General features: G+C 41.1%; 3 protein-coding genes and 1 long non-coding RNA gene across 5 annotated transcripts; 1 reads left to right on the top strand and 3 right to left on the bottom strand.

Moving 5' to 3' along the window:
- Nucleotides 1–2,862: 2,862 nt before the first annotated feature.
- On the bottom strand, nucleotides 2,863–17,403 carry RP2 (RP2 activator of ARL3 GTPase). Its single transcript, XM_071548009.1, has 5 exons — nucleotides 17,184–17,403; nucleotides 7,375–8,040; nucleotides 5,630–5,744; nucleotides 4,362–4,447; nucleotides 2,863–3,123 (listed from the first exon to the last, which is right to left on the bottom strand). The coding sequence occupies exons 1-5, from the start codon at nucleotides 17,337–17,339 to the stop codon at nucleotides 3,040–3,042; spliced, it is 1,107 nt and encodes a 368-aa protein (XP_071404110.1). The 5' UTR covers nucleotides 17,340–17,403; the 3' UTR covers nucleotides 2,863–3,039.
- A 17,398-nt stretch (nucleotides 17,404–34,801) lies between these two features.
- Nucleotides 34,802–105,882, top strand: SLC9A7 (solute carrier family 9 member A7). Of its 2 annotated transcripts, XM_071547979.1 has the most exons (17): nucleotides 34,802–35,142; nucleotides 67,962–68,161; nucleotides 69,464–69,541; nucleotides 70,334–70,410; nucleotides 71,042–71,154; nucleotides 72,437–72,542; nucleotides 72,802–72,943; nucleotides 76,741–76,846; nucleotides 77,194–77,282; nucleotides 77,387–77,500; nucleotides 79,872–79,983; nucleotides 81,373–81,526; nucleotides 87,500–87,559; nucleotides 92,491–92,554; nucleotides 95,015–95,097; nucleotides 98,290–98,395; nucleotides 104,114–105,882. In XM_071547979.1, exons 1-17 carry the CDS (start codon nucleotides 34,869–34,871, stop codon nucleotides 104,360–104,362), a joined length of 2,127 nt encoding a protein of 708 aa, XP_071404080.1. In that variant the 5' UTR covers nucleotides 34,802–34,868; the 3' UTR covers nucleotides 104,363–105,882. The 2 variants fall into 2 exon arrangements, with proteins under 2 accessions (XP_071404080.1, XP_071404090.1); XM_071547989.1 differs by lacking the exon at nucleotides 87,500–87,559.
- Nucleotides 105,883–113,935: 8,053 nt separating this feature from the next.
- Nucleotides 113,936–129,585, bottom strand: LOC139668412 (uncharacterized). Its single transcript, XR_011697053.1, has 2 exons — nucleotides 129,289–129,585; nucleotides 113,936–115,633 (listed from the first exon to the last, which is right to left on the bottom strand). It is a non-coding gene; the product is annotated as an uncharacterized lncRNA (long non-coding RNA).
- On the bottom strand, nucleotides 120,158–127,169 carry CHST7 (carbohydrate sulfotransferase 7). Its single transcript, XM_071547970.1, has one exon. The coding sequence runs from the start codon at nucleotides 126,852–126,854 to the stop codon at nucleotides 125,448–125,450; it is 1,407 nt and encodes a 468-aa protein (XP_071404071.1). The 5' UTR covers nucleotides 126,855–127,169; the 3' UTR covers nucleotides 120,158–125,447.
- Nucleotides 129,586–144,179: the final 14,594 nt, after the last annotated feature.

The raw sequence follows: 144,179 nt of genomic DNA, 5'->3' as shown, positions 1-144,179 counted from the left end.
TCAGATGTTACATGGGATACACAAAGGAATTGCTTCCTAAATGAACAATTCTAATAGTATAACCACCACAGTCTGGTTTTGCTGTGACCACATCCATGCATCTGGTACCCAAACAGGTAAACACAGTTAAAAAGCATAAAACCTTTATAAATTTAAAGAAAAAAAAGAGGTAAAAAAAAGAAACAATCACATATACGAGATCAGGGAGAAGTCCTTCAACTGTCTCTATCCAGTAATGTCTGTACTTGTATCTGTACAGCTAGATCTGTGAATACCTTCTTCTATATTTTATTAGGATAACTGAAGTGTAAAGTTGATCATATACTAAGTGGCTGAGGAAAAATCCCTTGTATCAAAAAATCACCTTTTTTTGAAGATGGATGACTACAGAGTCAATGTTTATTTTCAATTAGCTGTAAGTATCTAATTAAAGCCCCTGTTTAAACATGGAAATAAGTTTTAATACTTAGTATAATTACATTGTGTTTTGCAATATACTGTAATTTTTAAAAGTCTTCCAGAATCCAGAGTTTAGATATTTCTCCTGTTTATTATGGATCACATTCACAGTGCAATACGAATTACATAAAAAGCTTACAAATGACAAGTACAAAGACTACATGAAATGTACAGAGATTACATGAAGCACATGCCATTCTGTAATGCATACAATACCTGACTCTTAGGATAAAAGTGTTCTTAACACCTGTTAGCAAGAAATGGAAGTAAAAAGATAAATAACTGGATTGAGAAACTCCTTCATTATTTAGGGCTTTTTTATGAAAAATTCTTAACGTTTGTAAGAAGACTATCAGTGTTTAAAAAAACACTATACTGTGCTCTTTCCTAGCAGGTAGATAAGTTTTTCCACTGTTTCAAGCTTAGATTAATTTTCAATTAATCATCCTGTCCTCCAGTAAAATAGTCACAGAAATCCATTTAGTGCTTAGTTTCCAGAGCAGATTGATGATATAAAAAGTAAACTATAAACTATAATCATGTGTCAAGGTATAACTTTGGAAATATTATATGTAAACGTTTAGAGACGAAGATAGTCCAATATCTGCACTGCTTAGAAAAATTACATAATGACAGCTCTTTAGTAATTACATAATTTTAATGTACTGTCCATACCAAAATAATGCATTTATTGTACTTGTCTAGATTAATTCTTGCAAATGCTGATTGATGAGTTGTGCTAGTACTCTGCAGATCAAGCTAAAATTTTTAGCTCTTTTCACAGCCTCTCCTCACATATATAATAAAAATAAAATAATCCTGGCTGGCTAAGTGCAAATAAGTGATAATTTCTGCTACTGGCTCAATTCAGGTGGTGTCTTGATTTTATCTCACTTTGTCAAATAAAAACATTTCAGAGAAGTGGCATTTTTCTTACCTTCAGTACATCAAGGGTTTAGTTTATTCAGAAGATACTCTTCCTTATTTAATCTATGCATAACTGTAATGAGATCCTAAGGACATTCTATCATTTAAACTAATAGCAAGCATTTGCCTAGTAGCAACAAAATGACAGTTCAGAACCTCTTTTGTGCAGTACAGAATTATGAATTTCTGAAGAACAGATTCTTTCATGTGCTAATTCCGAAAAATTAGAGGTATGTTTTTAGCCACCCACTTTGGAGCTCCAGAGCTGTGAAACTGATGAGTCAAGACTCATTTTCAGTTAAGATGTGCAAGATCTTCCCTTTTGACAGATGACCATAATGAGGAAATTGCTTTAGCATCTCAACATAGCCCAAATCCATTCAATTACTTATAAAGGCTATGCAAACTCGCAAGCCACTATTTTAATTCCAAAATTTGGTTTGTGACTCTGCATGCACACTCTGTTCAAGTATTACAGAGGTCTTCTAGATTTGGACATAAGTTTTAAGTTCATGTAGAAAAATCACTAAGGAGGTAATATGCAAAAATAAATCAATCATGTATTTAATATCCATATAGATTTGCATCCTAATATGCATTATTTATCAATAAACATTCTTACCAAACACTATTCAAATGCATTACACAAAATACTAGTAACACTTCTTCGGTCTGTTTTTAGAAATAATACAAAATAAACCCTACAGCATTGGGTAGCACTTTACAGCCAAATTTTCAATACTACTGAATGTAAAAGCCTTCTCCTGGGATCTAGCAAGGAAAAGGGTTTTTTTAATGGCCTCAGAGTTCTTCCCTGACTCCTGGTTATTCTATGTCCTAACAAACAACAGTGGTGCCAGAGATCTATTGCTCTGAGTCCCAGAGAACCTCAGGTATATCCTATATATGACTTGGGAATGCCAGAGGCAGCTGTATCACCAGAGAACTTGAGTGGACCTTAGAGGAGCTTCAGCAGAGCACTCATGCTCAGAATTCACCTCAAAGCAGAAAAGCCTGGCATGGGCTCACTTACCAGAATGCTTTTGTGACAAGTCTCAGCATAAATGCTGCTGCAAACAATTTTATTCAAAAAATATGCTGAAGCTAAGTAAGCTAAAGTCAAAAACCACTTTTGAAAGCACGCTATAAGGACAACTCATTTCAGACTAAGCTTTCAGAAAAAGCCAACAAGTACAGCTTCTTTCCTGAAGCCCCAGTGAAAAAAATTTGCATGTGGGAAAGTTCTGAACGGCAAGTTTCATATAAATACACTTTCTAAACAATGTGTCTGAGTTAAAGGTAACAATTACTACTGCATCAAACTTGGATCAGCATTGCACTTTTAAAATATGTGTACCATTAGATGTTGTGAGGAAACATTCAAGTGTCAATAGATGTTTAGAAATCTCTGTAAAAAAATTAGTAGAAAAGCTCAATTGTTTTTGGAGTTGAAACGTAAGTTTCAAACACAATGCACAGGGGGAGCTATGCCATTTACTCCAGTTCAGGTAATATGGTATTAAAACCACAGTAGCTTTATAAAAGGGATTATATGAGAAATATAAAATGAAATGACAAAACTACTGTGATATTCAAGCCAAGTGACATCCAAGTGCCAAGACAAACCGTATGTGAACACCTTCATGCTAAACTTCACATTCCCATCTGCATGTCAGCAAAGTTGTAGAAATTGTCTACATCTTGAGACGCTGATGCCTTGCTTTCCGATACAAAAACCTGTTTTGTTAAACAAGAAAACAGTTATGCATCACTAAAAACAGTTGTTGCTCATTTGGAATCAGTAATGCTTATTTTTAGTTTTGCATTTCATGAGGGGCACAACTCTGTTGGTTTCCACTGTGTGACAGAACAGTCCTAGATCTCTGAGCCCTGATGCACCCACTGTTTGGTGCCATCACCCCTTCCTAGCAGACATGCAAGCTGCATTAAACCTTGCCTTCTACTGATTAGAAGTTTGGGGCTTGATTATTCAGGGCTCACAGCTTCAGCTAGCATTCATTTAGATGTATTTTGATTGGTAAAGGCAACTTTGCCCAGGAGAGTGGGGTTAAAATAAACACACAAAACCCTTAGACTACCACTTTAACAGAAAGGTGGAGTTTATAAGAAAGAATCCCTTGTGCTATATCCCTCTCAAAAAAACTTAGTTGCTTCTTCAACAGATGACTATTTTTTTAAAATAACTTCAATTACATTTGCGTTTTTCAAAATTTATCAGTGCATGTGAAAGTCCAAGAACCAGAACAAACATCTTTGAAAGCTTTCAGCAGATAAACTACAATTGTCTTAGGCAATATGCAAACAGTTCAGTGTAACAGATAGCATTGTAGCTGTTCATCAATCTCAACATGCAAGCAATAGCCTCAATCAAAACATTAATTGAGATGATTTATTACAACATGGCGGTTTGCCATTGAGAGAAATGGGGAGAGCAAGGAAAGAGAAGATGTGGTGTAAGGAAGCTACAGTGAAACAAGTTGACAGAAGAAAAAAGACAACTGCCTTGGAAGGAAGGCATTCTGCAGTATCCTACAGAGCAAAAGTAAACATGGAAAAAAAGTTGAAATCCCATCATATTATCTTTGTCATGGTTTAAAAGACAAGACATCAAAAAGCTAAGTGACTAAGTCTAAGACTTGGAGCAGAATTTTTCCATTCTATGTTTAGAGAACTTCATTTTACTGTTATGTGACATAACAGTTTTAATTGGAAATCTTCTATTCTTCAATGAATACAGGGATTTAATACTCACTTTCCTAGGGCAATTTTCTTGTCACCAACACCTAACTTGACTTTTGAGTACAAAAAAACCAAAACAACAACAACAAAAGCACATTCAGGTTTTACTACTCATGAACCTAAAAGATTGTGTATTGTGTCAACACTACATCTTAACCATGAAGTAGCTCAGACACTCTAATATTTTCTGTCAATAGAGCAATACATCAGCTTACCTTGGTCCCACTAAAAACTTCATTTATAGTGCTCTGACATCCTTCCACAGCACCATCTCCATTGAACTCCAAAGCAACCACTGGACCTAGAAAATAGTTTCATCTAAAATCAATACTACTTCTAAGCTTGGCATCAAAACAGTAGAATTCTCAACCCATAGGCAACTGTGAAGCTTGCAAGAAGCATTTTATGGTTTTTGCTCAAGCAGCCACATAATGATAGATAAAGAATTAAAACCACTTAAACATGTTTAAAGAAACTACAGTGTTATCTGAGAAAAAAAAGGTATCTGCAATTCCATGCTCATTTTTTGCAGAGATTTCGGCAGGATTCCAATTTTACTTCTTGAAAGGCAGCAATAGCAGAAAAATGCTAAGGAGTGTAGGGCATGGAAGTGAGTCAGACTATACTGCTCAAATAGTGAGCCATTTCACAGACATCTGGAGTAGGACTGAGTCATTCCGGCATTATTGCCTCAGTCCCAAGATAGCAAATTGCCTGATTTTTAGACTTCTTCTCACCCACTATTTGCACATCCCCTTTCTCTGGTTTCATTCTGAACATGGTATTTCCTCTCACATGACTGCAAAACAGACCATAAACTACACTGTCTTCTTATTAGTACAGTGACTTTTATCCTATTCCTGCAATGAACATCACAACCACTTATGTCACGATGAAAAAACCTGCAAGCTGCTACCAAGTTTGAGAGTGAGTATTGATCTTTAACATATAACAGACAACAAGATGTCAGTACTTCTGCAAAAAGAGACAAAACTGCAGTCAGACCAACAGAAAGGCTTTTGAAATACTCTGACAGTACACCAGTTGTAAATAGGAATTTAATACTTGTCTGCTTTATGCACATCTATATTGATTTACTTAAATATTTATACAGAAAGTCTGACTAACTCAGTAGTTGAGCAGGGAATTGTGAAAAGATAGAAACAGTCTGAGAGCACGAGCTTCTTTTGACCACTCCAGGCAGACCTGCATGTGCTATTGTGCCACTGCTCCCAAGCTATTCAGTGGGACCCCTAGAGGGGGAGCAGAGCCACAAAATACACATGAAATAGCTCATTTCTGAAGCCTTCAGGAGTTTTCATTGATTTAGGGCCTCACTGAGGCTTCCAGAACTCATCTCAACAGGTTTTACAGTATGCCTTTGAATCCCAAATTTCTCCTTTGCTCCTCTTCCTTCTCCAGAACTCTCTAGTGACAGTTACATTTCTATAACAAGAGGAGAAAGAAAACAACACAAACTCACCTTTTTCAAGCAGTGGAATGAATTCTGATGCACACTGCTGGAAAACTCTGTGAGCATCCTCTGCCTTCATTAAGACTTCTTTGGTCTGTACCAGCTGAAAGCCTTTACCAGTCATCTGTTACCAGAGAAAGAATTCACATTAAAAATGCTTCTAAGGCACAGAGTTCAGCTTGATTATCCCAATTACACTAGAATATAACCATTTTTCCCATACACATTAAGCTACAGAGCAAAGGGACCTTTTTTTGCTCTTTCCAAAGACCATTTGTTTTCTCTACATTTCTGTTTATTTTCATTCCATTCATCCAGATTTTCTGCTCTGCCCCAGTGCACCTAGAGGAATAAATGAGAACATTTTTGCTTTATATTATGTCTCAGGGTTGTGTGTTTTTCCCCACAATCCCTCAGAAGTTAAAACTAATGTGAGTTAAAAGCATTCAGCATCTGGAATCAAGCAGTTAGTACTCATTAGTCTGCAAGAGTTCAGTCAAGCATTAGCTCAACCTCTCATCTATCCTCTGTTGAAGTTTTCCTTTTTGGAAGAATAGTTACAAACTTTTGAAAACACATGCACATGTCCCACACGCCCCATATCTTTTTACTCTAATATGAAACTAAAAGTATGTGGAAAAGCAGCAAATACATTTATACTTCCAAAGCATCCATTAATCTACAGAGCAGTAAGACTTCCACAGAATCTCACTAACTAGTCTTTTAACATCTTCTTAACTCTAATGTCTAAAGAACTACTAACACAGGAGAACACATATATTATCCTCTTTACTGTAGCTATTCCTTTTTCAGGAAAAAACCCAGCCTCTTGTATGTATCATTACCCCCGTCCACTCAGGCAGCTGTTAGTAACTTAGTTCCATAAAAATCCATCTGGGCAGTGGGGAAGGAAGGAAACACCATGCAGCTAAAACCCCAAGGGAAAGAGCTCCACCAGTTGTTCAGCTGATCATACAACTGTGATCAGCAGCTTTTACAGATACCTCTCCTAGATGCTGTAGTGCATGGTTACTTGGCTACATGGCTACCCTGGTAGTTCAGGATGCTAAAAGCAGTCAGCCAGACCCAGATTTTAGGCCCAGGACAATACAAACTTACCCAAGTTTGGAAGCCACAGTCTCACAGAAGAAAAGGAAAAAAACCCAAAAAGACACCAAAAAACCACCAAAACACCCACAACAGACGACACCAGCTATTTAACTAATCAAAGAATTGAAGACAGCTGATCAGCCATGACAAATATTCCTTGCTTTTTCACTGGTTGACAGAGGAGATACATTTTAACATGTTATTCTTTGAGAGTCTCTCTGAGTACTTGAAAAACTTTCAGGACAGACTTTCATTAGCTGTGACTTTTGGGGCAATAACTTAACAAGTTCATGGGCTACATCCCTTTAACAAGCTCTGTCAATCACTTACTGATTTGACCAAGTTCATCAAATGAACTTCACATTTCCTTCAGAATGTCACTTGGCTGTGGCATGGTAGAAAAAATATACCAGAATTGTTAGAGGATAGAGATGCCACTCACAGGATGTCAGCTGTAAAGCAACTGACTGATCAAATGAGATTCAGCCTCTTATCTTGCTTTAAGGTTTTAAACAGTGCAGTTGATCAGTATGGGCAGTAGACAAACAGCACCTCTGCGTTCCCCTTCAGAGAGCTTCAGAGACTGCCCAAAGGAAAGTTTAATTAGGAATTCCAGAAGCTGAATGAAGACAAACGTTGCTTACCTCATCAATTAACTTCCTGGCATTTGCAGTTGTGTAGTCACCAGCAAAAAACACAGCCAAACATGATTCATCGCTGCTTTTCTGTCTCCGCCCTCGAGTTATTGGTACTATGCTCCTTGTAGCATCAGTAGAAATTCTCACAGCTTTCAGCTCCTCAGAGCTGGGCAGAGGAACATAATCTTGGACTACAGCAGTTTCAGGCAAAAGGCCCCAGTTGTTTTCTCCTGACACAGGTGTAAAGTCATGGATGTTGCTCCATGTGTTATTGAAGATACTCAGACCAGCATCTTTAAATTGTAAAGCAAGCTCAGGATAATAGTACTGGAAACATCCAAATTTCATACCTGTGGAGGACTCAATAATGGGCTGGGTGGCACAGCACAAGAACACCTCCAGCTTTCTGCAGTCCCGAGTGCGAAACTGTTGGCAGGCAACTATGCATTTACAATCTTTGCAGTCACGGAAAAACACGCTGCCTTTTACTGGCCCTAAAAAGATTTGGCAATTTATACAATCATCAATAGTAATTGTAGCAGAATGGTCAAATATGTAGATACTGCAGTTCTCACAGTCCTGAATGACAAATTGTTGCCCTGCTACTTTTCCAGGCAGTCGACCCACAGTTTCACTTTTAAGTCCAGAAAAAGTGTAATCTTTGGGGTCAATCTAAAGGAGAAAGAAAAAAAAAAGAAAGAAGGTTAAAATCTTCACATACAAAGAATATTATAATGCAAAATGCCAACTGATTTGCATTAATTGAAGTATCACTGAATTGTGCAGGAAAAACTGCTGGAAGACACTTCCAAGAGTGATGAAAGATCAGAAGTAGCTCTTTTAGCTAAACTACTGGAATATACAGTTCTGACGTACAGCAAATAATTGAAACTACACTTCTGGCATGCTTCAAGGGAGAAAAAAAACCTAAATAATTTTGTCTTCTAATAAAGAAAGGGATTGAGGGGATCTAGTTTTTCCTGTGGACTCAACTGTTTCAAGAAGGATGATGGTTCTGAGTTTTAGAGTAATATCTGTAATAAATAAATTGTCCAATATAGACATTCATAAAGCTGGAGATACATAATATTTCCTTTTCAAGTAGCTTTCTTGGTTATATTTTACCTCACCTCAACATGTTGCAAGGAAACAAGGAAACATTGTTGCTGTCAAGCAGTATCTCTATTATGTGTGCAAACTACAGAGCGCTCGCTTATCTGCACCCCAGTACTTTTCTGTGCTAACACTGACAAGGTTTTTGTGCTAAGAACTACTATGAGATTGTTTTAGCTATGTCCAAGCAGCAAAAATTGGCAGTGGTGGTACAGGGGGCATGTTTATAGACCTCTCCTCTCCACACTCTGGCATCCACCGCACTAGAGAGGAACACTTGCAAGAGTCCGTGGCTTTCCCTGGGACTCTCCCTCGGGGAGCAGTGACTCAAGAGCCACAAAGGATGGTATGTGATACAGGTGGAAAGCATGAATAATACAACCCATGTTGTCGTAACATGGAAGGAATCTGAGCTGGCTCACTTCTAGATATACGGAAGTCTCAAGACAACTACAATTCCTGGAGCAAATTCTACTCTGCCCTCTTGTGAAAGCTTATTAAAATAGCACTTGGAAGTATATAAGTACCTGAGCAAGCCTGACACAACACCACTTCACAAACCTGCTACATGATTATCAGCCTGAGGGCTCTAATATTTGCTGCCCCATAGTCAGTTATCATGCATTACAACAATTGTTGCATAAGAAACTCTTCCCCCCAGTATGTCAAACATTCACATGATATTTAGAGACCAGCAAATGGCATAACCAGGACGGGCTAGTGCCCATTCACTAAACCAGCTCAGACTGTGTAGCTTTTGACCAGAACAGCTAAAGGAATCTACAAGTCTCTATGAACTGATAAAATTATATGCGATATCTGATCTCCAGACAGGAAAGGAGGTTTGCAGCTGATCAATCTTTCAAGTAAAATGGAAGTTGAGACAATGAAGATGGCTTCCTAGAACTCTCTCCTCACTAGTACACATCCAGGAAAGTTGGTTGGAAAAGTTACAAATAAAATTGGGAGACTCAAATGACAAGGGACACAGCATGGAGACTTAGTCACACACTATGCTTAGCAAAGTACCCAAGGTCTTTAGCTCCATATAATGTTATCTATTTGATCCATATACAAGAGATTTTCATTTAAATTCTCTCGTTCCTGAGAAGACAAGTATCAAAATTGCTTTTGGGCACGTTCTTCCAGGGAACTCCTAGAACATTTATGTGTGTTTGTGTATGTCTGTATGCTGGAGGGTTTTTAAAATAACCCTGGGAGACAGGTTTACTGCCTTCAAAACAGGGCACAGAGGAACAGTTGTTTCGCTTCGGGAGGAGAAGTTCAGTGCTCCTGAACTTGCAGGTTTTTGAAAGTTGGAACCTTAGAATGTCCTTCTAAATTGTTCTGCTCTATAAAGCCTCTGAAGCAGCACTAGCTTGTCCCACACAGCTGCTTTTGCAGATCTATGTGAAACTTCACCTTCACTTTGCATTTTTATTTAGGCCTAAGTGAAAGCCACTGGTTAGGCAGCAAACTCACAGCTTACAGACAGTTTCAAGAGAGAGATCTTGAGAAACAAAGTTAAAGATAAAAATTCAGTTTATGATCAAATTCAGGAGTTTCATTTTATTTTCCTGACATTAATTCATAGTTCTGTTCTGACACAACTTGAATGACAGGTGAAACTTGATGAAATAGATTTATTGCCCCTGAGACAAGCAGGTGACTGAAGAGACTGTAGTAGATATGAATATTTCACTTCCGCTGAGTAAAAGAAACATGCCAGAGAAAGAGGCATGAAGGCAGAACTACGGTTTTGAGGATGCAGCCAACAGCTGTTAACATACTCATAGAATTATAGAATAGTTTAGATTGGAAAAGACTTCTAAGTTCATCAAGTCCAAACATTAGCCTAACACTGCCAAGTCCATCACTAAACATGTCCACAAGTGCCACATCTACACATCTTTTAAATACCTCCAGGGATAGAGACAACCACTTCCCTGGGATGCCTGTTCCAGAGCTTGACAACTCTTTCCATGAAGAAATTTTTCACAATGCCCAATCTAAACCTGCCCTGGAGCAACTTGAGGCCTTTTTCTCTTGTCCTATCACTTGCTACTTGGGAGAAGACAGCAATCCCCCACCTGGCTATAATCTCCTTTCAAGTGGTTGTAGAGAGCAATAAGGTCCCCTCTGAGTCTCCTTTTCTCCAGGCTGAACAACATCAGCTTCCTCAGCCACTCCTCATAGAACCTGTGCTCCAGACCCTTCACCAGCATCATTGCCCTCCTCTGGACACAATCCAGCACTCAGTGTCTTTCTTGAAGTGAGTGACCCAGAACTGGACACAGGATTCAAGGTGTGGCCTCACCACTGCCAAGTGCAGCTCATGGACCTAGTCCAGCTGGCCACACTACTTTTGACACAAGCCAGGATGCCATTGGCCTTAGTTCATGCTCACCATCTCTGAGGTCTTCAGGTATCATCAACAGGTTAATATTAAATCACTGCAACCACCTTCTTTTCCCTGATGGTCAACACTAACTGCTGCTTAAGCTTTGTCTTAGCAACACAGCAAATAAAGCAGGCTAGGAAAGTAATTAAAAACAGAAAAAGGTTAACATCTGCAGTCTCACACAACCATAACAAGGGCTATGTGAATTTCTCTGCCCATTCATCTGGTGCACCATTGGCTATAAAAGCTTAAGCAGGTGGCAGGTCAGCAAAAATCAACTACTTAATAACTCATCTATTTGTCCTTAGTATTTGGATAAAATTTTTTAAAACTGTTGAAATTCACTGATCTCACCCAGACAGATGCTTTGCCCTCCAGCCCTAAACAGATTTTTAAATATCTTCTTTTTCCCCAGACTGGTATAAGTTCAAATGATGACAGGATTCACTGAGACAGCTTTTAGTGCTTTCAGATGAATTTAAGAGTTTTTGGAGTAGACAAGAGTCATACATTTATAGATATGGGCACATCTCTGGAGTTGAAACCTTCTAACAGAAGTGACTACGCACAGGTTCAGGAATTACTCCATAGAATAACTTAGAATAACCAGATATGATGATGAAAGAGTTAGCTCTGCTTACACAATATTCTTCCCTCTCAAAACAGGTACAGAAGTCTCATCTTTGCTTAGCAGCAATTTAAATGGTGAGAAGTCTGTTACAAAGGACTAGAGGACAAATTGTGAGGAGCAAGGATTTTAAAGAATAAAGAAAGGAGAGAAGTGAGGGCAAATAAGAGTTTGTCATGATTGCTTTGAACTTTAGGACATACCGTTGCAACAAGTGCACGGTGTATTAAGCAGCTTTCCTTCCTGCAAACACTTGTCTTGCAAGAAGGTCAGAGGCTGGATGTGAAAGTTGCACATGACATACATCTCTTCAGACACCATCATCCAGTTTACTGTCACGAAAACTAGGCAGCTGTCATTTGGGAGAAGAGTTAGGAGTACTAGACCTTCACAATTTTGAGTGGTAACTGTGCCTAGAACCACCAAGGATCCCACCAAGGATCCTCTTTCTGGTATGAGTTCATGTCTTTCCAAGACTTTCACGGGGTCCATAAGGAAAGGACTTTCAGTCAACAATGATACAAGTCCACAAATATGAGAAGGTACTGCTGTTCTGAACATGTTATGGTTCTCTCATAGTTACCTCTGTCTACGCTGATGAGCAAACAATAGTTTGTAAAGTATTTCTAAACTACTTACACTAAGGTCTTCCCTTTTAAACATAATTCTCAAAAAATAGTTTGCTATCTAAGTCACAACAGATGGCAGTTCAGTTATGAACTTGTATACAGTTGATGACATATAAGAGTTGGCCGCTGACCCAGTGACATTGAAAGCTGCAGCCATAGGGCAGGCACACAAACTTAAGAAGCTTTAAGCGTTATTTTTGTCAGCAGGGGAATTAACAGAAAGGAAATAAGAAAGAAAAGTGCATTCCCAGGCCTAGACACTTCTGCAAATTCATACTTGCACGGGTTTGGTGCCCTGAAGTAGTGAGTTGCAACATCCTCTGGAGACTGCTTGTTGAAGTTACCCTCTGGCAGATTTTGAGATTCTTGTGTAACAAGACAAGGTGGAAAGAGCAGTGCAGGTTCCAGCCACCAGCATACAGTTTTTCATCTTGAAGCTTCTCCTGCACACCTTGACTTTAAATGTAGCCAATACAACAGTCTGAATCCACATTTCATTCTATTCTCTGTAATCTTCCTGCTCTTCCAGACTACCCATAATAGCATAAAATGGTCATACTTCTCTGAGCAGCAAACCATTGCCAAATACTGCAGATAGGAGAAGAGGAAGAAGAAAAAAGGCTATTACACTCCTATATCTGATTTAACTGGAAATATTGTTTAATACGAACTTGTTGACTGTTTCTCAGTTGATCAACTACATTTTAAGAAATAGTGTGGTAGTTCTTCTGGTGCACCAGGAATTGGATTTAAGTAAAAAGTATTTCCCTGCTTAGTTAAAGTTATTTTATTTTTATTCCAAAATAGAACACAAAATGACTACCTAAACAAGATCTGGACAGCTCAACATGCCCAAGTCAGCTCAGACCTCCCTTAAAGAATCCTCAAATGTAAGGTAGCAAACAAAAGCTATCTATGATTTACATAGAAGGTTAAACCTTGGAGTTTTTAAGCCGTTTGAATATGGTCATCATAGCATGACATAACAGTGATAGCTGCCTGTTTTGTATCAACTAAAGCAGTTAAGCTACAACTCAGTTGACATAAAACAAAACTTTACTTCTTCCTTCTAAAAGGAAGAATCACCTGGGAAGAAAAGTCCCTCTAAGCTCTAAATGCCATTGTGGTCATAATTAATCTAATTCTACTTCTCTGAACATGAGACAACTGCAAAAAAACACAATGCAGCAAGTTGTGTTTCTTCTTGTGCGGAGAAGGTCACAGCACACGAGTGTATCACAAGACACAAAACCCCAGATCCTGTCTGGACATACCCATGTTCACTTAGTGCTGTAGATATCGCTCTGGGCACACATGTAAACAATGTCAGTAATACAGAAGGCAGTAAGGTAGGAAAGGAGAAGGGAGATGAAAAGCACAAATACAACTTCACATTTCAGGTGGAAACCTAGCTGAAGAAGGCTGAGGAGGGCTGAGCATCACAAATTTCCTCTCCCACACTTGGTCTGAAGAGGACTCTCATGACAGCCCAAAGACATCAATAAGACATAACAAGTCCTCAAGATCTGATGCAGTAATAACAGACTCCAGAATAAACCATGCTCTACTTATTCGTGTGGACTAAGAATCCCAGAGCAGCAAGAAACTGCATACTCATTTTTTTCCCTTCTGTTTTGAAGATAAGTTGATCCTTTGGTTCTTCTACTGTACCATAGGCAATTTCACACAGTTGTCTGAACCCAAGGGTCAGCAAGTATCACAGTTTCCAGTAGATTTACAGTGCAATCTGAATTTGATTAATTTTTGTGTACCTTGAAACTTCAGTCCTCACTTAATAAAGTAATCCAAAAAACTGAAAAGGCCCCTTAAGTTCCTATTCTTTAATTTCAGTTCAACTATCAGCCTCTTATAATATCTTCTATTTTGAGTTTTCTACCACATGGTCCATTTTTTGGGACTATTACACAAGCATTATATAGTCTCTAGGATATCATCACATTACTCTTTGCCTAGGTCTACACTAGCAGACAGTATCAGTAGTAATTATAATTTGCCATCAGAACATAATGAAGATAGATTCAACTAGTGATGCTGTCCTTTAGAAGCAGAAGAAATAGTTTTGTTGAAGGAACCCCTCACGTTCAGACCTTCTTCCATCACAGCTGTCAGCAGCAGTCACCACTCTCCACATCCCTAATCAGACAAACATGCACACAAGTGTGACTATATTTTTCTCCCTACAGTGAGAATGTCATCATGGCATTAGTTTACAGGAGGACAGTTGGAGTGTCTGAGCAGCAAGATGTATCCACCTGTAAGAACATAAGGAGGATAATTTACAAGAACTACAGACAACTACCAAACCTACTTGCAAAACTCCACTACATAACCAGAACTGCATCACTGAGTGAGAAAAATTAGAAACATATCCCCACCCTAAATGGTGGAAATTAACATCAAAAGACCACTTAGCGCATCTTTTGACAGAGTTAAGGTTTTCAATGTTCAGAATACAATTCAATGCACTTGACAAACAAAAAGGAGTCTTCAGGCCACAAGTTTTCCAAGTGACTTCAATTTACCTTTGTGTACAAACACACATTGTGAAATAAACAAGTATATGTGATGCATCAGAAATGAGAAAAAATAGACAACAGGATAAGGTATCAACATTTAAAGCTACTACATTAACACTGACTTAGTGTCACTTAATACAAACAAGTTTAGTGCACCAAATGCTCAGTATTCTTTTACCTGAGACAAGCTGACTTCAGTGGTTTCCTGGTTTCATGTACTAAGCATACACCCAAAAAGCACAGTGAAAGATAAGGCTGTAAAGAGCAAGAGTCTTAAACATTAAACAGCCATTCCTAGGCTGTACAGTATAAAATTAAGCAGCTAGTTTGGTGTCTTAAACAATTTAGTAGCACAGCCCAAACTCACTGATTCTTATGGTTTCTAAGATTCTTTTATAGCAAAGGAAGAAGTTCTACATGCAATACATGGTACCTTTTTTTTTTTTTACTCCACAGAGTCAGATTGTTGGTGTTGTAATAGCCTCCTCTGTTAGCTTGAGCCTACTTCCAGCACATTAACAACAGTCATCTCCTTAGCAACAAGGCTGGCTATTCTCTGAATCAAGTCTTTCTATATCCTGACTTTCCTCCTTTTAGTTTTCAAAGTTAATGCCTTATACGTAGACAGAGTAAAAAGTCTCATACCTGTTGAGCTTTAGCTAGTAAATTTGCTCTACAATTAAAAAATAAGATTACAAATGTTGATTTAGTAATTTACTTTTAGACAGACTAAAATTTGTTCTGTTGCTCTAAAATACGGTTTCAGTACAGCCCTCTCCCTCTGAGACAAGTCTCTGTACAAGTGACAGGTTGCCATCCTCCTCTTCTTATCTCTCTGCACTGTAAATATCCATCATCCAGTCAAAGCAACAAGTCCAACACAGATCATAGAATCGATTGTGTTGGAAAAGACCTCCGAGATCATCAAATCCAACCCTTGGTCCAACTCCAGTCCCTTTACCACATCATGGCACTCAGTGCCATGTTCAATCTCAGGTAAAAACCTCCAGGGATGGGGAATCCACCACCTCTCTGGGCAAACCATTCCAGTGCCTGATTACTCCCTCTGGAAAGAATTTTTTTCTGATCTCCAACTTAAATTTCCCCTGGCAGAGCTTGAGCCCGTGCGCCCTTGTCCTGTTGCTGACTGCCTGGGAGAAGAGACCAACCCCCACCTGGCCAGAACTTCCCTTCAGGTAGTTCTAGACAGTGATGAGGTCACCTCTGAGCCTCCTCTTCTCCAGGCTAAACAACCCCAGCTCCCTCAGCCTCTCCCCATAGGACTAGTGCTCCAGTCCCTTCACCAGCCTTGTTGCTCAGCCTTATCCTCAAAGAACCAATTCCTCCGGGCCATGCGCACGCTTTCGAGCTCATCTCCATCTGAGCTTGTCTTAACCTACTTGGAAGACTTAAGGGGCACCCTAGAGCACCTGGGCAAATTTAAAAAACAAGCAAGCTGAACATACAAATAAGTTCACACATTTTCTTTTCCATACTTGTAAAATATGGCCTTAAGGTTTGAGGACTTTGTTTGTTAAAACCACATCAGTAAAGTTTATGGTCTGCCCCGGTTTCTCCTTCCTCCACCCAAAGGCAGCTGGAGAGGAGGGGAAGGGAGGCCTAGCAGGGCTATGATGTCAGGATATATTTAGGAAGTGAAACTTGAAGTGAGAGTAGAAAGAAAGACATTTAACACAGCATTTAAACACTTTCTTGCTTGAGACTTCACAATTGCCTTCAGCAGCTCAGGAAACACCACTGGGAAGGATTTGTCTTCATTTCTCATTTTAGGGACTGATAAACTAGTCCGACTTCCTCTAGCTTTAAAAAAAAATAAAAAAACCCAAAACCAAGCAAACCCAACCAAACAAACCAAACCTCCCAAAACTAAATAAAACAAACAAAAAAACCCCAACAAAACCCAAACAAACCAATCACACAAAACAGCGCAAACAGCCAAGCAGGAAAAAAATCAATATTGACAGTCAGGACACAAGCCACGAGTTTTAAGCCTCCAATGAAATGCGAGGAGTGGGGACTCCCTCTCCCCAGCTGCCATTAATCCCGGTTTGCTCGGGTGAGACGCGCACCCAGGGGACCCCACACTGCTTCAGAAATCCCGAGGGCAGGGCAGACACGCTGTCGCCACCCGTGGGGACTGTCACAGCCGAGCTATCCCAGCGGGACGCAGCGCAGCCCCCTCGGGGCACAGCCACACCGGGAATGATGCGCCGGCGGCAGCCGCGGGATCCAGCGCCCGCCTGCACGGCGGTAAAATCCCCAGGCTAAACACTTTTTTGCTGTTTAAATAAAGGCACTGAACTGCGCGGACCGAGCCGTAAAAGCAGGACCAGAGGAGTCCTCGCTGTCTTCGTGTCAAGGGGGGCCCTGCCGCGGCCCCTGCCCCGCAGCTCCGGGGGCAGAGGAGGGAGCGGCGCTGCCCCCGAGACAGCCCATACGGCCACCCCCGCCCTGCCCACGCCCGGGGGGCACCAGCCAGGGGGTACCTTGGCCCGCTGGTCCCAGCTGTACTGCGGCGCCTTCTGCTCTGCCGCGTCCTGGTAGGCTCCCGCTTGCTGCTGCTGCGGCTGTTGCTGCTGCTGTTGCTGTTGCTGCTGCCCGCCCAGGGCCGGCTTCCTGCGGCGGGAGAAGAAACAGCCCATGGCTCTGACTCTGCCGCCGCCCGGCAGGGAGAGGATGGGAGATGGGGAGCGCCCGCCAGCCCCACGCCGCCCCGCCCCGCCGGCTTCCGGTTTTTCCCCGTCTCCCGTAGCGACCGCGACATTTCCCCCCGCCTTCCCCATCCCCGCCCCGTCCCGCTGCAGCCATCACCGGCGGCCCGGGGAGGTGCCTGGAGGGGGCGGTCCCTGGCGGCGGCAGAGGCGCTGCCAGAGGCAGCGGGGTGAGGGCACTCGGGGGGAGCGGGAAGACGCGGTTTTTCAGTGACTGCCGTCCCCCCGGCGAGGGTTCCCCCTCGCCAGTCCCGTGGGAGCGACTCCGAGGACGCGGGGGCTGCTCGTGAGCCCACCGCCCTACCGGGGTGAAACCCGCGCCCTGCACGGAGCTCCCCAATGCTGTGGGTCTATCTGGGGCAGTCGGAGGCAAAACGTCCGTTGCGCCGTTAGAACCTCAAACCGACTCACCCTCCGTCACGTCACACTCTGCGGATGCTCCGTCGCGGACCCCTCCAGGCGCTGGTGAAGGCTGGTGAAGGGACTGGAGCACAAGTCCTGTGGGGAGAGGCTGAGGGAGCTGGGGTTGTTTAGCCTGGAGAAGAGGAGGCTCAGAGGTGACCTCAGCACTGTCTAGAACTACCTGAAGGGAAGTTATAGCCAGGTGGGGGTTGGTCTCTTCTCCCAGGCACTCAGCAATAGGACAAGGGCGCACGGACTTAGCTCTGCCAGGGGAAATTTAAGTTGGAGATCAGAAAAAAATTCTTTCCAGAGGGAGTAATCAGGCACTGGAATGGTTTGCCCAGAGAGGTGGTGGATTCCCCATCCCTGGAGGTTTTTACCTGAGATTGGACATGGCACTGAGTGCCATGATGTGGTAAAGGGACTGGAGTTGGACCAAGGGTTGGATTTGATGATCTTGGAGGTCTTTTCCAACCCAATCACTTCTATGATTCTGTGATTCTATGACATGGGACACCGCTGGGCTTGCCCTCCTGAGGGAGGGATGCCCCAGAAGACCCAGCTTCCCCAGCCTCCCCCAGGTGTTTCAGAGCAGCAGCAGTAAGTGGCAGCATAACTGCTAGGTCCTGATGCTTTGTGCAGCTCTTTGCAAGTAGTTGGGCTTCCTGTTTGGGTTGGGGTTTGTGTCTTGTTGCTCGGTTTGGTTTTGTTGGGTTTTTTCCCCAGAGGTAAAAGGACGCACATTTTTTTAATCAGACTCTTCAACCGCAGAAAGATGTTTGCCCCATGATTTTACAGATTTGATTCCTGCGATGGAGGGGAAAGACTTAAAAATTGTATCTTTGTTACCCAGTGATGGGTTGACATTGGCCACCGAGATACTCACTCAGTGCCCCTCATCAACAGGGCAGGGAGAGAAAGAATGGAGAAGCTCATGGGTCAATAAAAAGGGAGATCATTTGCCATTTACTGTCACAGGCAAAACAGACTTAACTTGTGGAAGATTATTTCATTTTTTTTTGCCAATTAAAAATAAGAGATGATTAGCGAGAGACAAATATTAAAGGAAAACAAAACCTTTCCACCACCCTACCACTTTCACCCCTCCACTTCCAACTCCTTTACATCTACACCACCGTTCCCCAAGCAGTGCAGAGGAGTTGAAGAATGGATCTGCAACCACTCCATAACAGTTCCTCTTTGCTCTTCTTTGTCCTCACACTTTGCTCCAGTGTGGGTCCTTCCATGTGGTACAGTCCTCAAGAACTACTCTGGCATGGGCTCTTCATGGGCCTCCTTCTGAAGAAGGAGTTCCTTCAGAAAATATCCATCTGCTCCATTTTAGGGTCCTCTGTGGGCTACAGTGTTTACTCCACCATGATCATTTCCATAGGCTACAGGAAAATCCTTGCTCCAGCACCTGCACCACCTCCATCCCCTCCTTATTCTCTGACCTTGCTGTTCACATTGCTATTCCTCACATTTTTTCCCCTTACTCCTCTTGCTCTCACTGATACATAGTGGTTTTGCCCTTCCATAAATAAGTTTTCCCAGAGGTGCCACTGGTGTTGTTGGGGGACTCAGCCATGCCCCATGTTGGTTCTGTTGGAGCTGTCTGGAAGTGGCTGTGTCCAGCAAGGAGCAGCCCTGCTTCCTCACAGAGACCATCTCTGCAGCCACCCCGCTGCCAGTACCTGGCCATCTACACCCAGTACATACCCATTAACAAAACTTTAGCGCCATTTTATGTTAAACAAAGAATGACTTTCCTGCTGTAGGAGCAGAAGAGAGGAGAAAACAGGGAAAAGTAGTAGAGAAGTGCTCTGCCAGTTGAGCAGGCTGAAAGGCTTAGCCTGCTCAGAGTCCTGGTGACAGCAGAAAGGAGGAAGTGAGAGCTATTGCTCAGAAATGGTTGCTAAGGAAGAGGGATCAACACAGCTGTACTGCAAACTGTCTGCCTGGGCAGGTGTGAAACCTACTCTGAGCTTTTGGACCTGCAGTTCAAGTCAACAGCTCAGCCAGTGCTACCCACACCACCACCAAAGTGCAGTTTTACATCTCAGTTCCAAAGTGGATTTGCTCTATGAGCCATTTGTCTGGGTTTCTTAGGCACTGGTTGGCTGCATCCTTCTCTTCCATCAAATCCTCTGTGTACCAGTTCTTTCCATGATGTGTCCATCTAGGACAGTTTGAGACAGTTTGCAAATGCAGAGCATCTAATACACTCTCACCTCTTCTCATTCACTCTCTGGAAGTCTAACATGCCTCCTAGACCCTTGCGCACTTCATACAGTTTAGCAAAGTTCTGCAGTCTTTTGGGAACCAGGCTCCCCTTCTGTGCATCCATAAAAAAAAAAAAGATAGAAGAAATAAAAAATAACATTTGATATATTTTTGTTAAAAGCTAAAATACCATTTAATTAATCTTCACAAAACCTAAGATTACATTACCAGAATATTGTTACCTCACATTAATTAATGAATTAACTGTTGTAACAGAGAACTTTATAGTCTGTGTGTGTATAAAGACTTCTTTCCCTGCTGACATGCACCCTGCTCTACAATAGAAATACCTCACCACTGATGTCAGTAATGCTTCACAAAGGTATTTAAATGTAACACAAAAAAGGTAATTTTACATTTCTAATGAGAAGATGCAAGAGAGATGCAAGTTTCTGAGTTCAGATTTTCCCATGGTGCTATGAACAATATAATCTTGCAAAATTATCAGTCCCATAAAAATACAGAATTTGTAGATGCCTACAGCATAGGCCATAGGTTTTATCTCTCTGGCACAACACAACCTCTCAAACTCCAGGGTGTTTCCTGACCCCAAAGCCCCAGAATATTTATTCTTGAGCAAATTAATATGACTTGTGATTTATAAGAACATGACTTCTTAAGAAATTGCAAATGCCTAGTTCAGTTCTTCATTCTCTATTCATATGCCAGTCAAACCCAACCCTCTTGGTTTCTGAGATTTGATACAATCATGGCCTGAAGTGTAGTAATACAAGATTGCAACAATATACTCACTACCAACCATGACTATAGTTACCTTAATTTCAGCAAACTGCTGTAATTAGTGATTTCCCTCGTGGCGATGTTGTGAAATGTATCTAATTACAGTCTAATACAGAGTTTTGTGATCTTCAGACAGTGGTTTCTAAGTAACCGAAAAGTAAACCATTTTCATCGTAAAGGTTTTATTCTAAAGGTTTTGGGGAGAAAGACTTGCCATATCATGGGCACATGCAGCTTGCAAGGAGCTTTTAGGACCTCTGCTGTCCTTCCCAGAAGGGCAGTGATTCTGTTTCAGCAAGAGAGGAGTCCCACTGGGGCAGATGGGCAAAGCACATGCATTGGGCTGTGTCTCTGTATAGGCTGGCTGTCATCCCTGCATTACTTGGTAGTGCTTACATTCCCACAGGTAAGATCCTAATTCCCTTTCCTCCCTCTCTTGTTTGACGCTCTTGTGCATCTTCCAAGAAGCACAGGGAGGGAGCTCTTCTAAGTAAACATCAGCACCTGGAAACCTGCCCAGGTCTTGAGCAGGTATCCAAAGAAACAAGAGCTCACCGAGTGCACATCTTCTCCTGACACAGGGCAGAATCGGTTTGTTTCAGTGCTGTTGGAAGCTTGACAAAATGCACAAAGCTGAACTTTCACAATCTTCTTAATGAGATTCACTGTAATCTCTGTGTTTGTCTCTTAAAGCTCTTGAAATCATATCTTTGTGACAAAATCTGATGTCTGACTTGTTTAAAGCAGGTTTTTAATCCTGTTGGTTGTAGCAAAGACTTTGAAAACATCATCTCTAAGACGTGAAAATAAAGAAAACAGAAGAAAATAAATGCTGTTACTTTCTAAAAGCTCATTTCATGTTTTCTATCATCAAAGATTATAAATCCTGTACTTGAGATTCTAGCATTTACCTAGAATTGCTATAAAGCTTTGAAAAGGATTCCTAGTTAAGATTAGATTCACCTATGCTCATACAAAATTGTGAATTACAGATGAGACAAATCCTTCCACAGTATTCAATTCCTTACATAGTATTCAACAGGAGGAAAGGGAAGGATACCTTACTGCTGGGTTCACTCTCTGAGGCCACGTTCTGATACAGTAGAACTGTTAGAGAGAGCATCCCTTGCTTCTAGCTGCTTATTTAAAGCCCAAACCACCTATGCAGTGGGACAGCCCAAATGTTTGTACAGACATGGTAAACTGTGTTGGGAAACCAATGAATGCATAAAACAACTATTTCAATCAGACATCTGTGCATTTCAGACTCATACAGACACCTTTTTCTTTTTTTTTCAGAAACAGATGATGAATATATGGAATAGTACTTTCACACAACAGTTATCACATACTGTGAGATCACATTGGCCTTTTCTGGTCTCTCTGGCAGATTCTATACTAGTGGAGGCTCTTGCCAGACTGAACACCAACAGAAGCTAGTCTGGAACTTGTGACAAGATGGAACAAATAATATGCCTAATTTTGTGATAAAATGTACTAGAATCTATTTTGCATTGCTAGTGGTGATTTTGGACTAATGTCTGCCCAGTTTTCAAGCAATATATGGCTTTTCAGCATTTTCTTGCATATAGGAATTAGCGCTGGTCACCAGTAATCTTGCTGAATCCCACTACTGCTCTTCAACAAGGAAATGATCTTTCTTTTGTAGCTGTCCCCAGAATTGTAGCATCCCCAGATGCATAACTTTAATGCTGAGGTCCTTTGAGTGAGAACAGTGGACAGGTGTGCCTGTGTCCCAGGTTAATGTGAACTTACGTGCTATGACAAGGACAAACACGAATAGCAAAACTGAATAGTTCACACTTGCTAAGTTGTTTGTTCAGAAATTACCTTCTACATATTCCCAACATAAATTACCAGATCATTTTCTGTTGCTGGTGTTTGGGTGTGCTGCTTTCAGCTGGGATAGAGTTAACTTTCTTCACAGTGGGCAGTACAGGGCTATGTTTTGGATTTGTACCAAACACAGGGTTGATAATATACAGATGTTTTTGTTATTGCTGAGCAGGGCTTACATAAAGCCAAGGCCTTTTCCGCCTTTTGTACTGACAGGCTGGTGAGAGGGGGTAGGGGTACGTGGGAGGCTGGGAGGAGTAACAGCCACCACAGGTGGCCCAAACTGACCAAAGGGATATCCCATACCATATGACATCATACTCAGTATATAAAGAAGGAACAGGAGGCATATTTGGAGAGATGTCATTGTTTTCCCAAGTAACTGTTACATAAGATGGGGTCCTGCTCTCCTGGAGATGGCTGAACACCTGCCTGCCTATGGGAAGTGGCAAATCAATTCTATGTTTTGCTTTGTTTATGTGTGTGGCTTTTGCTTTTTCCCCATTAAACTCTCTTTATCTCACCCCTTCCAATTCTCTCTCTGATCCTGCTGGAGGGAGCATGAGTAGGTGGCCGCATGGGCCTTGGTTGCTGGCTGGGATGAAACTATGACAGTGACAAAGGTGAGAAGAGTTCTATGCAGTACATGACGTGTGGACAAACAGGACAGTATTTATAATCTTTCTTACAAGGCACTACATAGAACCACAAGTAATTTTAGAAGGGTTTTTTTTTGCTGAAGGTCTAGATTGTCAATAATTTTTACAAAGCATAAATTAAATATTGTTGGCCAAAGGAATGAAAGAACATGTCCTAATATTAACATAATGGACAGCATAATGCATGATACAAACTACACATTAATTCTGAACTTTGCCGCAAGCCATCTCTGTGACAGAAATTCTGAAATTGGAAAGGTCACAATCTACTTAAGGGCTGCTAATGTAGTCAGTACACTTACTCAAACAGAGCACAATTAAGTTTTCAGCTATAAAGCATATTCTTGTTTAGCAATTTCTGGTTCATAGCTCTTACACAAGAGTGTATATCCTAGATCCTGTTTTGTGATATGAAGAGAGCTGCCAAAACCAGGGTTTTGCCTAATGATCCGTTTGCTTGAAAACTTTGTCTTCCACCTGAACCTCTAGCTGAAGCAGACAGACTTTCCAGTTTAATATTAAATGAAAATGCAATGTAATTACATTAAATTTTATGAAGTGTACCTTTTTAGTTCGTGTTTAATAGGGCAACAATTCAGATAACAGGCTACAGTGCTGATTCAGCAAGGCATGTATGCACATGCTACAACCTATCAGATTTCAGTGGGATTTGAGGAAGTGCAAAGAGTTAGTCACACAGATAAAATTAAAATGAGTTTTAATGGCTTGCAGCATCATAGTCCAGAAGCCCTTACATTCTTCCCTAAGCTTAGAGGATGTTTTTTGTTCTAAAGAGGTACTCTGGCTCCCTGTGTGCCCTAGTCAAAATTGATGAGATCACCAGTCAGCATCGGCCTCCAGTTATGTCTCTTTATCCTTTATCCAGGTCTCTAGCACCTAACACTGGACTGCTCAGTGGAGCACTGTTCTAAGGGTGGGATCTTAGAAAACTTCCCTCTGTCACAGTCCTGATGCAGATTTTTTTCCTTGCTTAGTATCTGACATAATACCAATCCTCTTTCACTGTTGGTTTCAGCTGTTGCTGTGGCACAGAAGGATTGCTGAGACCTGGGGTAGCGACTGTCCTCCTAATTCTGGTGCAGTAGACCATCACAAATGGGTAGTTGGAGGTGGAAACATGTTAATTTGCTATTGCACAGTTTATCATAATTTGTCTATCTGAAGTTTTATTTTACATTGTTGCACAGTTTACTCTTCCAATTTTAAGCTCAACATTAATTTTGTGGGATAGCTTTATCTATGGTGCCAACCTGAAATGCCTATTGACTTCGTGGGTGCGAACAGTGGCTGCCTGATGTGAGAAAAGTGGGATCTTCAACAAAAGCTCTTTAGTGAATTACACAGGAATCTATAACACTGAACAACCCACACATAGGTCGAGATTTTTGTCAAATTTCATCAGCATAGTAATGAGCCAGTAAATCAGACCTAAACTACACATTTAAATATTCAGTGTTAACTATAAAAACAGTCCTGCTGTTAAAGTAAACAAACACAAGATTCCAGTTGTTTTGCTTCTTCTTCCCTTTCTGTCTTTCACCATAATGTGCAATAAACATTCTACACACTGTTTTTGGAATAATGCTACCTCACTGTAGGACTCTGAAGAATAAATTAGTTACATTGTTGATAACTCAAAGTAGCAAGGGAAACTGCAGAGACTGCAGATGCATAGAAAGTACTGAAGTAATTATTATTTGGAAGAGTTTAAACTCTAAAGTTTGCTTGCATGTTAGGAAGATTCACACTAATACCTGTTTTCAAATAACATAATTTGCACCAAAGGAGCAAAAATGTTCAATTTAAAAATCAATAAATAAAATGGTCAGGCAGAAGGAACTGGGGTGGAATGAAAGATATGTTCTCTTGCAAAATAAACCCATTCACATGTGCAAGGAAGGACCTTCCTCTCAATCCATATGGATTCTAATATTGTAGGGTGAAATCCTGAAGGAATCCTGTAATCATAAGCAGGAGTAAGCACACCCCACATAGCCTACATGTAATCACGCAAATTCATCTTGCATTAAGGTCAAAAGAGAGGATGCACAGCCAGGTCAGGAGAACCTGGTGTAAAGCTCACCAATGAGCAGTGAGAAAATGGGAAATACCTTTGGTTTAAGGCAAATAAATGTTATTTTTAATTAACCCCTTGCTGTTGTGATGATTTTCAATCCTTCTCTTTACAGGAGCTCAGGACAAGGAAAAAAAAAAGGAACCAAAGTCCAATAATGATATCTAACTTTGTGACTCACACTTCAGTATTTCAGACCTGTTCATCAGGATCTATGTCCCCAGTAAACCAGTTTAATAATTGTCTCTGGTTTTAATCATGTAAGGAAAAAGCTCTATTACCTGTGCTTCTGCTAGTGGCTGAACATCTTCAGTGCTGGAAAATTATCCAAAAGTGTCTTTTTTTTTTTTTTTTTTTGATTTCATAGTACACACTGAGATCCACTGCTGGCAAACAGACTAGACTCTTGGGTAGATTTCCTTAGCTCTAGTGTGGTAGATCTCCAAGTTAAATATGGAACTCTGAGTTTGTAATCCAAAGCAGTCTTTTTGTATGCAGTAGAAAAAAACTTTGGGATGGTAATTCAACTCAAATAAGCACTTTTGGATGACACTGGACCTATATAAGCTTTCAATTTCTCTTTCTTAGGAAAGTCAATGAAGGGTGATTAACACAAATTTAGACACCAAAATTTTAGACAAAGGCTCTTTCAGGTAAATCACACTTTCTATAAGCAACTGTTTATCATGGATTATTTCCAGCGCTTCTCTCTAAGTTATGGTACTATACATAAATGAAACCACAGTACATGCCACAAAGGGCATCTAAAAACCAGCTAAGACAAATCAGCTCACACACACAATAAAAGGTCAAGTCGGCTCATACACACATTAAAGAGGTGCCTACTATAACAAATCTGCTTCAAACAACCAGTTCAATTATACTCATTTGTTATTTATTATTTATGATATATCTATTTAGATAAATATAATGAGTAAATAACTCTGAATTATATCCTGAAATAAGTACATTTGAAATCTTATTTGGGCATATGAAAATCACAGAATCACAGAATTTATCACAGACTGTTCTGAGTTGGAAAGGACCCACAAGGATCATTGAGTCCAACTCTTAAGTCAATGGCCCACATAGGGGATCGAACCCATGACCTTGGCATTATTACAACCAAGTTTTAACCAACTAAGCTAATCTCAAGGTCTAAATGTTAGAATTTAAATGCTTATTTAAGGTAAATACAATATTAATTTTCTGGATTAAACTGGTTTATGGTCAATTTTTTGTGTTGCCTTTTTAAAATTATTTCCTTTTAAGATAATTTGCTTTGAAGTTCCTCTCTTTAGTTTGTAGCTATTTACACACCAAAGAACTAAAGATGAAATAGTAGAAAACAACAAGAAAATAATTAGAAAACATCAAAATTGCAGTCAGATGCTGTGAATGCAAAAGAAGTGCGCTACAGAAAAGCCCCAAATCACAGAATGTGAGTGAAACTGAACTTAACTGTAAATAAAACAAAATATGTCTTCCATAATGAGCAATTGCACTTTGTCAAAATGTCGTTGCATCTCTCTCACCTGTGGCAGAGCACTGAAATACTTTCCACAGATGGGCTATTGGGGACTGACTCATTGCACACTCAGCATGGCTCAGAGGTCACAGAATATGATGGATGAGAAGGGAAACCATGGGAACATGCCCCATAACTTTAAAGAACCTAACTCGTCTGTCTGAAGGTTTCCTGCAAGCTGCTGGCTGTATCAGCAACTCATGTGAGAAGGCTGGTCTCTTCCTACCAGTCCTGTGGGAAAGCCTGGCTCCCTAACCACGCAGTGAATTTCAGTGTTTTCTGTTGCCACATTTGTTGCCAGTTCCACCTCATCTTCATGTCAGTAGCTTCTTTCTGAAAAACCTGGTCCTGCCTCTCCCTAATGCCAGTCAGTATTCCATGCAGCAGATCATTTCAAGGTTTTTTTCTTGTTTTGGGGACTCCAGACTCTCTGAGAGGATGTCAGCAATGATGGTTACACCTCTTCAAGGGAATAGGACCCACCAAAAACAGGGAATCAGAATATCATGCTTCTGCTAATGTTAAAAGAAAACATTACTGATTTTTGACTTTCTGGGTCACTGCAGAGAAAGTATTGCCAATTTTACCTCCTGGTTCTCACTGACATTTCTTCTTGCACTGATGATGACAAGTCCTTTGTTTCTCTACATGAAGCCAATAACAGCTGTGCTTGTTTTGGCTGGGGTGGAGTTAATTTTCTTCAGAGCAGCCTCACGGGGCCATGTTTAAGATTTGTGCTGGAAACAGTGTTGATAACACAGGGATGTTTTCCTTATTCCTGACCAGTCCTTGCACAGAGTCAAGGCTTTTCTGCTCCTCACCCTACCACTGAGCAGGCTTGGGATACAGAAGTCTTTGAGAGAGGACAGAGCAAGGACAGCTGTCCCCAACTGACCACAAGGATATCCCAGATTATATGGCATCATGCTTAGCATATAAAGCTGGGAAGAAGAGGGAAAAGAGGGGGAACAGAGTGATGACATTTCTCTTCCCAAGTCACTATCATGCATAATGGAGCCCAGTCTTCCTGGAGATGACTCAACACCAGCCTGTCCATGAAAAGCTGTAAATTAACTCCTTGATTTGTTTTGTTGGAGTGCATTGCTTTTGCTTTCCCTATTTGTCCTAGTTACAGTGGCTGAGACCAGGTTATCACTGTGTGGGTGTAACCAAAGTTGTGTATTCTACACCTGCTATTTCATGTCTCATGAACTGTTAGTAATGGACCATTTGCAGCAGCTGCCCAGGGCACACCTGTCCCCTCAGACTACAGGCTGTGTGTTAAAGGACCCTATGAGACAGAGGAGTGTTCTTGTCTTCACATCAAGGACTCAGACATGATAACTCCCCTTCTAGGAGTCAGTAGCACCTCCACACCCAGCCTAAGGGGTCATGTCTGCTAATGGGCCATGAAGGATTCCAAAAATATCTTCTGACTCACACACGTAAATCACCCATTGTGAAACTTCCTGCCCTGGAGGAGGTACTGGGCATTCCCACCTGAACCTGAGCATATATAATCTTTGGGGTTTGGGACTTCTGGTACCACTTGTCAGATCCATAGGAGGATCAGAATCTCAACAGGACTGTGACTGCCACTTTCCACCAGACTGCGACCATCATCCTCACCAACAAGTTTTCCTTTCCTTTTACTTTGTACTTGGGGGGACCACGTGGTGCTCAGCACAGGGGCTAATGAACACCATTCTGTTCATGCCCCAGCATGCTGGTTATACATCTGGATTTTGTGGGTTAAAACCAATTTTTTCTCTGCATCACTCTATTTATTGTAATCTTTTTATTAAATCATAACTCTGACTTGCAATCTCTTTTTCAGTTGGGTTAATTTTTCCTGCTGGTTTACCTTTAAACCAGCACAGTATCAAACTGTCTTTATCTCAAGCCACGAGTTTTTTCACTTTTACCCTTTTGATTCTCTCCCCTATCCCACTGTGGGGGAAGTGAGTAAGTGGCTGGATCAGGCTGAGCTGCTGGCTGGGGTTAAACCATGACAGCAGGAAAGATTAATGATGATGTGTTATTAGTTGACAACGAAAGCATTGCTGCAAAACAGTTGCTCTGCTGAGTGTTTAGAATTTCTACTAAATTAGAAATTTTTGTAGTCTTATTTTGACAACAGGACAAAATTTGGGCTCACATAAAGGTGGTGGTAAGGTGGGGTACAGCAGTATTACAACTAACATGTATGTGATAGCTCCTCTGTGACCTTGGCTTTTACCCAGCCACATGAAGCTGTGACTGACTTTGACAGTGCCTTGGGCTTAATACCACTAGAGGTCATGTGATGTACTTATTATCTAAGCTGCTTTTGAAAAATGCTCTAATACCCACATATAGTAGATGTATTTGTACTGATTGTATTTGCAGACACTGCTTTGGCCTCTAGATGTCCCAGCTTTGAATGCAGGTACTAATCACACCACAATAAATCACCCTATCTATTCTACTGCCCAAACTTGAAATTTATCTCAACTAGCATACAACAGGCAAAGGATGAGGAATTAGGCATATGCAAATAATATTAACAAGAAAAACCCTCTTTATAGAATGGAGTACTGTATTTACTAAAATAAGGAATAAGCAGAGAAAGACAGAGCAGTATAACGTCAAACCCTTTCATACTATACCATAAGTTATGTCTGTCCTTACAATACCAATTGTGTCTGACCTGACTACTGTGAGGTTGATTCCACTAATATATCTCTCTTGGACCTTCCCTATCTTGGAGTTACAGCTTGAGATTATATTGATTGCATCTTGAAGCAACTGACAACTTCTTTTGATTTCAAGTCTTTTGTACCTTTCTCCTCTTTGCCTTTGGCCAGTAGTCTAGCAGTCAACCAAATAACAAACTCCCCTACCTGTATCATGCACATGAAAGCTCTGTGTTGAATAGGCATGATCTAGGGAGCTGTTGGACTTTACATTCTGTCAAAACTTGGCCCAGCTCTACTATCATAATTTTTACAGTAGATGCAGGTCAGTTGTGAGAGGATTCAACTGTTGGAGCCAGCATGGCTTCTTTGAACAATTACAACATTGAAAGTCATAACCACAATTTGCACCTACAGAGGAAAATGAACTGCCTTCTTCTGAGGAATAAGAAACAACCTGCTTTGTCACTAGTGGAATGACATTTCCTGACATCATATACAGCTATAAGGGGAAATAAATCTGTTTGGGTATAAGGGAAGTGGCAGAGCACCCTTCCACAGATAAAATTCCTAGTTGTATTCCTCTCAGACATTTTCAAAGCTGTGAGATGTGTCTGCACAGCAACTGACTCTTGTACCTTGCAAATAGCACAGAACAGCTTTTACTCCAGCTAGACTTTTCTCTTCTGGAAAGGCTAATTATGATTTCTGCACTTACACTGATTGAAAATGGCAGTTCTGAAATTTGCTCAGCTATGTGACACCTCTGCAGGACTGATACTAGCAGAGAAATGTGTCACAATTATTAGTACTTCCAAAAAACTGGAGATATGAACAAATTTGGTTTTCAGTAAAAGTGTGGCATGTTCTTCAGAATTTAATTGCAGAACATGGAGTTGTCTTTAAACTCACATCTCAATAGGGCATGTTTTATGGGTCCCTGTGTTGTGTGTATATCTAACACAGACTCATGAGAGTAGCCCACAGGACAATCCCACTATTGCCAGATGTTGGCTATAGGTTCAAAATTGATTGCTATTTTAAAGCACAGTCAGAGAAGGGTTTGGGTTAAAAGGGAAGAAAGGAGAACAAAGGCAAAGAAAGGAGTGAGCTGACATGGTAGGTGCCCTGCAAGGCTGACCTGCCAGCTAATCAACCCACTGCTGCATTCTGGATTACTATGCTAGCAAATGTGAGTAGTTGCGCAAACATGCCATGTATTAAGATAAGGATTTGTTTGATTTTCCAGTTTTTTATATGCCCAAGGAACTGTGAGGCCTTTCTCTACTGGAACCAGTACTACAGTGGCATGCTAGATCACTGAAAATCTCAAAACTGCTGCTTTCAGCAGCAGAAAGGGCTAACCTCAACAGACTTGTGTAATACTGAAAAAGTCTTGATAAGAGTGCGAGCTCTCCAGTGTGACTGATAAGGAATGGACAATATGACTGCCTACAGCTTGAAGAAAGAACAGAGCTTTAAGACAGGACCTTGTACTTGCTTCATATGGCGTTATTCAACTCTGGGAATAAGACTAAACCTGAAATGTGTATCAATTCATGTGGTAACATTGACTTCCTTAACAAACAAAGTTATGAAATTGCTGAATGTACTATTTGATGGTGCTTCTGGCAGAAAAAACTTTTAATAAGTGAAGACTGGTAAGCAAAAGGTAGACTGATCCATATCTATCTCTGTGGTGTTTTGGTCAGTCATGTGACTTTGTCTTGCAAGTCAGTCATTAGCTATGTGCAAATGTTCCTATTTATTAGCATTTAATACCCAAATCCTCCTGCATCTCTCCAGGTATGGCTGAGCTCTGTTGAATGGCTAGATTTTGTCCTTTGATCTATTTCAGTGCAATTTCATAGCTTTAGTTTTAAGCTTTTTATACCTCTGCTGTTACCCCACCTGGCCTTCGATGATCTCCCAAAGCACATCTCCTTGTTTCTGCCTCAAACATGGCCTCTCAAACAGCAAGCAGATCAAAGACCTCTGTCTGGCGCCAGATCAAAAACAACAAAAGGGAAAAAAGTGGGCATAGAACAAAACAAGAGTTTTGCTAAGCAGGCAGGTTGATTTCTGCAGCATACCTGGTGGCTGACAGGCAGAGGTCCTACTGGTAGAGAACATGAAGGAACATTAGTGCAGAACAACTTTGGGAAGGCAGGTGGAGGCCTACCAGAAAAAGTCTGGAGCACAGGCTGTAACCTCAAGGTTATTACAGTGACAGAGCTAACCCTAGAATTGAAATTATTGGTGTTCCTAGTGGACTGAAAACACCATGGCAACCTGCTATCTACACTGCTGCAAGGAACTGAGATGTGTGAGCACAGCTCTTTTTCAAGGATGCAGCCTGGTTTTCAGAGATGTATAGAGAAACGCAGCTTGATACTTTTTCTTCTTATTTGATGAGATAAACTGATGTACTTAAACAGGATCATGCAGAGTGTAAGTATTCATGCACTAGGATACCAACACATAAGTGTAAAGAGACAGCAAACTTTGGTCTGCATGAACCAAATATAATGTGTGTATCAAGTTCCCTGGCAACAACGTATTAGACAGAACACTGAGGTGAGGAGAACTTAATTACATCACTATTAAACTTTGATGCTCTACACAGACAGAAACAATCATGCTCTTATCACCACTTTGCATATGGGATTTAGTTACATCCACACAGTCCAGAGAAAGAATAAGTTGTACTCAATTTTGCACACAACGGTGGTGAACATTACTTTTTTAATCTGGTAAAAGTATTTGGGGACCAATTCCTAGGATAAGGTGATACTTGTGGCAAAGACTACAGGGGCAAAGCAGCAGTGAAAACACCTGGTAAGTGTGATTGCGGAAGTTCAAAACTTGAGCTGACGGTAGCACTGACATCCCAAACTATGGATGAATGGTTTTCTCTGAAAACAACACAGACTGGGCTTTATTTTTGTTTATTTTATTTGTTTATTTTAGGGAAATAAACAAACAAACAAAAAGTAAAACTGGGCTATTATACTCAAGTATTAAAAGAGTTGCCTGGATATTTCTTATTGTTGGCTGAAGAGCAAGAGGCATAGTCTATAGCAAACTGTGTGAATGTTGAAGAATATAACAGAGGTCACTGGTGGAACACTTTGCAGAAAGTAATTTAAGACCCTGACTGCAGCTCAGCTAAGAGGTGGATGAAATTACAATATACATGGCAATTGTCTTCTTAAAAAGAGCCACCGCTTAGCAAGAGACTTTGCCTGGCATTATGCAGTACATAAAAACATAACAAACCCACAGAAAAGAGCCTATTATTGTCATTCAACCTTTCATTTTAAAACTTTATCAGCATTACACATAATGAGCACTGTATTGCATACCTGTAATCTGCTATGAGGCCTGTGAGTTGTTATATCCTAAAGATATACATTGTAATGTATGTAGGTTGTATATCTTAAAGATACACAGTAAAGATTTAGCAGTATAATGCTCTCATTACACCAGAATTGTTAATTTTGAATGTGAGATTTAACATAAGGCAGTCTAGATGCAGTAATTTTTAATGGTTCACATAGGTTTAAGAGCTAGGTCTTCAGGGCAAATTACTGCTTTTCATCTCCAAGAGGTTTACAAAAGACAGCACTGTCAAATGTAAACTTTCAGCCCTTCACAATCAAATATTTAAAGATAATTGTACATAATTACAGCAGATTTACAAGGTTGTTGAGGAGAGTCTGCATAAATACCACATTTAAAAGGACCACATATAAATAGAAATGTGAATTTATATAGCTGTGATCTTGAAATATTAATAAAACGAAGCCTCCCAAAGACTGTATGTCACAAGAGACAATTCCAGATCCACTAGTAGTAGGAAAGACTCTTCTATCTGGAGCTCCCCAATAGATATCTGCAGAAACTCAGCAACAACGTTAAGAAAGAGCACATCACTAAAGGAGATAAGACCTGACATGCAACTAATTAAAGATGTGGCCTAAGGTATTGTGCTTTCTTTTTATGCAATATAATGACTAAAATACATGTTAGAAGTTGTGTTTGAAAATAACTTTGAGAGAAATGTCACATGAGCAGAAATGTCAGCACTGCTTAAACCACCACTGGAAGCTGTCAGGGAATTTCCTTGGTTCCCCAAAGACAAAACACTTAAGCCAAAATAAAACAAAACAAAACCACAATAAAACAAAACAAAACAAACAAAAAAAAAAAGCAACAAAAAAGCCCCGAAAGAGAACATAAACCCGAGTTCTACAGTGTTTCGTATTTCTTTAAAACCAAACATTTTCATTACTTGTACTTCCATCTTTTAAAGGGATTGTGATTCACTTAATAAAAAAAGCTAAATAAGAAAGTGCTGATTTTGGCTTAGTTGCAAAAAGAAACTTTTCGTTCCCTCCCCTAACTCGGGGTGATTTTAAAACAGTAACCATATGCTCTTTTTCTTTTCAGCAAAAAAATTTCAAATGAAAAATACTCACTAGCTGTCTATTAATTTCCTACAATTGTCTTGCTTCCTAGAAGCAAATCTCTAGTAGGATGTGTTTGGATGGAAACATTCAAGTTAGCAATTTGTGCTTAGTAAGTTTTCCTGTGTTTTATTTAAAAAAAATGTGAGGGGAAAAAGATAAAGAAAAGAGGAAAGGAAAGAGAAAAGAAAAGAGAAGAGAAAGAGGAAAGAAAAGAAACAAATAAAAAAGAAACAAACAAAAAACCGACGGTTCTTATTCCTTTCCAGGTCTCCCGGACACCATCAGCTTCGGGCCCGGACAGGGGCAGGGCGGGTTCTGGATGATGATTTCCAATACCGCACCGGTGTGTCAGCTGCTCACCGGCTCGCTCTGCTCCGCGGGAAGAGCGGCACCGGGACCGCCGGGACCGCCGCGCCACCGAAGCGACAGCTGCGGCTACCGAAGCAGAACCAGCCCCGCGGCGGGAGGGGAGCAGTTCTCACCTATACCGTCACCTCGGCCAAGCCGGAGACAGCGAAAGGAGGAAAGGAAGGCAATGCGTCCTCAGTGCGGACGAGCCTCCGCTGCCTGGCCGGGGCGGGCGACCGTGGGGCTGCGCCTTTAAGGGGCCGGGGGAGGTGGCAGGCGGGCTCCTCCTGCGCGCCGAGGCCGCTCCCTCCCGCCGTCCTTCCCTCCCTCCTTTCCCCGCCGGGCGGGCGGTGGGCAGTGCCCGCGGGCTGCCGCCGCATCCCTCCACCCTCCCGCAGCCATGACCGTGCCCGGGCCCCTGCGCCGGCGGCTGTCGCTGCTCCCGCTGTTCCTGCTGGCAGCCGGCGGGCTGCGGGCGGCGGAGCGGAGCGGCAGCAGCAGCAGCGCCATGGAGGAACTGGCCACCGAGAAGGAGGCGGAGGAGAGCCACCGGCAGGACAGCGTGAGCTTGCTCACCTTTATCCTGCTCCTCACCCTCACCATCCTCACCATCTGGCTCTTCAAGCACCGCCGCGTCCGCTTCCTCCACGAGACCGGCCTGGCCATGATCTACGGTGAGTCTCGCCGGGGCCCCGGCACCGCCTGCGCCTCCCCCCGGTGTCATCCCCGGCAGGTGCCGGGAGGGGCGGGCGGCGGCGGTGCCCTGGTTGTGCCACTCCCGGCTGTGGCATCCCCTGCCCTGCTGTGTCCCCCGGCTGTGCCTCCCCCACCCCCCCCGGCTGTGCTCCCTCTGCCCGGTGGTGTCCCCCCTCTGTCCCCGCTGCCCCCGGCGGAGCGCCGAGCCTGCGACGGGCGAGCGGCAGCGCACGGGTAGGCCGAGCCCCGGGCAGGGGGAGCGCCGCCACCACAGAGCCCGACCACCTCCGCCAGCGCTCCGGGGTCCCCTCCCTTCGCCGGCGCCTTTCCTCAGCCAGAAAGAGACTGGAGGCGGGGGACACGCGGTCCGCTGCCTCCCCCGTGGCAGCCGAGCGGTGTCCTGCGGGAAGGCACATCCCAGCGCCGTGGCCGTGCTGGCGGGGACAGCATTCCAGTGACCCTCCCCGCCGCAGACAGACAGCTCTCTGGCCGCACTTCCAGCAGCATGGAGCACCGGGACGTGCGGTGATGACTTTGGAAATCGCCATCCCGATGCCCTCCCCGTGCTGTGGGCGCAGCACGAAGAAAGGAGCGTGCTTAGGCTCAGGGGTTTGCTCCCTGGCTGTCACCGGCGGCCCGTGTTTGCGGACACCGACTGACCGCAGTGACACCACACACCCTGACAGCGTCTGCGGCTCATCCCGAGCCCTCCTGGTTTTGAACCAGGCCTGTACTCAGTTGAGTTTGTTGTCTCCAGCCCGCTCTCCTCGGTGGCTGTGAGGAAAGGGAAAGTAAAGCTTTCAGCTGAAGCTGTGTTTCGCCCCTGCGTTTGTGCGCTGATGGTCCGGAGGAGCCGGACTCTGTTGCTTAATGTTCATGGTGCTGATCCCGTCTCTGTGGTGCTGTGAATGGCTCAGCGCACAGGGCGGCAGGTGAGCCCGCACCGGGGATATGGAGATCTCGCTCTGAGGGGAACTCTCGCTATTGTATTTGGTGCACAGTTTGCTACGCAGAGCATAATCAGTCGCGATGCGGAGCAGCTATCCGTTTAAAAAATGATTTGTCTGATGGTGATTGGCTACTGCCATAAGTGCCGGGGGCACTGCTTCTCCTTCGTAAGTGGAATCGGTTCCTGCTGAACCGTGTGAAACACCTGCCCGATGTTGGTCGGGATGAGCATATTGAGGGTAACCACAGATGAGAAAATCACCTCTCGAGGGGACAGGAAAAGTGGCGTTTCCTCCTCGATGAGTACTGCTGCTCTTGAGGGCTGTGATTGCTTGCAAAGCAGTGGAATTTTCCTCTGGTAATGCTTTTCTTAAACCATCCCAGTTTGCTCTTAGTCACTGATCTCTCTGCTGCATTGCTGTGTACTTCACATATGCTCGTTGCTGAAAACAGACAAATTAACAACTGAGTATTTAAGTATGTTATGCAGAGGCATGCTAGTGCTTAGCAGCTGAATAGCGCTCAGGAGACAGTAGATTAATTGTGTACTGATTGGAAAAGAGTCAGGGTAAGGTGGTATTGAAGATATTGTTTAGATATTACCTTGGTGTTGTCACCTTCATAAAGTTCATTTATGTTTTTTGATCATTTCAGAAATTTCAATGGCTTGGGTTTTGGTGGAAATCTTGTGTATGTGGGAGTGCTAATGCATGCAAGACAAGTACTAGGGCATGGAGGGCATTTGGGTATGTGTTTTGATGAGCTGTGTGGGAAACAAGAACTTGTTCAACTGGAGAGCTTCTGCCTCTCATTAAACTCAAATTAGTTTAACATAATAGTTCCCGATCTGTGACAAGGATGTTAAGTTCCCAATTTGATGTAAAAGTACTGAAGTTGTGTTCTTAGGAAAGGCACTGTGCTATAGCTCTTTAAGCTGCACTGGCAGCATTGCAAAAGAAAAATTAACTCAAATGATTCCATGTTTTTGGTGTGCCCTTGCTTAAATAATTCTTTTTGTAGATCATTCCCCAGTGTGCTCACCTTCAAAATGAATCCCTTTAGTATATCAAAATATATGCTCTTATCCCTTCCAAACAAACTGACTCTTGTCCTGTCATGGCAAACGCACTAGGAAGCATGCTTAGTCCCTTTCTAACATGATCAGACGTCATGCTGGTAAAGCTCTACTGAGACCTGGCTTCATGTAAGCGTTTTCCAGACTTTCTGTTGGCCAAAGGAAACAACATAGCAACTGTCATGGTAACTTTTTATTATGCTTCTGATATTCAGGCTTAATTCTTCACAGAAGAGTTTCTCCTCTTCCTTGTCACTTAAAGGACGGTAGTTAAACTAATAGATGAGTTTCTATTTTGCTAAGAACTTGATATCTGAGAAATGCACTTTTTAAAAAACTCTTTGAAATGCATATATTTCATCAGTCTGTCTTGGACACAATAAGACAAATATTTCAACTGAGGAGTTTGTAGTCCTAAAAATGGAAGTATTAATTTAGCTTATAAAGTGCTCAATACACTTGAATGCAGGTCTTGAAACTGTAACAAGGGTGTTGCTCGGTGGAAATGAAATACGTACAAATGGCAACTGCTCCAGCAGCAATATTGGTATGAGAGTTAATCATGTAGCAATTAAAAAATACCCAACACAACGCAACAATGACCAATTCACAACAGAGGAACTAAGAAATTGAGACTTTGCTGACACATGTATTTCACCTTGCGATAGTGATCGTGATGCTTGTTTTCCTTTGTGTTGGTCCAAGTCTGAGGATAAAGTATCTCAAGACGAGTTTTTCCTGAAGAGGTTCGGTGGCAACTTTGTTAGGCAGGTTTCTTCATTTTTTTACTGCGATGCATTGCCACATGGCACAGCACATGGACCATGCGCCTGGACAGCTCAGGGTAGTGCGCAAGGATGGGAAGTGATGGTGGCTCTGCAGCACTCTGCAACTGTCTGGATATGTAGATGTTTCCCAGCAGATGCAGTGGTATTGATGCCTTGGATTTTATATATTTGTAGATTTTTATATAGCTATATAGTTTCTCACATTTGATGTAGCAGCTAACAGGTTCTAACTTTGTGCCACACTCCTGAATTTCTGCTCAAGGGTGAGATAGCAGCCAGGATATCATGCCTGGGACACATGTCGCAAGACTAGAATAACAAGACATATTTTAGTCAAAATAAGATAGAAGACCCAGGACCCTTGGAGATGCTCCAACAGAGCAGTTCTGCAGGTGGCACCAGGGTGGTACCAGGGGTAAGGGGTTCTTGGGTTGGATGTAAACATTAGTTGTGATAATTAAATAGTGTTATAAATTTGTAAGACCGCTATGCTGCACACACGTCTATATACTTTGTACACTCAAAAGCTTTCATAAAGAACTGCTTTCTACTTTATCCAGACTAACAACGTCTTTAAAGTTTTCCCTCAATTTTTGGCAACAGTATCACTGCTGTTATGCAACCAGTTTGTCTCTTGTCAGAAACAATAATTTAGTTGACTGGCCACCTATACATCAGCACAGGAGTAAGTCCTGTTAGGTACCTTCTTGGCCGTGGGCTTGTTCTGGAACTGTCTGGGGACCACATGTGCTAGCACTGCAGATAAAAGTAAAAGCAAACTGGAGTTGGGTACAGAGAAAGAAAAACAATATATGAAGAGGCATATAGTACTTCAATTACCTTTTTTGAATGAGAAATAAGATGTAAATGATCAGGATAAAAACATTATATCTCTTCTTAAATACTCTGTATCACACAAAGTTTCTGTATTCAGAGTAGCTATGGAAGAGACCTATTTTTAGCTCATCTGGCTGCAGAGCTCTGTGTTACAATTCTAATATCTACACATGCTAGAGATGACCTAACATCTCCACTGCCAGCAAAATAATGTCAGTGTTGGTATTTAATAAGCCACTTTGACATAAGCCTCCTAATACTAGATTTAGGATCACAGCTGAGCACCCAGTTTTGAGACTGCTATCCTTTCTCTGGCAACCTGCTTGTTCTTCCTGGATATCAATTTAAATCAGTTTTTTACAGGCTTTCAAAGTGAGTCTTGCTCAATTTTTTTGACTGCTCAGGATGTTTTAATTGTAATACAAATATTTTCAGTAAGCTTGCTTTATGGCTTGTGACTGGATGGAAAATTATAAATTTATGTTGTGAAAGTATTTTAGAAGAAATGCTGTATATGTGTGTTATTAACCTACATGAGTTTCAGATTTGCTTCTCGGGTGGAGTAGCTGGATAGCTTATAAATTGCTGATGCTTCTGAAACACCTTTGAAGTGCAATTTATCTGTGGTCCTCAAAGCAGTGATTTTGGGTTTCTTTGTTTTGTGGGAGATTTTTATGGGATGGGTTTTTGGGGATTTGATTTTTGTTTTGTTTGTAAGGGCATCAGTTTTAGTAGCAATTAAGATAAATTAGTTAATTTTTACTTTTTTTAACTTCATCTTTGTGAGATGTTCTATCAAATCATCACCAGAATACCCTCTGATCACTGGAATGAGCCAAAGAAGAGAAGTGGCAACCTGAACTCCTTGTGTGTGAGGAAGCCTTTGCTGACATAGCTGACTGTTAAAGCTGATACTGCTCTGTGACACCACATGGTTGTAGGAAACCAGTAGAAGCTGAAGTGGAAAGGTGTTCCTCTGCATATCCTGTAATTCTCATCCGAATTAAACAGTTATCACAAACAGATGACAGTTCTGTAATATTGCAGAGCTCCCACATCTGCCTGCCTTCTGGTCCTGTGTGAGTGCTCACTGATGGTGTTGGCTGGAGTGTGCTGAGCTGAGGGGAGGCAAACCCATGTCTGGTGCACAAGCTTGTTGTCAGTGACATGGTTCCATGACAGATTTGTGTTGCACTAGTCTGGCCCCTGTAGGAGCTTGAGGTTTTCTTTTGTCCACTTCAGAAGATTTCTTTTGCAAGCACTTCCAATTTTTCTTTGCCACTTTGCAACAGAAATATGTCTCTAACCAGATCCTTCAATGAATCTTCCTGAAAGAACACAAGGACTGAACTGCTCCGTTGATGTCGATACTTGAGTAGCTTCTGCTCCTGGTGCAGGAGAAGAAACTGAAAAGGAGGTGTTGAGGGAGTGTATAAAAGCTAAGTACAACAGGATGCTCAAATTTACTTCTCAAGTGCTGATGGTGCCCTGATCTCAGGGCTTCTTAGTCATTGGGGCTCTATGTTTTTGGGAGGAGGCAATGGGGGAAAATAACATCTGGGTTTTCAGCTGTCTCCTTTTGTTTGGTAAAATAGACCTTTGTTTTATAGATGTTTATAGAAAGGTGATAGGAAGCATTTCCTTTGCTGTGTTAACAAAAATCTAGGTAGCAACTGGTGTGTAATCTTATCTCTGGATTTTACAATACAGCATTGTACATTTTCTGTAATAAACTGTAATTGTTCATTCAAACAGAATACTGTTCTTTCTGATATTTAAGAGAAGATGTGCTGAAGTGGTTATTGCTGTGCTATAGCTCTTGCAATATGTCTTTAATAGACCTTTCTCCCTTCTGACTAGAGCATCTTGACATTGAAATCTCCTTCACTCAAAGCAAATACCCACACAACTGCAAGTTCTCCAGGTTCAGTTGTACAACCAGGCCTGGGAAGCATTAAGGTGCAAGAGTGCAACCTGTGAAACATCTTTCTAAAGTGCTGCATGTCTTGGGCTCACAGAGATTGAACTCCAGACTTCTGCTACATGTGCTCTCAAGACAACTGGAAACAGGCATAAGCCTTGACTCTGACTTGCCCAAACTCTCCCTTCTCAGGAAACTGACCTTGACTCCAAGCTGGGATGGTTTTCTGCAATGCATACTGGTCTGGAAGCAGTGATGGGGAGTCTTGTTTCCTTGTGACAGAAGAGTGTCATGGCTTGGGTAGTTATGATCCTCTTGTATCCTCAGTACCAACAAACCTTTCCCTTTCCCCACCTTCTCCATTCTGAAAGTTGGCATCACCCTGCCAACTGACTCTGAAGTAGTTCAAAACAACTGAAACCTTTCTCTTGCTTCTTGTAGGGAGATATTTCCACACCCTTCTACTGCTATCTGAACAACCATTCTCTCCATCAGGTAGAGGTGGCAGTTTCACCCTGCACTGATTTAGAAACCAGAAATCTCAATCAGGAACCACAGGTCAGCCACCATTATAAAAAACCCCAAACATTATAGGACACATTCTACAGTCCAGAACCATGTATCTTGGCCTGTTAGGGGCCAGAAGTAAAAATATTTTGCAGTTCATGTCTAGGCCTTTAACAAGTGTTGTGTAGCATGGATGCTCTTTTCTTGCTCACATGCTGACTGCTGAGAGTCCAGCACTAAGCTGCTGAACTGCCCCTGTGTGTTCAGGAGACAGCCTCAGTATTTAACTCAAGTCTGTTGTTTCCACACTGACAGAAATACCAGCTTGTAGACTTACTTTTTTATGTGTTTTTTTTTTCCTCCAACAAAGTTCTTATTCGTGACTCAGGATTAAAGCTTTTTCCCTGTTTAATACTGAATGTAGCCTTTCTCCCTCTGCTTTAGACTAAGTAGTTTCTACATTGAAAGGATGTGATACAAACAATTATTTTCTTAGAAAGATGTTTATGTTGAAGGGTTTTTTACTAGTGTTGCAAAGAATACACAGTCACTCTCAACTGTTCAGATCTTTGTCTATCAGAGATGGATAATTTAGCTAAAATGCACTGCTTTTTTTCTCCCTTGTTAAAAAGCACTTCAGCTTACAATTAACTGTGTGTGAAGGGAGAACAGAGAAATTGTATGAAACTGTTGTGGAGTTTTTTTTTTCCATGCCCTGAAATAAGACAATTCACTTTACTTTAAAAGTGCCTAAAGGCCCTTGAAAGCTATGGTGGTGGAAGCTGGTTTTTTAGTGGGGAGAAATAGTTGAAGGCTTCATCTAAGTTAGAGTCAAGGAGAAGGACTGTGATCTTAGTCAGGGGAGGTGTATGGTTTCTGTGCATTCTTCTTGGCTTTGGTATTTCGTGTTCCTTTTCAAAGGCTGGGTTTACGCTCTGCATTTCTCTTGATACATTGTGAGTGATGCATGAAGAATGATAGCACTTCTGTCAGAGCTCTCTGTGGGCTTGGCTGCAGTGCTGCCCTTGATTGCTCAGCAATGGGGTAGCTCTGCTGCCACCAGAAGGTCCGTCCTGGCCTTAATGCCATGCTGGCAGAACTTGCAGGTCTGCTGTAGTCTGGACTACTTCTGCACAGCTGTCACTTTCTCCACTTGTAGGTTTCTTCAAAATGCCCCAGCCTTGTTAAAATACCTGTTGCAAACTTTAAATACACGTTATGAGTGTATTACTAGTTCTTTCTCTGTTACCTTGTAAACTCCTTAGAGAGGGAAGTTTGAGCAGCAGAGCTGTGGATCTGATAGATTGATACCTTGGTGTGCTGCCTTTGTGGAAATGTTTAAATAAAGTGGTCTCATTCAGAATGCCATGCCTCTTCATAGTTGTCTTCACTTCTCGTGCTTAAAAAATAAGCTAGGACTGAGGAAATTTTTTTTTAAAGTAGGTTTGATACGTTTCCTGTTCTTTCCTTATGAAGCTGTGAGACTATACTTAACAAAAAAAGGTTGGAAACAAAGGAACAGAGTATAAATGTATTCTAAAATGCAATTAACTTGTCTATGCATAAGATGACAGTCTTTAAGGTGCTGGCTGTTTGTGGGTGTGTCGTGTGTGTCCCTGCAATTCTTGCCATCACTAGCTAGCTAAAGAGAAAGCTGCTCCAGTGGCTTGGTGTCCCCTACGTGTGAGAGTCTTTCCTGTGTTAGTTCTGCAGGAGGGCATGCCATGTCCGTGTCTGATGCCAACTACATTGGGAGTGTAGTTATTGCTTCTGAGGCTCGGATGCTGTCCCATTAATTCAAGAACTGGATTAAATATGAAAACTACTGTTAACCTCTACCATTGCTTTGACTATAAGATACTAATAGAAAGATGTTATAACTGATGACAGTTTAAAAATACCAAGCATCCCACAAGGATATGACTAGCTTTTGATTTCCACTCTAAATCCATTAGAATGGGTACTAGTTGCTTCCACTCTAATTCTAAGAAATTATTTCCTCCTCACCACACCCTTCTCAGCACCTGATATCAAGCCCTTCAGTAGTGAAGGGGGACCTGCATTTAAAGTGCCATATGCCTTTCTACTGTTATTTTACTGCTGCTCAATCCTTTTTATTTCTCGTTCTTTTATGTCAGTCTTCACTGTGCTTACCAACTCTGTAGAGGCCTTTCTCCTGAGAAGAGTTCCCTTATCTGTGAGACAACTTGGCTGTTCTTCCTTTTATTGCCTTCTTGTGAGTGAACTGTTAGTGTTTAGCCACAGAATCCCTCTTCTGCTGCAGCTCGAGAACTTGCTTTGCGGTCTTTGCTGAACATACAAGTCACACTTGTCCCATCAAAAGCTCTGCTGAGGATGGAGATCATGTATTTACATTCCCTGTATACCCAGCACTTTTATTTGCAGTCTTAGAATCTGACTGGTTTTGTACATGAGCTACAAACTCTACTCTCATATACTGTGAAGTACTAAAAAATAATTGCGTTTGGGGGAATAGAGGCTTCATCTGGGCATCTTTGAGTGATCTGGGTTGGCTTTTCCATATAATGGCAATTCACCAAAGATCTACTTAGGTTCTACCTCATTGATACTGTATTTGCTTGCCTGTCTATGAGCAATAAAGTTGGTAACTTGAAGTGGTTGAGAGAGAAAATACAATTCATGCTGTATTTGTGTTTGCTGGTAGATGCCATATTTGAACTTGTTTTTCATGGCCTGAAATACCAACTTATTTCAACCATATTTTAGCTGTGTTATGTAATTGCTTCTTTCAAAATAGCCTTTAGAAGTTGGACTCCATAGAGGAGTTTGAGCTGGCAAATGTGGAGGGCTCCCTGGCTAGTTGGGAGGGATATGGCACCTAGATGGAAATGGCATTTGCAGAAGAGGTGAAGCAGTGCCTAAAGTTGTCATCACTGGCTATACTGCAGTTCTGCAATGTCTAGAACATACAAGAATAATATGGAGGAAGAAAACTGGTGTAAAGGCTCATTTCTGTTAGGGAAGTAACACCTGATTGTTTCTCCTGGGTTATCTTTGACATTTTATTGATTATTATCTAATATTATGGCAGTCCCGCGGTGTAATGGTGAGCACTCCGGACTCTGATCACAAGGTCGTGAGTTTGAGTCTCAGTGAAGACTGTCCCCTGGCAGTTCAATGCCTCCCTGCCATCCGATCCCGTCAGATCTCAGATGCTCAGCAGGGTCAGCCCCGGTTAGTACCGGGTGCTGTGACAGTCCCGAGGACTTCACTGTCACTGTCCAAGCTCGCTCGGCCGTGGCAGATGGACCTGAGGACTTAAACGGTGGGGCCAGTTCTGTGCACGCTGTGCCTCACCTAAAAAATCCACTGTGCAGGCTCGAAGGGCACACACACGTGGGAAAAGCCCTTCCCAAATCTTCGTTTGCGAAGTTTGGCCATACATATGTATTAAGAGCAGAGAAAGCTGACTTTCCACAGAAGTGTCTGGCAGGTTTGGCTATACCATCATTTCCTGGCTCACAAAACTGAAGTGGACACTTCTATTTGTTCGGTTAATCTTGAAGCTTTATGATTCAACAGTTGTCTTTATAGCGCTGCACAGCATATAAGGTGTGGTTTTGTCATACCTATCTGCAATACTAGTGCCTTACAAAGAACATATTCCCACCAGATACTGTTTAATCTCCTTCCAAGAATTCACTGTATTTTGAAGACAGGATGATGTGACTGGAATAACCTTCATGCTGGAATAGACTTTTCCATAGATAGCTGAGTGCTAGTACACTCTTTCAGCCTGACCATTATTGCACAGCAGTTAGTCTGACTTGGCAAAAAATTGTTTGTGAAGTTGATTTTACATCTGGAAACTTTTAACCTTTTTCAACCATGTTCTAATGTGCTAAAGCAACGTGTACACACACATATGTGCACATACTCTCTTCCTAAGGATCTTTTACAGAGATTCATGGATACAAAATTAATCTTTTCCTCAGCAGTGGATGACTAAAGAGCTAGTGAGTGATTTTCTAATGATGACCTGCTTGTTATGCTGCAGTTACAAAATGCAATTGCAGCATACTCTGCTTATACCCGTGCCTGCATGAAAGAGTCATGCCTGCATGAAATGTCAGCGTAAATATCTTGGTGATACTTAGCACATGACTATGTCCCCCATTCCCTTAGGGAACCATAAAAAAGAGTTTATTGCTTTTGCTTGCAAATGCTTGAGTATATTTATTTCAGTATTTTCAGGTTTTGATCCTAATGGTTTTGGGATCTTTTCCAAAGTACAAAACATGAGCCAGTTAAATTTTTTTTCTTCTGTATATGTCAAATTTTCTCATTGCATCAGGTGTTTACAATGTCAGATATGTTAGTGTTTTGTCAATCCCTAATTATGGATAGGGAAGACTGCATTACTTGTTTGTATGTATGATAGAGCCCCTCTCCTATCGGTCAGGGCAGGAGGTGTAAGCACAATCTACTTTGTATTTATGATCACTTTCTTCTTAGTCCATTGAAGCTAAAGCTTTAATCTTTAAGGGCCTTAATCTTTTAGGTACTGCTTAAACTTGTAGTTATGTTCTTAAAAGTGAAACTGATCAAACTAACCCAAAATCTGCCTCTGAAGTATTTGGTTTGCTATGCTCACTAGCCAAAATCCTATGCTGTCTTTGCTTGTCTTCTACCAGACCACAAGTTTTTCTTCATTAGGAGCTACCTCTACTGCAGCTCAAAGAGAAACTTGAGACTCTCAAAATTTTTGGAGGATAATGTCTATATGAATTTTTATATCCTCCTTTTGCTCTTCTTTCTTCATGTGCATGGTGCTGACACTGATAAATCTTGGTCTTCAGCGGTTCCTCTGGGTTTTATTATTCTTGTCTTTTAGCTCTCCTAAATGAAATATACTTATGCTGACTGCCTGCTTTTTTGTAGGAAAGACTTAAAACTATTGCATTGTTACTTCATCTCTCCCCAAGTGCATCCAGTAGTTTATTTTAATGCTGACAAGCTGGATTCCTCTTCTTAGATCAGACCTACTTTCCCCCCACACCAGTGTAAACTGAAGGTCTCTGCCCACTTCCCTGCCTCATGGGAATGTGAGAATTGGCTCCAGAACAGAATGTCTGAAATAGCTTGTCAGTTTTATCTTCCTCCTGCTACCACAGTCTTCTCCATCACTGAGACTGGTTCCCCTGAGCACTAATGAAATTTTCTGTACCTTGTCTTCACCTCTGAGCTGTTTAAGCTGTGCAAATTATTTCTAGGTAACACACATATATATGTATGTGATATGAATTCCTGTGTCTCTCTCTACACATCTACAATTTAGGCTTTCATTGCAACATTCGCTTCTTTAAGGGTCTGCTTCTCAAAGAACAGGAGAATTGTGTTCAGATTAAACTGGGACAATGAACTTTTTTCCTTGAACCTCTCTTGCTTTGTTGTTGTGTTCTCAGCTGACCTCCTGGTTCTGTGGGTATTGTTTTAGATTTTTTTAAATTATTGTCTTATAAATCGATATTTTTGCAAAGTGAAAAGTAAAGATGCCACTCTCTCCAGGAATATGTAATTATAGCAAGAACCAAACAAACATTTTTTTAACTTACTAATAGGCTGTATCAAAAGCAAGACCTACTTTTCAGTCCTTGTACTTCCAAAGAGGGCTTAAAGTTTGACTTATAGCAAAGTATGGACTTCACAGCTATGATAAGAAAGGTTGGACCACAGGCAACTATTTACTACCAGGATTACCTTATTGAATTTTGTTCCAATAATGACTGAGGCAATTTGAGTTAATATGTATCTTAAGTTATAACAAGTTTGTTAAAAACAGTCTTTCACTGAACCTGGACTTCTGAGATTTTCAGAACCCTTACTTGCAGAAAAGGGCAAGGCTTAAGAACAGAAGTAGAAGCTTTTGTAGTGATGCCAAAGTGCCAGCACCCAAGTGATGCAGTATGTGCATGGTGTTTTCTGTACTCTGAGATCCTTGATCACATTTCTCACCCACGTGTGTGCACCCACACATGATGTGCACACCTTATAGTTGAATTGTTCACTTTCCAGAATAGCCTGTTCTTGTGTAATACTCTGAGCAAAGAGATTTTTGATGCTTCACTTGATTGAAAACAGTATTTCTTTACAATTGATTTAGTGTAGAAAAATGTATCATTTTTACATGTTGAGATGGTATTTTTTTCTAATGAAACCAGAAAAGCTTGTCAACTGAAACTTAGATATCATCTTGCTATTGTCCTGAAATATAAACTGAGTGTATGTTGCATGGAGAATATAAAAGGTCTCTGAATCATATATGTGATAAATATATAATTAATGTCAGTCCAATACACCTTAAGGAATAGTTAAATATACACCTGAATTTGACAGCTCTTACTACAGGTGATTTGCCGGCTACACTGTATTTGCCTCACTGATTCAGAAGCTTGAAACAGCAAGCAGCTTTAAGACAAATACAGAATCATGGAAAGTTTCTGCTCAGGCAGGGATGTTCTGTGTTTTGAAGTGAATGGTGCAGCCAGGAGGGTCTTCTGGGGCTGTTAAAAAGGATTGGAAAGACCTTACTGATTCTTGTTAGCAGTTGTTTGCTAGAGGTCCATTCTGTCATGCTGGGTTTCAAAGTTAAGGAAAATTAGTTTGAAAACAATATCCATTTTAAAATGTCTGGAATGAGGTTCACTTTCATACTGTAACTTGAGCTGACCAAGTTCTGTTGACCAGGGGTTAATACTGGGATTTCATATTTGCAGGACATGTTCTGCTAGACAAGTGGTTGTATTGACCAGGAAAATTTATCTATTACTTGGGGTTTCAGAGGTTTGAGGATCAAGCAGTTTTGTTGTAAGCTTCAGTGGGCAGGTCAGCCAGTACTGAAGAAGTCACTTAAACTGTCCAGCAGAATTTTCAAAACAAATTGCCACAGCAACAGGTACCCCCAACGAGAAATGTTTGGCTGAATTGTGTATATATAGAGAGATGTAGCCAAGGAGAAGGCAGCAGACTCTGTCAGGCTTATTGAAATGGGCTGGGAGACTGGAAGACAGAAATATTCTGGGGAAATATGAATTATGGTTTTTAGGGGTGACAAAACAATGGCTGAAAAACTAGAAGCTTTTTTTCAAAGAAGAAAAATACTCTGATCACTCGTCTAGAGTTTTTGTTCCTATGTTTCTGTGCTATTTGTCAGACCTTTCTGCATAGTCTGGAGGTCACAGTCCAGTAGCCTCAGATTTTAGAGGTGATAAGTAGCAAATCCTTAAAAAGGACACATCCTCTTCAGAACTTCACTGAGGAGGGGATTTCTGACTGCAACTGGACATAGGCTGTTAAAGTATATAGTGGCAAAGATTTTCAGAAGTCAGTGTCAGTTGCATCATCTCTGAACCACTGCAAGTAAATTACTCAACCCTTAAAATATTTGTAGTCACCTGTTTATGCTGCTGCTTTTTTAATTTGCCCTCCTACTTGCTTGGCACATCTGCAGGAATGGTATGATAGCAGGGAGCAGGGGAATAATTGGGCCACTGTTGCTCATCAGCCAAAAGTTAGGACCCATTTTTTGTCAGTGCCTGTTTATTTGGGATGGGAAGAAGTGTGTATGTGTTTACAGCTCCAAGAAGCACCAAGTATCCAAACATTATAAAGCATTGTAATTTTAATTTTTGCCTTTTAAAGATGGAGATTAGTACTAGGTCTGATGTATGCAAGAGGAAAGGTTTGCTCATGGTTGTTTGGGAAACTCACTGCTGAACTCAGATCATGAGCTGTGATTCCATCCTTACTCACTGATTTTCATCAGTGTCATCTTTACTGTTCAGGGGAAAACAGAACCTCTACTCTGAAGCAGTCGATGCTGTGCCTGCTGTTTGCTCTTGTAATAGTCATAAGGGTCCCAATTAAACGTGAGCTGTCTTTTCCTACCTTACCTGCGCCTACAACACGTGTGTACTTTATAGCAGCCATGCAGAACAGGCAGGCTGCCATGGCTCTGAGGGATAAGGGCAATTGCTAGAGAGTATGGGGGTGCTGGAGTGCCCCTTCCCCATGGCTGAGTCAACCTGACAGGGGCGTGGAGTGACTCCTTGTGCCCCCTTTTCTAGCCAACTCCTTCTGTAAGGAGTGCTGACTCATTTTTTTTCAAGGGTGTCTGACTATTGGTAAAACAGTTAATGAGGGGGTTTCCTGGGTGCCTTGTGGGGTTTTTGGTGTTTGCCACAGGTGTTTTAGTATTGGGTGTTGTGTGCCTTACTCATGTTGCAAGATCCTCTCTGTCTTTTAGTGCTGTTTGATTTGGTGCAAAGTTTTAGTTACTGTTATGGCGGCAAAATTGTGGCACACCTTATCAAATTCAGTTGAATTTAATGGTAAATCATCCACTTAGACTGATGGAAAAGAGATTTTACCCAGAGAGTAATCACATCTGAATCCAGTGCTCAAAGCAAATATTTTAGTAGTGCCCAGCCGTTAGGCTGGATACTGAGTATGTAGATTTCATATATTTAGTGATATTATCTGCCAATTCTTTTTATTGTAATACTTTTTGGTCTAAAACTTGGCAGCCTGATACTGAGTGTTTTCCCAGTGATCTGGCAGTTCAATCTGTCAGCATTTAGCGTGAGCAACTGGGCACACCTTTTGTGAATGCTTTGCTACTATAACAAGTATGACACTTTCTCCTTCACCCATCTGGATCACATCACTTGCAACATTATGGTAACAATTATAATGCTGTACTTATCCCCAAAGTTCTGTTGCTCCTTTTGAAATATTCCAGCTATTTATTCCAGAAGAAAATGGCAGGCTAAACAGGCTGCTTTCTTTCTTAGGATAATTAGCTCCAATCCCAAAATTGGTTCTCTGTACCTGTGAGTCTAAGGAGCAGTTATCCAATTTGATCTTCCATTTATTGTTGCCTAACCTGCTCATATTTCATAACAAGTCCTCTTGCTTAAATTGATACAGCTTGCTAAAATATTTGGAAAAAAAAAAAAGTTAATGAATCTATGTTTATTGGGTTGCCTTATCTAATGTGTAATTTATTTCTAGAATTTGGGAGACTATTTTTTATATGCATTGGGTTATAGCAAAAGCTGTTTTGCTTGCTACTGAGTAAAGGCTCACTGAAGCAGTAATTCTCTTGAGGTCCTTGGTATGAATAGGCATTGCAGCAGTAATTTTAATTTTCTCAAGAACTATTTTAATTGCTACAGCTTCAGAACACATCATTGTCAGGACCTGACATGAACACACTTTTGTGCAGCAGCCGAAATATCAACAATATCTGAAATGATGTTTCAGCATATCTTTTCATTTTTGTCATTCCTCCTTTTTGTGAGTTATGGATCCCTAGATAAAAAGAAGTGGTGTAAGGTAGTCTTTCTGTGTATTTGGGAGGGAGGATACTGTGAAACAACTTTATTCATACAGGTGCCTTTTGCAGTTTTTGAAATGCAAATATAAATGATGCAGTGCTTCATAAACCATTTTGTCTCAATTTCTATGATTTTCCTGTCCTGTTTTTGTGTATATGTTTTGTAGCTGACCATTGGACAGACTGGCAAATCTTCAGTGCATGCTCTGAAAGCTTGAATTTTGTTTGGATGGATTTTCATTATGGCCCTTTTGCTGTTCTTTACAATCTAAAGAAAGCCTGCATTCATAAGGATTACTGCATCTGTGAGAGATGAAGAGTAAGTAGGAATGATGAACTCCAGTGGTCATGAATAGGCAGATTGTCTCAGGCATTTATTCAGTTTTCAGTATATTGTGGAGTATTTGGACTGAAAAAAAATGTTAGCACAGGGTAACATACTCATTTTATTAAAAGCACAGTAGAGTACTCAGAGTGCGTATTCCAAGACCGCATGTGCTGTACTAGTGCATCTATCTTTTTATTTATGATTGGTTTGTTTATCTCCCACTAAAAACTTGCAATTTTAGATTTTAACTCTACTTTCCATTCCTTGTCTTATCAGACAAGCCTTATCAAAAAAGTGCCTGCAGTTCTGAGTGGGATGCTACACTGTGTTATGCCAGGAGCACTGAAGAAGGAACACTTTGTTGTTGTTGCATGAAGATCAGAGTTGATTCCGGAGCTGGAAACATTCTCAAATATAAATAGTACTGTGACCAAGAGTTGCATGCCTTCAGGTTCCAATTTGCCCTTGGTGTGGTGGGTGGTAGTAAATGCACATTTTTTCCATGGTGTTCTGATAAAGCACTTTAGCAGTTCTATCCTCAGTGATAATCATATCTTCTAAATATGATGTTAACCAGGAGTAAATAGTCACTGGGCAGTTGCTGTACTCTTATGTGGCCTGCAGCACTTTGCAGTGCTCTGGTACTGAAGGAACTAAATGACATCTTGTGTTAACAGTTTGCTTTTGATGAAACAATCCAGTTCAAGTACAACCAACACTTTAAATAGATAAAATATTAGGAAGCTAGTACAATATATTTTAAAATACACAATTAAAATGAAATTGTTAGGTAAAGTGTTTTGCAGGGTATGAGTACCTAGTATGTCTGGCACTGAGGCTGTGTATCAGAAATCTTGACTAACTGGGGCTCCTGATTCCATTGGCAGTAGCTGGTTTAGCAACTGCACAAACCAAACATAACACCTGTTAATGCTGTATTGAAAGTGCAGCACTCATGTGAATGTCATTTATTGCACACAGTATTGAGATTCTCTTCTGAAGAAGATTTTCTTGCTTTTGAGCTTTCACTATGGAATCTCTTTTGGTTCAGTCAACAAGCAAACCTGGGGGCTTTGATACAGGTGTTGAAGTGGTAAATGTTAGTGGTGCTTTTTGAAGCCTTTCCTGAGCAACATTTTGCTAGTGACAGTTTGTTACTGCCAAGTCCTGCATAAAGGGCCTTTGAATGGCAAACTAAGAGCTTGAAAATAGTAGCTATTTGAGATATATACATATATATAGACACACACACACATATATATATATGTTTAGAGGAAGGGAAGAAAGGGGGAAGAGATTTCCTCTTGATGAAGACATAGATATAAGCCACCTAGGCACATATTTTGAATACTGATTTCTTCAGATTTTCAGTGAAATTATTTTATATGCAGTTGTATATAGGATCCTTGATAGTACTAGACTTGAGCACACAGTCATGTGCTTTTTTGCAGATGTCTACTAATGTATGTGTGTTCCCTGGTTTGACAGGAATTGGTGTGACTGTATTTCCTGACATCAGGATGTCTGTGATTATTGCTCATAGATGTTGTTAATTGAATATTTGCACTTCTCTAGGCATCATTTGCCCAGCTGCTATCTGTCAGGATGGATTTGAATTACTATAGCCATGTCACATATGTATTTTTTCATGTTCCTACTTGATAATTTTGACAAGTCACACTGAAGGAACTGACCTGTATAGCACATTTGTATGAACCAGTTTCTGACACAGAAAACTGAATAACAGTGTCCATTATTACTGTATTCCATGCTCATGTGGATATTTCACCAGGCTCAACGAAAATGCAAAAGCCATGACTGTCGTACTCCAAAAGTGTACTAGACCAACCTGTGCTCTGTTTCTGTTCACTCTCAGAAAATGCTTCATTGATCTCTGTGTCAGTGTACCTCATCCATGCTTCAGCAGTGCTAGCTCAACTTGTGCTTTATTTTGGGCCCAAGGATAGTGTTTCTAGCAGCAGTGAAGGTCTATTCCTAGATGTTTGAGACAGTGTACCCAAAACAGCAAATTACCTCAAACAATTGACTCGAAAGCTCTACTTAACTCATGGTCTTGTCTCATGGCTTCTAGAAAAGAGCTTATATGTGGAACTGTTATCCTGTAACAAGTATCTGTAAAGTTTTCTTCCTTCCTTCTCCTTTCTTTGGGAATATGATTGCTACTCTCTTGAGGTTCACACAATCATTAAACCCTGTGATGTTTTTGCAGGAGAGTGCTATGACTTCATCTTGCAGGTGAGGAGTTGTGGCAAGGAACATGATCAAAAGTATTTAGTGAATCTCTTTTAGTTGTCCTTTTTTGATGCCTGCAACTGGAATTTTCTTTATGATCCCAGATATGCTCTCATGTATCAGTGAAGTTTGGAAAGCCCACTACTCTGGTAAACCAAACCCCTACATACTTGTTAAAAAATGCCAAGTCACACCCCCCTGTAAAAAGGGACTTCTGGTTGTTTGCATCACCTGGAAGCAGACTGAAGCCTGGAATCTAACTCTGCAGACGGCATTGCTTTGCTTTAGAGCTTTGTCACTCTTGGAAGAGATCCATCTTGCTGATATCTTTAACAAGTTTTAACAAACTGGACATGATCCTAGTGCACAGCAGCCTCCTGTGGGTTTTAACAAGCCCAATCTTAGAGTAAATCTAAGATGTGTTGGAATGAGACTGGTTTTCATGTTTGAGCTGTTTAACCCAGTGCAATGTTCTCATGTTCTGCCTGCTGATTTCTGGGAGTGAAAGGCAATTTTCTAAACTGAAATGAAGTTTATTGTGCTGCCTGTACAGAGTGGGATGCTTCAGTTTGCTTCAGAAAATTGTATTCTGCACAAAAATATGCTTTGGTTACAGCTTCTTTGCACTTACCTTCTCGGTGAGTGTTTTTGTCTGTGCTTCATTGTCAATCAGTGTGTCACCAACCAGCCTTTTTAACCCCTGTCTGAGCTATGTTAGGGTGCCCCTTCTGCTCCAGCGTCGGTGGGTGTTCCAGTGTCCCGTGAGTTTGTGCTGTAGGTTTGATCAAGGTAAATGTGGAAGCCCAGCTAAATATCCATAACTGTTTCTAGCCTTTCATAAACAATGGCAGAACTGTGATGGAAGCCTCTTTGGAAATACTCATAACTTTATATAACTTCCTAGTGTAGTAAATTATTCTTTTAACAGTTGAAATAGTCTTTTCTCACTATTGTCATTTTTGTTTGATTTTTTTTTTTTAAGTCTTGACTTTCTGTTTTGAATTTCCTTTTAAAAAACTTTTATGAAGGTGTCTAGTTAATCTGTTACAGCAAATTTATTTTAAAGCACAGGCATTAATAAAATAGGACTTTAGCAAAATAGAATGATACAAATTTTATTTGACAAAACTTGCCTTGCTTTTATGAGACATTTTCTCAGAAACTGGAACTGTGAAAGTTTGTTCTGAGAGAAATGTTTTCTACTCATTATCTGAAAAAAAAAATCAAGTTATTTTCATGCAATGATGCCTTTTGCAAAATCTACAGCAACATTAGATGAAGATACCACAGAGATCCCTCAGTCTGTCAGTGTTGCATTGCAAAGTCTTGAGTTTTGTTGACATCTCTGCAATTTGTCTGGTCTTAATATTTAATAAGCCTGATACTCTGCAACCTCAGAGTGAAAACAGTTCTTTTTAAAACCACCTTGTGCTTTTACTGGAGCTCTCAACAGGCTCTTTAAAGTCAGAGGTGTATTTGCAACACCATGTCTGGAGGGTAGAGTAATAATCATCCATTTTATGGCTCCATATTCTTGTATTAAACTTTTAAGCAGTTTGCAGAAAGAATATGTAGCACATCAGGACTTTGTTTATGCTCCTGATCAGTGGGAATTACTGCAGGTCTCAGTTCTGATTTGAACTCTGGTTTTGCCTTTGGATACACAGCAGTCAATTTTCAGGATTGCTAACCATCTGCAGCTGCCCACCAGTCGGGCTTACTTGTGACAGTGGAAAGTACCCATCCTTTGCATCTTGTACTCCAAATTTGCTAGTTGGATTTGGAAGCTGCTGTTGAAACAGCTGCCTCTTCTGGTTTTTGGGGAGTCTAAACAAGGAATCTGACTTCCTTCTTTCTGCAAACTCTTAGCCAGTAGAAAATAATGCACAAATTAAGAGTATTTGTCATGACATTGGCATATTTCACCAAGGAAATCCATGCTACAGTCGATAACATTTTGAATTACTTTTGTGTAAGAAGCTGTGTAGCTGCAGTTGAAAAACTGTTATGTGGTTTGGGAGTTTTCTAAAACTCCTCCAAACACATTGCAGTCTTTAAACCCACGGAAGTGACTTTTTTTAGGTCTCAGAAGTGGTTTTAGCAAGTAACGTTAAGCTGACATTTAAAGAAAAAAAAATGTGATTTTTTTTTCCTCTTTTCCCCTGGAGGCTTGAGACAATTTTTGATCATTTCCCTTTCCCTTTAGTCATGACAGTTGGAAGTTGCAAATGCTCTGTCTGACTATCTCAGTCTTATCCTAATAGGTCTTTAAATTTAGAATTTGAGCTTTTAGATTTGTTTTCAGACTTAACTCGGTGCTTACACTTCAACACTGTAATTTGTTTTGTTTGCAGTTGATTACTGTTCTATTTTCCCCACCCATCTTGATGAACAACCTGAAGGATAAATGTGTGGGAGCTCTTACAAGCTGCTAATGGCTTTTAAAAGGCAACTCATTAAATCACAACTCTCTTCAAGAACGCATGGGACTTTCAGTGGCTGCAAAACATGAACTTCATTTTTACAGCACATCTGTGGCTTTTCCAACGTGAATTGCACAGAGGAGATTCAGTGCCTACTATCGGCTGTATATGAACTCAACTTTAATACTTCGAGGCATATTAAAATGTATCTTCTGAGGTGTAAAGATTATCGTGTTGGGCTGAAAATGCTCTATTGAGCTGGAAGCACCAAGCAGTGGGATGAAAGGAAAATTTGTCTTCTGACTTGACACTTGGAGCAGCAATGGGACAAATAGGAAAACCTAGGCTCTGACTGGTTTCTCTTCTCTTGGCTGCTTGGAAGAGGACGAGATGACAGCTCTGTTTCCTGCTGGCTCTAGGCAAGAGCCACTCACCACTCCTAGTGGCTTCCCTAAATGTCAAGGTGTACAGAGAGGTGGGATCAAAACTAAACTTGGTGGAGGCAAAATAGAAGCTTGTAAGGAGTTGCCCTAAGATACTTTACCTCCACTGAAGTAAATCTGCAGTCTTTGTGTTAACTACTGATACAGCTTTTGTTCTCCAAGGATATCAATAAGGGCACATACACTGCCATTTAACCTGCTGTCGCAGGTTTGGCCCAGCTGTTGCCAACCCTGGACTGGCCCCCCTTCCCCCTCCCAGAACCTTCCCAGCAAAGGAAAGGGAAAAAAAACTGAAAAGAAATGCACTCTAAAGAAACTGAACTGAATAAAAAGAATAAATTATATTTACTAACATTTACAAACCACACTGTATACACAATACATAGGATCCCACCTCCCAAGGGAGAGGGGAAGGGAGAAAAGGGGATTGATTAGCTGGGAAATAGGGAAGACAGCAACCCAACCTAAAGAAACCAAATGAATCAAAACAAACACAATTAAAAACCTCAAGGAAGGGGAACAAGAATGAAACAATCTCACCCAGGACAGGAGAAACACCAGGGACCGGAGGGACCAGGCTTCAACCACCTCCCTCCAGCTCCTCAGCCAAGGAAGGGAGGCCACAACAAAAAACCACTCCCCCACTGCTACATGGAAGACACGTGTGGAATACTTGTAACTTCCTTAGATACAATGTTTACTGAGGAAGCCATGGGTCAAACCATTACATTCTCCACCCCTTATTCCACACTGGTCTTTCCACGCAATCTTTGTATTATTGCATTTGCTTATATCCCACGTATATATATATATAGTCCATATGCGGTCCTTCAAGGCAGATGTCTTGTCATCAAGGATCAACACCAGCATCAGTTCAGCTTTAGTCCATTGCCTTTTGGTTAGAGTCACAGTTCCAAGTTGAGGCCTAGTCCACAGTTTAGGGCTGCCTTATCGTTGGACATCATGGGATACCAGTACCGGCTTTGTTTGGGTTTTTCTCATCTCGTGTCTGGTTTCCTGCAAAACACAACTCAAAGCACATCATTAGTTCTTCCCCAAGGCTAGATTGCCTTGGGGCACACACTGGATCTCACCATCTTTCCTCATTACCCACCAGGTGTTTCCAGACCCTTGGGCAAAAACAATCCCACGAATGGGTTTGTCTTGGCCCGAGGGAGGGGTAATCCAGACAGATTTCCCTAACATGCCTCTCAAGTGAATCGCTGGAACTTTGTCTCCATCTACCGTGTGGAGGGATTCTGCTTGGGCAGGACCAGCTCGATTGACAGAGCCTCTGGTGTTAACCAACCAGGTGGCCTTGGCTAAATGCTTATCCCAGTTCTTGAAGGTTCCTCCACCTAGTGCCTTCAGAGTTGTTTTTAACAGTCCATTGTACCTTTCAACCTTTCCAGCAGCAGGTGCGTGATATGGAATGTGATATACCCATTCAATACCATGCTCCCGTGCCCAAGTGGCCACTAGATTGTTCTTGAAATGAGTGCCATTGTCTGATTCAATGCGATCTGGAGTGCCATGCCTCCACAGGACCTGTTTCTCAAGGCCCAAGATAGTATTCCGGGCTGTTGCATGTGGTACCGAATATGTCTCTAACCATCCGGTGGTCGCTTCCACCATAGTAAGCACATAGCGCTTACCTTGGCTAGTCTGTGGCAATGTGATGTAGTCAACCTGCCAGGCCTCTCCGTATTTATACTTGTCCCAGCGTCCACCATACCAAAGGGGCTTCAATCTTTTTGCCTGCTTAATGGCAGCACAGGTTTTACAATCGCGGATAACCTGGGAGATAGTGTCCATGGTTAAATCCACCCCTCGGTCTCATGCCCATTTCATACACTAACAAATCTTGGAGTACTTAAAATTTCAAGAGACATTTCTCCAAGTACCTTACTAATCCTCCATCTCTTAACCACATTGCTCAAAAGCAATAGTACTAGCATGTGATTTAAAAAAAAAATTCTAGTTGTAAAGTCTTGCATGTCCCCTGAGGGTAGCTCTCTCGATGAGCCATGTTGATGGATGTAGATTGTCTCAGCACTAAAGTGCAGGGTGGAGTAACCTCTTATCTAGATATACCACTGTATTGGGGGTTTTGACTGTTAGTTTCAACTACTTATCTGATACCTAGTGCCACGTTGCTGTTAAATGAGGTACTTTTTGTACTGTGGGATGGCAGTTGTAAGCTGGACAAAATTATGTTGTATTGCATGTTATTGTCACTGGCGTTTGTTTTATTATGTCAAGGATATTGTTAGTCTAAGAAAAGAGTATCTTTGGAGAAGTGAAAGTGAGTTAAAGCCAGAATTAGCCGATACTGTATTTCACTTGAGAAATCTAAATGAAAAAGTGAAAAGTCTGTGAAGGTTACATATAAGCAGTAATATGACAGATTACTTAAAATCCTGTATGCAAAAGTGGTAAAGCACGTGCAAAGTGAGCAGGAGTGCTTGGTTTCGTGGCCTGCTACACTCTGCTACCTCATGAGTGTGGGTGTGAGTCCATCCCCTGTTTCCTAGTTTAAATGAGGTGGGAGTTCATAGTTCTGGTGGCAAATATGTAAATTCCCAGGTTTTTATAAATACCTCATGCAGTTAATTGTGCTGGATATAGATAAACAGGAGAAATGAACCCAGCTCAGGAGAGATTGTCAGAGTTACAATTTAATAAAAATATTGCAACAAATGAAATGACACAAAGAGAAATTAGTTTTAACCCACAAACCCCAGAAGTATAACCCAGCAGCATGGGACACAAACAGAATGGTGTTCATTAACCCCTGTGCTGAGCTCCACATGGTTCCCTTGACTCCAAAATAAAGGGAAGGGGAAAACCTGTTGGTGCAGATGATGGTCGCAGTCCTGTCGAGGTTCTGGTCCTCCTCTGGATCTGACAAGTGGTCCCAGGGGTCTTCAAACCCCAAGATTATATCCCCCCAGGTCCAGGTGAGGCCACCCAGTATCTCCCCAAGGGCAGGGAATTACACAATGGGTGATCTCTCTCTGTGAGTCATGGGGTGTTTTGGAATCGTTGATGGCCCATTAGCAGACATGACAACTCAGGCTGGGTATGAAGGGGCTAATGACTCTCTGGAAGGGAGTTATCACAGCTCTTATCTCATAGGCTTTTTTCACACCCAGCTCACAGCCTGAGGGGTCACATGTGCCCTGGGCTGCTGCTGCAAATGGTCTGTTGACTACAGTTCATGGGAAATGAATAGAGGGTATAGAACACATAGCTTTGGTCACACCCACACAGTGATAAACTGGTCCCACCTGCTGATCTAGGACATTATTTCAAGAGCAAGTTGACTTAAGCAATTGACTAACTGAACTAGTTAGACACAGTTATATTGATAAAAATGGATATTTTTGAATTGATATACACCATGCAATGAAAAAAACTTAAGGAAGTTTGGAGGTTATTTTGGTGTTACTTATATTAAGCAGCCCTGAAAGTGCAGTGATGTGAAGCAAGTAAAATGAAGATCTTCTTTTGGCTTGGTATTTTCCTGGCAGGGTACTCATCTACCTTGGGATACACGAATTTCTTTACTGTGACTATTTTGCATATGTTCAAACCCCAGATTTTAGTGTGAGGCTGAGTGTTGCTGTGTTGAAACTGTGTGGGTAAACCTTCCCTCTCAACCTGAGAATCTCTTATGTTTGTTCTTGAGGTTGTATTTGTTTGCAAGAATGTGCAAGGGAGAGGAATGAATGGCCAAAAGACAGCATAAATTAAAAATATGCTTTACGCACTTAAAATGGCTTGGATAAGAGCAAAGTTGTGGGGTGCACAGTGGTTTTGCTCATGTTAAGCATGATCAGCTTTTTTCTGTCCTTCCAAGGAGTCTTGCATCAACCCCTGGATGTCAGTGGGTCAGATTATTCCATGTAGAAGCAATTAGCTACTCTTCATCTCTAATAAATCGGATTTTATTAGCACTGGGCTGCTATCTTTGGCCTAAGAGGAGACATGAAACCATAGGTTCCCAAACATTCTCTGCCACTAGTGAGACATGCTGGGGTTAGAGCTGAGGTGGAATACAGAGAGCTGAGATTAGCTCAGTTGGTTAAAACTTGGTTGTAATAATGCCAAAGACATGAGTTCAATCCCCTATGTGGGCCATTGACTTGAGAGTTGGACTCAGTGATCTTTGTGGGTCTCTTCCAACTCAGAATAGTCTGTGATTCTGTGAAATAAATATGATTGCTTGGGCAGCATGCTAGCACCACTGGTGCTAAAGAAGATGTAAGGAATGGCACAAATCAGGCCATAGCAGCACCTGAGATCTGTCAGGAGCAGGGAAGGAGGCATCAGTCTGTAGTGGGAGAAGAGCATGAAGTTAGTGGCTGGAAGCTGTAGAGTGAGCTCAGCTGAAAAAAGGTGAAGCTTGTACCAGTTTAGGAGGAAAGAAGGAGGGCAGTAAAAGGGAGTACAGAATGTTGGGAATTGCAGCTGTTGGACCTCTGGACAATGTGCTACTTGTAAGCAGGCTGAGCTTTTGGATGGCTTTTCTTGTTGCAGCTCCAAATTCTTTCTTTCTTACTCTCTAGGTCATTGGAATCAGTCAGAAAGGCAAAAGTGTCATGCAACTGCTCGTGCGCTGCAAGCCGTGGCTGCAGTCTTTGCTGGCTTCTGCAGTTAGTACTAAAACAGCTACTTAAATTTTGCACTATATATGAAAACAAGTAATAGTAGATTTCTTTGATCCTCTGTTCAGCTGTCCATAAGGACCTAAAAGAATATTACTGGCTTTTTTTTTGTTGTTCATAGCATGTAAAGTGGGATGGATGTCAGAACAGCTGTACAGTGAGATTTAGAATTGTGCTTTGTTTATGGGAAGGCCATAGGCACTGAAGTGCATGTACTCAGAGCAGTCACTTAGGTGAAAAAGAGGGAACGTGGCTTCTTGGTTTTGCTTTGGGAGGTGTCTCTAAGCAGCAGGTTGCTTCTATGAGATGGGACAGATCTTCTGTTGGATTGTGTGTGTTTTAATGTTGAAATAACAATACTTCTATAGTCAGATATAATGATCACAGAAAGCCAGAGTTGTCATCTTGCTCCTCTTTCTGTCTTCTGGGTCGGTGCCTTTGTAAGCCACAAACCATTTTGTTTACAAGTGCTGGTTGGTTCTCTGCCCACAGCTACAGAGCACATGGCTTGCCTCAGCAAAAAAGATTTCCCTGAAAATTAAGTCAACTCAAAACCTTAGTCTTTCCTAAAAGTAGAAGATTGAATTGCCAGTAAATATAAGGGTGTTGGTGCAAAAAGACCTTTGAGAACAGAGAAGCACTGGAAGGTTCTCCTGGAGTGAAAACCTTTCTGATGCAGATTTCAGTTCATTTACCTTGCTCAGAATTCTTCCTGTTCTTTTCTTCATAAGACTTTGTTGGGTCCCCTGTCCTAATCAGAAGCTCCCAGGAATTACTTCCTTAAAACGAGTGAAGGCCTGAGTCTGGTATATCCAACTGTTTCTAGTAAGAAAACAGGCTTATCTATTGTTAACAGCACTTTCTGTAACTATTGTGGGGTCTCTGAGCCTAAAGCTGTGCCAAAATGGATGTATTTCCTGTCCCTTCCGCCTTCATCCTCTGCTTATTCAAACCTTCAAAATTAAATGACAGTGTCAGCAAAGAGATTGGTGCTGCTTAATGAGTTTCAATTGGGTTACAGATTGAAGCCTGACTCCTTGCAATGACAGATTAATAACTCCTTCTTCTGAAGCTTTCCAGCACATTTAAGGGGGGTTAATTATTTTCTGGGCTTTTTTCTTTTAAACTGGGAAGCTTCATTTCTTGCTACTGCCTGAGTCAGGTGATACTGCTGTAAATCTTTTGTTCCAAAAGACTTGACATATTATTTTTCAGACTCTGAGGAACCTGTGGCCTCCTGTTTGGGATATGCCAAGTGTTTCTAACATGCAAATGGGGGTGAAAGCAGTAAGAGAACACAAGGATTAAAAAACAAGCTTTCTTTTATATACCATAGAACTGCTGCTGCTCCTGCTGTTTGTTCTCCGATGCCTGCCAGTGTGATCACCAATGTGCCTGGGGGAAAGAACCTCAGTGTTTGGGGTTTACCTCATCTGGCTGAGAGGTCTGTATTGAAAAATATGGTTCAGGTCTGCTCCTGTCTCAGGGGACCTGGACCAGTTGCAGTTGGTACCATATTAGGGAATCCCTCCTGTGTGAGGCAAGGAAAGGGAGCCACAGTGGGGCAGAGGTTGATCTCTTTGTGGTGCCCATTGCTGCACATCTCTAGGAACATATGTGGTATTAGTCTGTGTATGGCTTTTGCTGCTTTGGGTTTATACCTAAGGAGGAATACTTAAATTTTTGAAAGTATAAAGAAGCTTTTCAAATGTTAATTATAAAATATTTAATGGCAAATACTTTTTATTTATGTGTTGCATGAAACAATGCTTATGTGGTAAATGAACCTGAAAACACCCGAGTCCAGATTATGAGCAGAGACAGAGGCTACAACTAAGCTTGGACAAATATCTCTGCCCTTTATAGCTGTAGTATCTTATTTCTAAGTTGAGATTGTTTCTTTAAATTGTCTTTTGTACATTCTCCAAGCTCTTCCATTGAGTCATTACTAAGGCTGGGATTTGGCTCAGGAGCCCTGACTCATCGTCCTGTGCTTGGCCCAGAGGTCGCACGAGCTTACCGCAGGACATCAGTTCCTTCCAGGGCTGGCCTGTCAGTTTAGGCTATTCAATATATGGTGTGGTGTGGGGTTTCTTGGTGTTGTTGTTTATTTTGTTTTAGCTGCCTTTTCTGGATTTTAGATTCTAGGGAGAATACAAGAAGTGATTTTTTTCCTGGCTGTCATTTTGCCACATCTTTACGATCACTGTTTCTGTGTTTGCCATCTTGCTAATAGTGTCTGTTCATCCCTCCACTAATTTTTCTGGAGTTATAACTCTTCAGTGAAAATACGAAGCTATATGTGAAAATATTTAGAAATTAACTATTGAAATTCCAAAGCAATGTTCTGTTCAAATCTCTTGATAGTTATATTTTTAAATCACTCTTGTTCTACCTTAAATCTGTTCTTTAGCTCCATCATCAGTAAGAATTTGCATTACAAAATTCAGCATACCTGCCTGCTTCTGTAATTCATAATTATTTTTTACTTTTTCACTATATATATGAGTAACTAACATGACACACTAACATGACACAACCTGAAAAAGAATTAGCTCCCCTAGCTAAAAACAGAGCAACAGTTTTGTCCATCACAGACACTCCTGCGAGAAGGCAAGGGTGTGCACATGTGTCTGGCAGCAGAGAGCCAGCAAGTTAATTTGACATTTGGTTCTGCACAGTGTGCCAAGAACTTTTTTTTTTTTTTGCGTAATCTGTTTATTTAAATTCAAAACTATGCTTAGTTTGGCTTATTTTAAAGGTGAATAAATGCTTATTACAAAGATGCCCTTGATAACATACTGCTATGTCTGCCTACAGGGAGGAAGAATTACCCGCTTGTTTACTGTGTTTAACTTCCTTATCTAACACAGCCCTAAGACAATGACAAAGCATGACCTTGAATATGTTAATCAGTATTTCTGGCCTGGGATATCCCCAAAGTTTCCTTCAGACTTCAAGAACGGGCATTGCCAGCCTCCATTCTTTTTTGAAAAATGCTTTTTAATTTTTTTTTTCAATATTTATCTTGTGCTTGTGTTCCTGAATGTTAACTGCCAAATATGAGGAATAGTTTCCAAACAGACTTCCCATTTTTCAAGGCTCGTATCTTCTGCAGTGATGTGACAGGCTGATGAATGCCATATTGGCAGCATTGCACCATTGAGAAAGTAGCTAATAGATTCGCCATGCTGAGTGCAAGACAGAATCACAGAATAACAATTAGTTTGGAAAAGACCTGTGAGGTCATTGAGTCCAACTCTTGACCAAACACCACTGTGTCAACTAGACCATGGCACTAGGTGCTGTGTCCAGTATTTCCTTAAACACCTTCAGGAATTGTGACTCCACCACCTCTCTGGGCAGCCCATTCCAATGTTTAACAACTCAGTCTGTGAAGAAATTCTTTCTGTTGTCACAATCTAAACGTGCCCTGGTGCAGCTTGAGGCTATATCCTCTTGTCCTGTGACTAATTAGCTGGGAAAAGAGCCTGACCTCCACCTGGCTACAGCCTCCTTTTGTGTATTTGTAGAGAGTGGTAAGGTCACCCCTGAGCCTCCTCTTCTCCAGGCTGAACAACTTCAGCTCCCTCCATTGATCCTCATAGAACTCACCCTCTAAATTCTTCACCAGCTCCAATGGACTGACTCCAGCACCTCAGTGTCTTGTAGTAAACTGGACACAGGACTCGAGGTGTGGCCTCACTAGTGCCAGGTAAAGATGCTAACAGAGGCCTGGGTCTCTGAGGACACTCTTAACCCTTCTTCAAGGGGTCATACAGTGGTCTTCTTCTGCAATCCTGCCTTCTTTCCATAAGGTGAGTTGAGGCCCAACGCAGGTGGCAACTCAGAGTGGACTGAGGAAGTAAAAGCACGCCCTTCCTAGGCTGCTGGATTACAGAAAACAAACTTTCGCGGAGAAAAAGGACTTCACAGTACAAATCTATGAGATTCAAAGTGAAGACATTTTATTTCACACAGCACACGGTTTATATAGGGTTAGAGGTACAACTTATTGGCTAAAAAGGTCTCACCCCAACACCCTAGAACTTCTAATTGGTTAAAAGCCTATATCTCACAAGTCCAGTGTTTGTATTATCTCATCCCGATGTTTTGAGGTCCGTGTCCAGAGATCAGGAAGGCAGTTGAGACGTTCTCATGAATACATTTGCAAGGAGTGACCGTCGCCTACCGGACAAACAGCAGGTGTGTGTCCTTGCAAGCTGAAGTATCTGCATGATTCTCACGGAGCTGAAGCAGTTTGGATTGCTCAGAAATTCACTTTTTGTGAGCAATCTCACAACACTGGATCTCTTCAACTTTTATGAAGAGACTATAATATTTCTATTTCTTCTTCTCTGACTTAGAGTTAGGAGTGTAGCCTGTGACTTTAAAAATAAAAACCAGACACCAAAGCAACAGAAAGCCCCAAGACTGACCCAGGAAGCAATTAAGTTGATTTAAAAGAAACTTTTGCAGCATAAAGTACCTGTCTGAGTGGTCCAAATGTTCATGTGAAAGACTGGGAATTCCCAGAGACTCTGGGCTGAACAGGACCTCTTGTCCAGCCCTCTGCTCACAGTAGGTGCCCACACAGGAGTTTTGACTATATGCAAGGAAGGAGATTACACAGCCTTTGTGACAGCCTAGTCTGGTGCTTAGCCACTTCATGGTTTAGAAGACAAACCTTGCCTAATTGTTTTCACCTTCATTGCAACAGGTTTGTTGCCGTTAGTCTTAATCACTGTGCACTTTCCAGAAGATTCTGTCCATCTCTGTTTGCCCAGTGGATGGCTGCAAACAGCAGTGAGATCTCTGCTGAGTCTCCTTTCAGTTAAAATGCAGTTTGATAGGGAAGGACCTCCCTTCTCTTTTCATACTCATTTCCTTTAATGACTGTGTTGTGGGTAGCTTTAGCCACTTGACTGTTTGTGACAGCCTCTTGCCTAGACACTGACCACCCTGGTCCAGATGCATCCTGCTGCAAGACAGCAGCTTGGCAGCAGGGATCACATGTTCCTAAACTTTGCTCAGTGCAAAGCTCATTAAGTTTGGTGCTTTATTAGTAGGATGTGCATGGAAATTCCCCATAGCTGTGTTACTGGGCCATGGAGTGCTGAATATTTCACTTCAAATGCTAATTATCAGTTTTGGATATTATTGGGATATAGCTGGTATATTTTATTATGGGGAGAAATGTACAAGTGGATTATATCCAGTTGTATAGTGCAATCACCTCCTGCTCTCCCGTGCCTCTTACTAATGCAATAGTAATGGGGTTCCCCATCTGCTTTCACAATGAATTCACTAAGGACAATCTGAGCCGAAGAAGCTATTATATCTGTCAGCATTTCCCTTTCTATTCTCAGCTTAGTAGCAATGTAGATTAGGCTTTGTGCCACTGCTACATATAAGCTGCTCTCTACAGCTTTCATTCTGCCTTCTGATTTACTGCAGGATTTCTGTCTGATGTTGGTCAGATCAGTTTTAACACAGTCAGTTTTCCTGATGTATTCTGTGAGCCTAGTTCTTCCTAGCAGTGAGTGGAGGGAGAGCAGCAAGAAAGCTTAAGCTGCTTGCCTGGCTGGGTTGGTGAAGATGTCTGTAGCCATATCTGGTAGTGCAAGTGGCTTGGAAGTGACTGGTCCTAACTTGTCACTGTGCAGAGGTGTGTTTCTGCCACATCCGTTTTGTGTAGCTGTAATTAGGAGAATGCTTGGATAGAACTCTAAATTGTCAGTATTTGAAATTTCCATGGGTAGATTTATCTTACTAAGGGGGTTTCTTCACATATGTTCCCTTTGACTGTGTACTCCTCTTTTCTAAGTAAAACTTATCTTAATCTTCTGACTACTTTGGAATAATCTTGTTGCTGCTATGTTCAATTGATCTCAGGGAACTAAGGTCAACAGTGAATCACCCACTAGCATCACAGGTGCTACCCACTGTACCTTCTCTTTCATTAAAACTACTTTTCCCCTGTGAACTTGAAGAGAATGAGGTGTGTTCTTTTGGTTTGCTTTTTTGGGTACAGTTTGGTTACTCTTTATACTTTGTCTAAAGATAAGTCTGTTTGGGGTTTATGTGCTGTATGGTAGAATTTCTTTTCTTTGTTTTTCCTCATTTACTCTCTGGTTATTACCTGTCAGCTTCATTTACTATCCAGGGAAACAGATCTATGGATTCAGAGTGAGGGTCACAGGGAGCAAAACCAGCATTGACTACTGACGTGTCAACAAAAGCATCAGACATCCATCTTCATCTTGCAGTTGTCTGGAACAAGGATTAAATTGCAGATCATCCTAAGGCAACAGGGGAGCCTTTAGTAAGTGGGTATCAATTTGTTTACTTGCCAGACCGAAACCACTTTGACTGTTCTTATATGTTCTGTTTGCAGAACTGGAGTCTTGTTCTTTCCTTAGTACATTGTAAAAAGAACAATTAAAACCTTGTGTTTCTCCAGCCTCCTAGCATGGCCCTTCCATGAGGTTTCAAATTATTTTTGCCACTGTGTTTGATGCATCCATTATTGATAGCGTTTTCTGGTTGGATTTTATTTTGACTAAGTAATTAATCTTATATTCCTGAGTCCTGAATCTGTTATGATTGCTCATTTATACCTTTATTTTTGCTTATGTGAAATGAGGAAAATGTTTGCAAATGAAATGTAGCTGGCTTCTTTGTGCCTGTAATCTGACTTTCAGTTTCAAGGTTTGTGGACTACACAGGAGATTGTGCAACAAGCTTTGTTTACTTGCCTAGAATTGTCAAGCTAAAAAGCTGTATCCTTGCTGCAGCCATGAAATAATAGGGAAAACATCACCATTTCAGCCCAGTTATGGTCACGTGTTTACAGCAATCATTGTTTTCTGGCAATGGTGTGTATGTTTGGTTCTGACTTGAGGCGGGTGAAATGTATTTGAGGTGTCCCACCGCTTAGCCTCTCACACAACTGGAGGATTTTACTTTATGAGGGTAAGGAAGGCAAAACTTGAAATGGAGCCTTTTGTCCCTTCAGGCAGATACTCGATTTTATAAGTTCATTGGTAGTTTTGGTGCACTCAGATCCTCTCTTCCTCTGCAGGAAACGGTAACAATTCACTGCAACATGTTTATAATGCACATATGTATTGAGTCTCATTAATTATACCTTGGGTGTTATTTGAAACTAGAAAAGGTCCAGGAAGTAGCAAATCAGCCTCATGGATTTTGAACTGTCTTCCAGGACTCATAGTTGGGGTGATCCTGAGGTACGGGACTCCCTCCAGCAGTGGCCATGACAAGCCATTCAGCTGCTCACAGGAGGACAGGCCCTTCACTACCCTCCTGGTCAACGTCAGTGGGAAGTTCTTTGAGTACACACTCAAAGGGGAAATTAGCCCTGGGAAGATCCACAATGTGGAGCAAAATGACATGCTGCGAAAGGTGAGGCTGCACCGTTTATTGTGCTTGGCTGAGTGTTTCTCCTTCATCTATGTTTCCCTCCCTTCTGCTTGCTCCATCCCATTGGAATGTCAGGTGGTGTCAAGTGTCAATATTCTTGACGGTAACAGCACTTCAATACTTAATTCAAGAGTACCTTCTGTATTATATTTCTGCTGGTGAAACTGTGCTCTGTTGCATATATGTAGTGCTTTCCTAAAGCCCTTGGTTTGAAGACTTAATGTATGTTTCTAACATTTGTAGAATTCACAAAGTCCAGCTGAACCAATCTTGATGCAATATAAGGAAAATGATAATTAGTGAAAAGTGATTGGTTCTCATTGTTTAAAACCCAAGGGTTTTAAATTCTGTTTATTTTCAGGAAATAGTTACTGCTTGTATCCCTATAATCTACCAAAGGAGACAGTCTGGTGTTGGAAGTGAGATTCACCTATGAACGGTTATTCAGATGTGCTATCTGGCTTTTAATTCAGTGTCAGAAATCAAGCATCTTTTGTGTGAATCAAAGCTAGACTTTGAAGTATAATATCAAGACTTTAATGTTTGTAACCTAAAAATGCTTCTTTCTGCTAACCATGAAGAAAGCTTAGTTGTCTGTATATATGTACCTTTCTGCTATAGATATCTAAAAGTAGCTGAAATTAATCCTATTCTGAGAGGGCACACTTGTGTGTGTCTTCTAACAGTTTCTAATACTCTAATAGTTTCTAACAGTTTCCACCAATTAGTGTAATAGTTTCACATGTGTACAGGTCTTGTTTGGGTTTTAAATGTTGTTTTTTTATTCCTTACTGTAGTGTAGACTTTCATGGATATCTGGAATTTCTACTGAAATACATGCAAATGATGAATGATCCAAATTCCTGAAAATCAGTCTTATATCTGACTTGTTTGGCTTAAAATAATTGCAGTGACTTGACTTTCAAAAAATACGCAAGCTAAAAAAGCATTTCATTTGCAGCTATATGAATATCATGTATAGTAGGAAGAGAGGTCTTCCCCAGTATCATTGCAACAAGAAATTTTCAATTTTAAAAAGGGGAATGTGTTTGGGACTACTGCCAAATTATCATTGGTGATGGATGCATTGAGTGGTTTTTCTACATGCTGTTTACCAACAAGAGCTGCAGCTGTTTGCTGCTGTATATGTACAGACCTAGCCATGTTTCAGAGGGTCACCTTATCTATTTCAACAACCAAAAACAGCACTTGTGAGAAAATTATGAAGGAAAAAGATTCATGTATGTCTGTTTCTAATTGAAGTTTCATTTTTTTATTTTGTAGGTAACATTTGACCCAGAAGTTTTTTTCAACATTCTGTTGCCTCCTATTATTTTTCATGCTGGTTATAGCCTGAAGAAAGTAAGTGTAATAATTTCTGGGGAGAATAGTAGGATAGACTCTCTCTCTCTCTCTCTCTCTCTCTCTCTCTCTCTCTCTCTCTCTGTTTTTTGGTTGGGTTTTTTTGTTGTTTTTTTGTTTGTTTGTTTGTTTTTTTCTTTTTTTTTTAGTCTGGGACTGACGCTTTGTTCAGGATTGTGGTCTCTATTTCAAGAATTTTTTTTTTTTTTTTAGGGCAGGGTGAAAAATCTTAGTTCTTCCATAGATGATTAGGCTCTATTTTTTTAAGAGAAAACACGTGTTTTTTAGTATTAATGTGTTAAATATCTGATTAATCTTGCTGATTTGCTTTCCTTTGAATTTAGCCAGAGATTGTCAGTTTCATTTAAAGCAGAATACATTCTGCTATGAATGGTTTTCATCCCTGTCTAATATCCAAAATGCAACAAATTATGGTGAGAAGGGGACCTAATCCTGAATACCAGTGGGGATGTGCCAAGCACTGAATGGCAGAAGGGCCCAGATTCTGATCTTGCTTGAAAATACCATGAATTTGGGTTGGGTTTCAGTTTTACCCTAAGTCTTACATCTCTTAAGAAAATATCTGTGTGAAAAGCTTCCTATCCATAAGCTACATTTAATACATGGCTCAGAGCTGATTTATTCCATTTATTGAAGTTGGATAGAATTTATGTTGCAGTAATCAAAATGTTTCTGTGTATTAACACAAATGAAGTAGTGGGCTAGATGTTTTGTAAATGAGTGATATATATATATTTTTAATAAGTATATAAACCTCTTTTTCCTATGCAGAGACACTTTTTCAGGAATTTGGGGTCCATTTTGGCTTATGCCTTTTTAGGAACAGCAGTTTCTTGTTTTATTATTGGGTAAGTGAACTCTGATATCAGTTCCTTTCTATACTAAAGTTTAAGTTCATAAAGCATTCTCTCTTTCTCTCTCTGCATCCATATGTTTATTTTATGTATATATGTTCACACACATTTAGTTTAAGATGGTTTGCCTGCCTACAATCTCTTCTGCTGCTAATATGGCTGTCTTTTATATGGATATTCTGAAATACAGAAATTCTGAATGGCATTGGTGACATTGGCTTGTCTCTCTTACAGAAATAATTGGAAAGCTATTCTTAGATGAGAGCTTTTGGCCTATGTACTGTGTTGGGAAAAACAACACTGAGGGGATTTTTGAGCAGAATAATGTTCCCTTTGACAGAAAATGGGAGCAACCTGTAGAGACTCTGTGCTAGTTGTGTGAACAGATTTCGTGCTATGCCTACTGGTTTTAAATAATGTCTTCTGGATCATGTACCACTTGACTCTGTTCATAGCAAAAAGAGGAAAATGCATTTTGAGAGCTTAGTGTTACACTGTGACAGTGTCCCACAGAGCTGTAGCATAACCAAGACCACCTGAAATACTGTTGCTTGTGCTTTTTCATTGCATGTCTGAAATGCACCAGCTTGTTTGACTTGAACTGTTTTCTCCTCTTTCTCTTCAGGAATCTCATGTATGGGGTTGTGAAACTAATGAAGTTGGTGGGTCAGCTCTCTGATAAATTCTATTATACAGACTGCCTCCTCTTTGGAGCGATAATATCTGCCACTGATCCAGGTAGCTTGATGAACATTTTTTAATAACTTTCCAAAATAACCTGATTGCTAGGGTTTCTGGCTGCATATTAACAGAACTTTATTTTCAGTTATGTTGTGTTACTATCTCTGAGCCTCTTATCTGAAATGCATGCAAATTCCAAATGTTTTGAAATCTGTTCACTGTTGATTTGGTGCTGAAGTGGTATGACATCATATTGTATTTGGGGAAAAGTGTAACTCTTGTTCAAATACTTTAAACATTTTTTTTTCCATGGTAGGTTTTTCTTGTGGTAGTGTGCATCTAGTTTAAGACTGCAAATAGATGAAACTATTACCTTGTCTGGATAGCAGGACTTCCTTCTTCAGCTACATTACTTGGGGCTGGGTAATTTAATTTCAAATGAACTTCGTGTTTTACAGGTTTAAGGGGAAGGATGGTCTTCTGGCCAAGTAAATTGAGCTTTTGCGCAAATAGTGTAGTCATCCTTCAGGGTCCAGTAGGCTCACATAGGTGTCTCTGCCTGGACTGGTCAGTTTGTAGGGCTTGTGTATGTCAGGGACCAGGGTAAGGAGTGATAAAGTATGAAGCTTGACATTTAAAACACCTTATATGAGGTGCTCAGTGGTAATTAGTGTGAAAATGGGAAGTAACTCTGGTGACTGAGCTGAGCTTTGAAGAGCTGGTGGTTGCACACACTTTATGCAAAAAATCACTGTGTGATTTTTGAAGCTTGAATATGTGAATGTCTTCAAGATCATGGTCTTTCATCTCAAACTGAATTTTCTTGAAAGGATGATTATAAATATATAGCATTCTTGCCCTTTTCAGATCTTGTGCAAAAGCACACTCCTGTGGCATAATGTGTACCTTAGGGTACACTTAGAATTATTAGCACTATTTTACAGTGGCTGAAATAATAAATGTATTTCAACAATTAATATGGCTTTTGAAACTAGCAAGCGCTGCACAACATTTTCTTTATTGTCTTATATGAAGCATGTTCTAAAATAATATCAGGGCTTTGGTAGAAGTGTTTTGTCTACCCCGTGCCCCTTAATGCTGGAGGCCTTCCTTATAAACACTGTGCAGATGGGAGGAGAGCAGAGCCACCTCCTAACAGACCTGCCTTAACTCATGGTGGAATTGCTTACGTATAGATAAACATGACTAGTCTGTTTCCCAGTTTAACTTTGATCGTGTACTTCAATTCCTGGGTTTTATAGACAAACTGAAAGTCTGCTTCGTGAGCTCATGCTGTTGTTCCTGAAGTCAGCCAGTGTTGTTTTTCTTCTTTCTGTAGTTACCGTGCTAGCAATATTTAATGAGCTGCATGCTGATGTTGATCTCTATGCCCTTCTGTTTGGGGAGAGCGTGTTGAATGACGCCGTTGCCATTGTATTATCTTCGTAAGTAACTTCATGAATTTCTACTCTGAAATTACGTAATTGCTTTTGGTATTTGGCTAAAATAAATGCTTTTTCTGAGAAATGTTATTTCAAATTTAAATGGATTGTCTTGAGCTGAATGAATAACTATTGCAAACATTTGCCAAGATCCCTAATGCATACGTATGCCAGAAAGACACGTATGTCTTACTCAGGTGATGTTATGGAATAAAACTGTCCTGATGCCTCTTCTAACTTCTCACTGTGTTACTCTTTCTAGATCTATAGTTGCCTACCAGCCAACAGGTCAAAATACCCATGCTTTTGATGCAGCAGCATTTTTCAAGTCTGTTGGTGTTTTCCTGGGAATATTCAGTGGTTCTTTCATGATGGGAGCAGTGACGGGTGTTGTGACAGCTCTGATATCCTTTATGATGTTTAGCTCTTCTAGCTGAGATGACATATGTGGGTATTATCAGGTCTTTCCTCCTTCCAGTTATAGCAAAATTGACTCTAGCTTTATTTATCCTGAGTGTGAAGATGTGACCAGTATTCATGTGACTTTTTTTTCTATAGAAAGATATTACAGGTAACTACAGAAATCAACTTTTTCCAATATAACTGTGACCATGCTAGAAGATGTAGTGATCTTGCTGGATGCTGGAAGCTAAAGGAAGGCCTTAAACAGGCATGTCCTAATAATATTTAGTTTCTTTTTATAAAACTGAAAACCCTACTTTTTATTATTAGACTTGAACGACATCTCATATTATGAACAATAACTGGTGTTTGATTTTGTCTTCAGCAAAATCTATAATACTAATTTCTGACCCCACAGCACTGATTTAAACTTTCTGCCAGAGATCTGATGTCATATGCCTTGGTTAAGATTTTATATCTATGAAAGTTAACTTCATAACATTATCTGCTTTGCATGATCTGTCCTGTTCTCTTGAAGTTTACTGCCGCTGCTTGGTTAGATCTTTGAGGTGCTCAGCAAGCAATTTGTGTGGGTTTTCTTTTAGGCTCAGGCAGCAGATCTTCAGCCTGACCTGCTCCAGAAATCATGGTGCCTTTTCAGGAAAAAAATTAAAAGTATTTGCTTTCAGACTGGCTAATGTAACCATGTCTGTATGTATCCCAGACTGCTTTGATCTGCCCAGACTTCTGCACACTGACCTGAAAGGTGTAAAATGTCATGTTTTAACCAATAATCATGAACCTGTGACTCTTCATCTTAAGCAATAGAGTCGTGACTATATCTTGTTATATACACACTGCCTGCATGTCTGCATAGTGAAACTCCCTTAAGTAGAAGGGGGAAGCTATGCTGTTGATGCTTTAGTGTTGAGTCTTTCACTTCCACTGATCTGCAAACCATGTGACTCAGAATGATGATTCTTCATCTGCCTTTTAGGCTACCAGCCATCCACAGCTCTAGCTGCTCAAATGCAGTTGCTGCACTTTTTGGCTTGCTGGCTGAAATGCATCCAGATCTACTTTGTAAAATCATGCTTCTGAAGCAGCAATTTGTCCTTGTTGTTTCTAATGTTTGTGCTCAGGAGGCTGTGAGAGGGGGGAGCTACTAAGGACAAAGCTTCTGGAGTTGCATTTTGTGTGTTGTGCGGTTTGTTCGGGTTTTGGTTCTTTTTCCTTGTTCCACTCCTTGTGACTTTTTTTTTTAATTTTGTCTGTGATTTTTTTCTGGGAGGGAGGAGGGGGTGGGTTCCTCAAAATTATGCAACTTCACATATTTATTTTCTTTTAGAAACATAGTTAATGTCATGCAATACTGAAGAAGCAAACCGTAATTTTGCATTTTGTGGTTCGTAGCTGATTAGAACCACTAAATTATTAATTCAGTTAATAGACTCTTATTTCCACAGCTGTGAAGTACCTGTAGCTATACCTTTCCAAGTAAGGGCTTTCATGTAGTCATGCACTGTCCTTTGGAAACAGACAAAGCTGTCTGTAGTTACTTTTAAAACAGTTAAAATATTGTATCACTTTGTTTTTTTTTCTAAATTGCAGAATCTGCCTGTTTGAAGTGAAACAGACCATACCTAAGCAATAAAGAAAAAAGATAAGAAAAAAATTTACATTCAAATTAACTCTTCAATTTCATCAATTATATGAAATAATAAAATACATCTCTTTTCCTGTCTTTCTTTCATCTTGATCTCCCTCCAAAAGGATGAGCACGGGTTTTATTTTCAGATTTAATGAGACATTTTGGTATTGTTGCTTACAGTAACAGCACAGGGAATAAACAGTTTGATTCACAAAGCTGCCACAAAAGACTGGAAATGAGGAATTGGTTCTGACAATTGCCCTTGCCAAACTTTAGGAGAGCAAGGTTCAACCTCTTCTTCTTCCATGGAGTGATTGTGGCTATCCAGTTGCCTTAAGCATCCATGAATACCTCTTGAGCCAGGCACTGGGACTATCTGAGTGTTCTAAATGTTGCTACAGTGGATGTTGATGCTAACAAAGCATGACCTTAGAAAAGAGGTCTATTTTGGGAGGGTGGAGGAATTCAGTTGAGTTCAAAAGTTTTAGAGGTGGCTTCTGTAGAGAAGTAAGAGTTTAAAAAGCTGAGTTTTATATTTGGTGTAATGCCAAGTGTCATAGAGAATAATGATTTTTTTTTTTAATGTTGCTTTGGGCTTTTATTTTGAGGGCAACCTTCTGACCAAGTAAGGTCATAGCTAAAAGTGTGTCTGGAGTATGTGTTTGCCCTTGTCCAAGAGTGCAGAGAATGTTAACAAGAAGTAGGTGCAAGTGGAGAGTGGGTATCTGGCCTCAGGACTGCTTCATCCTAACCAGTGTCCCACTGAAACGCTGCCAGCTGTTTGACTCTGGTGTTAATCACTTAAGGCTTGTTGTGAACACTGTATGTTGTGATAAAGCCCACAGGAGAGTCCACTGAATCTTCTGGGCTACCAGACTGCTGCTCTGCAGGAGACAGTTGAGTGCAGTGAGCTCCAGAACTTCGAGGACCCATGAATTTCCTCTTAAAATTGGTGCTGCTCATTGCTTTTAACATCCCTATCTCTTGAGCTGTAACTTTCGCAGCAGCAGGGCAGCCGCCAGCTTAGACTGTAGTGCAGCAGAGCACAGGATGCAGCTATGTTAAGCATGGACAGCATTGGTGGATGATGGTGCAGCCTTCATGTGTCCATTGAGGTACCAATTGCCTTCATATGAGGAGAGGAGAGTGCTACCACCTTACTGTTTCAAGTGCTCTTGCTGTGCTTCAACTTAGACTTCAGAGAAGATTATGCTAGTTGTCAGCTTTCAGATTCAGGGTTATGCATAGCTGTCTGCACCTTAGATACAGTGTGCTGTTCAGTGTTTACCTGCTGCCAGAGTAGTGCTGTGGAAAGAAACAGCAAAACTAATTCTATAAATACATGAACAATTTTTTTTTTAGTATATGAAGACCTAAATTTAACACTGCGGAGATCTGTTCCACTTCTTCAGTAGCTGTATGAATTGTTAATTCAGTGTGTATTTTGATGTTCTTCAAGTTTCACTCTCCTTTGCAATGAACTTGTTTTTTCTTTCCATTGAAAGACTGAGCTGCTCTGACCTGACTTTTCCTCTAAACGCATCAGCACAAGGAGAGAAAATAGATTTTGTAGGCAGTATTTTTGTTTTGCCTCAAAAGCACTGAAGTACCCAGGTTGCTGGAAAAGACTTGATAACAAATCTGAGGAGGAAATTTCTCATAAATTTACTTAATCTTAAGGTGCTGTAGTCAATAACAGTGCTGTGAATTAAATTCTAAGCGTATCTTATGCCTTATTTAAAATGACAGGGGGACTCTTTATTGGGGTTTGCAGGGGGAACCAAATGTCATTCCTCACCAGCCTCCTGAAAAACCAAGACACACACAATCTAAAAGGAATGCCAGGTATAAATCCCTTCCTCACTAGCACTTTGAAGGGAAACATGGAGTAAGATAGCATTACCTATAAGAGGTGGAGACACGTCTTATGCCATGGATATGCAGGAAAAATACCCAAAAGAGATTCTTGCAAGGGGAGACCTTGATTCTGAAGTTTGCCTCGATGTCTTGGAATTGATGTTTTTCAGCATTAAAGGTGTTTTGTTTTCCAACTTGCATTGGTTGTTAACACATAAAAGTATTTTTCATAAACACTGGGTACAGAGAAGCCAGAGGATTTCTTTTTGATCCCTTAACAAATGACTTAACGTGACGAAGTTTACCAAGTTGCACTGCTTCCCCCTGCTGGAAACAGCTCTCTTCTTCTTGATGTCCTGGAGCACTTTCTTGCTGGCAGAAGCTTGTGGATTTACTGGTGAGTTGTTGGGATTCAAGCACACAGAAATAGAAGTCCTGTCCATCTTAGCAGCCATTTTTTCACTTTCTCATTAAAAACATTTCAGTGAGAAACGTGATGTTTATGCTCAGGGCTTTTTCTCTGCATTCTGTCCAATGTTATTGAAAGTGCAGCTTACGGTGTAACAAAGGCTTTTAAGAGCAATGGTTTGGTTCAAAGACCACCTCCCTAACCTGGAATCTCACTCATTTGCAAATAAGGTTCATAAAATCAGACAATGTATAAATTTAATGGAACTTGTAAAGATGAAACTGTGGTGAACTCCCACTAAACAGGCTGATTTTTATGTGTGATCCTGTTCACAGGTGTGGTGGCTGTCCTCTTCTGTGGAATTACCCAGGCTCACTATACATACAACAACTTATCAGTTGAATCAAGAAGTCGCACTAAGCAGGCAAGGATGTCTTTTACAGTGTATTGCTGTAGGAGTCCATGTACTATTGTTTTTACATCATCTTTTTTTGTTTGGCCTTTAACATGTGACTCTTTTATCCCTAGCTCTTCGAAGTATTGCACTTTCTGGCTGAGAACTTCATATTTTCTTACATGGGTTTGGCACTGTTTACCTTCCAGAAACACATATTCAGCCCAGTTTTCATTATTGGAGCTTTTGTATCCTTTTTCACTTTGTGTGAAGTTTCACTGTGTGCCTGAAAACTTATGCTGTCTGTTGGCTTTACAAAACAGAGAATGGTGGCTGGTCTGAGTTTCCCTGATGTCCTTACAGGCATGATAATTTTGAGAACAATCTTTAGTTATACCTTACATCAAAGTCCTAAGGCCTCTGTGCCACACAGTTGCTGTTCTGTACCTGCGTAATGTTAGAAAGTCATGTAATTTCACTAGATAACTAAGGGAATGTGTTTTACTGTGTGATTTGGTCACTGGCAGCCAATGCTACTTGCATTGCTCTTGTATTTGCACTTTGGAGGCCTAGAAAAAGATGTATTTTTCTCTTCACTTCCAAGGGTCCCTTAAGAAAGCAAGCAAACTTCAAGTAAATAAACAGGATTGTGAGTGAATAGATAATTTTTGAGCAGTGTCCCAGAGGTAGAGGTCAGCATCTCAGGTGATGGGAGGAGTAAGGGTCTGAGCTGTGGTGCAGACTGTGACATGGAACGTACGCACTGAAAGGTTCTGCTATTATTACTGGTTAACTTGGTACTGTCTCTCAAATTCCTCAGAAGTGAACACTTCTGTAGTAGTCATACTCATTAAGCTAGGAATCACTAGATTCCTCTCTGCATCCTGTCCCAGTTGAAATTATTTGTGTGACTATTTCTTCACTATATTCCCGGCTGCTTGAAAATTCAACACAATTAAAGGTGCGCATGAAGCAATGGGAGCTGATATAGGTTTACTTTTACCTGCTGTAGGAATAGGGCTATAGGCAATGGAGATAAAACCCAGTGAAATGTATAAATACGGATATAAAAACATATAAAGATGGCTTAATCTGTGCTTATTTTCTCTCCTTTCTACTGTTTTCTCTTATTGCTCTGCTGATTCTCAGGTTTTATCACATTTGGTTTTTTTTCCTTTGGCCATTTACTTTTTTCTGAAATAGTAATAAATTTTCTGCTCTGTCACCTCAGGTTCATTTTTCCATCCTAGATAGTGCTCCAGAGCCCTGCAGACATTGATAAAGGACATGAACAAAATAGTTGTGTCTGGTATACTAATAATTGCAATTTTTCATCTTTGATGTGGCCTTCCATCTTCTCTCAGGTTATGTTGTCTGTCTTGGGTTTGTTTTCAGTTTTTGTTACGTTCTTTTTCCTATCTGCTTATCTCTTATTACATTTTCCACATCTTTTTCTACCATTGCACTTAACCTCTGTTGCCTTTTGAGTGAGGCAACTTTGTGAGGAAGGCAGCTACTTTTGCCTCAACAGATATGGTCACCACTGATTTAACTTTTGAAGTGAAATGTGGAGGCATCATTAACTGTTGATAGAGAAAGGCTGGACTGCAAAGGCAGAGCTAGATCCTTGTTGCCACTGACAAAATCTTAGCCACTTTTCCTACATACACTGGTCATGCTGGCTTCTGATGTCTGATTTCTGAACTGCTACAAAAGTTGTTTGGAATAATTGTGTAAGCTTTATTGTACAAAGTAATAATCAAAATTTCACTTTCCTAGAGACATAATTTCTTTCAGACTTTAGCTATGGCAACAACTCAGTGGTGTCTAGAGCTCTTAAATACTTTTATTTCTTTTCCTTGAGAGCTGTTTCATTCTTTTAATGTTCTTATCCCAGCAGTAAATGATCAATGTTTGGCGGGCTTCTGGTGTGGTGGCATGAGATTTCAGCACACCATTCTAGTTTGTTCTGACGTGTTTCTTAGACAGTGGACAGTGCATTTAGCTTTCTAATACTTCACTGGAACCACTGGGTGTTTTGCAAAACAGTAAGAGAGGGAAGAACCTTACCACCTACTGCTATGAATTTCTGCAAAACACTTTCACGACTGTTTTGAACTTCATTCAAGTGCTGACAAGTGGCTTTTGGATTTATAATCTTAGTAACTCTGTAGTCTTAAGTGCTAGTCAGCAGGAGATTCTGATTCTGCAGGAGCCATAATGGGGTGGGCACTTGCTGGTCTTAAGTTGGTTTGCTCTTTGTATGTAGGATTGCATTTCTGTTGGTCTGAAACACATAACTGAATGGTGGTGATGATAGTTGTTTAAAGTGTGAATTTTCAAAGTAAAGTCTTCATTTGTACAATTGGCCATTTTAATACTAGGTACAATTTCACTGTGCATTTAAAGACTTGGTTATATTGGTTAAAAGAGTCATTTTCTGCAATAAGTTCTGTATGCACATAACTGGTGAAAGTCTGCTTTAGATATGTAGATATAACAAAAACATTTACTATCATGATGTAAACCTCTCGCAAACCCAAAACTTCTTGTTAAAGCCAAGTACCCAAGAGTGCATTGCTCAGGAAAAAGAAATCCTTAACCCTTAGCTGTGAACAGATTGCAATCTTTTTGGGCAGAGCTGCACATATCTACCCCCTCTCCTTCTTGCTGAATTTGGGCAGAAGGCATAAGATCAACTGGAGCTTTCAGCACATGATGATGTTCTCAGGTAAGAGCTTGGTAAAATGCTTGGTAATACAAAAGGGCTTAATTTTAACTCATAAGAAATTGATAGTGCTACCTTCTCCTTTTATAATCCTCATTCATGCATCTTAAATGGAAGGCTTATGGATTGTTGCAGCATTCCATCCTGTACCTCTTGACCTTTACAGAGAGTGTGTCATGTCTGGGATGAGGGCCGTATTGAAGTGTTAGCTGCTCATGGCAAGCAGCACCTTGTGTTGGAAATAGAACATTTTCATTTGTGGTGCATCTGAAGGGTATGAGATAATTGGGATGTATCTCCTCCAGAAGGTTGCCTCTAGCTGAGATGATGTACACGTGCAGAAACAGATACCTGTTGAGAAAATTGGAGCATGTTTATGGGTGCCCTCTCCCACTTAGCTGGAGAAAGTAAAGTATTTGACTTAAACTCCCTTATGATTACCGTTACATGGCCACCTGTCCTAGTTTGTCATCTAGAGCAAATTATGGAGTGTGTTTCTATACATGTTTATCCTCAAAAATTCCAGAGAATCCTCTACACACAAGAGAGTGTAAAGAGGACAGAGCCAGGCTCTTTTCAGTAATGTCCAGTGACAGGACAGAAGTAATGGGCACAAACTGTAGCACAGAAAGTTCTCTCTGAACACCAGGAAACACTTTTTACTGTGTCCAAGCATTGGCACAGGTTACCCAGAGAGCTTGTAGCATCTCCATCCATGATGATGTTCAAAAGCCATCTGGACATAGTTCTGTGCAACTTACTGCAGGATGACAGGCATTGCTTGAACAGGGGAGGTGGACCAGATGACCACCAGAGAGGTCTCCTCCAATCATAAGCATTCCGTGATTCCCCTACGTAAGAAGTCTGCAGATGGCCAAATGCCATGGCTTGCTCTTGCTAGTAAAGTTTCCCTGGGATGCAGAGGAGAGGGGGAATATATAGCCTGCCTGTGAACATGGTATTAACTAGAATATTTTTCAGGTGAAAAAATTTCATATCATGAACTCATCCTTTAGTTATGGATTTGACTGGAAAAGTGTGCATTTTCCTCTGCATTCAGGATGCTGTTTGATTTCCACAATATGTTTTGCTGTTGTCCACCGCTGCTTTGTTGCTGCCTTACGTTCCTGTTAGTTTCTGGGAACATTAACACCTTTTCTTGGCACTTGTGGATTCTCTAAGTTACAGAAAACCAGAAGGGCAAATTATATTGTAAATCGTCCAAGGGCATAATTTATCAGGGAATCTGAAGAAACCTAAACCTGCTGGAGCCCAGTATTTTCTGCCTGTCATTTTATGCTTGTGTGGCAGGGATGAAGCAAGGGAAGTTGCTGTGTTATCAACAGGCATGGGTCCACTTCTGAAGCTCTGTTATTTCATTCTTTCTGGTAGGTCTCAGGGGAGCCATGGCATTTGCTCTGGCTATACGAGATACTGCTACCTACTCACATCAAATGATGTTCTCAACAACTCTCCTCATCGTCTTTTTCACTGTGTGGATTGTCGGTGGAGGTACAACTCCCATGCTGTCGTGGCTGAACATCAGGTCTGTATGCAACTGTGTGCTGGGGAAACTTCACTTTCCTAGAGGCAGCTGTGCTAATTTGGCATAGTTCTACAGGACTTGTTTGATGCTTGCCACAGGCATTTAGAACATGATATTTTGGGGATAAGTATCTCGGTATAGATACATATGTAAATATTTAGAATAGGCTATTTTATAGAGGGAGGTGCTAGTTGCAGACTGGTGAAGAAAGTGTACTGATGCTGGCATTCAGCCTTAAGTGCTCTGGTATATAAAGTAGATATCTAGGTCCTTGTCAGCCCAGTAAGATATGGAATAGTGTTGCCTGATAAAACAGCCCTATATAGGAAAGAATTAATCTACCTAGTTTCATATAAACTTCTCTTCCTGTTATAGTAAGGTAGTTCCCTGTCTTTTGGCTCTTGGTAATGGCCCTGTTACGGTTTTTAAGTTCAATGGAGCCTTTAGTGGGTGGTGCTAAACTGAATGTGCTTTAAACGTTATCCAAACCAACCTGATATTATCTAAAAAACTGGGATAAATGGGATCCTATTAGTCTTCTTGGTGTGTTTCCTCATGTTTTGAGGAGATCTGTGAAAATGTTAAGTTGCATGATTTTGGAGGTTTGACTATAAATCCTGGCTAATACTTGGTATTTTTGGGCTGTATATACTTTCAAGTTTGAGAATACTTATCAACAGATGTGTTAGAGAATCATGAATCAATCATTGTTAAAGACCACATATATTATAATTCTGAAAGTTTTGGCATTTTGGGAGACAAAGAGTGGAATGAAAACAATACAGGCTATACAAATCCTTCAGTGCATTTTTCGTATGTAAATTATTTGTGTTCTTTGGCACTGAAGGTTTTCTTTTCTTGCTTTCTAATTGTACTAGCCAGAATTTGTATTCCACTCTTTTGTAAGAGGATAGGAGGTAGCCTTTGAGTGCAGTCAACCACTGCTCCCTGTCACAGGGCTTCTTCAGTCATCAGCAGCAGGACAGGACGAAATTCTTGCATGTGCCCCAGCTCCTGGACAACTGAAAAACAGTTCTGAGGTAGCAGGTTTTGGGAGTTTTTTTCTTCCCTATCCTCCCACACTGAGCCTAGGAAGCATCAAAAATTGTGCACTTACTACTTTAACAGGACTAATCTAGTTCAGTAATGAGACTCCATAAGCCTGACTGATGAGTTGCTCCTGTAGACAGAAAGGCCTAAGATCATACCTGTTCCAGACTTACCCTTCGAGTAGGTTATCCTTACAAAAATCAGTGATGTGACCAAGAAGGTGGAACAGCTGTAAAGTCTGTCATACCATTCCTAGAGGAGTGTCTGGCAAGAGGTAGTTGGCTGAACAATAGTTTTGACTGATTAGTTTTAGGTTTGGGGTTTTGGTGTTTGTGGGGTTCTTTTGGTTGTTTTTGGTTGGTTGTTTTTTTGTTGTGTGTTTGTTTTTTTGTTTTTTTTTTTTTTAAGGTTTACCCACCGTTACTAATAGGCAGTAACTTCAATTGTCATTTGTTCGTCATAGTTAACAGAAAATAAATGGCTAACTACCCTGATAAGGGAAGGATAACATGTCTATAACAAGGGAGGTCTATGTCGAAAACATCTTGGAGAACTGCACGGATCTGCCTACAGCTCTCTCAATAGGCACTGCCTTGCCAGTGATAGGCTACACTTTCTGGAACCTCGTGAAATCAGTTTTGTGCCAGGAGGTGGCGGCCGTGTGCAGCTGATAGAGCATCAGAAACCCGGTGCTGGTGAAGTACCCTCTGTGCTAGAGCCCTTTCTGTTGGTAAACAAGTCCTGTCTGACGCTATAGATTTTAAAAAGGGAAAAACTAGTTTCCAGCTGAATTTTAGTATTATACCACTTTTCTCTTTCCCATCCCTTTCTACCCAGTGGAAGAGGTAGGCAGGAGGAGATGAAGATGAGCTCAGCAGCACAGTGGATAGTGCTGGTGCAGTCCTGAGGCTGCACAGTAGGTAACTTGTCCCTGAGCTGCTTTCTGAGCTTTGGCACTTCCCATTAAGTTAGATTGCCAGAGGCTGGAAATAAGTAGTGGTCACATATTTAAATGTTAGGATTTGTGTTGTTGGCTTAAAGTCCAGTTCTGGTGTGAAGTTCATACCAGTTGTATCCTGGTTGTCTTTGGCCCTTGCAAAAGGAAGTATGGAGAGCTAGTCAGCCATTACCAAGTCCTCATGAAGCAGCTGGCCTTGCTACAGTGTGGATGTAAATAGAAGACAAGGGTCTGCTTTAATGAAGAGTGATCCAAGCTGTCTGACTCTTCAGTCAGTCTGGTTTATCTTACCTGGTAACAGCATGGCAGAGTGGTGTTACTGTCTTGCTGTGGATACTGCTCTGCTCATCAGTGGGGTTTCTGGGTGGCCCCTTCAAGAGCCACTGTGGACTGTCAGGAGCTGAGCTTCTTCTCTAGGAACTGCAAGTGGATGTCTGTTGTGCTGGGCAAGTCAGAAGAGCTGAGACAGACATCAGCATCAAAGGGTTATCTATGGTTGTGTCTGCTTGATTTAAATAAACAGTATCAGAGAGCTGACTCTCTTCAAGACTTGTAGCCTGGCTTGATACCACTGTGTTCATGGGGAAAAAGCTGCATGCATGCAAGGGGCAACGCCTACATGAGGATCCAGAATTGCTTTGCTGCGGCTTAGAGGCAGAGACAAATGTTTCTGACCCCATCATGAGTAGTGTAGCAATTGGGATGTATGTTTTATTCTTTACTTATGGTTTGTGCCTTCTCTACAATGATATAAAGTATTAAAGTAGGTAAGGAAGGGAGAGGTTAATGTGAAAATCAACTTTGATTAGAGTATAAAGCAGCATAGGGAGGAAATAGGCAAATATCTCCTCTGCCTCCTCTTGCTGTTCCAAATGTCTCAAGTATTCAGATGAGCAGGTGTCTTTCCAGATAGAATATGTGACCAGTGTATCCAGGGCCCACTGATCAGTCTTTAACGTACAGCTGAGCAAAGGACTTATGATTCGTAGCAGAGACTTAACTGCTGTCTTCAATTTACTGCTTAGCTGGTTGGAAAAGTGAGGTCATGACAGCAAAATCTTAGTAAAAAGTAATGGACTCTTTATATACTTTTGATTTCTGCTACTTGATGCTGAGCAAATTAAACATTAACACCAGAAACTGGAGTTAAAGTCATGATGTCATGTGTTTGAGTTTTTTGGCTCTCCTTTAGTGAGATGTATTCAAGCATTTGAGTGGTAAACGGTCACACTTTCCTAGTAGTAGATTATTTTTTCTTAGAAACTAAAACATGATTTAGATTATTAAAAATATAGTCTCATCCTTGGAGACCTAAATGAAGAAACAATTTCCTGACTTTAGTTTTAACAGCTTCAGCAAACTTGAGAGCCCTGTAAATCAAAACCACTGGAAAAATCCCTCTTTTCTAAAAAATAGCTGACTTCTCGTTTCATTTGTCATGGGGTAAAAAGGGAACTCCTAACATTTGTGTTGCAAAACAATGTGTTTTCCATTTCTCATTAGAGGTTAGTGACCTAGTTCTTTTCATGTTGAATGAGGCCTTCCTCTCCTTCATAATCTGCTGAAAATGAGGAAGTTGGTGCTTATTTTAATTAAATAATTTCAGTTGTACTTAGCAATCTTTTTTCCAAATCTCAAAGCATTATACTTACAATTTAAAATATTTTACGTATCTTTTTACCATAAAAACTAAAAGTTGTACAGACTGTCAACTTAGATCTTTACTGTCTTATGTCTGACTTTGCGTGTCCAATATTTATAAGAGCTTTCTATTTAATTTTTTTTTCTCTAAATGAGCAAATAGAAAAAGAAACCTAGAAACTAACTTTCATGCAGTTCCTATGGGAAATACCTAATTATCTGGGATGGTGGTAAAACTGTCAGCTTGGTGGCACTCTCAGGTTGTAACTCTATTATCTTGTCCAGGGTGGTCCAACAATAAAATGTGCATTTCTCAAATACCGTGCCTCAGTGTGGTTCAATAGCAGGAGGCAAGTATTGATGCTGATATCCAGGCTTATGTTTTATTTCACACTGGTGCAGTGGAAGTCTGATAGGAGGTTATATTATCCTGTTTTGCAGCTGTTTCTATTATTCTACAACTAAGATCCTTCAATGCCTTCTAGACACTCTCTGCTGCCTTTAAAGGTAGATGGACAGACAAAAGTGTTGTCCCTCGCCCTCTGTTATGGTTTTTTTTTTGCTTATCTCTTATTCTGGACTGTTTTCTCCAGCTGTGTTTCTCTATTTTTTCCAGTCTTCTTCCTCCTTTTCTAATCTCTAGTTTCTCATCATCAGTCATGAATCTCCCTTAGTGGCAGTGCAGCCTCCAAACCTCCAGGCTCACCCTTCTGGGCTTTTCCCTTTAGTAGGCAAGAGATTGCCTTTTCCTCTGTAAGTCTGGAACTAAGTGTGGAGGATGTTTCCTTATCTTTATTCTTGTGGTCTGCAACACAGCAATTCACACCAGAGACAAAAAGTGTGGGGAATGCCCACATGCTGTAGCAGTTGGGTTGTGATCCATCTAGAGCACTTGGCTGATACAAGTTTAACTGCCAAGCTCTAGCAAGCCTCAGCCAGCAGTTTATCTTGGTTAGATGAAGTAAAGAAATACCAAGAGACAGTTTCAGGAGTCATTGTCTTGATTAGGTGAAGTAAACAAATACCCAAAGGCATCCTAAAAACAATCTCAAACAACTCCTGCTTCCAGAGGTTTTTAGTAATTGGCATATATATTTTTTTTAAAGATACTGGTGGGAGTTCTCTTCTTCCTTAGCCACCTTCTGAGAAACAGTTGAACTCTGCCAAAATAGCTCAAATTTTCCAAAAATGCTGCACTCGTTGCAGACATCTGGGAAAACTTTAGTATACTAACTTGGCAAAGATACAGCAAAGAGAAAGAAGTCATAGAAAGGAAATTATTGGGCAGCTTTTCATTTTATTTTTTGCTGTACATGTGGAGTCATCTCAGAGCTGGCCTTTTGGAGCAGAGTGCTCTGACCTGGAGTGTATGTCGATATGGGAGAAGAGCCATTGAAACTGGAATCCAAACCAAATCTATCTAAAGTCTGGTATTTGCCTCGACATTCAAGGATTATATGAGTACATGCTCTTTGTATCACAAGCTATGGCCTTAAATATTTTGTTTGTCTCGATGTCAGCCTGCAAACAGGATGTGCTTTCTGTAAAGTGAGGTCTGTTTTGATTTCCGATGATATGGGCTTTTGTTTCACATAAGCAATATATGGTTCATGATGCATGTCTTCATGGAAAACTGTGAGGGGAAACAAAACAACCCACAGGCTGATAAGGAATTTGTGTGGAAAATACTAGAAAACAAAACATGATTTCATTTGTACCTAAAAAACCTCTCACAAAAGCAACTGAGAAAGGCAAAGCAAGGAGTAAAAACACACTCTGCTATGGCTGGAGATTAATTAGGTTAAAAATTGTTAGTTAATTGTTAGTTAAAGCAGCATAGTGATTTAGTGTTTATTACCAGTTTGTTTGGTCTGTCCTGAGACTAGGCAGTATTGGTGACCCCTCTCATATATGCATAGTTTCCCATGACTACTTTTTGGATGACCCTTTCCCTTTCAGACCATGTGCAGGTCTTAAGTGGTAGCAATTGTCTTAGATCTGCTCTGTCTCTGTGCAGCAGCTCAATAGAGAGTTATTTAATATAGTTTTTTGGGGAAGTAGTCTGTCATTAATACAGGTCCTTTGCCAGGGGGAATCTGAACCAAGGAAGAATATTACCAGATATGTCAATCATAAATTGCCACTGTTAATTTTTTTTTCAGTCACTTTGTCATTGTTCTGCCATTGCTGTTCATGTATGTTTTGTCTTTTTTGATTGGGTAGGGGGTTTTTTTGTTGCTTTGCTTTGTTTTGCTGAAGAGCTCTGTAAAGCCCCCATCTCATGAGCATTTTGTTACTCACATTGCATTCTTGTACTGTACCAGAGTTGGTGACCATGTTCCATCGGTGGAAGAGATGAGTGAAAGCCGCTGGCTGTATTCCAGGTGAAACTGTGCTTTCCTTCATATCAAATTAACCTGGTGCTTGGCTTTCTTCATCTTTGTAACACTAAGTGGATGCTCTTTCTCTACACTATGGCATGCAGCTGCTGCTTCTTCCCTGCAGAGTGCTGTAGATGTTCCTCAATTATCAGTCTGTTCTCTTATTCTGAGCTGTGAGAGTGTGGATCAGACATTATGTCTTTAGGGTTTTTTTTAAAAAAAAAAGAACCACAAGCCATCACATTCTTTAACTCTGTGTATGGGTATTAATGAAGCAAAACTGGCCTTGGAAGACTTGAAAGCTGAGAAATCATGGATGTGATCCTATGGTCCTTAATCACAGAGGTATTCTTAAGCATTCCTTGGGGTTATTTTGTACAACTCTTCAGTTTGCAAGGGACTTCATGGATGATTTAGCTCAGCCTGTTTGGGGATGTATTTTAAAAACTGAGGGTTTTCACATTGCTTTATAGGAAGAAGCTGGTAAGAATGGAGATATCAACCAGAGAAGACTAGGATTCTGGTTTGGGGTTTTTTTAGAACTGATAAACAGAGAATTTAAAATATGATAAATCTCCAGCTGACATCTATAGGAGGAGGTGTATTTGTGTGTACATATATATGTATACATACAAATATATACAGAATATTTCTGTAAAGAAAGCTTTTTGGAGTGGGGCAATGGTAAGTTTTTGATGTATCTTGTCACACTTGAAGGTTCCCAGCAAACTTAAATTTGCCAGAGATGCAGTATGTTAGCTTATACTGACAATCTGAGAACAAATATCTGTTAGTCATTCTTGGCTGTTGTCACAGTAATTATATATGGTAGAATGTAATAAAGACTGATGTTTTGTTAACTTGTAATCTGTGTGTTGCAGGGTCTTTAAAAGGTTTCTGAAATAACAAAAGAAATGATTCTGCCCAATTAAAAATTATGTAGTAGAAAACGTCAAGTACTTCTATTTTTATATATACATATGTGTATATATATATTTTGTTGTCATTCATTTCCATCCATTTAGTTTTCATTTTGTGCGTCAACCACTTTCTACCACAGTGTTTAAATTACTGAATTGTACATAGGCTTAGCGTTTAAAGGATCAAATCTGAGTAGCTGCTTCCATGTGTGTGATGCTGGAGTTGTAGCTATAGGATAAGGACTGAGAAGGTCGAGTCAGTTAGGAGCAGAAATGTGGTGCTTTAATATTGGGCATTTGGAGCAAACTCAAGATTAGTCCTGTTGATATACAGAGCTCTTAAATCATGACAAGCCTTTTGTGCCTTAAAAAAATATTTTCATTAGGGAGAAATGAAGAAATACACTTAAACTGGATTAATTTTTACTGTAGCATACCCTCATCTACAGGTTCCAATGAAATTCCCAAGGCAGAAATAAAGGTGTTGAATTTTGTTCTAGTAACTGTCTGTACTGAAGTAATAAGGTATCTGTCAGATACCAAAATATTCCAGTGGGAGAAATAGATGGATTTTTCACCAGTTTTGAGATATATATCCATTGCTACAACTAAAAGACTGCTCATACTCTTCATCTGAAATCTTTTTAAGAGTTACTAATTTGAATTTCTACTTTACGCCGTTGGGGAATCCACACATGAGTGCAGCAAAGGGCTTTCAGAAAGGGTGGAGGGGAAAATGCAGATGCTTGCTGGCACCTACACTGCCTTGGCAGTCCCACAGCTGATGTGCCCTTCAGTCTCCATCCCACAGATTGTGCCTCTTCAACAAAACACTCTTTTCAACCAGTGCTTCCTCACTTGTCTTTCTGCTATGGGGTTTGAGCAAAACACCACAGCCATTAGCAAGGCACCTTCTGTGTGTCCCTGATCTCTGGGAGGAGATCTCTGTAAATCCATCCACTAATAGTTTTCCTATAATAATTTATAAAATATTTTATATATTTAATAAAATATAATATATAAAATATATATTTAATAATTTATAAAACTGGTTAAATAAATGAGAACTGATATTACCCTTTACACCATGTTTAAATTATAGGAAGCTTTTTAAATGTGCTTGAGGATGTGAGAAGAATTATTTTCTTTTAACCCCTAGAAAAAAAAAACAATGTTGAAGACATACTTGCATCAGCTTTACACTGATACTTTTAATTATGGAAGTAGTTAAGTAAGGATGAAGTAACTAAATGTTTTCTTTGCTTCTCTTCACTGTAAAGGAGGTTGGGAAAGACTTGACTGGTTTTTGGTGTTATTTTGCTTCAGGTGATAAAGATGAGATTTTCTTAGAAATTTGGGTGGAGGACTTGAGAAAAATGTGAAGCCAATGTGTATATACCTTGAAACCTAAACAGGCAGACTTGCTGCAGAGAAATTAAGCTTCCTATACAATTCATGCTGGAGGAGAGAATAAGAGGCACTGCATGCTGTTTGAAAGATACAAAACAGAGTTGTGAGAATTCAAAATGGAAATATATTTTGTTAGTCTATAAACTGAGGAACACACTTTGAAAGTGAAATTTAAAAAAAAATTAAAAAGTGATTTATGGGAAAGAATTAATTAGAAATACTCAAAAGATAAATTCACCTGAAGAATAACTTCAAAAAAATTTTAAATGACAAGTCTCTGTGGAGGTACAATTTCAACATTGAAAGAAATTTCTGTAGTAAGACTTTTTTTCTTAAACTTGAATGATTTTAATATAGAAAAGCTCTCTTTTCCTCTTCAACATTACAGTGAAGCCAAACACCTGGCCTGTGATGTACTATGACTTTTCACTGAACAGTGTGGTTGTTCTGCTTTGGTGCTTCATTAAGCCCCTTTCCCTGCCTGAGGGCCCTTAAAATCCTCAAAACAAAAACACAGCCTTGTAAAACATATAAAAGCTGAGACATTCTGAATTATTTGGATTTTTTTACATACTGTGAAGAGAATGGGTAGCCCAGGGAGTAAAAAGTATGTAGGGAATGCAAGCTATGTTCACCTTTTGGAGCAAGCTTCTTGAACTCACCATTCACACTGCCAGCTACACAAGCTAACATGAGTTTGGTTTGTGCCAATAGTGATTGAACCTTCCTCAATGTGCAGATGGAGTTTGGAAAGCCACAATTATTTTTCTTTTATTTTCGTGTGTCCTTAGGCATGTGTAATCTTATGTGTAATATATATAGATTGCCATACCAAGTTGATTTCCTGATGTTCTGTGTCAGCTTTCTGCACAAGGCTTCATTAGGTAACTTTGGTAGTTAATTGGGAGCTTCATTAGGTAATTAGGTAGTTTGCTTTCAAAACCCCCTTCTGATATAGTGATAGCATAAGCAGTAACATCTCAGCCCTCCTAACCTCTCAGAGCTCTTGTGTGTATTGTTTTATTTTATCATGTGTTACAATCCAGTTCTCACTCTGTCTAGCCAGTGTTCTCTTAAGCTGGTGAAACTTTCCAGTTCTGAGGCTGGTCAGTGCCTAAAGGTCAAGATGACTCTATAGGTGGAAAAAGGAAGCGATGAGGAAAGGAGAGGCTCAGGAAAAAACCCCAAAAACAAACTAGCAGAGGATGGGGTCAGCATTAGTTTTATATAAAGCTGCGGCAGCGTGGCCTTCTGGCTCTTCCCTGAACTACATTGTCATGTGACACCTTGAAATGGCTGTGAGTCCACTGGCTGTGTGTCCACAAGGATGACTTAAAACTATAGTTCAGTGGCTACTTTTCTTCTTTTATTGTTCTATTAGAAAATGCTGCCCTGGAAGCTATTTGAAGGTGTTCTCTTTTTGTTTGATTCATCCTTATGCAAGCATGGTGTCCCTGGGACCTTGCCAGCAAAGTTTTTTGGTTTCTCGTGATCCTCAGGGCTGCTGCATGAACACTGTGGCTATAAATAGTTCACACAAACCTCAGTAATGAGGAATTGCACTAAACCATCTCAGTTCCTTCTAAGAGAGGGGAAATGAAGATGTTAACCAAAACTTACTGTCTGAAATGTCTGTTACGTAACTTATCCCACTTACCGTGCAACATGGTGGTGCTGAAACACAACGCATTGGAGATTGACAGTCTTACCTAACATTTGAGGTTGGAGGTTTAGGTTCTATGAGAGATGACAGAGATTAAGACATGAATAGGATTTAAAACTAGACAAGTCCAACATTAACAAATAGATACCCCCCAAGCAGACCAGAAAAACCTGAACATAATTACAAGGATTAAATACTCATCTTGGATAGGAGTCCTATGTGAAAGGAGAGTTCAATAATAAGATGCTTGCTAACTATGCAAAAGTGAGTTCAGCTGCTTCTGAATCTATTATTCTGTCACCCACCACCTCATTGCACAACCCCTGCCTTACTCAGGTGAGTGCTGAACTACAAAACACTTGTTAATTCACCTTGTGTAAGGTGAATGAAACTTGCAGCAAATTAACGTTGTAGTCTTTATAAAATATTTTTGGTGCTTCCCACAGTGCATTAAAACTGGAGGGGCTGTGTGTGTGTGTCTCTTTTAAAAGTCATATAATTGAGGCATTCTCGGGTTTATCTGGCAGTTAAGTTCTTTGCTGTGTCAAATATTTAGGTTGGGCTTTATCCTAAGTTTCTGGCTTCTTCTTGCTGGACATGAGAGATGTTCTCCACTGAAGATGATGATACCCACTTTTTAAACCAAAAATAGTATTTTCCAATGTCCTAAAAGAATTGCCAACAAAGGTAGAGGTAAGCAGTTAAAGGTGATGCTCAGATGGAGTTAAAGCTGTTGTCCACAGGCATTGCTTCTTGAATAAAAAAGTATCTTGTTTATAGCTATGTAACTATGGACAGCTCTTCCTCAAACTATTCTTGTAACCTCTCTGAATGCAGCTTTGCTGGGTGCTTAAAGTGCTTTTAAAATGCGGTCTGCCAAACTTACAGCATTTGCAACACTCAGTAACACCACTTGCTTTGTTTTCCTAATGTTTCTGTAGGGTTGGGGTTGACCCAGATCAGGATCCTCCACCTACTAATGACAGCTTTCAAGTCTTACAAGGAGTAAGTAATAACATAACTACTCTATTTGGCTGGTCTTATTTTATAACTAAGATGATGGAGAACTGCATAAGTTGTATGCATGGATAAAACTTTTGTAGCTGGCAAGTCAGTAATGGATTTCAAGTAATAATATTCAAGTAATACCCACTGAAAAACATTCTGTGGTATTGGATGTAAAGCTGTTATGTTCAAGTTTTGTTTATACATGTGTATACAAACCTTCCCAAATCTACTAATACACTCTATTGAACAATATGCTGTCCTACTGCTTCCCCCACCTACCCAACATGCTTGCTCTTAAGAATGCTACTGCACAAATAGTTCTCAGTTCTAATCCAGTGATAATACCTTGGCTCCTGTTCAATAACTGATGCCAAATTTTGGCCCTTAGACTTGCTTAGAATCAAAGATGAAGTTTGCTAATCCAGTCCCAGCTCTTGTATACTGTACCAGCTGGATCATGCCTATACTACATAACACCTGTATGAACCAGAAGAGCACTGGAAAATTGCCATTTATATTCAACGAACTGTTGCTGTGACTCTTTAGTGCAGCTTCTTATGCATCAATAATAACCCAAGACCTGACTTCTTCTTTGAAATATGCTACTGGCAAACAAGATCATTGGAAAAATATTGTTCATAGCAGAAGTTTTAGTGTTGCTCATCTATAAACTGAGTGAATTCTCTGGAGAGTGAAAGGTCTGGAAAAAACCAAAACAACTCAATATTTCTTGAGGCTTAACTGGGAGTTTCCTCTGTGTGCATTCTCCCAGAGTTCTGCTTGACACTGATTGTTCAGTAGCACAACCGGTTGCTTATGTAGGAACCTTCTAGAGGAAGCTGAATGGCAGATGTCTTCAGATGCAGAGGATGTTTAGAGAGGAAGTGTGTGAACTCTGCTTTGTAAACCTCAGGTTGTGTGATGCTGATGTTCAGGCTGATCACAGATAAATGCATGTATTTGGGATTAGCTTTCTTAGTTGTTTCTCCTGTCTTTTATTGTTTTTGTTTTTCTTTCCCTGTCACATGTTGTACAAGTAGGAGTTATTTTCTCAACAAACATCTCTTTCATTGCAGAAACTGCATTAGGCATCTCTGTGTTCTTCTTAGGAGGCTGTGTCCACACACAAAACAAGTTCTGAAATGGTGGAGTTAGCTGCCAGAAAGGGTGAATTTATTTTTGTGTCTATCTATAAGCAACCAGAAGTTGAGGCTTCAAAACACCTTTTACAATGAAGGCCACAATTATTGCATAAAACTGCAGTTAGGACGTGGTATCGTGATAAAATGGCTTTGGCCAGTTGACACTGAGCTTGTTAGTACCTGAGGAATTGCTTTAACAGGAAACAGGGCCTGGGTATTCTGTTCTCATTCAGTTTCTGCTGTGGAAATATCTTGTTTGCTTTTTTCCCATCGAAACACACAGAACTTATCCATTTGTTTCCCTCTTTAACTGTGGGTTGCATTCCTAATGGAGTCCATTAGTCAGTTCCCTCTGGATTCCCCTTTATTTCAGCAAGCCAAAATTAGCAGCATGTCACAATTAAAGAAAATATACCATTAGGGGAGGGGAGGGAGTGAAAGTGTACTAAGCTTTAACTCCTGGTGGATCATGGATCTTTTACAGGGCAGTCCTGTCTTGTTCTTTTCCAGTAGTTTGGAAGATGATTTATACAAGGCATCCATCTGTTTTCCTGTGTTTAACTCTGGCCTCTGGCCAAAAAAAAATCCCAACCAAACAACCAACAAAACAAACACACCAAGCAAAACACCCAAAAAACCCCCAAACACTAACAAAAGTAAAAGCAAATGCAGCTGCAGACCAGCTGGTGTGATGACTTACAGCACAGCTAGTTGAGATATTATATTTAACACTTCTAGCCCTTACAAGGTTGACCTAGCATTTATGAGATTGGCATGACCTCCCTCAAAAGTGATATTTGTATGGATTCCCTGTTAAGCATGTTTAATCAGGTTTCTGAGAGTTTAACAGGTATGATAATTTCTCTTGTTCTTTCAAGGAAGCAACAGGTTTAAGAAAAGAACATTAAACCTAGAGTTAAACCAAGACCTAAAGTTAAGGAAGCCAACCAAGCAATAAATAGGTATCAGTCTGGAATATCAGTGAAGTTTATTTGTCAGTTCTGAAGTTATTTCTATGTCCATTACTGCACTAACAGTGCAGACGTTTTATGCTCTAGGAAACTTGGTGGGAGAGGGCTTGTTAAGGTAACTTGAGTGCAATGAAAACAGCCTGCTTCTCTGCAATCATTTCTGGTCTTTCTAGGGAAAGTAACCTTCTCAACATAAGCAAGACTCTAAATAGCTTTCTTCTGCATTACAAGTATAGTTTTGAAGTAATTTGGCTTTTTTGGACAGGGCATTGTAATGTGAGTTATTGGCATGTATCATTTGGGGGGGGTTCTGCCTGAAGTAATTGAATGTGTTTATCTTTTAGGATGGCCCAGATTCTGCAAGAAGGAACAGAACAAAGCAGGAAAGTGCTTGGCTCTTCAGGCTGTGGTATAGCTTTGACCATAAGTATCCTTTTGAAAACACACCTTAGCTTCAGGGCATACAATATTCACCTTTTTCCTTTCCATGTACTTGTATGTAGCCTTAAGCACTTGATCTTTCTCCTGTTTGACCCTCTCAAGTATTTGACAGATTCAAGACACAGAACTGAAGATTGGACTCGCTGGCTCAGTAGACAGACTTTTCCTTTCTCTAATATGTGGTATGTGTCACTTGCTGGAGGAGAGAAACCAGTCAGTTCTAAGAGCTGAACTTTCTTCCTAAACGATAAGGTAGCCAATTAACTGTTTCAGGTTCTCTGATTTGTTCTGTTAATCTGTTCTCATCTTCACTGATGCTCATAGCACAAACTAGTTTTCTACCTCATTGTACATGTGTAAGTCTCAACTAATTGCTCTGTGGAGCCATTTGCTTTTGTAATGTAGTCTCAAATCAGTGGCTGATTTCTAAAGAGGAAGTTCTGGAATGAAAAATCTGCATGAGATCCAGCTTCACTTCTTAAGTATATCCAGAACTTGGTATGGGTGTTAAAGCAGAGTGTCCCTCTGTGTGTGTACAATACTGGTGGAACCTTTCTGAAGCTGTTATTATACTATTTAGACAGCCTTATTTAGGCTTCTGAGCAATTTTTGTGTAGCTGTCTTTCATACTTGTATTTTTTTTTAAATATACTTAACTTATTCTTAATCAGTATGTCATAGATGTGCTTCTCCTTAACAGCTTATGTTCACTTAGTGGAAAATGACAATCTTGTGGCCATGACAAGTCTCTTATACGCAGAAACACAACGAAATTTTGATTCTTGATTCCCAGTAATTTCTGGGGAAGTGAAATCTACAAAATTACCTGTGACATGGCCTTAATTTTGTTGTAGGTTGCACCTGAGGAGTGAGGCTTTTCACTGGGGTCTTGTCCATTAGTTGATAAGAGAGTGCTGACCTGGTTGGAGCACAGTACTTTCCTTCCATGCCTTTTGCACAATGCTTTCCCACCGAGGCAAGACCTTGTAATGTGTTGAAAGCATTCAGATCCTAATAGGATCTTGCCTCTTTGGGTTAAAATCTCTTTGTGAGCAAGGCTTTCAGATGCCGTAGTACTGGGGCAAAGCTCAGAAAGAAGTGTATGTGGTAGTTTAAATAATCATAAATGTTAGTAATTTCAAGTTAACCCTTTGAGTTGTAGTGGCTGCTGTTGAAGCGCATCAAGGTCAATTTTTGTTATTAAAAAAAAAACCCCAAAACAACACTAAACCACAAATCTTTGGTGTTAAGAGCACGGAAGGATCTGGTTGTTGCTGACTGCTTCTCTTTTCTATTTAAGAAGGAAGCAGAGCTATCCTCTTCCCCTGCCTTTACAAAGGGAATGGGCCTGATGAAAGAAGGAGTAATTGGCACCTCAGACTTCCCTTGGCTGACACTAACATGACTACAGTCCCCAGCAGCTGCAGCAAGGCCAGGGGGAATGCCTGCAGGAAATTACTGTCTAAACTACCTGTTTCATGAAACTTAAAGGATGCTGATAGCGCATTTGCCTTTTCAGTGGTGACTAGCAATCTTCAGAAAAGGTTTCTGTGAAGTTTGTGCCAAGGAAACTGATGCCCAGAGGCAGAACTGTATGTTGGAGGTAAAAGTCTGCTCCTTCTGCTGCAAGGAGGCATTCAGACAAACAGTGGCTGGGTCAGCTTAAATTGCACGGACATGATGATCCTTAGAATTGCCACCTCTATAACCCTGACTAAATATCAAAGTATTTTTCCTGATGCATTCACTTGGTTTCTGAGTAGAAAGGCAGACTGTATCAAAATTCATTCTTAGCAAGGAGCTTAACTTGAAAAAGATGCAAGTAAGCGATGACAGCATGCTCCAATGCTGGCTACTGCCTGCGGGGCTCTGTATGTGTGGATAAACGGGAACTTCATTCCTGTGGAATGCAGAGTTCATTTAATGTCGTGGGCTGTTCCCTGGGTTCACCCACAACAGCTAAACATGAAGAAAACTGCAATTTTGATGAAGTACCAGATGTCTTTCACTGGGTTTGTTTTCTTATGACCAAGTTGCTGCGTGCTCCACAGGGCAGCGTGGAGGCTGGCAGGTTAGTGTGAGGGCCAAGATTGTTTCTTTCCAGGAATGGGTGTAACCGCACTATTAGTGAAGGAGGAAAGCAGGAAACATAACTCTGCTCAAGTAAAGACACTATGCCAGGCTCTGCTAAGGAGGAGAGATAGCTCTCTGCTAGGACAGCCCATTTTTTAACCCCCTCTGTCCCTAAGCATCTTCATCTCTTGGGATGATCAGGGAAACTGTTATATTTGCAAATAGACTTGATTCTCTCTCTGCTTAGAGTCTGAGGAAAGTAACTAGAATACCTGTAAGATATATATTTGCATTTAAAATAATCAGGCTGACTTGAGGGCCAGTCAAGATCAACACACTGCTCTGTAGCAGGAACACATTTTGTGACTCATGAGCATTTTTTCAGGCATGTCATTATTATGGAGCACTCATGTAAATAAATATGGATTTAATGGGGAGCAGACCTATGAAAAGAGGTGTAAAAAATCTTCCTTTCCCACCCCCATGTCCCCTCAATGTAATCTAGGTAGCATTGCTTTCCTTCCATGCTGTATTACATGGTTCTCGCCATACAGTTTTCGCTTTGCCTTTCTGAGGCTGTGTGTGGTATGTGTCTATGTGCTGCAGAACTGTCTTTGAGCCTTACTGGTTGCACCTCTGCGGCTCAGTAAGCAGCTGGCAGATCAGTTGACTATGTTGTTTTGAGGATGTTAGATGTGCAGCATCTCTTTATTTCCCTATATTGACCACCACAGGAATGTCACCTTGTTACCTCTAGCTTGCAACCTTGACACCATTCTTCCATCTTCAGAGCAGAAATACCCTTGGACCCTTTCACACTATAGTACTTGTACCTTTACTTGCTCCTTTTCACTTTAGAGAGCCCAGAAGCTGGAAACATCAGAACTGTGTGAACCTTCTAAGAAGAGGGCTAGTTGTCCTTGCAGGAGATGTGTGAGTAAGGAAACCTGCTCTTAAAAGGATCAAAGGCAAAATGTCGTGGATAACTTTTATATACAATTATTGAGTAGCAGAATTCAAAGGCAAAACCTGATTTATGTACAATTGTCTTTTTATTTTCAATAGTGGTTGTCGAGCACTGGTGTGTTTTCCTTAACTGCTTAAGTTATTTAAAGCCAATTCTCACTCACAGTGGCCCTCCATTGACCACAACTCTGCCCAGCTGGTGTGGCCTGATAGCCCGCTGTCTGACAAGTCCCCAGGTTTATGATGTAAGTAGAACAACTCAATACTTCTGTGTTTTGTTTTTTATTTGTTTAACTTCATCAAATCAGTGTTTCCTTTTAGGTATTTCTGATTTCAGCTGGTCTGATAGACACACTGCAAGAAAGTACTGGTTTGTCCTAGGCAGAAAAGATATAAGTTTCTCTTTCCTGAGGCAACAGCTTCTGTTGGTAGAAATCAGAAATGATCTTGTTGTTCAAATACTAAATTAAAAAAATAACAGTTAAGGATATCAGAAAATTACAGGCCTAATCAACAACCCAGTTCAGTGAATCACTTCACAGCAGTCAGTCCCCTCTCAACAGTTTTGGACAAGGTTCTTTCCCTGTTACTGCTAAGATTTGAGGTCTTCTTAGAGAAGTCACTGACACATTTACCCATGCCTGAAACAAATCTGGTAGAGCTTCCCTGTATCTTCATTGTTTCCACAGTGAAATTTGAGATCACATTTCAAAAGCCATTAATCAGTTACTTATCTTAGCCTAGCAGGTCACTCTCTTCTTTACAGCCATGTCTTGCAATAATTAATTTGCCATTTTCCTATTACTCTTGCAGGACCCTGATATGTGTAATTCCTGTCTGTGCAGTGCTTCTGAAATCTATGAGCCATGTGTAAATAAGACCATAGTACTATGTAGGATGTCCCAAATTTGCAGGTTCTCTGGGATGTCAATATCTCTGCTACATTCAAGTAGTCTTGGACCAATTTTCTATTAATCCTTTCCTAGACAGTTAAGAATCCCACTTGCAACTTTGAAATACTTCCCTGCATTTCTTTCTGGGTATCATGAGTATCTTACATGTACCTGATAGAAAAAATTCTAAGAACTTTGAAGTGTCTGATGCATATTTGGAGCTATCAGTAACACAAGAAATTGGCCTTTTACCCTTCTTTGCAATGCCACTGGAGGTCATAAAATGGATCTAGGCTGGAAGGCATCCATCAGACCAATCAGCCTGCTTTTGTGTTGCCTGTGTGTTTGTCTACATATGGTCTTATAAAAGTAACTGTCCAGTAACTGAGGATCTAACCAGAATGAACATGCAAGCTTTGGCTTTTATTTTCTCTAATAGTTGGGCTTTTTTTTTCTCTTTACTCATCATTGTTACCTACTGCTGCATGTGAAAACTTATTCTTTAATTGGATTGGTTCTGTGACACACACACATGGAATGTTAACTTTATTAAAAAATCTTGTAAGGTTTACAAGGCATACTTTAAGGCATACTTTAAGTTCCTATTTTAGTGCATTGCTGCATTAGTTTTAGGAAAACATATAATTCCGAGGTTTTATTTCTAGCTTCCTTCCTTAACCCTGAATTGCTTTGTTGTTTTTTGTTTCTTTGCATGGCTTGCTCTTCTACAGCACGTGGGTATGCCATTGTTTTACTGGCTAAAAAGCCATGAAATTTTTTTGCCTTTGTATAAGTACAGGTAAAGCAATGGAGAGAGCCATGTCTTTGTGGGGACAGAAACTGTTTGGAATAGTTGTGCCTTTCTGAGGTATTTCCAGAAAAATGGAATGGTACATCTGTGAGAATTAAAGACTGAAGACTGAGTTAAACAAGCAAAAAGAATCTGTAAATACTCAATAGAGTGTAACATAGCTGGAAAATGTTTCCAAAATATGTATTAAATCCTGGATCTCTCAGGTGCATGTCTAAATTACGACATCTACATAAGGAAGAAAACATACAATTATGTAGCTATACAGACTGCATATTTGTGTTCAGCTTTTGTTCTTTTGAGGTTTTTTTTCCTCCTTTGGCTTTATTACAACCTTATTTAGAATTCACTTTCACTTCCATGAGTGGGAGTATGTCTTTTTAATTAGATGCCAAAAGAGGGTTCAAAAGTTTGAAAGTCAAATGATCTTATTACGTAGTCCACCCACCACTTCTTTTTAAGTGTGAGATCGCATCCTCTGGGCTTGAGTTTGCACGATGTACGTGTAAGGCTCTGAGTCAGCACACAGGGGTGAGGTACAGTGGATTTTCTCCAGAGGTGATGTTAATATTCCTTGCTGATGTTCTCCCACTGCTTTAAGTCTGTGCCACAAGACTCACCATTAAGTGTTTTCCACTCAGACACACCAGAAGTTGGAACTTAAAAGCATGAAAAGTTGCTGCGGTTAGGAGTGAAATTTAGAAAATTGTAATTTTCAACACTATTTTTCTCTCCTGATGTTGTCTTCAGTGCATGACCAGTTGCCAGGGTTTTCCAATTTATCCCAAACTAATATAGAACAGGTTTTTTCCTTTCCTTTTGACATGTCCTTTGAAACTTTTAGCAATTCTCTGTTCCATCAGCTGTTTTTTCCAGTTGGAAGAAACATTCAGGGAGATGGGGTTTTTTTTTGTTAGTTGTTTTTTCAGGGTGTATTTTGTGTCTTACACGCTGTCCCACACTTTTTTTTCAAGTTTAGTTCTTGCACCATATGCAGTTTGACAACTTGGTATGAAAGTAGAGGGAATTGAATTAATTTATAAGTATGGAAGCCCAGTGAAGAAACTTGACTTGCAGTCTTTATAAATCTTGGAGGATGTAACTCCCAAAATGGGTGAGAAAACTGCTCAGCCATGCTTCCCCCTTCCCGTTCCTTAGTGATTCTACCTTCACAGCAAAAACTGTTTAGTTTCCCTGGTGAATTTAAATTCAGCTGAGAAACACAGAAATGGTAAGCGAAGCATCAGATTTAAGTTGTAATATATTTTGTATGTGTGCTACTTGATGCATTTGTTTTGGAGCCAAAAGGTAAGTAAATTCCGATGCATGTTTTGTCATCTGTGATGCCTGTGTTGTATTCAGCACAAGCATTCGTGACAACTGCCAACACTTTGCACATGCATTGAACTCTGCTTGTGCTTATTTTTACGTTGTCCTAGGAGGCAATAAAAACTGGCTTTATAAGCAGTAACTTGTTTTAAATAAGCTTTAATAATAAAAACCATCTCCAGCATGCATTCTTAGGAGCATGAACAGATTTTACCCTGAATGAAACAGTGCAGTGAGGTTCCTCAAGGTTATGGTCAGCACATCAAAGCAAAATTCAGGCTTTTTCAGAGTTTTGGATTTAGGTACTTAGCCATTCTAGTTTGTCAGTTTAAGTAGTAAAGTTGAGACCCATGTTTTCTGAGTGAATTGAAGCTATTCCTACAGAACTGTAGGGGATTGCAGAGGCCTGTTTAGGGTTATTCTTGGAAGTATTTCAAGTCTCTGGTGATCTACTTGGATACGTTTCCTGTCTTTCTTGAAAGAATTGTTCTTGCTGCATGGAACACAGCAGGTTTATTCCCCCATCTTTGTTTGTAAACATAGTAAATCCATATACTACACGGGATGTTCATGGATGTTCTCTGGGGAAATATATGAAATAAATTGCCTGCTGCTTGCAGTGCTATTCAGAAGTGAAGGCAATGTTTGTTCACTACCTTGAGAGAAAGCTAAGTGTTTTCTCTGGAACTGATCATGTTTATGTACATGTAAGTATAGCCTGGAACAAATCAGAAAAGACTGAGTTAGGACTTGCTATGTGGTACAAAGCTTGTGGCTCTCTCCTTTCAGTATCATGCTTCTAAGAGCTTTCCAGCCATTTGGGGAAGCTCAAGTGTAGTGTGTTCTTACCAGTTTCTTATCTGATAGGTGGCTGCAAGGACACTCTGTTCAATAGCATTGTGGAGACAGGAGGTGCTTTGGGATCTTGCTGCAGCCACTTCACACGTGGCCCTGTTATTGCAATACTCTTCAGTGTTAGCCCTGCCTTCCTCCCCTTGGTACTTCTCCAAGGGCAAGCACCACGAAAGGGAGCACATGATAGAGCCTCTCAGCTTCTTCAACTTCTTAAAACATAATCAGTCAACAGTCACAAACTGCCTGCTTCTTGCTCCTTTTTCTGCTTTTCAGCTTTATTTGAAAGTCTCTTCTTCAAAACACTGCATATCTGGATATCAGATTTTCTTAAAAGGATTACTATTTGGTGTACCTTTTTTAATCATCTTGGTCTTTTTTCTCAGGCTGGTTTTTTATATCTAAAAGCTTGTAAAGACTGATTCTGCCAACTATAGCCAAACCCTTTAAATCCTGGCTTTTCTCTTTTTAAGATGGTGCCAGTAGTTCAGTGTTTTCTTTATGATCGAAGAAAGCAAGTGTCCTAAACTGTATTTGCTCTTTGGGAACAGTACTGTCTATCACATTAACCCTGCACTAAAAATCAATTGATGTAATTTGGATACCATGAAGATCCTGAAAAATTAGCATTCATTGTAGGTAGGGCTTGTTGTGAACCCAACACTGAATTGCACCATTTCATTTGTTGGTTTTGGCAAACTCCTGACCCCTCTACCAGTCCTCATAGTTAAATATTCTGTATCATCTAGAGGCTTCTGCTGCTTTATTTTGGCTGATTATCATTCTGACATAATGACAGGAAGCTTTCCCTAGCCAGGCACTGCATTTTCATCATGGACAGGTTAATCAGCATTTTCTATCACCAGTGCTCTGAACTCCTGTTCTGCAGTAGAGTCAGGGCTTTCTGTTCAGGCTGAACACAGGCATCCTATCTCACATGGCCTGTGCCCTCCTTCCTTTGCAGCAATGGAAGAAAATTAGGTATTTTGAGAAGTTAGCCTGATCAGTGTCCAGCCTACCGAGGAGAACAGCAACACACTTACGTTTCAGCTCATGTTAAGCAGTATGGAGCTATTCATGTGAACAAATAATTGCTTTCAGTTCCAAGAAAGCCAGTTTATAGTACTGATAAAATTTTCTTTAAATATAAGTAAAGCCCATTTTCTGACCATTTCAGCTGTTCTGCCTTTTGCCAAGACCATGTTAAACAGGGGCGGTTATGGCACAGTTGCTTGCTGTTGTAATTATGCTGTGTAGAGAAACTAAGTGTTTTGCTATGCTTCAGCAATTTCTAGTCTCTGATCACATATTTCAACCCATTTCTGCCAAAATAAATTCACAGGTTTTCATGAGCCACTTTCTTATAAGATTTTGAAAAGAAAATGTATGAAAACTCATTGTTGTGTTACAAAACTATGAAGCAAGCATTTTCTTGTATCATTCTTTTTTATGGCTCAGCAGCATTCCCAAGAACTAGGTCAAATAATTCTCTATTTAGTAGCAGGTAAAAGTAAGCATATAGTTTGAAAGAATATTGTTAATTCTTGATGTATAACAAAAATTTGTTGCGAAATCCTTGAATATGAAAATTTTGGGCCTAACAGGTTCTTTGCCACTCACATGAAATTTTTACTAATGAATTTGGCTAATTAGCAATAGATGCAACTCTGATGTTGTATCTGAAGTGACTTAATTTTCCTCGGTCTCCAGTCTTTTTCCTGTAATGCCTTCTTAACTGTCCTGTAAAATACAGTGTGTACTGTTCATCTCTCCTGTGTCTCTTCTGGTGTACTTCCAGTGCTACTAAATCCCAGGTTACCAGTTTCATAACCTAGTTCTTGGCTTCAGCTCCCGCTCATCTCTCCACAGCAGCAGTAGTTATACAGGGATCAGTAAGCTGATTTGCAAACACTGGGTTCAAGGTTATTTTTAACAATTCTTACTGTGGAGCCTTACTGCTTACTGCTTCTGTATTGATACGTGGGCAAATTCTGCTATTTGGTTACTTTCTGGGCAAAGAAAGGTGGTATGCACTGTATAAAGATTTTTCTTCTTCTTTCTCTTTTTTTTTTTTTCAGAATCAGGAACAGCTTAGAGAAGAAGATTCTGATTTTATTCTGAATGATGGTGACCTTACTGTGACATACGGTGACACAACAATAACTGCAAATGGTTCTTCTGGCCCCCACACAGCTACCACTAGCCTTGATGGCAAGAGAACAAAAAGCAGTTCAGAGGAAGCACTGGAACGTGATTTGGGAGCAGCAGATCATGAAGTAACAAGCAGGGGGACCCGGCTAGTATTTCCTCTGGAATACAATGCATGATTACTGACTCAGTAAAAATAACTCTTGCTCTGTGAATGGATCAAGGAAGACTGCAGGCCACCGTGTCACTTGAGGTGGAGATGTTTATTCAAACAAGTGAACATGCATAAGAGGTTTGACTAGGGTCTGAAGATGTCACCTATTTTTTACTCAAGATGCTGACAAGTGGGGTTTTCTAAATGTATGAAAACAGACAAATGAGAAAACTGGTCATTCTCCTCTTTTGAACTGCATATTGAATCCAAGTATAACTAGCATGCTGCAATTGTCTTGTCCAGCTGCAGCAGCTCTCTGAAGAGAGGTAAATGAAAACATTGTCACAGAACTGAGCTTGTCTTGGCTTAGCTTGGGAATGTGGAAGAAGAACTATAAACTTGATAACCACTGTGAGACAAAAAAGGATGTGTGTGAATCTGAATGTGGAGAGAGCCATTATTTCCTTCTCTCCTGAGGCTGAGGAAACTAAAGTGAAGCAGGACAGAATACTGTGAGGCTACAGATATGTGAGTGAAAAACTGAGGAACCTGTTACTGCAAGCTGTACTTAATATATTTCAGGGAAAAAGGGGGAAAAAAGATTTCCTTGCTGGCCAGCTGTTTAACTAGGAAGGCAATGGGAGCTACTTGTCCCTTTAGCTTTGGGCAACTTGACTATTACTATTAACCTAACTTCTAGTGCCTCAAAAGAAAAACATCCAGCTTCCTGTGGTTAAGATGCACCTGACCCAACACAAGCTTGGAGCCAGGCTTTCTTGGGTAGCAGTCATGAAGTAAAACTTTCTTTCCCTTAAGGTTCTTAAATGGTATGACAATAGTTGAAAACTTGGGCTGGGGAAAACAGCAGATAGGAGGAGGGAGAAAAAAAGAGAGAGAGAGAGAGAGGCAGAACTGAACTTGCATGAAACCGTGAGGTTTCATATTGCTCAGAAGAATCCATGGACTCTGCTTACAGTTCTCTTGTGTGATAAACAGCAACCATCTAATTAAACAGAAATACAAATACTACTGGCTTTACCATTTGTGACTATCCTAAAAAAATGCTGTTTACTCTTGTTCTCTTTCGCAGAGTAGATGTGAAACTTCAGTGGGGCATTGCACAACAGTATATAAGCTACAGAAGCAATGAACTGTACTATCATTGTAAATGTGAAAAGGGAAAAATCTCTGACTAGTATTTAGCCCACTTACATGTAGGCTAGCGTTAACTTATTGCTGAATGCTTTTTAATTTCCAGATGAGGAGATAATCATTGTCTTTGCCAATAGCTGAAAATTGTATGCTTTGAAGAGCAGTTTAGCTATTTAAAGCATGCTAAAATGTGATTTCATTCTTATGTCTCAAAAAGATTTATTTTTTTAAAGAGTTCTGTGGCCCACTAATGTGATGTAATATCAGTTTGTCCAAAAAGTGTGTTTTTCTTGCTGACATTTCAGTTGTTCCTCTCATAAAATTGTATGTGGTAAATACCCACTCTGTTTTTCCTTAACTATTAAACTTACTGGGCTAACCTCGGTACGTGAATTTACTGCTGCAAAGAAACATTGCAGTCATGTTGTCTAGTCTGCTTTCTTTCACCTGTGTCCTCTGATGAGTGATCTACCTCCTTGTCTGTCCCTCCAAGGTAAATTTGTAAAGGGCATTGGCTCACATTATTGAGAGACACAAGGAACTCGGAAGTCTTTTCTGTGGAAAAACTGTAAGAACAATATAGTCTGAGCTCTGTTCTTGAATGGTGAAGAGTAACAAATGCTGAAAATCTCTGAGCAGAACAACTGGTTTTTGGGGTTGCTCATGTTTTGCACAAAAAAATAAATTCCCTTGACTTCCCTGGGACTACAGGAAGTTTATCAGTTAAGGCTGGGGAGGAATGAGCAGATCCTGTGACTGCCAAGAGCAGCCTTAGAAACAGGGGCATGACACGATTTTTGAGGGTGCTTTCTGTGAGGGGTGTTCAAAGCCCTGCTGTCTTCAGGAGTAGCTCTGATGCTCAGATCTCCAGTTATCAGAAAGTGGGAATGCCATGACAAGTGTTTACACTGTGCTCTACATGTCTGCTGTGCAATGTAAGCTGACTTTTCTGATAAAGCCTCAACAAGGGTGAAATATCACATACTTGGTACTTGACCAAGTCTAGCCCTATTTCAAGGATGCAAGTTTTATGGGCTATGAAAAGCCAAAAAAAATTTATTTACTTTTACACTGAAGGAATTGCCTTTAGGGAAAGGACTGCAGGAATTTTAACGGGAGGAGAGAAAAAATTTTTTTGGCTGAACATCCAAAGAGCTGATCTGAAGTGAGTATAAAGCAAAGGCTGAAATGATGTCTGCTATTAACTAAATGATAGCTACTGTGTTTTACTCCTGGGGGAAGGGAAAGACCTAATAGGAGGAAGTCTAGCAATTTTAATAGATAGCATGAGCAGCTTACAATAGCTAGGAGGCCAGATCCTGTGATTTTAGTATTTATAGCCAGATTGGCATGGAAAGTTTGGTCCTTTTTGTATAATTTCATTTAACTTGAATTGCAGTCTCTCTTCAGACAATATTGGTCAGAAGGAGCATCTTTTAGCCTAATTCTGAACAGTAAACCCCCAGGAATGAATATAGTTCACATGCCTTTCAAAGAAAAGTTCAGCGTTTCTTCTAACTCCAAGGCAGCTCAGTGGAATAACATGCTTGACCTCAGCCTTGGCAAACATGGTCTCTGTTTCTGCACCAGTGTGGGAATGGAATTTGGATACTCAGAAACCTCAGCTTTGCGTGTTTTTCTTTAACATGTGGGGGGAAGACCTTTTTGGGGAAGAAATCAGAGAAGTTACAGATCTGTCACTAGGGAGTATTCCTCTCTATAATTACTGAACTCATGACCCACTGGAACTCAGAAGCAATGGAAGACAAATCATGACCAGGAGGCACAGACCATCCAGCAGAAAAGAAGCCAGTAAATACCCCAGACTGGCAGTGAACAATCTTGGTCAGAATCACAGAAAACAGGACAGAGCTGCTGAGTAAGTTAAACACCTTTCTAAGAGAAAAACTTGTAGATTAAAAAATTCAAATGTGCCTATATTGGAAAATGTTCTTTGTAAGAAGCAGCCCATGCAAACCTCAGTTGCAGTGCAGGGGCAGGGTCTTGCTTCCCAGCTTTGGGGAGGAGAGTATAATACAGTGCAGTGAGAAACCACAGATGCTTCTTGTTCTGGAATTTTTGGGAGTGCCCTTCTGAAAAATAACTTCAGTAGAAACAAGTCTGTAAAGTGAAAGAGGAGTAAAGTGTGGAGGAAACAGTGAATTACAAAGCCAGGAAATGACTTAAACAGGCAGCTTTACTGTGGGAACAGCATTGTAAACAATTACTATTCTTACTCTTGCAGACCTAAATGCTGAGATGGTACGTAGGCTTTGCACACTATCCTAAAACAAGGGCAGTGGGATAATGCAAAAGTAATAAAACTACCCCATCTTAATTGATGACAAAATGAAAGGCTTATACTGACTTGCTTCTACTCCAGAGCAAGGAAAGTAACTTTGAACTTTTTTCAAGTTCAACATTACTACTATGTTTTCTTGAATCTAAAACACCTTTAGTAATTTTGAAAGCAGTTCTAGGGTAATGTTAGTATGAGAAATATGTGTACATACAAATAAACAGGATGTAAATGCTTGGCCAACCATATTTGAATCTGTGTTGCAGACTCAAATGACATTTCATATCTTTTTTTTTGTTGTTCCCTGCAACTTACATAAGCTTTTACTATGGAAATTAAACAGTTGTGACAAAGTGAATAAATATTAGAATCAGTTCAGATTTTCAGGAAATAAAGTTATGTATCTGGTTTGGCTGTTTTATTCTCTATGTCTTTATCTTCTACTACTTTCTTAATCATCATCTATTTTGCACCACCCCACATGGACTTGCAGACCTCCAAAATGCTAGGAGGTCTGAAGTTTCATCTAGGGACTGAATGTTAACTAAGAGAGACAGCTCATTATAATTTCTACTGGAATAGAAGAATTTATTAGTTGCCTGCAGTGTCTCTGTTGGGGGACTATCTGGTGGAAATAGGTATCTGCAGGGAGGAAGAGAAGTCCTGGCTTTTTTAATACCTCACGAAGCTGGTGTGGACAAAGCCAGTGCCCCTCCCAGGTTCATGTACAGTAGTACAGAGTACAAAGGATTTACATTGGTGCATGCTAAGGAACTACAATATTTGTCCTAGGAAAGCTAAAAATGTTTCTGTTATTTCTAGCTTTCATTAACATAATGTTTTTTTCATTTAATTTTCTGATGCCTCTTGTTTCCTGTGGTTTTTAACCTTCTGTATCTTGAAAGCACCACATATAAAAGCATTAGATACAAATTTTAAAAAATAAGGGAGGGAGGTAGAATAGGCTCACTTTTGTGCATAAGCACAATTTCAAAGCTATGCTGCATTGCTAACTTATGCAAATTTGATTAATTAAATGGCAATAATTTGAAATACTGCAATTAAAGGTCATTTCCCCACTTTTAATTGGAAAAAACCCAGATTTGCATTCCCTCAGAGAAAGTGGATGCTCAACTTAAAAGGGTTTTGATGCAATGCTAAAATACTTAACTTCAGCCTATAAGAAATAAATTGAATTTATTTTTTGACTAGTAGAGTCTCTGAAGTTGTTATTACAGAGACAGAGAAGTAGGTCAGGCAGTTCCATGTTGTAACATATTTATGACTTTTGTTTCCAGATTTTAGTTTAATCAAGGAGCTTATCATCCACTGCCTGATTTTGAATTTTAGTCTTAAATTGCTTGGCTTGAATGTCTTGATGTTCACACAGATTAATACCAAAAAGCAGAATAACAGAAGAGAGTCTTCTGGATCGCATCAGCCGATTAGTAATAGCTGTTGTGAAATAACAGCTTCCAGCACACAGGGTCACTTGAGGTAAGTTTGTCTGATTTGAGTTTGGGTTATCAAAAGTAAAGCTAGGGATGTAAAATCATATGATCCATAGCTGGTTTTGGTGGAGCAGGGAGAATGTAAGCCATCTAAGGATGTCTCAAATTTGCTTCCTTCTTTTAAGTGAGAGAGGCTACTGTGCCTTTCCTTTGCAGTTAAAGGATGGGTGCTACAGGTTTCCTGTTTATTAGTTCCAGTCTGTTTATAATGCTCAAAATCAGACACAGCCGTTAACCTGATCTCTATCAGTTTTCCATCCTCATAATTCTTATCACTTAAGGTAAGAACATATCAGTAAGGTTGCAAGATGTATCTTAAGGTTACTTCCACCATAAAAATGCAGTAGGTATACAAAGCATATAATGCTGTCCTGACCAACACTGCTGTGGCAGATGTTCAAAACTTTTGGCACTTCAGTTCCCTTGAAGCACCTCAATCCTGTGTGGTATGATAGATTCAAGCTGGAGGTGGTCTGAATGCTGTTGAGTAGGGTTGTAATTATTCTATGTCCTATTCCAGAGAGAGAAACACTGTTTCTTGTATTAAAAGGTCTTTAACAACACTGAAGTAATTGCTTTAAGCAGAGGCTTGTAGAACTCCACTATAGTACTGTATCCCTTGATACAGCCTCTTTGTTGTATTGACAACTACAGCAACAACCATCCTTTCAATATTTGCAGTGGAAGTGGTGAGGATTTAAGGAGGACAGCAACTCTCTGCAGTGCTAGAGTCTGGTTTCTCAGCACACCATTGGAGTGTAGGTGCTCTGAGCCCTAGTTTGGGATCTCAGTATCCTAATGAGGTTAAATGGAAAGGGACCATCTCTTAACTATCAACAATGGGTGGGGCAGAGAGAAAAAGCAAAATGTGAAAGCTCTCCATGTTGTGGGGATAGTAAAGGAGGACGGGGAATAAACACCTGCTGGGCTTTCTGCCACCTGCTAATTTGTGTACATACTCAGCTAAACATTCATTCATGTGGATAAGATACTGCAGTAATTTCAGCTTTGTTTGCTTCTCCTGACTGAGGCTTCATCCAAGCATTCCTTTCTCAAGAGAAGAAATGTTAGTGCTGTTTGGAGCTTCTCTCTGTCGACAAGTTTCAGGTTAGATATGAAGATGGTGTTACCATTATAGGTCAGTAAAGTACTTCACCTTTCTGTTTCTCCTTAGTACTCCCCTACTTCACATAGACCTTGGAATCACTGGGAAGTGGCAGGTACAAGTTAGTAGAAGCTTTTGTGGAGGTAATTGTCTCATGTTGAGTTATACCAAGGCTGTACTTGTCAAGTCAGAAATATGTAATCTCTTCTTATTTGATTAATAGTAGTGCAAAACTTACTGTGGCTTGACACATACCTAAAAACTTTGTATTTTATTTCAGAAGTGAGAAGGGTTCATACTGTCAGGCCTTACCTCAAGGTAAAGCTAGCAACTCAGCTCTTTTCACTGTACAGAATAGATTTGCAGTTCCCTTCCTTAAAATCTTAAGTAATTATTCCCACTTTGGAGCATCCAACAGTTGCTTTGATATCTTTTTATCATAGGAAGGTCTGCAAGCCACAGCTAAAAGTAAACATTGTGTTGAGAAATAAAATTGTTTCAGCTGGGTAGAAGAGATTGCAAAGGAAGATCTGATACAGTATTGTAAAATAAAAAAAAATGTTATTGTGAAAAAGAGCAGAGAATGGAGATTCACTCAATACTAAAATAAAAAAAAAATGAGAGGGTACTGACTGACCTGAAGCAGCAAATCAAAACTAAATGCAATGTTGCTACCCTACACAAGTAATGAAACTGGCTGTTCAAAAGCATATCAATAGGTTCAAAAGTCACCACTTCCAACACCACCAGTTCCAACAACAGCCAGTGAACACAGTCCAAATCTAAACCTGGCCTCTGACACAGGCATTCCCTGAACTAAGTCCTGCTAGCCTGAGCCAGGTACTGCTGTGAGGTTTGTCCCCTCCAAATGCATGCAGAAAGCTAGTCTGGATTTTGCAATAAAACAAATGAAAGCTGGAAACAGACACCTTGTATTAACTCCTCTCTTCTCAGACACTGGGCTGAGGGGCTGGTGCAGGAGGTGCTTCCTGGTGCTGCCCAAAGCAGTGATGCCTGGGTGGCTTTGCCAGTCCTCTGAGATGACATGAGGTGGAGCCTTGGCAGTGTGCCAGTTCCATTGTAAGACACCACATGACAGTCTTATTTTTCTTGTGTTATCTTATCATGCATTTTACACCAAAAACCCAGTAACTGTATACAAAATGAGGAATTTTCTACTGTAGCAACCAGTTAACATTAGAATTATTTTTCAGCTTCATGAAAACAGGAACTTACACCTCGGGATAAATATTTCCCTTGTGCCTTGCACTTTTTCCACAAGAACACTGAAAAAATAGGCATTCCCTGGTGGAATTATTGGCAAGGCTTCTACTCACTGTGTGACCTTCTCTGAGCAGGGGTGGTCTTCCTCTTTCCAGTGATGCAATCTGAGGGCTTTGCTGTACTTCACATGCAGTAACTCACTTCTTTAATTTCTGATGGCAGTATGCTTCTCAGAGTCAGCAAATCTGAACATGAAATACTGCAGTCCCAGCTGAAGGATGTGAAACCCATCTTATGCTACTAGTCTCATTTCCCTGTGAATGGTTGCAAGCAGTGTCTCCAGTCATTAAGAGTTGCTGCATTTTGACTCTACTTTCCCATTCTGGTCAAACATAAGTGGTTTTAAGAGCGTGGAGTTTATTTCAGGAGGTAGTTCTTGACCCTTTCCAGGCAGAAAGTTTGGCTGAACAGCATGGATGCTCCACATTTGGGACTGTGATTTTGATTTGCCATCAAACCATATATGCAAAGTGACAAGGCAGTGCAGATACCTCTGACAGCTTTCAGGGAGAGCAAACTGCCACCTGCTCTGAAGTTCACCCTCTGGTCAAGAAGGGGAGCTCTGCAGTAAGCCTAAAAGTGAGGGGCATGTTGTGTTCTATTGTAAGAAGTAGGTTTTAGAATCTGTAGGTTTGTAATCAGGTGAGTTCTGAAGTTCGGAACTTATTTTATGAGAAAGGGATTCTTCTTCAACATTACCAACTGCTATCCTGGACACTGAGATCTAAGAGAATTACAGCTATTTCCTGCCTCAGCTACAGAGCCCCTTTGTTCAGGAAGCCCAAGAATTGGTGCTTTTCATGCTACTTGCTTTCAACTTTTGTTGTTGTTGTTGTTCAATCCAAGTAAATCAGTCATCTTCTGGTTTTGCAATACGTTTTCCTCAAATATGTGTGAGCTGCCTTCTACAAATAAACTTTTTAAGGGTGGTCAGTAAATTTTCAGTGTGCTAATATCAGCGGAATATTTTAACTAGATCAAACAAGGGAGGAGTGGAAATAATTAAAGAAGATGGTGATCAGAATTAAATTCTGCTTGAACAGCTGAAGACATTCTGCACACTGACTTTCTTTGCTGCTGCCATTCTGTGTATTCTTAAATATAACCAATAAAGGATGTTTATCAATCTGATGCTGCTTCTGCTCTGAGACTAGTACACCTCTGCTCTTAGTTCAGTATTCACAAAGCAACTGAATTTTGTTAATCTATTTACTTCACCAAGACTGAGTTCACAAAGTAAAAACTATTCCTGCTAAACTAATCCACACTCCAGGACAAAGTGATTTCTGCAAAGCACTTGAAGTAACATAAGCCATGTGTGTTTTTGAAGTTAGGAACTGGGGTTTTTTTTAAGAAGAATAAAAACTAACAGCTTACATTCAGTTCCCAAAGCTTGAATATGTGACTGTTTCTAAATACACTATATATCCTGAGCCATTTGATCAATGAAATAAAACTATCAAATCCATCCCTATTAAAAATCTTAAACAAAATCAAGACTGCTCTCTTGTTATGGATAACAAATAGAATTTAAACAGTAAATGATTACATAAAATCTGAAAAAAGAAATCATAACACAGGGTAAGACTACAGCTATCTTGAAAACATGTTTATTCTAGAAAAGATAAGTAATTAAACACATGCCCCAGCCATAGAGAGAAATGTGGTTTATTGCATGAAATTTTCAATACCAACCACAGTACTGAAACCTACCTGTCTTTTTCTAGAACTTTCAACTGTGTCTTTCCAGCAGTGCTTTTAGTTTTCACACTACAATGAGGAGAGCTCTTCTTGTGCTTTGCCATGCCCAACCCCTCACTGTATGCTGGTCATCCTGTACAGAATATTGTTTCTGTCCTATTACGCCACTGAGTTTTTCTTGTGTGGTGATGATGGGTCTTAAAAGAGCAAACAAGAGTTGCACTCAGTACGATGCAGAGCTTTCCTGGTGCCCTGCACTGTGCTGGAGACAGCCTGCTCCCTAGGCATCGGACCAGACAGATGTTGTGGGGTTGGCTGCAGCAGTGGACCTCCAGCCACCTGCTCCCACATAAGTCCCTTGGTACTCAGACCTTGAGAAACCAAGTGCCAGCTGGGTTAGCTGAACAGTGGGATCTGAACTGTATGTATCTGTGGGTCAGTGTCATGGTTTAACCCCAGCCAGCAGCTAAGACACATACTTGCTTACTTGTCCCCAATGGGATGGGGTAGGGAGTTGAAGGGGTAAGAGGCAGAAAACTTAAGAGCTGAGACAAAGACAGTTTAATTGGTAAAGTAAAAGCTGTGCACACAAGCAAAGCAAAACTTGAAATTCATTCACTGCTTCCCAGGGACAGGCAGATGTTGAGTCATCTCCAGGAAAGCTGGCTCCATCACGCATAATGGTGACTTGGGAAGACAAGTGCCATCACATCCTTCTTCCAGTAGTTTTATATGCCCAGCATGATGCCATATGATCTGCGATAACCCTGTGGCCAGTTGGGGTCAGCTGCCCTGGCTGTGTCCCCACCCAGCTCCTTGTCCCTCTTGCCCCCCCGACTGCTGGCTGGTGGGGTGAGGAACAGAAAAGACCTTGATCCTGTGCAAGCACTGCTCAGCAATAAGGAAAACATCCCTGCGTTATCAACGCTGTTTCCAGCACAAATCCAAAACACAGCTCCACACTAGCTGCCCTGAAGAAAATTAACTCTACTCCAGCTGAAACCAGCTCAGTTGGGCTCTTCAGCCAACAGCAGGAATCTGGGTTTAGACCTTCAGGAAGCAGCAGTGTTGAGCAGCTTCAGGCAGTGAAAGAGAGGGGAGCCCAGGGTGCATAGTGCAGGTTCATCTAATGGGTCATGGGAGAAAGTCTCCTCAGGCACAAGTAACACCCATGTTGGTAAAAACCTGCTGCAAAAATAAACATGACAAGACATAATTTGCCCTGGCTATTGGTATTTAGAAAGGCAAGAGAAGGGAAGGCCAGCAAATTTCCATAGTCCTCCCTTCACTAGGAGTGAATTAGGTGTTGCATCACTATGTAAACAAAACTACCTTCAGGGTACTAAAAGCTATCCATAGCTGCATCCTTCCATATAGATGCTATAGTTGTGTGAGGCAGAGGCAGCAGTAAATTAAAAAAAAAAAATCCAAAAAGTTTTTTGAAAGGAAGGTGATCCATACTGGGCCTTTAACTCACAAAATCTGCAAAGATGGATGTGAATTTTTTTCTTGTTGAATTTCACACTTGATTTGGAGAATAATGCTATGCATAAATGAAAGCACTTGGTTATGATATCAATGTAATTTTACCTTTTGGCAGTTATTCCAAAACCTGACTCTCGAGTCAGGATGTAAAGGATTTTAAAGGATGCAAACTTTGCTCTGTATTAATTGCACTTATGATATCACAGGTATTCAAATTACTGCTCACTATTATATACTTCTAATACTATAGCTGGTTTAGTTTAAGGAGGAACTATGACCTTTCCTAGATGGTTTTTACCTTTACTGGTTTAAAACCACTCAATATTGTAATGAACATTTCATGGGTAGAGCAGTGATGAAGCCTTGCAGGCATTCAGAAATAAGTCTCAGGAATTATTCTGTAGGGCCCTAGACTGCTGGGGCATTCCCCAGATCAAAGCATTGTTAGAAGATGAAAGAGCTCTATTAATTAAATATCTAACTCAGAATTTTTCTAGCTGTTCTGTAACAGATCACAAGAGATTTCTCTCCCACTTATCCCCAGATCTCTTCTTCCACGCAATACTAAAATTTTTTTTAATAACCTTTATTAAAGGCAAAGCCTAACTCTTCTGAAGGACAGGATTTTTGCCATGAGGACTGGGGCATCACTCACCTGCTCTGTAGTGAGTACTGCTCTGTACTCTCTGTGTCTGCCTGCTGAAGTCTGCTCTAGGGTCAGCCCTGTGCCTCAGAACTGGAATTCCTCCTGGTGGGAATCTGTGAAGATGTAGGTACAGGCATGACCAGACACACTTCAGCAGCTCCAAGCAACTTGAAACTCAATTTAGAAATAAGCCAAATTTATGCAGTCTTAAAATTGCTCACTAGCTGCTTCCTTGAAGGTAAGCATTTCCAGTTTACAAGCAACATGTTAACCTGTGGTAGGGAGCTAAAAGCAGCAGGATGGACATTTTCTGGTGCAGAAGTATCAAGGCAGCTACATATAACCTCTATTACCAGCCAATACTTTAACTCCTTTCCCATCAGGGAGCAAAGTTTTAGAAATATAGGCTAAAGTAAACTAAAAATAAGCAGTGGAAGAACTGGACTTCACACCAATCTAGGAGATTCATAGTGAAGACATTACACATAGCACACAGTTTATGTAGGGTTAGGAATACAGCTTATTGGCTAAAAGAGTTACACACCACCATGCCAGATACTTCAATTGGTTAAACTCTATCTCTCACAAGTCCCATGTTTATATTATTTCATCCTGGCTGTTTTCATGCACCTGCAGAGTCTTGTGAATTCTTACTATGTGAATTCTTGGGGAGTAACCTCCTCCCTATCAGCCAGCAGCAGCTGAGCTCTTTACTGCTTCTGGCTGATAGCTCAGTCTCACAGGGCTTTCTAAAGATCTGAATTGCTCACTTTTGAATTTACTGTAACAACAATTGGCTAGGTATTATTATTATCCAATCTGAATGTGACCACTTTAACTGTTAGTTCTCAGAAGAGCCAACTAGCCCAAATAATTTAAAAGAATTTACAGAGAATCAATAGGAAGATATGGTTTCAAATCTACAATTTAAGGTGCAAAATGAAATCCATGCTAAAGCAACTCCTCATTTGCCACAGAGTATAACCACAGCAATTTCCTTCATCAAAAATAAGCAAATTAATGTTGGGTCCTGCTTTCTATCAGTTTCCACATCACAGACATAAAAACCTTTGTGAATATTGAAAACCAATTTTCAGGTAAGCAAAAGTATCTCTTTTCATGCAAGAAATTGAGGCTATATAAATGACTGAAATATTTACCTGATATCTGATCTAGTGGCATCAAGGTAAAACTGAAATTTGTGTATGGAAGTTGATCAATATGAAAGGATGAACAAGTCAAAGTGCTTTATTGAAACAAAAATTGTAAAATTGTGACTTGAATTGGAAATGAATAGGCTTAAAAGCTGAGTAGTTAGCAGTGTTTGTTGTCATGTAAAAAAGAATCCTATAGTTCTTGTGACAAGAACAAGTTAGCATAAAGCAGTGGCAGCCAGCTGTCTTCTGTATCCAGTAAGAGCAGTAATGGGCTTAAACTGAATTAAGAATAATTCAAACAGATAGTTCAGAACAGTTTTTAACAGTGGACATACTGACATAATGGAGGAAATGACTGACGGAGGATAAGAACAGCTTGGGACAGGTGACAAATGTCCCATCCTCTCATCTCTGAATCCATTTGAGATAGAAGTAAGTATCACTAAAAGTTCTTAAACTGACTTTATTAAAAAAAAAAAAAGAAAGAAATGAAATGGGACACACACACACTTCACTAAAGTCTTTCCTGCTCAAGCAGCAGCTTAAATGACTGTTAAAAGCCAAGGAAGTATTTCCAAATCTTCCATCAGAGAGGCCTTTGCTGTACTTAGACTGATCTCCTACAAGCCTTTCCCATTATTTTAACAAGTGCTGCACTTTAAATGCTATCCAGAGCACACCTGAAACTAGTTTCATGCCTGTGCATAAACAAACGAGGGGCTAATCATTTCACAGCTGTATGGCAAAGCATCAAAGACAGCTCAACCACAGTGAGGGCAGTGCTAGGGCTGTGTGGCCTCACACTCTGCACTTGCTGGCACAGCTGGGATTTCTACCCATTGCAAGTGAACAACCACACAGCCTTTGCCTACAGAAATACACCCCGATTTTTCTTTCCCCTCAGCAACTCTGATTTTAAAAAAATGGGACCAAAACGACTGGGTTAGAGGTGTGGGGTTTGTGCTCTCTCGATTTATTGTACAGCTCCACTATATTTTATTCAAATACTGGCAAAGGCACAGTTATGAGATTTCCTCATAGGAAATGTTAATGAGACACTAACCTACTGCAGAGTACTCCAGACCAAACTATTTAACAACATTTCCATGGAAGTCAGCATTGCCTCTTTTTCACAGAGCACAAACAAAATGTACAAAGCTGGGGCTCAGGTCCTTCTGTACATTAAAGCAGATTTCTCAGGAGAATTCAGCACTCTGTACAGAACTTCCCACCAATGACACAGGGCTCCTGGCCCACACAGCTTCATATCTTGTCATAACATCATAGTCTACCACATCAGTTCCTTTCTATTTCTAAATTATAGGAGTTGTCTTTTAAAATGAGTCGCCTTTTTTTTCCATCCCTTCCTGCCATGCTGTTCTCATGGTTTAAAAAAAACACCTCATCTTCTTCCAACTTCCAGGCTGAAGTGATTCATTGCTGATGTACAAAAATCCGTTCTTATGCCAGCATTGTTCATAACTTGATTACCTCTCTCCCACACTGCTGTTCATGATGCTGTGCACTGCTGTCCTCTTTCAACCTTGACTTTGAGACTAAATAAACACACAGCTTGATCTTCTCCATGATGGAAAGCTGTTATTTCACTTGACATTTCTCTGTATCTCTTAAAAATATGAATTAATTGCCTTGGAACTTGGATGGCTAGGACAGAGAACATCTTAATGCCACCATATATTTGTCCTTTTCACAACTAGCTTGCTCAGAGGTTCAGAGTCAGTCCAGGAGCCACCCAAGCCCCCTGACCAGGCACACTTGCACACCTGACAGCTGCTACAGCAGTGCTGCAAAGCCAACTCCAGCATACCAGAGGTGTCACTCAGCTTTGGTCAGCCTGATACAGAGTTGGCCTCTTCAGAAAAGCTAACTTATTTATCTAACATTTCACAGACAGTGTGGCACCAGGGACTGAGTCCAGTTCCTCTGAGAGTTTTTGAATACCTCAGCCATGAGATACTGCCTCCATCCTTTCACCTCCTTCAGTCTCCTACCAGATTCCTGCACACTTTCCAACTTCTGGCACAGACCAGGCACTGCTCATGGTGCCAGACATGTTGCACGATCCATTCCTGCCCCAGGAGTGTTCTGACCAAGTGCTGCAGTGGAGAAAAAAATCCAACACGATGACTGACGGGGCATGAAAAGGGAGGCAGCAGACACTGACTCCCTCAGTGCTTGACTTTGCAGCAGTCATTGAACATCTCTGTAACAGTGTGCATATACAAGAGGTTTCCTGGCATTTTTTGAAAAGCTCACACTGAAAACAATAGGTATCAGCGATACACACATGAGTCACTACTACAACTGGGAATTTTAAATCCTGTGTGCAAACATCTGTCACTTGAACCAAGGACATGGACAAGGACCTCCTCCAGATTCCTCTGTTCTGGCAGCTGGTGGAAATGCCCCCTGCAGAAGTGAATGCTAAGGCACTCCCAAATGCACCTCAGGCAAAAGCAGCTGGATGAGACAGCTCTCATATCACACCTTGTACTCACAAGCTGAGCCTGACAATAGCAGGAGGTGGGCAAAGACTTTCTTTTTACAAGTTTAAGCTTTCAAACTTCCGTTTTGCAAGAGAGCACTTCTTCCCATGCGCCCCACTCCGATGCTGCGAGGAGAGCAGGGGGGCAGTTAATAAATTCCTTATGCAGAAGGAAAGAGAGGAGTCTGGTTTGCAGGAGGAATGTGTTTGTGTGGGCTGAAAGTAATAGCAGAAGGCAAGTCACCGTTGTCCTGTGGACAAGCCCTCCACCCTGGGGGCTGGTCCAGCGCCAGTCGTCTGCACAGCCATTTGAACTGAGACATGGGAAGAGCCGACATTGAAGAGCTACCAGTTTTTCCCCTGCAAAGCAATTCCGACTCAGACTCACCCTGTTCTCCATCCCCCGAGTTTTCTCCATCTGTCTCCTCCAAACAATGCCCTCGAGGCAATTCCCAGCACTTCATTGCAGCCCAGCAGTTCCTGGTCCCTACTTTTCCTCGCAGCTTCCTCTCTCCACATTTCTTCCTTCCCTCACACATACTCCTATCAGCCTTTTCCAATTAAACCAGTCACAACTTACAGCTGCTCCTCCTCATCACCCAGTTCCACACCCCTCTCACACCCAAGCTCTTTGCCCAAAAAATCCCACTTTCTACAATTAAAAGGCAATTTCTTTCCCTATCTACTTATGTGTACCCCATCTGTCATCAACATCTTCTCCCTCTCACCTACAGTCCTTTCCATTATTAAGCACTGGAAAGCTGAACACTTCCTTTGGGATTCTTCTTTAGGAATGCCAGCAACAAGGAAAGAGAGGCTAGGGGAGAAGGCATCAGTGGGAACAGCAGACTCCTCCCTGCTCAGCCCCAGTGCTGCAGCCCCTGCCATAGTTACATGGTTTTGATTCCCACTGTCATGTATCTTGTACTATACTGAGCTTTCTATGGGAATGAAAGAGGTTTGTGCGCACTTACTGGAGAGAAAACCAATGCAGATTTTATTTGGTATAAAATAAAGGTACACACACATACCAAAACTACATTTACTGAACACATGCTATCCATTTTATACAAACATTAATATATTTGGCGAAATCAAAATAAAAGGCAGAGGTTAAAAAAAGCAGAACAAAGGGGACATCCTCTACACAGATCACTTTTCCTATCCCCAGCTGGAGTTCCTGCCCCAAAGCACTGAAGTGACAAATTATTTAAAAGAAATATCTTCAAGTGTATTTGAACACAGGCAAAAGACCACCACATCCTAAGTCCAAAAGAATATTCATGGTTTTGATTGAAATTCCCTTAAGAGTCTTGAACCTTAAGCTCATGACAAAAGACTTTCAGACTATGTACAGTTGAAGTTTGGCAAAGCTGGACTGCTAGAAACAGGGCAACAAGTTTCCCACTTAACAACAGCAAGAAATGATGCTGGAACCAAGAATTTCCCAGTACTCAATACCCAGACAGACTGCAAGTCTTAAAATGTTAATCAACTTCCAGCCTGTTATCCAGAGACAAGACTGCCAGAGATACATCTCAGCAACAAACAACAGGTCCCTTCATCAGTAAAACCCACCACATCAACAGGTTTGGATCTAATATTCCTCTCTTTAAACCACAGCCAAGAGCAGGAGAATCCATATCCTGGCCCCCCACCCCCCACAGACATACTGCCAATGGGGTGTTCAAAAATGCCAGTGCAAGGTTTGACAATAGTGTTTTTCCCATCTCATTCCACATTGCAGTAGGTGTCATGTCAAGTTAAATAGGAATGACAAAATAACATCTAAGGTAGTCCCAGTGCTGCACGTATGGCATGGTGACCCCGAAAAATGACAGGCACCATTAGAGAGTCTCAGTGACAGCTCTTTGTGTTCAAGAAAGGAATAGAACATGTTGTTGGGCTTGTTGGTTCTCAGGGTTTCAGTTGTTTAACTGCATTACCATAATAAATCCAGAAACTCTGCACGATTTTTTTTATGGTTGGGCTTTACAGAAAGTGGTGATATTGAGAACTTAAAGCAGAAACTCAGGACATTTCTTGATGCACAAACAGATGGGAGGTGGGGGCTAAAATGACCCATGCAATACTGCAAGTGTTAAATAAGTAATGCCACAACCATTCTAACACTTCTGTTAAATACTGCAATTGATACTAAACTATTTATATTGTACCTGAAGTATGCAAGTATGTACTGTGGATATCTACAAGGACTCCATCAGTAATGTTCTAAGGAGTAAAATTAAGGCAGGGGCCAAGTATTTCCTGGCCCTGGACTTTAAGCATTTCCCACAATTATGTCAGTACAATTTGCCTCCCCAAAAGAAACAACTTAAATACATAGATGATGAGGTAAAAGAGCAATTAACAATTCCAGTGTGGAAATATCACAGCCTTTTTTGAAGAAGTACAGTACTCAAGTTTCTACCTCCCTTAAGGTAGATGTGTGGCAACTAGAAGTAAGAACAGATGACAGATATCTTGTGAGGAGTAGACAGTTTTGCACCCATTTCCCACTTTGACTTCTTAATACATTAAAGTTGTTAATCCATTATATCTAACCTAGCACAAGTAGACAATTTTCACAAATCTCAGTCGGAACTACTAAAACTCTATGGCTAAGTCCTGCCCTCTGATTCCAAGTTTCCCAAGTTCAGGTGGGCTATAAATATGTGCTTACTGTTCCCTTGCTTATCATGCCATCCCTTGCTCTAAAAGAGCAATTAGGGCTCTGTTTTCTACATCATTTAGAACTGTGACTTTACTTCAAAATGGCCAGCCAAAAATGTCCAGCTGTTCTCAAAGTGCAGTCTAACCACAGGTGTACTGCTTTCAGCAAGTTCTGCTTACTTCCAAAGACCTCTTCCAAACTCCATGCTGGTCAGCCTAATCAGATCTGTTCCTGTCTTCTCAGATAAGTGCTGACACTGACATTTAACAGTACATTTGTTTTTCCTTTAAGGGCTGAGTTTCAGGACCAACAAGTATATGCTGTAAGCATCCTGAATTATGATTTCTAATGCCATCAAAACAGCCTGAAGAGAAAAATGGGATGCATTTGTTAGTGAGCCTTAGTTGCCCTCTTTAGGTTGAGAAATTTTAGAAAGTCTTCTAGTGACTGAAGTCATTAAGCAACTGTCATCCAGCCTTATATACTCTTGCACATACTGCTCTGAGATCCCACTCTGGGCTACTCACTTCTTTTTCAGCTTTGGATATTTCCTGTGGATTTTTAAAAAAGTTTTCTAAAGAACTCAGGCACCCTGAATACAAACCACAAATTGCACTTGCTATATTTCGTACACTTTGCCAAAAAGAGCCCTCTCTGCATTATACAAAAATTAAGAAAACCCAACCTTACAAGAACAGCTTGGGATGAGAAAAAATTAAATTAGTCACTAATAAAGAGCAATTAGGCTTGTGAACAACATGTGCTGATAGAAATAATTTTTATACAGAAAATGCATTTATGATAGAATCGCAGAACACCCTGAGCTGGAAGGAACCCACAAGGATCATCCAAGTCCAGCTCCTGACCTTGCACAGGACAACTCCAAGAATCACAACATGTGCCTGAGAGCACTGTCCAAATGCTTCTCGAATTCTGTCAGACTTGGTGCTGTGATCAGTTCCCTGGGGAGACTGTTCTGCGCCTGACTACCCCCTGGGTGAAAAACCTTTTCCTAATATCCAACCTAAACCTCCCTTGATGCAGCTTCATGCTGTTCCCTTGAGTCATGTAACTTGTCACCACAGACATGACATCAGTCTGCACCTCTTCTCTTCATGAGGAAGCTCTAAGCACCAGTGAGGTCTCTCCTCAGTCTCTTCTTCTTCAGGCTGAACAAACCAAGTGGCCTCAGCCACTCCTTATGTGGTTTCCCCTCTAGACCTTTCACCATTTTTGCAGTTCAAACATGGAAACTGATTCAGAAAATACTAATTAATGGCTTTCTTCCCAGCTGTAAGAATCAAGTTAAGCTAGATGGCAACACTTCTTTCTTCATCATGATGAATGATTGTAAGTGAAACTAAGAGTAGATTTCTAAAAATTTATGAAAGACATTTACCACGCAAAACAGCAAGATGAGATTCCCTGTTGAGCTGATGCGAATGCTTAACAGTTGCATCATACAATTCTGTGACTGCAGCTTGTTAAGAAAAAATCAACAAGACATACTGGATTTTAATGTCCCATCCAATGTATGAAAATAAGTACCATATAGTCTTTTAGCATGCATGGAAATCTTATTTTCTTCCCAAACCAGTCAGTACAGGCCAGGCTGGATGTAGTCTCAGAAGCTTTCCAAAATAGATTTCCTGACACAGATCAACAGTTATTGTCCATCTACACAAATACCATTATTAAATGCTGCCAGAAACCCTAGAGATAAATTTTGGTGTCACAGGCACTGTGAGAGAATACAGAAACATCCCTTAGATATTACACAGGGTTGCTCCAGGACAAAATGAACCCCTGTAATTCTGAATGCAAACAGAAACCCAAGGAAGCAGAACTGTATGAAGCATGCTACTGGGAAATGGTAGACTTGCTAAAAAACACTTTTTAAAGTACATTTTCCTGTCAGATAATGAAAGAAACCTGCTTCTTGTGCCAACATACTCTCAGGTGGGAAGGCCAGGGAAGAAAAAGACATAAAAATACTGTTCATCCTAACTCACTGATACACTTTACTGCAGAACACTCAGCACAAAAACCTACATTGCAATTGAAATGTTTACTCCAAGATAATGTAGCATCTTTGAACTGCCTTTATTTCCAGCACTCTATAGAAATACTGCTTTCTTCCTGAACCCAGATTATCCTCAATTTGAAGTTCATGTTCATGGGTTCTATTCGAAGACTGCATGTAAACATTCCTATAACCCTGTACACTCTTGTGGGGCCATTTAAACACTGACAGACTCAAAAGCAGTCTCTATGAAGTTAGGAAACTGCATCCCTAAATTCCAATTGAACCTTCTGTCCCCACATTAAGAAATTAAGAAACAAAGGTACTTGCAGATACACAATGCACATCCTTCTCATATAAGTTGCAGAATATTTGCAGGAAAATCCAAAATTAAACTTTAAGGTTTTTCTTGTTTTTTTCTTCCTTTTTTAATTTGGTTTTATTTGGGAACTTCATGATTAATTTGCCTTAGCCTCTTAGGAAACATTTGCTTTGTCCAGGCGTTGCCAGCTGAGAGGATGTTATTGTTCGGAAGGGATGTGACCAGGAGGACCCTGTGCACGGCACAATGTGTCAGCCCGGAAGCAATGGAAGAAAAGTGATTCCCTGCACTGACCGAGAAAACAAAATAGAAACATCAAGCGTTTGCCTTCCAGTTACAGTCCCCCTACATGTGTCCCAAAGAAACATATTAATCACTTGTATCTCACATGAGTATCACCAGACTGTATCAATATATATTAAAAAAATCCTACTTTCCAAAGAATTACAGATTTCTTTTGAAAAACAAAGATTTTTGCCACAAACATCTTTGAAACACATAATCAGGAGAATGCTTACCCTCTCTGCACAACTGCTGCTCCAAACAGTGGACAGAGTTGGACCTGGTTCCCTGTCCCTTAGCAAGTGTCCCCTCCCCACAGCATTAGCAACTTGCAGGGGCAGAGATCACCCTACAGAGCAGGTTGGGAGCAGAAGAGCCAAGTCCTGCCCTGCAGCAGGCACCCTCCTGCCCGTCCAGGCCTCCACTGACCTCTGCAGTGACTTCACAGAAGTCTCTTGTACGTGTTTCGGTAGCAGAAGGGCAGAGCCGAGCGCGCTTCAGCGTTCAGGGAGGGCAATGCTCCCACAGCAGCACCTTCCAGGCCCTCTTAGGTCCTTGGTGAGAGTCTTCATTTGGGGGACTTTTAAGTTTTGATGCAGTTTTTTTGAAGTACACCTGTGCTTTGTACACGATCATGGTTTCACTTTGAGAAGGCTCTGAGCCTGATGCTGTACTCAGAGCTAACACTCCTTACCAAACCCTTCTCTTAAATAAAAGATCCCCCTGTGCTCAACCCAGAAGGAGCACAGCCCCACTGCAGCTGCAGAGGGACGGAGGGCCTGGACCCTGCCACTCTGCCTGTACCCGAGGCGAGGCGGGTGTCCCTCAGCCAGGGTTGCCCCCGAGGGAGCGCCCGGCCCACGAAGTGGGCGCCGACCGTGCCAGCAGTGAACCCCCGCGCTCAGCTGTGCCCGACAGTCCCCCGCCCGCCCTCGGGCCCGTCCGGGACGCGGGGCGAAGGTGCTACCGGGCGTCGCCGCCGCTGAGGGGGTAGGCGAGGATGCTCATGGCTTCGCCGCATGCCGCCTCCACCTGCCGCACCTGCTGGCGGCTGAGGCGCTCCCGCCAGGCGTGCACGGCCTCCCGGGCATCGCGGGCGGAGATGAGAAAGGGCCGGTCGGAGGAGTAGGCGGCTCCCCGGGTCATGTTGAGCACGAAGTCCTCCAGGGCGGGCGGAACCGTCAGGCCCGCGAAGCGCAGCAGGCGCCGCAGCTCGGCGCGGGGCTCCCGCACCAGGTCCTCGTAGCGCAGCTGCGTGTAGCGGCGGCGGAGCCAGCCCGGGGCGCGGCGGGCCAGGAGCAGGTCGCGGAGCCAAGCCTGGCAGATCACCTCCAGCGCGCCGCCGAGGAAGAACTCGGCGCGGTGCTGCGGCTGCGACGCCCGCCCGCCGCCTAGCAGCCCGGGCGGCAGCAGGAGATGCTGCTGCTGGTGGCGGGACGATCCCCGCGGCTCGGCGCGGTGGCGGCTCCGCAGCACCTGGACGCTCTCCCGCAGTAGCGCCTGCCGCGCCTTCAGGCGGGAGTTGTGGACGGCGCGGGGGTCGCGAAAGAGCTGCACCACCCGCAGGTTGAGGCCGGGCTCCCGCAGCAGCGGCAGCAGCGCGCCCAGCTCCAGCAGCCGCACGTCCTTGATGACCACCACCGGGTACTTGCGGCACTCGGCCTCCAGCTCCCGCAGCGCCCGCGGCGGGCACTTCTCCTCGCAGGCAGCGCCGTCGACCAGGCCGATCTCCCCGCGGGGCCGCGGGGCGGCGGGGCAGAGCGGCGGCGAGCAGATCACCTTGTTGGTCCGCCAGCCGAAGATGCTGGCCGTGGTGAGGTTGTCGGCGGCAGGCGGGGCGGGCGCCAGCGGGTCGCGGGGGCCGGGCGGGGCGGCGTAGAGGCGCAGGACGGAGAAGTCGCATCGGAAGAGGGCGCGCAGCATGTCGCGGAGGGCGCCTTGCAGGCTCAGCGCGTCCCCCGGGTAGAGCGCCTGCCACAGGTGCCACATGGGCTCGTACAGGTAGAAGACGTCGGGGTGCTGGTTGAAGAGCTCCCCCAGGAAGGAGGAGCCCGTGCGCCAGGTAGCGTGCAGGTAGATGTGCCGCTTCCCCGCAGCTACGGCGGTGCCGTTACCCGCCGCCCCGGCTGTGCCCGCCTCGTCCTCCTCCTCCTCTTCCTCGTCCAGCGGCGGCCGCTGCTCCCAGCCCCACTCGCTCAGCGCCTCCTCCAAGCTGGGGCAGCGCCGCAGTAGCGGCTCCTCGTCCGCCCGCCCGCGCCTGGCCCCGTAGTCCAGCGCGTAGGGCACCAGCAGGAGCAGCAGAAGCGTGTACAGCACCAACACGGCGGCGAAGCGGCGGTGTTCGCCCCGCCACCGCCGCCGGCCCTTCATCGCGGGGGACGGCTCGGACCGCCGGGGCTCTGCCGACTCTGGCTGTCGGAGGGCGGCTTTTTGCAGAGAAGCAAAGTTAGCGGCGGCGGCGGGGATGTGGGCGGCGGGCGGTCCTCCCCGGCGGGGAGCACGCCCACGGGCACGCCGGCCCGGCGCGGGGCCGTGGCCGCGCCGCCCGCTACCGCCGCTGCCTCCTCCTCCTCGCAACGCGACGCGGAAGCGCCCGCACCTGCCCCCGCCGTCGCCTGAGCAGCCGCCGGCGGCGGGGCGTGAGCTCCTGCTGCCGCTGCGCCGGGCTGTGGGCCGCCCTTCGCCCGGCCTCCCTCCCTCCCCCCGGGCAGGGTCGGAGGGGCGGGCTCGGCACGGCAGGAGTTACCCCCGCCCGGGAAGGGGCGCACCGAAAAGGGGGGTTGTTAGCCAGGCCAGGTACTGAGCAGCCGAGGGTGTCCCAAGCAGGAGCGGTTTGTCCTGCTATTCACCGGAGCTCCAGAGAGAGAACACGCAACACTCTACAGTAACTCGAAGTGGTGCAAATACATTTTTAGGATGGATGACAGCTATTAAAATCTGCAGTGAGCTTCAGGAATGCTGCAGTTTGGCGCTGTAGAGAGCTGCGGGGTTTCTCAGCCACGCTTTTGTCTACGTGTGTGTGCTGATGGGATGCGGACATCTCGATCATGACTCATTGCTCCAGTTTATACCGGCATCTAAAAGTTCCATGTCCTACTGAGCTGGTCACCCCTTGCAGCTGGTCGGAAGAAATGGGCACCCACAGAGGGACAGTCAGCCTGTCTTGGATGTCTGATAGCTTTCTGATAACCTTCCTCTTATTAACGACAGTAAGTAGGAGCATAAAGTTACCGGCTCAAACTTAGACTTCTAGTCTTTTAGACATCTAAGAGCTTAAATAAAGTTCTTGTGGGATGGAGAGTCAACAAGATGCTGACTTCAGGTGTTTAAATTCAGATGTATAGTCTCAAAATCTCCAGCTCAGCCCCTGTCTGCCCTTGGAAGTTGCTCACATAAAGAGATGAACGATGATCCCAGGTTCCTGGTTAAGGTATCCAGCTGTCAGGAAAGCGAAGTGCCCATTCTCCTGGTGGTGTAGTTGGAGTTACTGACTGTCCTGACCTCTAGCAATAGGTGGCATGCTCTGTAAAATACTGTAATACTTAAGTAGGGTGCAGAGTGAAATTGAGAGAGAATAACACAATTCTTGCCCTCGATGTGTGATGCTCTGACTCCCAGGAGAGTCTATGTGGTACATACTCACCTGTGGTAAGACACATGACACAGCCTTCATCAGCGATATTACATGCAACAGAGAGCAGAAACCACCTACTAGTTACATGGGTTCTAAAAATGCTCCTTCTGTAGTACAGATATATAGATACACAGTCTGAAGCTGCTGCACATAATGTCAATTCCAGTTATTAAAGAATAATCCTATTTTAAATTTCTCAAAGTACAAGAAGCAGAAATCAATGTGAGAGGAAAAGCCTGCTTCTGTCCAGGTGGTGAGCCAGCAGTCTGTCTGCTAATGCTTTATTTGACCCCTGTTAATTAAGTGTTAAAGACTGGGCTTCTTGCCCTTTATAGTGTGCTGAGTGAGTACATGGTGCCAAACAAGACTTGTAAGTTTCTAAGCAGAAAAGTGTAGAAATTATAGCATTGGAAAGGAAATTCTGCCTCAACATACACTTCACTGCTTACATTCATCATGGCTCTGGGCTTTTTAAACACCCAGATCCACCAGTATCTCACACTCATACTCACCAGTGTCTCTGACTCGGTAAATAGCAGGACTCCATCTAGACCTTCAAGCAACTAAAGGAGAACAGAATAAATACTCACTTGCCAATCAGGTCACAGTCTTGCCAAAAACCCCTTCCTCTATCCAAAGAACATGCATATCTAGTATTTTGAGAGGGGTCTGTGGTGTAGCTGACATGTGTGGCATCATGCAAAATAGTAATTTGGGTAGATTTACCAAGGTAGGACCCTGAGAAGTGCAAATGAGAATGGATAACTCTGAGATGCTGGAGTGTTTCCTCTTAATAAAATACTGAGCTGGCAGTAGCATCAGCACCATTTCTGACCAAGGAGCCACACTGCTATATGTTACCTTAAAGTAATTTCTTATTGGTGTCTATGACCTACACTTGTCTAAAATTAAGGTCTTAAATCTGCCTAAATAAAGTAAAGCTGTCTTGAAAAAAAAATCAAATGTCTCATAGAGTAAGACAGTCTATCAGACAGATGAGAAACCATAGAAATAAAACTATGATTTTTGTCAGACAATGGAGCTACAAACTTGTGTGGCAACTATTCTAGAAAAACCGAGAGATGCAAATCCCTTTACTACAGGTTACTGTCTGTTAGTAAAGATACAACCATAGTTGTTAAAAGATTATCAAACCAAAAAAATACTTACAGTAAATGTTTTGTTCTGCACCTTCACAATGGTTCCTCTGCTGCAAGAGGATTAGGCTTTAAGTGTTTACTTCAGTTGTTGTGGGTGAGGGCTTTTTTGTCATGGGGAGATTCCAGGAAAGCCAGTATTCATTCTGTCACCCAGCAGGTGCCTGAGCTAGGCTTGAAATCACTGAGCTCCAGCCTTCCTGAGGGGTCACAAGTAGTACCTAATTTGAGCGCTGGGGAGTGGACTGCTGGTCTGAATAGAGCTGAGAAGAGACTGGCTTTCTCTTTTCTTGGTTTTCAGTTCTGTACTAATGTGTTCTCTCTTCAGCACCGATAAGGGGGATGATTTTTCCCCATTTCAGTTTTTTTTATAAACCATAAAGACGCTTTACGTATACAAATGATCTTCTGCATCTCCTGAGGTTGGGACAGTTCTGTACCTGAGTGAAACAGTGAAGTTGTTCGCTGATCTGCAAAGCAGCCTGCCCATTTGGCATTTAGCTCCTGCCATTTCTTGGTGATGATTCTGTGCTTTATGTTATTTTGTAAAGAGAGGAAAAAATATAGGCATAACATACTCTGCATACTTTAGTATTGCAGGATTTCCTTTCTACTTTCCAAGCTTGTCACTGAAGGCACTGGCTGTTTTTAATCTAACATAACATTGGCTTCCTGTGTATTATCTCTAACTTAATTTTTGCTCTTCTGTCTCCCACAGTGTTTCCACTGACAAGAGAGGCAGTAAATGCTGGAATGCAGCATTGCAGCCTGAGAATAATTTTTATCTTCTCAGCAGAGACTTCAACATGGAAACAGTTACCTCTATATCTAGCCATCTTTCAGCTCTCGCATGCTCTTGTCATTTTCAAACAGTGCTTTGTGATTAAAAATAGCTTGATTAGCTGATAAAATTAAAAATGCTTTGTACAGTGAGCACCACCCTCAAACATCCTGACTGTTAATGAGCTCTACTTGCACATGTTGTCACTCACAAGCTTCAGCCAAGAGGAAGTCCATGGTTAATGGCAGCTTAAAAACTTTCAAGAAGCCAACAAGCTAGAACAATGTCTTTATTTTTAAAGTTGATTTGTCATCAGATGTTCCAACATGTGCAATACCACATGTTTCACATATGAGACCAGACTTAGTAGCTCACATTTCAGAAGGGACATGTTGAGAATAGAGAGATGGACAAGCTGGTCCAGGCAAGGTGGCTACTGCAGAAGGGATTTTTTGCAGTGGAGTTTCCCCCAAAGTGGAACAGAAATTGAGTACCTGCAAAGTGTCAAAAATAACAAGAAGTTCTGAGAAACTCAATGGAAATTTTAAGGATCTGAAGTAAGTGGGAAGCCAGTGAGTGGAAAGTTGGAAAGTGGCTTCAGATGCAAAAGCACATGCAGAAGGTAGAAATCAAGTTTCTGCTCAGACACCCAATGTCACCCTTCAGCACCTGCAAGAAAGGCAAGGAAGTTAACAGGGAAACTGGTGTTCACAACTTCCTTGGCCTGTGTACTCCTTTTGCGTGTTACACTGGCACAAATCCAGACCTCTGACTTTCTCAGTGGCTGTTTTGAGAGAAGCCAGGTCTACAGCTTCAGGTTTTGGTTAATATAGTCACATAAACACCATGCAAATCATACCACCCAACATCTCTCCAGAAGAGCAGGGGCAGCAGGAAGGCTGAAGACTCTTCTGTGCCCCTCAGACTGAGGGGAGCTGTCATTTGAGTTAGGGGACCACCAGCATGTGTGGAGTCATAAGGGACGGGACGCATTGCTCCCTTCTCTCCCAGACTTCTCCAGTTATTCCTGAGAACAGGTAAAGTTAGGCGTGCTGCCACTCTGCTGCCTGATGTAAGAGCTGGGCACAAAACATGAGCTGAGGGGTGTTCAGATGAAGCCAAACCCAGAGCTGCAGCCTGTTTTGGGCAAGAGATGCTTGATAGCACAGTCCAGCATCACTGAACCAGCTGCACCAGCCTGATATGTAACCAACTAGGGGAGCCCTTCGGCACCCAAGACAAGTAGAGTTATTTTAAAAGGTGAAGATATTACTGATAGTGTCAGGGGGAATTGTCTGTGGCTTTCTGAGATATGTCTTTTCCAAGAATGTGAGATCTGAGTATTGAAATGGGGGAAAAAAATGAAAGCAGGTGGTTTGGGTGTTTTTTTTAATTTAAAACATGGTTCATTTTATGTCATCAGTGATCTTGTGAGTTCCTCTAACTTCCTGTAATAAAGGAAGCCAATGCCAACATTGAAGATGATAGAAAATGCTACTAGGAAATGTAACAAGGAAAGACAGGACGTAGAAGGCAGAGCAAAGCAAGTTTATATATTATTGGAGATTCAAGAGGAAGCTTAGAAGGAAAAAATTGTTATTTATAAAAATGTAAATTCAGATAAAGCATCAACAATGAAAGAAGAAAACATCTAATCTGTGATCCAACTCAATGATGATGTAATTTGAGTCTTCCTGAGTTATGCCAAGGATGACTTTGAAGACTTTAAGCCTCTCCCCTGCAGCGTGAGCTCTGTTGTCCCATTAGCGGAGAGACAGTCCTCTCACAGCCCAGAAAGAGGCTTTCACTACACCAATCCCCAGCACCTCTATCGAGCCTCTCCCTGCCTGGCAATTAACGGTAGCTGCTGAAAACAAATTATTCCGATGGCAGTGTGTTTGGGGTCTCGCTTTGAGTATAAGAACTGCCTCTACACTAAAATGCATGGGAAATAATAGTTTCTAATGGCAGAAACTGTGAATCATTTTCTGGTTTTTCTCAGGCTTGCTATTGCTGAATTAGAGATGCTGATTAAGGATAACAGCAAGCTTTCACAACTCAACAAGTTAAACCATTGTGTCGCCTAATTAGGGAACTAAATCAGAGTTCAGTCAAGCAAAGAAATGAACTAGAAAATTTGAAAACTATTTTTAACTGGGGATTTTTCCCCTCTCAACCCCTCAGACAGCCATTGTAGCAAAATACTTGCAATTCTCTTGTGTCTTCCTAAGGCAACAATTTCATGCACAGAATATAATTTTTGGACTGAGTATCTATCTGCCTTTTTATTCACTTCAGTCATTTGTGCAAATCTGTATTGGCATGTGCAAATGAAAATGCTGGGGCTCAATCACTGAACCTACTTAATCTAAAGATAATTTTATAAATTCAGAATTTCTGTTGCAGATGATTCCCCTGAGACATTCCTGTGCCTGTATGGAAGAAAGACAAAGGCCAGAATGTATAATTCTCTTGAAATTTCATCTTGTATATGCATCGCTGAGATTATTTAACTTTCATAAGGAAAATGTTAGCAGGTAAAAAGATAATGATTCTAGGAAACTTCTGGATTCCTAGACCCTCTGGGAACCCATTAACTTCCTGGCTGTCATTATGTGTTATTAATGAGGAAGTCTCTGGGCTTGTTATGCTGTTAATTGGGGTTTTCCAACTGGAATGGTAGTCAGCAGTCCACAATTTCTTTTTTCAACTGTCTAATGAGTGCAACAGATTTCAAAATTGGTGCTTTCTCTTGCTTTGGGCCCTCACTACAAACCTTACAACATCTGTCCAAAGTGATCATAGCACAACTCTGCACCTGCAGCACACCATTTATTTAGTGATGCATCCATAAGCCCATATGTTTAAAACACTGTATAAAAAGCATTTTGGTTTGACTGCAAACCTCTATCAACAAAGAACTTGTACACTGCTTTCTGTAAAGGGGAACTGCTTAAAATTAGTCAGGGCAGTTTTTGGTACGCAAATGTTAATTGTCAGGCTCTTTGCTACTTTAGCTATATAGACAATTTAATGCTGTTTAGATTTTATATGATTGTGAAAATTGCCTCACAAAATTTACTAAAGCTGTAGCACAGAAATCGTCTGCTTTTCTGCTCTCACAGTTGTTTCACTCCTATGATATCTATTAGAAAAATGAAGAGAAAACCCACAAGCCTAACTCATGAAATGAGTGGGTTAACAGAAAAAAACCCATACAGTGTGAAAGGTCATTACAGGATATAGAGGCCGATACAAAGGAGAGATAACTATTGTTGTATCTGAACAACTATAAAAAATGTTACATGCAATTGCAGAGCTGCTGCACAAATTTATTTCAACTGTGCTGCTTGAACAGAAAATTCTTAAATGCATTCTGAAAACTTAAAGCTGATCTCTGTTCAGTTTCTGCAATGCTTCTCAGGTAGTCTCAGAAGAAATTCCTGCTCATTCTACCTATTAACTTTGGGCTGACTATGGAAATGTTCTGGGAAAACCTGATCTCTGCACCTCCTGGAATTACCCTCTGTCCAGGCAGATTTCACACATAATTTGTTAGCTGCTGGACTTGGACATGTGGAGAAGGGCATGTAGGCATTATTGGTGGTAAGGTCAAAGAGGCCAAATCAGGCTGCTCGAACTTGCTGGACACGAGGAATGGTTGAGGCTGGAGCATGTATTCAAACTCACTATACCTCTGCTCTGCTTACAGGAAACTTTATTGTAGTTTATTTTGTTGTGTTTGTTGTTCAGTGATTTTTCTTTTGTCCTTCTTTCACTGTCTTCAGTTCTCTTACCTATGGGGTTTTTTTGTTTACCCTCTTGCTGCATGATCTGTTCACCCAACCTCCAGAGAAGAGTATTGGTCCATTTGAAACTGGTTACTGCCTAGGTAAGAGCTACAGAGGACTGTTCACTTTTGTTTTGGTACTTGCGGTGAAATGACCCTACTTTACATCTTGTTTTGATATTTTCTCCTTCAACCTGGCATTGGGAAACACACCCTGAAAACACTGCAAGACTACTGGTAAAACAGAAAGAAAATTCTACTAAATTTTCTAATATTTTAAGTATTTGAAACTGTTGCCATGGCTGCCTCCATGTGAGTTCTGATGAAGGTAAGTTGCCTCAAGCAAGAGAACTCTGATGGGTCCTTTCCTGACTGATGGGGTGGGGCTTGGCTGGGCTGAAATAGGATCCTGGGACACATAAGGGTTGGGGGAGACCTGTTGGACAGTGAGTGTTCATAGAGGCTCAGCACTTGGACAATTTTCTGTATCTTTGGCTTTCATTTCTGCCAAGAGTCACTTTGAGGGATGTGCTGCAGTCCCACTTACATCTGAGCTGACCCACTGCAGTAACCACTGGGCTGTTCCACCTGTACTCACTCATAGTTGCTAAAAGAATAGAAACATACTGGTGGGTTTTTGTCTGTGTATCCTCTTGTAAGCATAACACAAACATGGCAAGGGTATGTCTTCTCTGAGTCTCCCCGTGCACACACAGCTTTTTTGCAAAGTGGATTGGGTGTTCTTTTGAGTATTGGGACTGAGTCAAATAACTTCACCATGAAGAGGCATGCCTGCTTCCAAACTGAGCTGAACCAGGGAGCTAAACAGCCTCTTTACATTTATTTGGGATATTATCTATTTAGTCTTAGTGAAACAGGTTTCACCCAAGTTCACAGTCTACAGAATGACTTGAAATTAAGGTGTTTCTGAGCACCTCTCCTCTTGACTAACTCAGCCATAGCAGGCTTTCATTTGCTGAATGCTGAGGACGTTCTTTGAGGCTCTGGTTTAAGTCATCTCTGAAGGAACACCTCCTAAAAGCACAGACTCAGTCAGGAGTATGTGGCCCTCTTCCAGCTATCCTGGACCCTGACATTCTGACTCACTGACAGTCATCAAGGATATCAGTCAATCTAGCCATGCCTGGTGCTTTAAGAAGCTCTTCAATGTCAGTCCCTTCATTCTTGATCCATTTTGTTTATTGATCTTCTTATAAAACTATTTTGGTTTTATGGGTTTTTTTGTGGTTTTTTTTTGTGTGTGTTTTTTTGTTTTGTTTTGTTTTGTTGTTGTTGTTGTTGTTTTCAGTTTAAGTGGCCTTCATCCAAAAGTATCTTGGGCTTTGATGTATCACACCTTACAGTACCCTCAGAAAGGTTTCATAGGGAAATCTAAATCACTGCTTTTCACAGTAGTTTGCCTTTACTAACTTCAAGGGCTCAGTTGATGTCTAGAGATAGCTCCCTGTCATCCCTGATCCTCTGGGGAAGCCTGACAGTTACTCTGCAAGGAAGTCAAATAGTTCAGTTTGATTAAATGTTTTGCCTGGGATCTAAGATGCCTTAGAATCATAGAATCATAGAATCATAGAATCATAGAATCGATTGGGTTGGAAAAGACCTCCAAGATCATCGAGTCCAACCCTTGGTCCAACTCTAGCTCATTTACTAGATCATGGCACCCAGCGCCACGTCCAATCTGCATTTAAAGATCTCTAGGGATGGTGAATCCACCACCTCTCCAGGCAGCCCATTCCAATGCCTGATTACTCTCTCTGTAAAAAATTTTTTTCTGATATCCAACTTAAATTTCCCCTGGCAGAGCTTAAGCCCGTGCCCCCTTGTTCTATTGCTGAGTGCCTGGGAGAAGAGACCAGCCCCCACCTGGCTATAACTTCCCTTCAGGTAGTTATAGACAGTGATGAGGTCACCTCTGAGCCTCCTCTTCTCCAGGCTAAACAACCCCAGCTCCCTCAGCCTCTCCCCATAGGACTTGTGCTCCAGTCCCTTCACCAGCCTTGTTGCTCTTCTCTGGACCCGCTCCAGCATCTCAATATCCTTTCTGAACTGAGGGGCCCAGAACTGAACACAGTACTCAAGGTGTGGCCTCACCAATGCAGAGTACAGGGGAAGGATCACTTCCCTGGTCCTGCTAGCCACGCTATTTTTGATCCAGGCCAGGATCCCATTGGCCTTCTTGGCCACCTGGGCACACTGTTGACTCATGTTGAGCTTCCTGTCAATTAGTACTCCAAGGTCCTTTTCTGCCTGGCTGCTCTCCTTGTGTCTATTTACTTGGTTAATTTATCTTTATCCTGTGGAAGTCCTGAAAAATTGAGCTGCTCTTTAAAGGTCTCCTGCAATAACAATTAAAGTAATTAAAATTATCTATGTTTGCATTAGGAGACCTGTTTTCCTTCTCTACATGGGCCGAATAAGAGCTGTGATCCGAGTTCCAGCCCAGCATGTTGCAGGATTGAGTTTTACTGTCTCCACTACAATTCCTTGTCCAATAACATGCTCAAGTAGGAAGCATTAATCTCTTTTCTGATTTAATTAGTGATACCTCCAACTATTTCATGATGAAAGTAAAAACTGGTGGGGCTCTGCTGAATGTTGTCTGTCTCAATTTCTGCTGCCATTTTAATGAGAAGGCAGCCAAGAAATTTAAAATAATTTTATATGTTTAATAGATTAGTGACATCTCAAATTTTCAAATTATGGATGTTTGTCAGTCATCAGTACCCTCATCAGCTGTCAGTGGTAAGTAAATACCTTTCTCAGCTGCAAAAATACATGGATTTTCACTGTAATCCAAAGCATCTTGAACAGTACTTTTAGGAAACGAAAAGCAGGAAAGGATTTAAAAATTAAAAATATGTTTATCTATTTCAGTTTCAGAAAGAAACAGACAAAATGAGACAGCACATGCCTAATATTTCAATCACAATTAATTTGCCTATTGAACTGCTGTCTTTCTATTATCATTATAAGATGCATGATTTGAAGTTCAGTAATAAAAAAGAACTAATTTTCTCAGTGTCTCTTTGAATAATGTTTTATAACAGACTAAACCAAATTACTTAAAATCAGAGAGAGTATTTCCTACCTGCTCATTATTAACTCTGTCTGCTCTTATCCCTTTCTATGTCAGCTTGCATCAGTCCAGAAGCAGCATTCTTGGAAGGATGTACTTCTGGATCCAAAGTCCAGATTCAGCTGCAAGAATCATCAGCTTATCAACAGAAACACTCTATTGGTTTGATCAAGTGGTGTACTAATGCTACCTGTGTTCCCTATTGACAGAAATGTCATTTATTATGTATTTCTGATGTAAAAAGATGTATTTAGAGGTTGAAATGCAATAAAATTAAATCAGTTACAGGTTTCCCTTTCATTTTTGTTATGAAGATGGAATTATTCATAATGTTCTCACTATCACAAAGCCTTTATAATATAAAGATGAGCAAAACAGTTTCAGCAGGTCTCTTAATAAACATTAACTAAATGAGAGCAAATGACAGTCTCAAATCTCTAGCTTATTTTAGGTGCATGTAATAGTTCAGAGACTACAAAAATATTTAGTATAATCTTAAATTTTGGGAAAATTTTCTCACCTATACTTTCCTGTCATTGGCAATTCTGACAGCTCTTTTTCTCCTCCCCCAGTCCTACAGCATTCAACTCTAAAAATCATTCTATGCAACTCAGGATCTCCCTGTAGCTCTGGCTGGAGCACTGTTGATGTATTCTGAGCTTCTGCACTTCTGGGCCACTTCTGGTGGCCCACAGTGTTGCGGTCTCCAGACATCATGGAGAATTTAAAGTGGTTGGTTAGTTGGACTAATGCTTGCTGGACATATGCAGACCAATTGCAGGATCGCAGCTGATCTGCATATTCACAGCAAATTTGAATGTCTGAAAGATGCTGAGATTTTGTGGCTAACCTTTTTGGCTGCTGATATTGGCTGGGCTGTGTATAGTCATGGGCCTCTTAGACCTGGCTTGCACAAAGCTGTCACTACTCTTGTTGCAACAAAAAAAGAGTAAGAACACAGGGATAATGTCCCTTCCACAGTGATAATAAATGACTGAAAATAAAAGGTGGGGAAAAGCTGAGGACTCATCAACTCCCTCCCCAGTCCTTGGGATTCTGGAAGGGCAGAGTCTGGCACTGCAGGCAATGAGCTCATCACATAAATGATGATTTCTCGCTGCTTCAAGGTGAACTGGAGAGCATGTGGGAGGCTTAACTGTTCACATGGGGATGTTTTCCCACAGTTTTCTGTTTCGGAGAGTCTGGAAAATCAGTTTTTCCTCAAATATCTGACGTCTCAGACTCATTTGTTTATTTTTTAATGAGTTTTACAGAACCCACCCTCAAAGATTCACAGATCAATCAGTCAGACATGAGAGTTACGGCCACTTGAATCTGAAGCAGGGCGATTTAAAGAAATGTAGATGCAGACGGTAAAGCACAATGTTATTATGGCCGGGCCCACAGCCGGGGTCATGCAGGGGCTCATGCCCTCAGACTATGTGTCCAACAGGTACATAAAATTCAGCAGCTTTTATACAGTAAATTTCAAATATTATCTTTGATGTGCACTCTCTGGGTTCACTTTATCCAATTCTACATTCAGTTATGTATTCCCTGTATTTTCTCCTATAAGGTAGTTACATAATGTATTATAATTTCAAGCAACTATGCCCCTCCACTCGGTTCCCGACCTTCTGCAATGTTATTGATGTGCTAAAGAGCGCTTGTGAGGTGCTAAGAGCACTTTCTTTGTTGGTCTTTATTCAAGCAAGTTCTTATTCCCCTTTTATCTTAACTGCCCATATTCAGGCAAACCCTAATTCCCCTTTATCTTGACTGCCCATAACTGAGCGAGTCCATGCTTACAAACGGTTACATTTTGTAAAGCAACACTCAAAATTACACTTATACGAAATTTAAATGTTTACAGTAACATAGTTAAACTTTTATGCTTTTTTTTGCCTCTGTTTAAAGGGCACTAAAAATACAGTTATTATTATACAACCAATTGCAAAATTGCTTACAATTTTCAACATTATAGATTGCTGTTCTAAATATTTCTTTTAAAAAGCAGCATTACACATACAAATAGGTTTTTAAATTCTCAACACAGCCTTGTCACACTGAATGGTCTTAAAACCACATTGCCTTTGTTTTAGTAAAGTCACTACAGAAATTACTGTTAGGAAAAACCTCTAACACACAACAAAGCAAGTTGCTCAAACATCAGTTCATTGAAAACTTAGAACAAGGAACAAATGATTTATGTAATCAACTGCTTTTCTTTAATAGTACCTAAAGCCAGTTGATAAACCCTTGCTCACAGTAACATAGCAGGTTGGGGTAACTTTCCTGTTTAAAACTGGGTCATGGATCACCTGACTCATTTCTGAAATCTTGATAGAGGAAATCTGCATGAAAGCTTACTGAAAGGAAACCATTTGACATATAAACCAATTCCTAGGACAGCTTTTCTCTTCTCACATGAATCTGTGCCTCGGCAGCTGCAGGTGACTTGCCATCATGCTGCCGTGGTACTCACTAGTCCACACTGCTTTTAAAGCTGGTGCAGGCTGATGGTCATTGGGATTTTGTACCTGAGGCAAGTCTGACTTGGCCATGTAGCTTGTAAGCCCACACAGGGTTTTGAGGGAGTTACATTGATCATTTAAGAGAATTACTAAATTAAAATCTCCCTCCTCTATTTGAAAAATCCCCTGTGCCAGCATCTTTCTCATTTGCTCAGGCATTTTGGCAGAAAACATCTGCTGGAAGTAGCTGGCATAAATAAAGAAGGGTATCAGAGCAGACTGGAAAACATCACCTGTTACAGCAGGGTGAGGTGTTTTCATATTTAAAAATACAGGAAAATGCCAGTGTGTCTCATTGCTATTCTGATATGCCCCCATATTTAAGTGAGTTTGAGCTATGAAATACAAATGATGATAGTGATTTTCTGGTTATTTAAGTGCCAAAGACTTTGCAGTGATATTCCAAGCACCTGAACCTGGAATATCATCGATATTCCTGAGACCTGAACGTAGTCTCAGTGTATTCCTGATGCTCTTTGTTATCAGTGCTATGCACAGCATATGTAATATTGCAAGTATATATATAGTGGCTTCACCCTGAAACAGACTGAGCACTCTCACTTTGTATCTGCTGAAGGTGAAACATGCTCTTGCTATGACAGAAGAATTCACATTGTATTCTGTTGGATTGAGCTTTATATTAATCTACTTTAGTTGCTTTTATTTTAAGTGCAGTGGTGTAGTCACACAGCTATGCCATCTCAGAAAAAAATTAAAGCAGGGTCCATTTAAGAGAATAAAGGCTTTGTTAATTAATTGAGGTTCATTGTGAAGGAACATTTAGGATTTAAATGTCCTCATATAAAGTGCTAATTCAAACAATGGTGACAGCCAGATAGCAGATAGTGTATTGTTACAGATAAAGCATTAGAATAGGATTTGGGCTATTGTGTTTGCTTTTATATGGAATGACTGCATGGCCTGGGAACAGCATTTTTTGTACTGATTGACTGGGAATAGTGCTGTAATGAATAAAGTAGATACAAATACATAGCTCTTCGCAAGAATTGAAAACAGTATTATCATTAAAAGAACACAATACAAATATCCAGGTTTCAGGGTAAAATGGAAATTCAGTGCTTCTCTAGGCCCACCATCTGCTCAGACCTACAGGCAGAGCTTGACTGGTGTAGTATCTAGAGATAAAATAATTTGCAGCACAGGGGAATAAAAGTATCTCTGCAGCGGACAGATTAAGCTGCTTTTTTTTCATTCTAATCTGTTAATCATGCACAGGGCTTAAGTATAGCTCAAGGCAGACCAGACCTTGAATGATTTAATTTTGTGCTATTTATTGAACTGGATTTAATTTGAAGATATGCTGCTACTCGCTGCTCAGCAGTTCATAAAAAAAAAAAAAAAAAGAATGTCCATAATGAGATTTCTGCCATGAATCAGGGATGGTGTGTTTAAAATGGGTCACAGGGCTGGCCTTTCCAGGCTTCTGTGGCAGCTGCATTTACAACAGTTATGCAGGCTAACCTTTGCAGGATTCACTTGAGGGGCAAGTCTGGGGGTACGCCATTTGAAGTACCTACCCTCCCTGTTTTTCCGTTTTTCATTTGCTTAAAGCAACTGAAGCCAGCACAAAAAGCAGGGGGAAAAATTTAAAGAGGGAGTAATGTATGGAAGTGAGAGGATGGAGTAGTTAAATCTGAGCTCAGCCAAGAGGAGGCTGGTGGCTGTGCCAGCCCAGAAGAGAGTCCACAGCAATTCCTGGGGAGAAGGGGGCAGGCCTCACCTTCAAAAGATGCAGAGGGCTGGGATGCTGAGAATGCATACATGTGGTCTAGCACCCATAATGCTTGTAATTGCTGACAGCATTACAGCAAACCCCAGAGGGAAAGAAACAACAACTTGTAGATATGCTTTGGGATGAGATGGAAAACCAGCTAAATAATGGAGACTATAAAAGTATGCTGAAAAGAAGCATTGATTAATTTCAAAATTTTGGCTTTTATAGTTTCTGGACTGTGGGCTCCTCCTGCAATACTTTTACCAGCAAAGAATTTTATTTTTTTTTCCCCTCTTGTGTATGAGTGATTTTAGAGTTAAGACCATCAAACACCAGAAAATTCATTGGATAGGCCTGGAGACACTGGGCTTGTTCAGGGTAGGATCAGATAGCCTGGAGGCATTGCAAGATCTGGAACAGTGTATTCCAAAGTGATTGGTGTTTACACCACGTCCTTGCTGATGTTGTACACAGAAGTGTATGTTTATGACACTTATTCCTGGCTCACATTGGTCCTGCTGTGGCATCTGCTTCTGTTCCTTAACTCACCTCACACGTGAGACTTGGAAATGCTGACCAGTGGAAAAGTCTGTTTGCTCCTTCAGAACAGTGATTGTTGGCTGCTGTGAACATGACATGTTCCTTTGGCCAGAAACATGAGGGAATACTTCTGTGAGGAACTAAAAAATTAAGCAGGACTATAGTAAAATATTAACTGCATCTGTTATAACACCTACTTTCTTGTCACTTAAGCCAATTTGCTTCATTTAGCACAGTAAAAGATACAGGTATTACCCTCCACAATGCCCTGATTTCAAGCTATAGTAAAGTAAAGAATCAGATCCCTTGTGAACTGACTATAATAGGAAAGCAACAATGAGGTTAAATATAAAATTGGTGATGCCAATTTTGCATCCATCTTTCTCTCTCTACCTCTTTTGAAGTCAGACAAGGAGTAATTTCAACGGTCAACAAAAATACCAATGTTTTGGTTTTCCTTCCTTCCATCCTCAGTCTTCTATTAGCCATGGTCCTGGCTTTGGTAAAATATTTTATATGCCTACTAAATGTACATTTTTGGTATATGAATTGGAAAAGAGTGCTAACCATCAGAAGGAAAACTGTGTTGTGGAGGTGAGTGCATACCTCACCTTGCAGCCCAGAGAGGGCTATAGATCTTGAGCATGGTAGGTGGGTTTGATGGGGTGGGAGAATTAGGTAAACAAATGCTTTATTCATTGTCACTGCAATACCAAATATTCACCTTGGGTTTACTCATAAAGCCCTAAGGGCACATAGAGCAATATAAACTCACTCCTTCTTTTGAGCTGCTATTTACTCCAAGACAGCTACAATGGATGTCCACCTGCTCAACATACCTGCTCGTACTTAGCAGTGTTTTGGGCATATGATAAAGATTATTTCTATTATTTTTCCCAAGGTCATTAAAAGCCTGGAGGACATTTTTTTTGTGGTAGAAATTATGGCCATCATAGGTCAAGGTGCTCTTGGAGGGCCTAGCCAACTGCATTAAAACACAAACCTAAAGAATACTTAAAACAATCCTGTGATGATTACAAAGGGTATTACATTTCCTTTATAATGCAGTCAACGTATGGACAGTTAGATGCTGTACTTGACAGCAGTCACAGAGGAGCACTTTCTTTTCCTCACGTTTCCGTATTCCTTCACACCCTACCAGCCCACTTTAATCTCAGACTCATAAATGGCTTGGAGATGACTACACTTACTCCTCCGAGTTGATCTATTCCCAGAAGCTAGTGGCAGAATGAGGCCTTCAGGCAAATAAGGTGATCTTTTCCTAGTTAGTTGCTTCTTTGGCTATCACAATCTCCTCAGAAATATGTCATTTTTGTTCCAGGCCTCCATCTTTCTCTTTTCCAATTGCAGCTGTAAGTTTATTTTCCCCAGCCCAAGGTACTTTGTATTCCTCAGTGGCTTGAACATCAGTTCGGCATCTGTTGCTCTGGTCACAAAAGGATAAAAAAAGAATTATTCAGTAACTGGCTAACTCTCAGGATCAAAAATCTGTTTATTCTGTTCCTAAGAGTCAGTTTCAGAAGTTGCTCTCTCCTTGAAAACAGCCAGTGGCACACAGATCAGTATCTTAACAAAACTAGGTTTGTCTGTAACAGAATTGACCCTTCAATAAGTTTCCTTTGCTTTCCTGACAATAACTTAATGAGCTTCTGCATGTACTATCTTGTCAAAGTCTGCATTTTTTCACCCAGATGAGTAAATTAAGTGACCATATCACTGACCCTCATGGCCATCCTGTTTTCATTTCAAATTCTGCAAAGGACTAGACTCACAGCTAATTTCCATGTGTGTCCTGAGGGGCAGCTGCCTTTGACTGCTCCAGTTTTACATGTTGGCTCTTGGCCTGAGCTTCACAGAATCACAGAATGGTTAAGACTGGAAGGCACCTCTGGAAATCTTCTGGTCCAACACCTACTTCATCTTCTAACTTGCTTTTATATATCTATGTTGGATGCATTTACAGCTGAGTTGATCACCCTGTCTATCCTCCTCTGTCACTGGAGAGAAAGCGGCAATCTCAAGGTGCAATTTGTTTAATCTAGCACTAGTACCGGGTTTCAAATAGGATGAGTCATGCCCAGAAACATCTGTTGCTCTCAGGTGACCACAAAGTAAGCCCAATGACAAAGATGTCTTCACTGGGAATGTCAAATCTGCACAGATTTATCCTCATCTCTCATCTTTGTACTCAACTTTTAAATTCTCCTGACACAGCTCTATACACTCTTTGTCACCTCCCAGCTTACTCCTGAACTTGAAAATTTCACCCATAAGGACTGAGCTTAGTTTGCATTGCCCTGTCTGAACTAGTTTACATTTTACAAGTGTTTTGAAATTCCAACTAAGTGATGATGGCAGACTTTTCCCATGTATCTTCAAATTGAGTGTTTGCTTACCAGGAGTCCT

This window comes from Pithys albifrons, chromosome 1 (genome assembly GCF_047495875.1).
Source record: "Pithys albifrons albifrons isolate INPA30051 chromosome 1, PitAlb_v1, whole genome shotgun sequence".
Classification (NCBI taxonomy): Eukaryota; Metazoa; Chordata; class Aves; order Passeriformes; family Thamnophilidae; genus Pithys; species Pithys albifrons.
The sequence above is the reverse complement of the archived record's forward strand: the minus strand, read 5'-3'. Positions and strand labels throughout refer to the sequence as shown.

Bases quoted from the DNA above. Each gene is read 5' to 3' on its own strand.
- RP2 (XM_071548009.1), bottom strand. From the start codon at position 17,339: ATGGGCTGTTTCTTCTCCCGCCGCAGGAAGCCGGCCCTGGGCGGGCAG. The intron at 4,448-5,629 runs GTGAGTTTGTGT...ACTATTTTCTAG, and splicing joins CATTCCACTGCTTGAAAAAG to GTCCAGTGGTTGCTTTGGAG. The intron at 3,124-4,361 runs GTAAGCTGATGT...TTAACAAAACAG, and splicing joins AAGTTTTTAGTGGGACCAAG to GTTTTTGTATCGGAAAGCAA.
- SLC9A7 (XM_071547979.1), top strand. From the start codon at position 34,869: ATGACCGTGCCCGGGCCCCTGCGCCGGCGGCTGTCGCTGCTCCCGCTG. The intron at 35,143-67,961 runs GTGAGTCTCGCC...ACTGTCTTCCAG, and splicing joins CGGCCTGGCCATGATCTACG to GACTCATAGTTGGGGTGATC. The intron at 77,501-79,871 runs GTATCCTTTTTC...AGCTGTGAACAG, and splicing joins TTTTCATTATTGGAGCTTTT to ATTGCAATCTTTTTGGGCAG.
- CHST7 (XM_071547970.1), bottom strand. From the start codon at position 126,854: ATGAAGGGCCGGCGGCGGTGGCGGGGCGAACACCGCCGCTTCGCCGCC.